The sequence below is a fragment of the Candoia aspera genome, chromosome 7 (assembly GCF_035149785.1).
Source record: "Candoia aspera isolate rCanAsp1 chromosome 7, rCanAsp1.hap2, whole genome shotgun sequence".
In the NCBI taxonomy this organism is placed as follows: Eukaryota; Metazoa; Chordata; class Lepidosauria; order Squamata; family Boidae; genus Candoia; species Candoia aspera.
In genome coordinates this window covers 1454118-1593806 of record NC_086159.1, presented here as the reverse complement: position 1 = coordinate 1593806, position 139689 = coordinate 1454118, and the positions used below count along the sequence as shown (strand labels likewise).

At 50.2% G+C, this 139689-nt stretch overlaps 7 protein-coding genes across 7 annotated transcripts; 3 read left to right on the top strand and 4 right to left on the bottom strand.

Moving 5' to 3' along the window:
- Nucleotides 1-4823: 4823 nt before the first annotated feature.
- LOC134501140 (C-type lectin-like) lies at nt 4824-11259 on the bottom strand. Its single transcript, XM_063308747.1, has 5 exons — nt 11128-11259; nt 10812-11006; nt 8919-9065; nt 6630-6744; nt 4824-5119 (listed from the first exon to the last, which is right to left on the bottom strand). Exons 1-5 carry the CDS (start codon nt 11257-11259, stop codon nt 5049-5051), a joined length of 660 nt encoding a protein of 219 aa, XP_063164817.1. The 3' UTR covers nt 4824-5048.
- Nucleotides 11260-23110: 11851 nt separating this feature from the next.
- LOC134501657 (olfactory receptor 5V1-like) lies at nt 23111-24040 on the top strand. Its single transcript, XM_063309569.1, has one exon. It carries the CDS (start codon nt 23111-23113, stop codon nt 24038-24040), a length of 930 nt encoding a protein of 309 aa, XP_063165639.1.
- Nucleotides 24041-55026: 30986 nt separating this feature from the next.
- LOC134501139 (C-type lectin BpLec-like) lies at nt 55027-68632 on the top strand. Its single transcript, XM_063308746.1, has 5 exons — nt 55027-55084; nt 55848-55945; nt 56494-56631; nt 67794-67908; nt 68493-68632. The coding sequence occupies exons 1-5, from the start codon at nt 55027-55029 to the stop codon at nt 68630-68632; spliced, it is 549 nt and encodes a 182-aa protein (XP_063164816.1).
- A 3752-nt stretch (nt 68633-72384) lies between these two features.
- On the bottom strand, nt 72385-78756 carry LOC134501138 (C-type lectin-like). Its single transcript, XM_063308745.1, has 5 exons — nt 78625-78756; nt 78309-78503; nt 76416-76562; nt 74144-74258; nt 72385-72680 (listed from the first exon to the last, which is right to left on the bottom strand). Exons 1-5 carry the CDS (start codon nt 78754-78756, stop codon nt 72610-72612), a joined length of 660 nt encoding a protein of 219 aa, XP_063164815.1. The 3' UTR covers nt 72385-72609.
- A 5505-nt stretch (nt 78757-84261) lies between these two features.
- Nucleotides 84262-97077, bottom strand: LOC134501610 (nucleoside diphosphate kinase 6-like). Its single transcript, XM_063309493.1, has 5 exons — nt 96957-97077; nt 95162-95264; nt 94100-94139; nt 91294-91454; nt 84262-88606 (listed from the first exon to the last, which is right to left on the bottom strand). Exons 1-5 carry the CDS (start codon nt 97047-97049, stop codon nt 88440-88442), a joined length of 564 nt encoding a protein of 187 aa, XP_063165563.1. The 5' UTR covers nt 97050-97077; the 3' UTR covers nt 84262-88439.
- Nucleotides 97078-97523: 446 nt separating this feature from the next.
- Nucleotides 97524-103967, top strand: RABL2B (RAB, member of RAS oncogene family like 2B). The gene is made up of 8 exons (XM_063307912.1): nt 97524-97673; nt 98978-99007; nt 99426-99505; nt 99856-99935; nt 101617-101728; nt 102493-102590; nt 102718-102801; nt 103587-103967. Exons 1-8 carry the CDS (start codon nt 97552-97554, stop codon nt 103680-103682), a joined length of 702 nt encoding a protein of 233 aa, XP_063163982.1. The 5' UTR covers nt 97524-97551; the 3' UTR covers nt 103683-103967.
- A 12921-nt stretch (nt 103968-116888) lies between these two features.
- LOC134501136 (acrosin-like) lies at nt 116889-132263 on the bottom strand. The gene is made up of 7 exons (XM_063308744.1): nt 132187-132263; nt 130336-130539; nt 128583-128854; nt 127484-127632; nt 118790-119074; nt 117923-118130; nt 116889-117079 (listed from the first exon to the last, which is right to left on the bottom strand). Exons 1-7 carry the CDS (start codon nt 132261-132263, stop codon nt 116889-116891), a joined length of 1386 nt encoding a protein of 461 aa, XP_063164814.1.
- Between the last annotated feature and the right edge of the window lie 7426 nt (nt 132264-139689).

Below are 139689 nucleotides of genomic sequence, written 5' to 3'. Positions count from 1 at the left end.
TATGTTACTACGGGGAACACCATTGCTTTAACTATGCAGACCTTTGTTCTCAGTGTGATGTCTCTGCTCTTAACTATTTTATCAAGATTTGTCATTGCTCTTCTCCCAAGGATTAAACGTCTTCTGATTTCCTGACTGCAGTCAGCATCTGCAGTAATCTTCGCACCTAGAAATACAAAGTCTTTCACTGCCTCTACGTTTTCTCCCTCTATTTGCCAGTTATCAATCAAGCTGGTTGCCATAATCTTGGTTTTTTTGAGGTTTAGCTGCAAGCCAGCTTTTGCACTTTCTTCTTTCACCTTCATCATAAGGCTCCTCAGTTCCTCTTCGCTTTCAGCCATCAAAGTGGTATCATCTGCATAGCTGAGACTGTTAATGTTTCTTCCAGCAATTTTAACTCCAGCCTTGGATTCCTCAAGCCCAGCATGCCGCATGATGTGTTCTGCATACAAGTTGAATAGGTAGGGTGAGAGTATACAGCCCTGCCGTACTCCTTTCCCAATCTTGAACCAGTCCGTTGTTCCGTGGTCTGTCCTTGATCGTTATACAGATTCCTCAGGAGGCCGACAAGATGACTTGGTATCCCCATACCACTAAGAACTTGCCACAATTTGTTATGGTCCACACAGTCAAAGGCTTTAGAATAGTCAATAAAACAGAAATAGATGTTTTTCTGAAACTCCCTGGCTTTTTCCATTATCTAGTGGATATTGGCAATTTGGTCCCTAGTTCCTCTGCCTTTTCTAAACCCAGCTTGTACATCGGGCAATTCTGGCTCCATGAATTGCTGAAGTCTACCTTGCAGGATCTTGAGCATTACCTTCCTGGCATGTGAGATGAGCGCCACTGTTCGATAGTTTGAACATTCTTTAGTGTTTCCCTTTTTTGGTATGGGGATATAAGTTGATTTTTCCCAATCTGATAGCCATTCTTGTGTTTTCCAAATTTGCTGGCATAAGGCATGCATTATCTTTACAGCATCATCTCGCAGGATTTTGAACAGTTCAGCTGGGATGCCGTCATCTCCCACTGCCTTGTTATTAGCAATGCTTCTTAAGGCCCACTCAACCTCACTCTTCAGGATGTCTGGCTCTAGCTCACTGACCACACCGTCAAAGCTATCCCCGGTATTGTTATCCTTCCTATACAGGTTTTCTGTATATTCTTGCCACCTTTTCTTGATCTCTTCTTCTTCTGTTAGGTCCTTGTCATCTTTGTTTCTGATCATACCCATTTTTGCCTGGAATTTACCTCCGATGTTTCTAATTTTCTGGAAGAGGTCTCTTGCCCTTCCTATTCTATTGTCTTCTTCCACTTCCGTGCATTGCTTGTTTAAAAACAATTCCTTATCTCTTCTGGCTAACCTCTGGAATTTTGCATGTAATTGGGCATATCTCCCCCTATCACTGTTGCCTTTTGCTTTCCTTCTTTCTTGGGCTACTTCTAGTGTCTCAGCAGACAAACATTTTGCCTTCTTGGTTTTCTCTTTCTTTGGCATGTATTTTGCTTCCGCCTCCTGGACAATGTTGCAAACTTCACTCCATAGTTCTTCCGAGATCCTATCTACTAAGTCCAGTCCCTTAAATCTATTCTTCACCTCCACTGCATCTTCCTTAGGAATATTAGTGAGCTCATATCTAGCTGATCTGTGGGTCTTCCCTGATCTCTTGAGTCTGATCCTAAATTGTGCAAGAAGAAGTTCGTGATCAGAACTACAATCAGCTCCAGGCCTTGTTTTTACGGACTGTATAGATGTCTGCCACCTTTGGCTGCAGAGGATGTAGTCAATCTGATTTCGGTGTTGTCCATCTGGGGAAGTCCATGTATAAAGCCGTCTCTTAGGTTGTTGGAAGAGAGTGTTTGTTATGCAGAGTGAGTTGTCTTGGCAAAACTCTATCAGCCTGTGTCCTGCTTCGTTTTGTTCATCCAGTCCATTTCAGTTCACTGACGCCCAAAATGTCTATCTTTAATCTGGACATCTCTCCAATAACCACATCCAATTTGCCCTGGCTCATAGATCTTACCTTCCAGGTTCCAATGGTGTGTTGATCCTTAGAACGTCGGATTCGCCGTTCACCACCAGCACCGTCGGCCGCTAGCCGTCCTTTCGGCTTTGAGCTAGCTGCGTCATCACGTCTGGGGCTAGTTGAGCTCATCCTCTGTTCCTCCCCAGTAGCATTTTGACCATCTTCCGACCTGGGGGTCTCATCTTCCGATGGGATACCGACATATCTCTGGTTGTACTGATCCATTTAGTTTTCACGGCAAGAATACTGAGGTGGGTTGCCATTCCCTTCCCCAGGGATCGCATTTAGTCTGACCTCTCTGTCATGACCTTCCCGTCTTGGGTGGCCCTTCATGGTTTAGCTCATGGCATCACTGAGGTGCTCAAGCTCCAGCACCACGACAAGGTAACGATCCTTTGCTGAAGTTGGGAACAATGCAAACCCTCTTTTCTGTTTTTCTTCCAATCAGAAAATATGTAAAATCTGCATAGAACCATCAGCAACATCTTGAACGCTTTTGTCCACGCACAGCATAAAAATTAGTCTGCCCTGCACCCTTCCTTCCTCTGCACCCCGCAGCCCTCAGACGATTAATTGAACCCTGTGCCACTGACAAGTCCAGACGAGTTTCGCCCCAGAAGTTCTCTTTTGCTTCTCCTCCCAGCTCCGCTCTGTCATGCGCTGCCTACCACTGAGTGAAACACAGACACTGATTCAGGGAAGAGCAGGTTCAGGTTTATTTCAGCGTAGTGCTAGACGAGAAAAAAGCTGAGAGTGAAGGGAGCGCGCCGGTGCGGGGTTTAAATAGCCCGCGCCGGTCAGCGCCCCCCCCCCACTTTGGGTTGTGTCATCCCCCCCCAGTCCTGCATGCTTCCTTGCCGGTAGGTGAAGGGTTGCAGGGCCCCTGCTGGTGCCCCGGGCTTCGCCCATAATTGGTTTCTTTCTCTGGCCGGTGATTGCTGTCAGCTGGGCGATCTCGGTTGCGCTTCGCTGACAGCTTCAGGTGTGCCTCGTGATCCGCCCTGTCTTTGTCTTTCCTTCTTCCTCTTTTGTGTTCTGATGGCTGGGTCATCCGGCCGGGGTCATTCCCTTCTCCTCGGGGTCTGTGTCTGTTGGTGTGCATGCTTTGCTTATCTTAAGTCCCTTCCTCTGCTTCCTAGGTATTGTCATGTGTGCCGTTGTGCTGATGCCTTCAGCTCAACGGTACTCATGACACGCTCCTTGCAGAATATGCGATGCACACTTTCCCCCATGAGCACCGCCTGCCACGGATAATGCAGGCAACAGGGAGATTTGCCCTTGTTGTGAGAATGAGCTCCCCAAGATCGCCCTTCCTGCCCTGCTTGCAGACTTCTGGCCCAGCCCTTTCCAGCCTTCCTAGGCTTCGATTGGACAAGGTGTTGACCAAAGTGCCCCGCAGAGCAGCTCCCTGGACCAAAGCTCACTGCAGGAAACCTACAGAGGTGCATTTTCCTACCCCTTTTTTTTTCAGACAGGCAAGGGAGCTGTTTGCATCACGATTCAAGAGAGTCCAACCAGGAACATCTACCCACAAAGTAAATAAATTATAATCTTGTATTGAGGGTGGAACTTCCTTGTTCAGAGGTGCTGCACCTCAGCCTAAAATTGGGTGAGGAACATGAGGAGGAAGGTGTGGCTTCTGGGTTTGCGAGAGGCAACTTGAAAGGGGCACCCCCACCCTAACCTCTCCATCCACTAGGAAAGACAGCTTCCCTGAAGCACCTCCACCAACCTAAGCAGCACTTTGTCCTTCTGATCCCCAAGACTCTTTGTCCAATTTCCACGTATCAATCACGTTCTGGAATCCAGCAAGACAGGAGAAATGTATGACATAATTAAACCGATCTCTGGCAAGGTCTCTGTTTTTGATCATCTCAGCAAATATTGTAAATTGACCTGATTCCAAATTAACACAGACCTTTATTTAGAGGAGGTGGGACAGTGTCCTACCAAGGACTTTATGGATGTCAAGAACAAGAGAGGACAGGCTTGTTCTCTGTTGAACCCCAGAGCAAGTCAAACATTTTCTTGGTTCTCCCTTGGGGATTTATGGAATGTCCAAAGCATAACTTAGGCTCGTTCAGGCCCTGTGTTTATTGAGAATGGAGGGACCTTACTCAAATGAGAATTCTGAAGCGGAAGAAAAGTGGTAGCAGCCTGGTATGCCTTAGACTCAGATGCTCCTTGTTCATGATGCCCTTGGTGTCAGACCCTCCCGATCAAAGGTTTTACAAAACCCCTGATCGGAGCATCTCCCATCATTTCCTTCTCCAAGGAATGGACTCTGTGTCGCCAGATGGGAGGGGGTGTGAAGTTGGGGTGCGAAGTGGTTTGTTACGGCTATGGAGGGTTCGGGAGCCCTTGGAGCTGATCTGTCATCAGTGGGAAGGGGGAACCTTTTAAGGAAATTAGCATCCTTGCTTTTGCAGATCAAACACCCTGAGAAAGACTTTACTGCTTGCTCACCAGAACCTACAGGAGATGCCAATTAACCAGAAGATGGGTATTATGAATGTATTTCTTTCCACGCTTTCTGATTAATGTTTTTGGTCTTATTCAGCCATCTTATTCTCCAACCACCCATCCTGTATGGCTCTTTTTCACCTTGGGGGAACATCTATTCCCATACATCCCAACCGCTGAAGAAAGGGCGGGAGAGAAGTGACCCCAGGAAAGGAATCAGTAAGGTTGCATTATGTGTTTTTGACAAGAAAGTCTGCACACACTCTCTTCCCTCTGAGACTTATTCAGAGAGGGGCCCTGCACTGCCTGGGAGAGGAAGGCCAAACTCAAGACAATGGCAGAGCAGACTTTATTATCAAGTGAGGAGCACTTTCTTCAGAAAGAGGGGAAGCGAAGCAAGTCTAGAGGACACCGAGTAACCAGCTGCTTGATGTTCAGATGGTCTTCCTGGCAAAGAGGCTTTGTGCCATGGAGAAGGATTTCAGATGGAACCAAACTATCTTCAGCTCAGGTTTCAAATCAATGGGGAGCACTCCCAACTCCATCTGCAACCTTGGCTTAAGAGGGTTTCCATTTGCAGAGAAATGGAGTGGTGAAGTCACAGTTTTTATCATTCCATTTCATGTACCCTGAAAGAGAGGAATATCACTGGTTATCACCTTGAAAGCCCCACGTGGCATAGGACTGGGCTACTGGCAGACTGCCTGCTCCCAAGAACATCTGCCCACCCCACTATTGGGGGGGGGGCATGCTGCAGCTCCCCTCATTTAAGTATTGCCATCTGACAGGATCCAGAAAGCGTGCCTTTTCGGTGGCTGCCTCCATTCTGCAGAACAATCTTCCTGCTGAACTATGACAGGCCCTAACTCTTTTATAAAGGCAGCTAAGCGCTGGGTCTTCCCTCAAGTTCTAGGTCTAGGTGAGTGGAGTCCCCTGAGGTTGTTTTAATCCTGTGTTTTTCAAACTTGGCAACTTTCAGAAGTGTGGCCTTCAACTCCCAGAATTCCCCAGCCGGCATGCTGGGATTTGAAGTCCACCCATCTCAAAGTTGGCAAGTTTGAAAAAGACTATTTTAATCTATTCCATTCAGTTTGCTATTTTGCACATCTGGGTTATCTTTTTAATGAGATGTGGCTGGTGTTTTAGGTTGTATGCTTATTTTTGTTGTTGTATGCCACCCAGAGTCAGATTGGTTGAGTTGGGTGGCCATATAAATATAACTGTTTGAAAGAAAATAAATAAATTCACACATTTACAGCTGTCCAGCCTTGACTGTGAATGAGAAATAGTAGAAAGAAATGACTAGACTAAGTTACCTCTGTGGCAGATGCTGAGAAGACAAGCTATCGTTTCATGAAATTCCAGAAATTGCTAACTTTTGCCTGTTAAGATCTCCAATACATGCTGTAAGCCAGCCACCCAAAAAAGTCCCCTTCAAGTTGTTCACAGGGTCTGCAGGGATATCTCCCTTCCCTTCCCTTCCCTTCCCTTCCCTTCCCTTCCCTTCCCTTCCCTTCCCTTCCCTTCCCTTCCCTTTTTTGTACCAACAAAAACGTGGTTTGCTATTGCCTTCTGCGTAATTTTCCAACTTCCCTGTCTGGCCTAAAACCATGGGATTTCCTGGATGTCTCCATCCAGGTGCTAATCAGGTCTGAACTAGCTCAGTTTGGGGGGGATCAGCCAAGATTGGCTAGAATATTAGAGATAATACCGAATGAGCAGTCTGTCTCCTGCTACCAACTGCCAAGGGACACAAGTGGAGAAGTACCATTGTGTTTGAAGCTGCTTGGCCACTATGGATGCAGTACACTGGGCAAGATGGCCTGATGCAGCTCCAGGGTGCTTCCATTGGTCATTCCTAAAGAGCTTTTGAAGGTCACCGGTTTCTGGACTTCCAGCACCCGTCTGGGTTTCTGCTGGATCAAGAGTTGATAACAGGCGTAAAGGGAAAGAGCAGAGCCTAAGGAGCAGGAAGGGACAAAGTTTCCCGAAAAGGCAATAAATCAACAGGCTGGAATTCCTGAAAGAAAATTGGAGGCAGAATGAGGAAAGAAGCGCTGAAGGACACATTAACTGCTTTCCTGGGATGACAGATGCAAACTCCAGCCACGCCAAGGAATGATGACTTTTGCCACTGACCTGAGTGAGGAAGGAGAAATACGCAAAGCTCTTTCCCAGTCGCATTATTGGGTTCACCACGGTTCCAACTGGTATACCGAGATCGTGTGCCATCCGTCCAGCGCCAGCCAGTATTCTGCACAGTACGGTATAAAGCACATTGAGGTGGGCCAGTGTGTGTGTGTGGGGGGGGGGCACACAGGGGAGAAGACAGAGACAGAAAATTTTAAATTTCAATTCTAAAGGTAGCTTAGATTAATTTAAAGGGGGAAGTCCACTTGCATACTACTCTAAATCATTCTTTCGATTGTCCTAGGTAAAGATTCAATGAAGTTCTTCAGATGCATAGCATCCAAGGCTCCTGGAGCTGCAAGGGGCCCCTGAGCCTTTGAGCCCAGCCGCCTGGTCAGTGCAGGAATCCAGATTAAAGCATCTCCTGCAGACGTTGCTTCAAGTCCTCTTGACCAATTGAAACTCCCCACCACCTCTCTGGGCTATTAATTCCATTTGGGTTCTGTCTGTCCTGAAAGCTAAACGTGCCCTGCTTCTTCAGCCTCTCCTTCCAGTCCTCTGATCACCCTCGTTGCTCTTCTCTGAACCTCTTCAAATGTCACCAAATCCTTCTTAAGGTGTGATGCCCCAAATGGTCACGGTATTTTAGGCAGGGTCTGACCAAAGCAGTATAAAACAGAACAATTACTTCCCCTGTTCTGGACATCCTACTCCAGTGGATGCAACCTAAAATCACATTTGCCTTGTTTGCAGCCACATCATCACACTGCTATCTCGTGTTCCATTTCCAGCCAACTACTGCTCCATGCTCTCTTTCACAAGTCATGAAGCCTTCAGCCAGGTGCTAACCCTCACCTGGCACCTGGGCATTAGGTTTTGGTTTCCTCAGAAAAGGACTTTACATTTCAAGCTGTTCCTTTCAGCCCATTTCTCTAACCTATCAAGATCATTGAGGGCGAGTTCCGTCTCTGGGCTGTTATCTATCCTACCCAGTTTAGCATTCCCTCCACTTTTTCATCCAAAGCACAGATGAAAACGTTGACAAGTGGAAGATCCAGGATTAATTCTGGTGGCACCAGCCAGGATATTGTGTCCGGTTCTGGCTACTGTATTTCGGGAAGGGCACAAAGCACTGAAGCGTGCCCCGAGGAGAGCAATCAAGATGATAAGAGGCTCGGAAGGAAAACCTGAGGAGAACCTCAGGCTGGAAACCGTACCCGTGTTTAGTCTGGAGACGAGAAAGTTTCGGGGAGGCAGGGTAGCTATCTTCAGGTATCTGAAGGACTGTTCTACAGAGGACGGGACTGATTGGCTTAGCGTTGTTTCAGAAGGAAGAACGAGAAAGAGTGGGTTTAAGTTACCAATATTATACATTTCAGTGGGAATCAAAAGAATTTCCTAATGGCAAAAAAAAATGGAACAAGGGACAGATGAAACCCAGAAGATCTGAACTGTCATTTGCAAGATGCATTTAAGCAAAGGCTTGACGGCGGTCCTTTGGAGATGCTGGAATGAAGGATTTTCGCACAGAGCAGGAGATTGGAATAGATGATCTCCAAATCCCTTCCACTTTTTTATTCTGGGAGTAAGATTTTCAAGGCAACTATGCAGCCACTTCTTTGTCAGATGCCATGAAACATAATTAGCTTGCTAATTGGTATGTCATGGGTACTTTTTCAAATGCTTTCCTGAAATCAAGATATACAGGTAGTCCTCACTTAATGACCACAATTGGGACTGGAATTTTGGTCATTCAGCCATGCAGTCATTAAATGAATCTGACCCTATTTTATGACTATTTTTGTGTGGTGGTCACTAGGTGAATCACCATGGTCGTTAAGCAAATCACAGAGTTTCCTATTGATTTTGTTAGCTGGAAGCCACTGGTCATAAATGCGAATCAGTTGCCAAGAGCTCAAATCACAATCGTGTGACTGCGGGGATGCTGCGATGGTCATAAGTGCGAGGATCGGCCTTAAGTTGGTTTTAGCGCCATCGTAAGTCCGAACCATCACTAAGCGAATGGTCATTAAGCAAGGACTACCTGTATTATGTCTGCAGCATAACCATAATCTACTGAGTAAACTGTCTGATGAAACAGTGAGATAAAGACAGCGTGGCAGGATTTGTTCCTAACAAATGCATACTGATATCTGACAATCACTACGCTGTTTTGATCATTGTGATCAGGGCTGCTAGGCTTTTCCACGATGCTGTAAATCAGTACTGAAGAAGCGTCTGTGTGGAAACAACTGCCACTTCCTGTGCTGCTCAGGGACAGGGGGGCCAAACACTCACCTGATCAGATGTTGGGGTTCGTTGCAGCCCAATCCAGACGTAGGCGTTTTCTATGTTCTCTTTGGCGACATAGGTGCCAACGAGCTTTGCCTGGGTGTCACTTGTTAGGGATGCTAGATGACCTTTCCACCTGAACTGACACTCCTCCTGCGTGGAGAGAAGAACTGGGAAGGTCCCCTTAGGAAAACGGGATGCCCGGTGACGTCCTCCTTGGCCACGGCTACTCATTTACCACCAGCAAACCTGGGTGTCCACCCTGGGCGGGAGAAGATTGCAGGACTGCTACGATCCTGATAGTCATGCAGTGTGGGAAGGGGCCAGATATCCACCAGGATGGGATGATTTGGAGATACACAATAATAATAATAGTTTTGTTTAAATAAGAAATAATGAAACCATAGTAGGAAGACCCAGATGACTTTTTGACAGCTGGCAGGCTGATGCCTCCCTAGTTGGACGTCTTGCCCTGGAAAGAGTGACCAGGTCCTCTAATGTCAATCAGGGTAACCCAGGAAGCGACTGCATAAAGGCTGAATTAGGTCTGTGTGCTTAACTCTAAGTCCAGGTTAACAAACCCAGCTGATTTACCCACGGAACATGCTGCACAGGCCTATGCAAAGTGACTTAGTTTCAGGCCACCCGGGAGGTCTGGGCTGTGGAGCTGACGCACTTCCTTTCAGCAGAGCAAAAGGAGGGCTTGAAGCATGCCCGGTGGTCAGAGGTGCCAGGCTGGATAGCCTCCGTTACACACTGCAGGACTGTGTGAGGAAGCCGCCCAGCCGGGAAGGCCGTGGGGCTGCAGGCACCAAGGGGGCTCTGGTGGGGGTGGGGCAGGGCTCAGCACGCCTCGCAGGATTCACCAGCAGAGTCCAAGTGGTCCGGTCTGGAAGAATTTGGCCTGTGCTGAGGTGGCTGCACAGCTGGACTTCAGCCAGTGCCCATCCGAGAAGGTCCTCTCTGCTACGTTCCCATATCAGGGGGGCTGCTAAGAGGGGCTGCAAACGTGAGCAACCAGAAGCAACAGGGCCACGACACGCTTAGAGGCAAGGGGCCACTTTGAAACAGCCTGGCTTGAACCTTTGAAAGTGCAGGTCATCCTCGTTTAGTGACCACAATTGGGACCAGCAACTTGGTCATTAAGTGAAGCAGTCACTAAGTGAACCCACAACTAACCGCCCAGAGTCCCCCATGAGGGGGAGATGGGCGGTGAATAAATGTATAAATGAATAAATAAAAAATAAAAAATAAAACCCGTGCTTACAATCTTTCTTCAGCTTTCCTTTGCTTTACAGCCCTGCGAAGGTCATAAATGTGAGGACTGGTTGTGAAGTTACTTTTTCATCACCATTGTAACTGCGAATGGTCGCTAAACGAGGACTCCCTGGATGGCTTAACTTATTGGCCTTGTTCGCACAACATGGCTGAGACAATAGCTGACTTCCACAACATGTTAAGTCACACACTACTCAATCCCATTTAAATACAGCAGCAGGATGAGTTTTAAACCAAGTCCTCTTTCCTCTAACAAATTTCACTCAGATGTTGAATACTCCATCACAAGCCAGATCATCAGTCCCATTCAGATTTATTATCAGCTTACTAAGCTTCACTATTTCTTTTCTATTCCTTCTACTATTTCTTACTAAACTTCACTATTTCTTCTTTTTACTATTTCTAAACTTTACTATTTCTTACTACTATTCCTAGTAGTAAGAAACTACTCCTTCTTACCAAACGTTTACTATTTCTTAGGCCTCAATCACTTGTTTTGTTTAAGGAAGAGGCATACAGTAGGTGCTCTTCATTTAAAAATGGCACGATCTCTTTGCTGTCCCGCAGTCTGGAAAAGTTCTGGGCCAGATCAAGGGAAAGTCTCCAGCTCAGGCGAGTTACCTCTGCCTCTTGAAAGGTGAGTCGATCTTCATAGAACTTGTAGCAGTACCACTGGTTTCCATCTCGATGGGCGAAGGTGCCCGGAGGGCAGACGGTCCGAAGATCTGCCAGGAGAAACGGAGTGGGAAAGCAAGAGGATAGGCTGGGAGTGGGGGGCAGAGCATTGCGCTCGGTTGCGCTGGCACAGATGCCAGCCTGATTTGGCAGATGCCAGTACTCGGTTGCCAAATGTAAGTATCATTTCACAGAACCACGGGGTTGGGAATGGCCTTGGAGGTCTTCTAGTCTGACCCCTGTGCAGGGCTGGAATGCGCACCGCATCCCAACCTTTGCGTGGAAGCCGCTCGCGATGGAGCCCCCACGGCTCCAGGAGGCCAGCTGGTCCCTGCTCCTCAGCTCTTGTAGCCAGTTCCAGTTTGGAACCCCCTCTGTACCAGCCATTAATCATTGTCCTGTCTTTTGGACTGGTTTATTTTTAAAAAGTTTCTGGGTCTCTGAACGCAAGAGGAGGGGTGTTGCAGCAGGGGGCATGGGGTGGGGCATCGTATCATGGCAGCAGCTGTGACTGCATAATCGAAGCCCCTCCCGCTCTTCGACATGTGTCTCACATGCAATGCGTGTGAAAAAAGACCGCAGTTTCAGTCCCTTTTTCGAGCCTCCATTCAGATGCCCCTCTCAGGAGCACAGAGGTTTTCCCTTGCTAAGTGATAGCCCCCAAACACCCCCAGGCCAACAGAGGCACCCACATTTCACAAAACGCCCTTGGCAAGGAGATGTATCCTATTTGGAGTGCTGGCAACAACTTACTTCCTGCCCAGGCAAGGCTGCCGAAGAGACCAAAGACGAAGCAAACGATGAGAAGCATCTCCAGGCCTGAGGGGACAAGCAGGAGTTGAGAAGGATCCTAAACGACAAAGCCAGGCCACCTTTCAGGCGTCCCTCCCCAGAAGAGCAGCAGAGCCCACATCTCGACCGCGCACCCTTCCTGTTCTTCTCTGAATCCCGGCCCCCTCCCCTCCCCTCCCCTCCCCAGGGCAACTGGGAGAGACCCCGGTCTGCCTGGACTCACAGCCTGTAACTCTCCAAACTGACATTTTGAGAAGCCCCCGAAGCCCCTGGCTCCGGGGCGGCAGATCTGAGAGGAGAGGGAAGGAAGTGGCCCGGTCCACCTCCCCAGGTGGAGCTCTTCAGATGGGCTGACCCGTAATTTCTCCCTCCCACCGTGGCCGTTACGATTTGGGTCACAGCTGGCGTGGCCCAACATGTGTGGGTGGTGCGGAGCCAGAGCAGGCCACCTCACGGGAGGATTTGGAGAAAGCAGAGCTAATCCGTAACTGCGCTGAACTCAAAGCCTAAAGGGAACAGACTAACGCCCCAAGGCTCCAGTCTCTGGCACCTCTTCCGTGGCCAGGAAACGCAACCCTCCCCTTCTTAACCCCCTGAATCACCTCGGCTGCCGAAAAAGGCCTAAATAAATGCAATGCAAACCATCCATCTCTTACGGGAGAAACGGGCCCTTCGGGTACTTTGTCAACACGGATGCAATGATGCATTCTCAGGAAACGAAAATGCATCTTACTGTATACCTTTTTCGTCAGGGGATCCCTGCGAATGGGCTTGAAGAGTTTCAACCTACAAGAATGAAAAAGGGGGGATGGGGTGGGGGTGGGTGAGGGGTGCTGCATCGGGACATTCGACGAAACCCTTTTTGATCAGAGGAAGGTTGCACACAGCAGTGGGAAAAGAAGCACCCCTGAAGCTGCTGCTCTCACCTTCGGCGTGGTCTCCGGTCCGGGGGAGGGATCCTCTAAGCCACCAACGGTCTATTCTCAAGCTTATATACCAGGGCTTACCTGCCCACACTTGGCACAGCAAGGTAAGACAATCAAAACCAGGAAGCTAACATCCTGGAAAGACCTGTGCAGGACAGAGAAACCCATCATCCAGCTGTTCTTCAGAAAATTGCAAAGCCTTGGACTGTTTTCTGGGCTGTGTTTATCCTAGAACTTCCTCCTTTCTGAGATGCCCAGATATGACTCCCCAAATGCTATCAGGGACATTACAAATATTGCTGATAACCTGTTCTTGCACCAGACTGCCAAGAACAGGATGTAATATAGCAATAAAACCATCTCATATATCATCTCAGCATCGACAATTTCTAGGGCAGTAACCAGTGTCTGCTTTTTATGGCATTTGCGTGTGAGTCTCTCTCCCTCTGTGTGTGTGTACATGTTTGTGTGCATTAACATTCAGCTTTGTCCCATTGAGGCATCTGGTTGTCCACTGGCAGAAGAAGTGGGTGTAACGATCGCCCTACTCAAATAAAATGCGCAGACTCCAAGTCTAAGTTTAAGGTCTGGTTTATTTAGAATAAGGTGCAAACAGAGAGAAAGCTGAGAATGAGAAAAGCGCGCCTAAACTCAAACTAAATAGCTCCGTTTCCAGCAACGACCCCCCCCCCCGCATACAGAGCAATCCCACATTCCCAGGTGCTCCTAACGAGCTCTGCTGATCGACGGGCAAAAAGGCCTTGACGTTTAAGAGACAGCCCAAACACATTCCTTCCTGGCACAGCCCCACACATCTCCCCGTACAAGGTTTATCAGCAGCACCTCCCGGCCAGGAACACGCATCAACACTCTGGCATGCGGACCGTTACGATGGAGCGAACATCGCAACGGTGACCAGGACAGTGGGCTACAGAAGCGTTTTGTCTGACCTAACTTCAGGATTGTCAGGGCCAGCCTCGCTTCGCAATAAGACACAGACTCACTTAATGGATATTAAGGATTTCTGGTTTATTGGAATGATAGCTGACAGAACGAAAAACGGGAACGGGGTAGGTAGTGTGGGGGTGCCCCTTTTATACCCTCCTGTATTGCCCCGGGCTTCCCCACCCCTCAATGCCCCGATCCCTCTTGATGGGACCCTTGATGGCTGCTTGGGCGTTTTCCCCGGTGTCCTCTTTGTCTCCCTGCAACGGTTGTGTCCTCCGGGGCACCATGTGCTCCTTATCTTCACTCCTCTGACGTCTCTCCTTTCAGTTGTTTATGGGATCATGGCTGTGGGTGTCTTTGGGTGCTTGTGTTAATCCCTGGTTTGATTATCTTCTTCCTCCTTTTCCTTAATGATCATGATCCACGTTGTGAGGCTCTTTGTGCCTTGCAACGAGGTCATGACAAGGATCTTCTTAGGCTCCTCAGTTATCTGCCAAGAAAGGTTTAGTTCTAGCCCTGGGCCTGAGCTTGGCTGGGGAAAAGTTCCAGTTTATACCCACGGTCAACTTAATCCTCCCCTGCCACCCGCCACCACCTGCCCTGCCATGCCTTGGACTTCAGCAGGTCAAATATAAGGTGGCTTGACTCGTAGAGAGATGAAGGACATCTTTGTGCACAGTGCAAGTGGTGGGCTTTGCTGCCAGGGTCAAGGGGGCTGTGAACGGCTACAAAGACAAATGGTCGTTTCCCACTTCCTGAATCCAAAGCAAGGGCCTGAAATTTCAGCTGCATGGAAAGGCCAGTCCAGACTTGGGAGACTCCTCAGGCTCCCCGTTGACCAGTGGGTGACACAGAAGATGGGCCTCACACTTGATCGAGCTCCAGAACACGTCTGATCTTCTACTTTTAAGAAGACTACTAACTAAACTCTCCATGTCCATTGGGAAGTCTAGCAGGTCCATTGGATGCCAAAGGCAGGGCTCTGATTTGAATTACCAGCCTCACCAAGAGGTCTTATATCTTTTATAAGGCAATATTCTGAACTGAGATACAGAAGGTCTAAGACAGCCGTACCCAACCTGGGGGTCTCCAGACGAGTAGATGATTTTTTTTACTCATTAGTGAGGCAGCTATAGAAAAAAAATTGTGGAGGCCACCCTACACTGGCAGATGATACACGCCTGCCCCAGGCGACTGATGGGCCCAATGCAGTTTCAGAGGGAGCCTGGGTTTCCCCACAGCTCCGGTTCGGCAGAGGTCCTTGTCACAGCTTGGAATGAGCACGTGGCAGGGCCCCAGGCCAGATCCCACCTGTGCAGACTCTCTGTGGCTGCAGATCTTGTGGAGCGATGTGGTTTATTGAAGAGCTCCGGGAGATGAATGATGCAATGGACACCCATAGTAGTGCTGGCGAAAGATGGAGCGCAAAGCTGACTGAGCGCAGGTGAAGGCCTTCATCAGAACTTGCCTCGTGGTGGTAAGGGTGGCAAAGTGAACTTGCTCTCATTGCCTCTGTAGCCTGTTTCTGGTGACCAGGTCCCTCTTGGGTAAGAAGGAACCAGGTAGCCCTTCCAGGGACACTATGAGGAAGATTCTCAGCATTTGTCAAAGTCTCTCGACTGTGCTTGGAGTTGGATGGTGGCTGGGCAGGTCCTTTGGAAGCGATCAAGACACATCTGAGCTTGGCAATCTGGGAGAGGTCTGAGCTGGTCAGTCTTCAGGAAGTGGACCGGGTCCTCACGGCTGTGATTTGGCCACCTGTGTCCTAGACTCATGCCTCTCTTGGCTGATCAAGGCCTCCCAGGAGGCGGTACATGCTTGGGCTCATGCAGTGGTGAATGCCTCCCTGCAAGATGCAGTGGCTTTGGTTTTGGGGCTCTCCTGAGTCCGGTGAAGAGTTCTCTCTAATTCTCGATGGGGTAGTACTTCCCTGGTGCACAATGTGGGGGTGCCCCTTGACTCTCGGCTCCCGCTCAAGGAGCAGAGGATGGCCATGTCTAGGGGGGCCTTGGCACAGAACCCTCTTGTGCATTGATTGTGCCCATTCCTGGACCAGGAGGCCTTGCTCACGGTCACTCAGGCCTTGGTCACTTCTTGGTTGGAGTACTGCAATGGGGCTGTCCTTGAAGACCACCCAGAACTTACAACTGGTCCAGAATGTGGCGGCACACGCAGTGTCGGGTGCCCCTCGTTTTGCCCATTGACACCACGGTTGCATGAGCTACACTGGCTCCCAGTTTCTTTCCAGGTGCCATTCAAGGTGCTGGTTATCCCTTTTAAAGCCCTACATGGCACAGGGCCAGGTTATTTGCAGGACCGCCTCTCCCTAAGGGTGTTTGCCCACTCAGCCAGGTCAGATAGGCGGGCACAACCCAAGTCCCTTCTCTTACATGTTGCCATCTAGCAAGGCCCAGGAAGCACTCCTTCCCCATAGCAACCCCTGCCCCATGGGACACCCTTCCCCCGGAGCCTGGCAGGCCCCCACCCTTTTAGCCTTCTGGAAAGCCACAAGGGGCTGGCTGTTCCCCCAGCATGGGGACAGAGTGAGGCCCAAGCCCGAGGGTTGTATGGTTTCATGGACTGAAGATTGTTGGCTACGGAGCCAGGTTTTTGCCTTTACTTCAGTTTTCATTGTTGTGGTGAGTTGCTTAGAGTTGTGTTTCACGATGGGTGGCCATGTCTTTTAAATAAGTAACTCTCCCCCCTGAGGCTGGAGATATTACCTCCATAGGTAAATGCATGGAAGGCAAAGCCAATTCCTTCAAATATCTGGTGGGCGTAATGACACCTTGGGGGGCGCCGGGTCCCAGGGTGTAACCAGCTCCTGTGTTTCACCTGTCCCAACTTTTGCACTATTGAGTTCCACTTAAGTTCTTACGCTGCTAAACAAGATTTTAGTTCTCGCAGCGGAACTGAGTTTGCATCACCTTCAGGGAACTCTTGTTATCAATTAGCTGGTTAGCTGAAAGAACACTTAATTGCCAAAGTTGGTCAGGAAGTTTTCCAACTCCACACCTCCACCCAGACTTCCCTTTGAACCTTCCTCTAGGGAAAGAGCCCCCTAGGGTGGCTGACAATGGACTGGAATTAGCACTGGGGAGAGGGGGGGTTGTCAGCCAGGCTGTTTTTCTGGAACAATTAAACAAGGCACAAAGGGAGTCGTTAGCTGTTTCTTGCCAAAGCCGCAGCCCCCACCCTCCTGGGCTTCTTTTGTTCCGCTCTTAAGCACCTCTGGGAGATGCCATCAAGTTCATCATTCCCTTCTTTGGGTATGAAGTTACCTTAAAAAAACAAAAAGCAACAAACCTGTGTATTGTCCTCACCAACTTCCCCATCCTGACCGCAAGGTGTGTGTAACTTTAGTGGAAAATTTGGGGAGCCGTTTTCTAAGGTAAACCTGAAATTGCCAAGTTGCAGGAATTTTTCACAATGCAGTTCAAACTTGCTTTCCTGTGTGCAAGTTTTGATCATGTAGGTTATTTTAAGTGCTGCAAAAAGCATTCATTCATTCATGAACGGGCCATAAAATGACCTCCTTTCCATATCCCCCCCCCCTTTTTGCCTGTTTTTTTATAGGCAAAAAAGCCCCAAACTTCGATTGGGTCCTCACGACGGAGCTACAGTATCTGGATTGAATTTTTTTCTAGCTTGTTGGGCAACCAATGGCCCAAGGAAGGCACACTGCTGATTTGTAAAAAAGCCCCCTGGCAGTATTTTCATTTATTTACCAAAACCAAGATGACATCAGTTCCTCTAGGTGGCTTACAACAGATGAGACAAAACATTAATAACATTGCAAAATGCATCTAAAAAATTAATAAGCCAAGCAATTAAAAAACTATAAAAACCTGTAGCCACCATCACATGAATTGAGAAGCTGTCTTAAAAAGGATAATTTGCCCCTTCTTCTAAAAGTGTTTCCCAACCTCACCAACTTTAAAACGGGTGGACTTCAAGTCCCAGAATGCTGGCTGGGGAATTCTGGGAGTTGAAGTCCACCCGTCTTAAAGCTGCTGAGGTTGAGAAACGCTGCTCTAAAACATCATCGAGGCAGGAACAAGTTGTTCCAGGGGGAGCTACTTCTGAGAAAGTCAATCCCAAGGTCCTAGCCCAATCCCCCACCAGCCTGGATTTCTTGCAGGGTTGGTCCCTGGAGTATTTTCTTCCTATCTGATCACGTAGGTCAGCAGATTCTACATGAAAATGGTCTCAAGCATAAGAAGGGCCAAGCTGTACACGGCTGGATTGCCAGCACTTTCAATTGTACAACAGCTCCTGCAGAACATGTTATTCTCCCAAGCCAGCTAGTGTTGGTCAGCAAGTAGACCCCTGTGTTATGTGCCAGTTGTAGCTTCTGGGTAGTCTTCAAGGGTACCTCCTTGCAAAGCGAACTGCAGTAGTCTGAGCTGACAAAGCCCGAGTTACTGTCTTCAGTGCCTCCCGGTTCGGGAAAAGGCACAAGAGGTAAACCTGCCAAGCTGGCCACAGGCCGTTCCAGCCACAGAGTCCACATGGTTCAGCAGAAGCCACGAGTCCAGAGGAGCCCCCAAATTGTTCATCACCTACTTCGGAGAAGTGCTCAAGGGTTACGGTTGTAACATCCATGGCACCAGAAGGCTCCTGAACCATTTTGTTGGGGTTTATTCATAGTCCGTCTCACCCCAGCCAGCCCCTCATGGCCTCCAGGCACTAGGTCAGGATTTCTGCTGCATCTCTTGTCCGACCCAGGCTCAAGATGTAAAGCTGCGTGTGATTTTGCAGTTTTATTTCTGTATCTTCCTGTATCATCTCCAACATGGGACATTCCTCTCCCAACACTAGATCCTGGTCAATGATCCGTTTCCCTGGCCGGGTTCACCCATCTTGCTATGCTAGAACTTTTCATTATGCTTTGTTGAAGAAACTATAGGGGTCTGGTTAGCCATAATGCTCAACCCCAAGAGCTTATGGATTATTATGGTATTGTCTTGTGAACCAAGCGGTAGTTTCAGTCCCGTTTAGTCTTGACAGAAAGCTAGGATTGGTCTATCCCAACGTGGGTTGAATATTCCTTGCCCCAAAGCTCATTCACTTGGCTTCCCGCATCTTTCTCCATTTTGCATTGATCCCCTTCATAAACTGGTACCAACCACCTCAACTACAAATTAACTATAGAATCTTAATTATAAGATTACAACTTCTATTGTATAATTAGAAGGTGTAATCTTATAATTAAACATGATAAACAATAGTTAGATAATTTCTTACCTCTGCTATTTACCTTCAATAATGCTTTCCAGCCTTATCCAGAAAAAAATAGTTCATTGGTATGTCAGTTAGTGACCTTCTGTAAAATTCACATTACTTTGGTTCATCTTACCCAGGAATGGCATCTTTTCCTTCCTCCAACTTGGGAAGGGCTTCTATTCACAAAAGGAACCCTTCTCTGCACTTTGGGGGGGGTGGGGGTGTTTCAAAAAATCAAGATGGAGGCTTCAAACACAAAACTGAAGCCCCATCCCCTGCATGATTAAAAAAAAAACAACAGGTGGGGAATTGACTGGGCGGTCCTGATGGCCATCTGGGCATTTCTTAATTCCCCCGGCAGATGCCCCTGTTGCATCTTACAATTCCGTTGACAGTTTGCTAATGCTTTGTCACCCTCAAGATTCCATGGCACCTTTTATCTTATTTAACAATGGGATAAGTAAGTTTGGACAAATCCTACCCAAGGTGGGGATTAATGCAATTAACACAGCAAAACTCCTTGTTGATTCGTCTGTGATATAACTTCTAGGTGAGTCTACTTCACCGTCTTTGGAGGGTAACCCCTCGTGTCTGGAGACACAGGGAGGCTAGGGCCAGCCTTGGCCCCACCGCTTGAAGGCCAGAGCAGAGCGGATATTGCCCTTCCACTGATTAAACAAGCGCCATATTGGACCTCCGGCTCTAAAAGGCAGCAGAGTCCATAAGGCTGGCATGAGGCAGACTCATAAACCTTGCAATTAATGTGTTGATTTTCAGGGTGCAAACTCTTTACCGCCTTTTCAGCTGTAAAGGGCTCCTCCTGGTCATACATCTTTACTGGCGGGGGGAGGGGGAATGTCAAGGCCAGAACAGGTGAATTCTTCCCTGAGGTTTGTTCACTTTTTGGAAAAAAGCAACTTTCTAGGGTTCAACACGTACAAAAAAAAGGGAGATATAAAATAAGGGGCCAAACTCCAAGCTCTCCAAAGGACAGGATGTTGCTTGGAGGATCACAAGGAGGGGACTTTCTGGCCTCCTTTTTGGGACAACCCAGATTCTAGGGCAGAATCTCTCAACCTTGGCACCCGGAAGATGTGTGGACTTCAATGCCCAGAATTCCCCAGCCAGCAGCCACACATCTTCCGGGGGCCAAGGCTGAGAAACACTGTCCTAAGGCCTCTGCACTGGATCCAGCTATACAAAGGGTTTGAGGCATCCGTTCTCTTGTTCCCCCCGGAACAGCTGCATGAGCCGGGCGAGAACCAGGATGGTCAACCTAAGAGAGGGGGGCACACAGGTGGTGAGAGACCTCATCAACGTCCAGCTCCACAGCCCCTTCAGCCACATTCCCAAACCAAGACTGGCCACACAATTGTGATGCTGCCAAAGATTTCATGGCTGTGTTCACACAACACAGTTTACCTGGTAAGAGAAGGAACCTGCTTTCCAAGTTCACGCAGTCCACTGAGCCCTACGCTGACCAACCAGGCCGGGTTTGCCCGACACGCAGGCCAAGATAAAACTAATTCAGGCTTGCGTGTCCTGCAAATACGGGGGCTGGATCTTTCAACCCCTGCTGAAGCTGACCTTGCAGGGGCAGTCACTGCACGAGACAGGCGGGAGAAGAGAGCGGTACGATCCCAGAAAAGTCTTCCATTCTTCAGTCTGGCTCCTGTTTTTCTGGGGTGCAGAGATGGTGGCCTTGTGACTCTCGACACGGGGCTGAACTACAACCCCCAGAAGCCCCCTGCAGCAACGGCAATAGCGATGAACAACGAAAACTTCAGTCCAGCCAGACCTAGAGAGCCCAAAGGACCTGGCCCTGCATCTGCGAGGGAGTGTGGCAACTAGGAAGGCCTTAATGCTGCACCAGGAACACAAAGGCGGAAGACGCGGTAAGAGAACGATGCCAGCGGAGCAAGAGATTTCACCTTTTCAATTCTCTGTGCCACTCAGAGTCCAGGGGAGAGGCTGGAAAACACGGAAGGATGTTCAAATACGTTTGGAAAAGGATTACCGAGGCAGGTAAGGGAGACGCCTCGATGGGGTTCGGATACTGAAGAGCGGGCGGCTATGATGAGAAGCACGTGGACCAAAATGAGAATGTTTCCAGCTGCATTTGCAGTGGGCTCCATCCCACTTCCACGTCACCTGCGAGAGGCCGTGGGTCCCAAGCACGAGGTGGGGGGAGCCCTTCAGTCTCATACCTGCCTGGGGCAAGCCTGTGCCCAGCTTCAGCCCCAGAACCAGGTTCAGTGCGTCAGTCTGCAAAGGGAAAGGCTCTCTGCAGAAGGTGTCGGTGAGATGAGGGGGTCACAGTGCAGCCCCTCAGGACGCCAGTGGGCAGAGGAGGCAGAGCTGGAAGACTGCTCCTTCCTCAGCAGGCTTTCTGGTGCCAACATGGTGGCTTCTTCCAGGGAAGTCCTGCATATCCAACATGGTTCTGATGCTAAACCTGGAAGGGATGCTCCTCAGAGGTTCTCAGCATGCCGAATGCCCCAGGAATGCCGGGGGAGAATTAACTCTGCTCCCCCAGCTCTTCACCCCCAATCTCACTTGTCTCACCTGGGGCTAATCCTTATTCGGAATAAGACACGGAATCAGGGGGACTTCTTTGGGTGGAAGAGATCCCGAAAATTTCACCTTCCACAGTTCCACAGTCTGAGCCCCAAAATAATGAGGTTGGCATTTTGCTTCTTCCACGCATTTTCCAAGATCCACTACCCCTCTTTCCTTTCTTCCTATGCATTTTCCTCTCTTCCCAGCTGTCCCTTTTCTTGCTCAGGGATGCACAGAACCAAACACAGGGGACAGAATTCATCCTCCTGGGTTTCTCCAGCCTCCCGAGCCACCAGCGCCACCTTTTCTTGGTGCTCCTTGCTGCCTATTTGGCCACTCTGACAGGCAACTTCATGATCATAACCCTGGTTCTACCTTTCTGTGAATAATGCTAGGGATTTATCCAGCCCAGGAAATACACATAGACATTATGAACTTGGAGCAGATTCTCAGTACTATATTGTCCGTTGAGTCTTGGTGCCGTTTAGAAGATTATCTGCCGGAAGAGGTAACTGAGACTCACTGAAGCTCCCCTTTAACGTAAGAAATGTTCTGCTACAGTCTTGTTCTCCGGGCCTGGGACCCCTTGGGGGGTTCAGCCAAACCCTGCTGCTCCAGACAAAAGAAATGCAGTATGACCCTGGAGAGAGCAGAAGGGTTCTGACGTCCTCAGCAGAATTCTAGCACCAACAGGATGACCTGATTCTAAATGAGGTTGTCCCTTAACTGAGGGGAGGGGGGACAGCATTCTGTAAATACATTGAAGGCTGTCAGGAACAAAACAGGGCAGACCTGTTGTGTGTTGAAGGCGAGAGCAGGTCTAGTGTTCCTTGGATCTCCCTGGGAGATCTATGGAGTGTCCGCAGCAGAACTTGGGCAGGATCACGCCCTGGGTTTACTGAGAGGATTGAGGATCCTTTCTGAAATGGGGAGGGAGAGGGAATTCTGAAGTGGAGGAAAGGGGACAAAAGCCCAACCCCTTGGCCTCAGCTGCCTATGCCTTCAACCTCAGGTCTTATAAGAATTATAGAAATTATACCGCATAGAAAACAATGCACACATCCTGAACGTGGAGCGTCTTTGCAGCCTTCTCCGTAGCATTTCTCACTGACCGTTGGTGCTCTTTAGAAGGTCATCTAGGAAAGCAAGAGTAGAAACCCACTGGAATGTCACGGATGTACCAATAGTGTGTCCTTCTGCAGGCTGATGACTTCCCAAAAGGGTGATCCAGGTGAGGGAGTCATGGTACAGCCCTTCAGGATGCCAGAGGTGGAGAAAGCAGAGTTGAAGGACTGCTATAGAAGGACTTGGCCCGTCGAATATTGGTCTTGGCTCTGGAAACAGTTTGCATGTCCAGCTTGGAAGGGATGCTCCTCAGAGGTTCTCAGCATGTCAAAAGCCCAGGAATGTTCGGGGTGAATTAAGCACCACCAATCTAACTCATCTCACCCTGAGGCTAATACTGATTCAAAATGGCACAAGGAGATGGAGAGAAGTAAGTAAGTAAGTAAGTAAGTAAGTAAGTAAGTAAGGAAGGAAGGAAGGAAGGAAGGAAGGAAGGAAGGAAGGCCCCAAAAGATCACATACATACATACATGCATACATACAGTACATATATCTGACCCTTAATTCAGGTTATCTTCAGGTATAAAAGATCCCTAAAATGTCATTCTTCACAGTCTGAGACCGCAGATAATTACTTTTCGTTGCGCTTCTTCCATGCAATTTCCCTGGTCCCTCATTGCTTTCTTCACATGCCCATTTCTATTTTCCCAGCTGTTCCTTTTCTTCCTCATGGATGCACAGAACCAAACGCAGGGGACAGAATTCATCCTCCTGGGTTTCTCCAGCCTCCTGAGCCACCAAGTCCACCTTTTCTTGTTGTTCCTTGCTGCATATTTGGCCAACCTGATGGGCAACGTCATGATCATAACCCTGGTTCTCCTGGATTCCAGTCTTCACAACCCCATGTACTTCTTCCTCAGCCAGCTCTCCTGCTTGGATATTTGCCTTTCTTCTGTGGTGGTACCAAAAATCCTGGTGAACTTTCTATGCCAGTGGCACACCATCTCCTACAACCAATGCCTGGCACAAGCATTCTTCCTGATTGGCTTTGCGGGATGTGAGCCAGCACTGCTGGCCGTCATGGCCTATGACCGCTATGCTGCCATCTGCCAGCCTTTGCACTATGCCCACCTGATGAGGAGCAAGCTGTGCCTCCAGCTGTCTGTGGCCATTTGGCTCTGGGGCTTCCTGGACTCAGCGATCTATACAGCTCTGGCCTCCAGGTTGGAGTTTTGTGGAAACCACCAGCTTCCTCACATCTTTTGTGATGTCCCCCCATTGCTGAAAATTGCCTGCAGCGATACCTCAGTCAACGAGTTGGCCACTCATATCACTGGGACCTTTGTGGGCCTCGTCCCTCTTCTCTTCATCATCCTGTCCTATTTCTACATTTTGGCCTCCATTCTGCGGATTCGCTCCAAGATCGGCAGGCGCAAAGCCTTCTCCACCTGCGCTTCACACATTGCTGTGGTAACTCTCTTCGTTGGAAACGCCTTTGTGAACTACAACCAGCCCAGTGCTGGCTACTCCCTGGAGATGGACGCCCTGATCTCCACAATGTTTTGCATCGTCACCCCCACACTGAACCCCTTGATCTACAGCCTCCGCAACAAGGAGGTGAAGGGGGCTCTGCGGAAGGTTCTCGGGGGAATAGCTTAGTTTTCGTTTTTTTATTGCCGGTAAAAGATTGCTTGTCACATCTGGGAAAAACCTGTAGAAAAATATATCCTTCCCTGTTGGGAAGCTCCCTTCTGCCGTGAAGAGATGAAGAGGCCGAAACCAAGTTGAAATGTTTAATCTCCTGCATGAACTGGGCGAAGAGTAAGAGCATCTTTCCAGAAAGAGTCAAAAGGGTTTCACACACATGTTCTTGGCACTTCTTCCTCTCTCCAATTCCTTTTCTTCCAGTCACACCTTTTTTTTTTGGTTTGTTTTTGCTTTCCTTCTTTCTTCCCTTCTGTCACTCACACAGAATATCTGCCACTTTTGATGATATAGAATTGTCAGGTGGGAACAACAGAATAAATTAATGTTCCTTCCTGTTTGATAGGCAAATGCTAGAGAGACCATGAGAAAGCAAAGAACACAGATGTGGACAATATAATTTTCAACTGACCATAAGAACCCATTTGATCCTAAGTCTCTCTTTTGTGGGACCACCGGGCTTGACTCTGCCCCCCTTTCATTCAACATCCCCATGGAACTGCTGGGTGAAGTCATCTGCCATTTTGCAATTCAATATCGTAAGTGTGCTGATGACCCCCAGTTGTACCTTCTGACCCCAGGCTGGCCGAGTGAGGCTGTCAGGGGTCCATCCCAGGGCCCGGAGGCTGTGCCAGTTTGTATGAGGAGGAAGCTTCTCTGGCTTAATCCAAGCAAGACCAAGTGGCTGTGGCTGTCGGGGCCATCCAGGTCTGTGAATATTCCATCTTTCACCTTGGGTGGGGTCACAATTCCCCTATTCAAGGGTGGTGAGCAATCCTGGGCTCAGTGAGGCCTTTGACAACTTTATCTAGTGCTCCAGTTGCAGCCATTCCCGGATCAGGTGGGCCTTCAGACAGTCCCTCCTACCCAAGTCACATCAGGGTTCGACTACTGCAACACTCCCTATCGGGCTGCTATTCCAGACCACTCAGAAGCTTCAACTGGTCCAAAATGCAGTGATGCAGGCAGTGAGGGGCATGCCTTGGTATGCCCGTGTGACATCCCTGCTCCGTGAGCTGCCTGGCATACCAGTGTGCTTCCAGGTGCAATTCAAGGCACTGGTTATGACCTCTGAAGCAACAGGACCCAGTGGATGCTGCTTTTTATCACGCCCATGAAATTCGTCTCCCTTATCAAGCTGGGCCATGGGTTGGGACAGAATTACACGTGGAACCAGAGGCTCACCTCCTCGGTTGGGCAGCTGCTGGCTGGACTGCTGGCTGGAGTCCTGCTTCCCTGGGACTGGCAGTTGGAAAATGGGATTGCTGGGTGTGGAGCAGCTGCAATGGCTGGCACCAGCCGAGACCCCAGGGTAGGGGCGGCGGGGTGGCGGTGGTCATCCAAGACACTTGGGAGGCATCCAGGGGTGCTGCTCCTCAGATGCCAGGTGCGAGACCCTGTTTGTTAAGTTGGGCTCTAGCGGTCAGTTGGGACGGTTGCTCCTGTACCAGCTTCCCTGCTGCATAGCCACCTCCTTGCCTGAGCTCCTTGACTCCGTAGCCGGACTGGTGGTGGAGTTCCCCAGGCTTATGGTCTTGGAGGATTTCAACCTGCCTTCCTTGGGGGTAGGGTCAGAGGTAGCTCGGGAGTTCACAGCCACCATAACAGCCATGGCCTGTCCCAAGTCACCCAGGGTCAGATGCAAAATAGTGGTCATTCGCCTGACCTGGTTTTTCTGTTGGAGCAGTGGCAGAGTGTTCTGAAACTGGGGGAGGTATTGGTTTCTCCCCTGTCATGGTCAGTTCGTGGTGAGCCTCCAGTTCTCTGGCACCACCCCCCTCTGCAGGGAGTCTGGGCCTCTTAGATTGGCCCACCCCAGGTGACTGATGGACCCAGGTGGTTTCAGAAGGAGCTTGAGGTTGTTCCAGGAAGTCTGTTACATGGTCTGACCAAAGCCTTGGTGGCTGCATGGAACAAGAGAGCACCCATGGCTTTAGATCGGATCCCGCCTGAGCGGCTTCTATGTGCCCGTGGCTCTTGTGGCTCTCCATGGTATACAGAAGAGCTGAGGAAGCTTAAGAGGGCTAAGAGACGCCTGGAGCGAAGATAATTGAACACGAGCTAGAGCCACCATTAGAGCCTACCTCGTGGCGGTCAGGGTGGTGAAACGTGGTTATTTCTCCACCCTCATTGCGCCTGCAGATAGTTGCCCAGCAGCTCTATTTTGCCTGACCTGGTCCCTCCTTGGAGGGAGTAATACCGGGTTTTACCTACAGGGTCGCTGTGAGGAATATGCCGAGCATCTGGCAGGTAAAGTTGCTCACATCGCTCTGGATTGAACTCCAGCCTTGATGCAGAGCCAGTGGGGGCTAAGGGGGCTGAGTCTTGCATGGTTATCTGGGAGGAGTTTGAGCCCGTTGAACCTGAGGAAGTGGACAGGGTTCTCGTAGCTGTTAGTTCTGCCACTTCTGTGTTAGATCCGTGCCCCTCCTGGCTGGTCAAGGCTGCCCGGGAGAGGACACGTGATTGGGTTTGGGTTTGGGTTAGGGTTAGGGTTAGGGTTTGGGTGGTGGTGAATTAATTAATTAATTAATTAATTTACATTTCAAATTTCTATCACTGCCCATCTCTCCCAAAAAGGGCACTCTGGGCGGTTTACAGTCAGAATTAAAACACATACATTACAATATAAATAACTCTATAAAAATAAAATAAATATAAACTATAAAATCCAGCAGCGCGGATGTAATAACACTCCCCCAACAGCCATGTCTGATGTGTCGACTTGCACGACCAGTGGTGTGATGACTGCAACACTCTATTACCATTAAATCCAATTCATATGTAAATACAGTAGAAATCTGTTTAATGGAAGAAGTGTACAGAATGGAAAAAAACTTGCAAGTGAATATTCCTGCACTTTGTCTAACTTAAACAGCCCAATGAGTACAAGATTCCCCTCCCTCATCCCCCCCCCCTTTCCCTCAGTTCCTGCCAGTCTCTTGCAGGTGTCTGCAATGGCTCAGCCAGTTGACCTTGGATGTGAGATAGTCCAAACATGATGTCTTCTCACTCCTGACTGTTCACCCTCCCCTCTACTGACTCACAAGGTCTGACACATGTTGACTTCATTCATGCATGTGAGTCCAATCAGATGTTCTGGGAACATTTGATTGGGGAGCATGACATACTGCCCATCTGAAAAAAAAAACTGTACCAACAATTAAAGCAGTATAATACAATGGTTAGGATTAGTAGCGAGTTAAGGTTTAAGGTTTAGGTTTGTTAGGGTATTTAGTGTGGAATTTCTTGACCATTCATGATTGGGGAAATGTTTCCAATGAATCAGATACTGCAAAGACCCTCGATGTTTCTGTGAATCTAAGATTTCTTTAACTTCAAAGTGTCGCTCACCATCAGTCATGATGGAGATTGGTGCCAGTATTGTAGGATGCCATCTGGGCACATTTTGAGCAGGCTTCAGCAAGCTGCAATGGAAAACAGGATGAATTCTTTTTAGGTTGTGAGGAAGTTACAATTGTGCCGTGACTGGGTTGATGATTTTGGTAATGGGAAAGGGTCCAATGAACTTAGGGCTGAGTTTTTTTGAAGGTTGTGTAGAATGTAGAAATGTTGTGGATAGAAAGACTTTATCCCCCACTTTCATGTGCCATTCAGGAGAATGTTTTCAGTCTGCAACTTTTTTATAAGTTTGTTTAGCCTCATTTAATGCTTGTTGAATGATTGGCCACACCGAGGCAACCATTTTACACCAGTCTGCTGTGGAACAGTCATCAGGGGCGGGGGGAAGAGGCAGTTCAGGAATTGGAAGGAAAACTTGGCCATTGACTATTTGGAACGGTGTGAGCCCTGTGCTTTGGTGAACTGTACTGTTGTATGCCACTTCAGCAAAAGGAAAGAGGTCAGCCCAATCATCCTGTTGGTAATTTATGTAACAGCAGATGAATTGCTCTAGAGTAGAATTCACACATTCAGTTGATCCATCCATTTGGGGATGCAAGGATAAGCTCAATGCCTGCTCCACACCAATTAATTTTAAAAATGGTTTCCAAAACTTTGAAGTAAATTTTATGCCGTGATCTGAAATCACACACTCAAGACACCTGTGTAGATGATGCACATGGTGCAGAAACAGCTTGGCCAATTGCAGAGCTGTAAGAATTTTGGAACACGGCATAAAGTGGCCTTGTTTGGAAAATAGATCAGTAACTACCCAAATTACAGTTTTGTTTCTGCTCTCTGGTAAATCTACAATGAAATCCATGGCAATTTGTTTCCAAGGTCTTTTAGGGTCAGCTATAGGTTGTAGGAGTCCTTGAGGTTTCCCCCCTTTCCTTTTGGATCAACCACAAGTGGGACAGGAAGAAATATATTCTTTAACATCTTTATGTAAAGCTGGCTACCAGAACTGCCTCTGAATCAATTGCAAAGTTTTGACAAAGCCAAAATGACCAGTGGATTTGTCATCATAACAGCGTTGGAATATCTTAGCTCTTAAGGACTCAGGAATATAAAGCTTTCTGGCATAATACCAGAACCCATTTTGTTCAGTTAGGGCAGCTTTGTTACTTTGTAGCCAAATATCTGCTTGGAGAGCTGCCTGTACCCGTTGTCATGAGTACGGATGGCGAGCAGGAGGGGGCCTCTATCCAGGGGGGAAAACGCATGCGTAGTACTGAGGAGTTGAGCAGCCATTCGAAGAGACACAGAGCAGACCCGCCTTAACTTTTGGGGTTTATCTGTCTGGGTTTTTCCCACGCTTCTTCAGTTTGTTAAGATTTTCTGTCTTATGTAGTAGTAATAAAGCACTAGAGACCTATTCCTCATCTCAGAGTGATTCCTGACTGTTAGGACACCCATTGCTGTAAATCAGGCAGAACTTTCATTCTCAGAGCACCAGCCTGGCTCCAAGTTACTGCGGCTAGCCCAGGCTGCTTGTTTGAGAACACGAGGAGCCCTCACTGTTTGGGAGTGAATACAGTATCCATGTAAATCTTGTAAATTTTTATGGTCAGTCCATACTTCAAAGGGATACTTAGATCCTTCTAACAGATGTCACCAAGCTAACAGAGCGGTCTTAACTGCAAATGCCTCTTTCTCCCACACATGCCACCTGCACTGTGTGTCTGTGAATTTATGTGACAGGTAGGCGCATGGATGTAAAACACCCTGGGGGTCTTTTTGGAGCAGTACAGAACCAATTGCTTGATCTGATGCATCTGTTTGGATCATGAAGGGCTGTTCAGGATTGGGAAGTTTTAGAATGGGTCGGCTGTGAAAAGAGCTTTCAAACGCTCAAAAGTGGCTTGGCATTCATTATTCCAATTCAGTTTTGTCCCAGGGTTTGGAACTTTACAAGTCTCCCCTTTGCTCTTGGTTTTTAATAGATCAGTCCATGGCAATGAAATTTGCATGAAATTGGGTGTAAATTGGGTGTAAATTGGCGATAGAAATTCACGAACCCCCAAAAACTTTGAAGTTGCTGCAGTGTGTGAGGGGCTTCCCATACCACAATGTCCTGAATTTTTGCAGGATCCATTTCTATGTCCTTAGTGGATCTCCTGTATCCCAAATAGTCCAGTTCTTTTTTATGAAACTCACACTTTGATAACTTAGCATACAGTTGTGCCTCACATAGCTTAGATAACACTTTTTTTACTAGGTTCACATGTTCCTGCTCATTTTTTGAGTAGATTAGGATGTCATCTAAGTATACTAAGACCCCTTTGTTTAAAAAGTCATGAAGCACTTCATTTATAAACTGCATGAACACTCCAGGAGCCCCAGCCAACCCAAATGGTAAAACCTTGTATTAGTAAGACCCCAGAGGGCAAGTAAAGGCAGTTTTCCATTCATCTCCTTCTCAAATGCATATGTGGAAATATGCTTCTCTCAAGTCCAACTTTGTAAAGATTGCCCTTTTGCCAGATGGGACAACATAGCCTTCATTAGTGGCAGAGGGTATTGATTGTTGGTAGGAATGGCATTTAACCCTCTATAATCTGTGCATAGTCTCAAAGTGCCATCCTTTTTTGCTCTAAATAGGACAGACGCTGCTAAAGGTGAGTTGGCTGGTTCAATAAACCCTTGAGCTAGGTCTTTATCAATGGATTCTCTGAGCACCTCCTTCTCAGTTTGGGACATAGCAGACAACTGTGAGGATTGTAGGTTCAGCTATCCCAATAGTAAGAAATCTCTCTGGAACCGGTGAGGTCTCAGTAAAGAATTTCATTTATTGAAAGATTCAGTAACATCGCCATCTACATATAAAGACTCAGGTAACTGAAATCCCCCCAGTTCCCTTCTTTTACCAGCCCCAAGTTCCCACCTTCTTTTGAAATTGAATATTTACAATTGCTGCTAGTTTTACAACATGATTCCCAGCAACTTTCTTCCCTGTCCATTTGCAGATAACACTGTAGCCACAACATTCTGGTGTCAATTTGGTGGCTCTGTGATGTCTTTGATGTCTCTGGTTCTCACTCACAGCAATCAAGTTTCCCCCTCCCTCCTTTACAACCCATGACAGAGGAGAGGGATCAGAAGGGGTTTTTATGGCTTCTGAGACCAAACCTCTGACAACATTTTTGGTTGGGTAGTTTGGCATTCGGGTTGATCTCGATAGCACAGTCTGTTTTTCTGTGGAGTTGCAATTGGTCTGACTCTTTCTCATCAAAAACATCAGCAAACTCTCTGTACTGCCATGGGATCAAGGGGCAAGACTCACTGGTACATCCCGAGTTAACCATTTTAACCATTATGCCCACTGATTCCCTGTCCTGGTTCTGTTGTTTTGTAAGAAAGCCCTTGATAAAATCCATCTTTAAATTCCAAGCTTCCTGACTCCCACTCCACCATGGGTTTCCTGCTTTTAAGCCATGGCAGTCCCAAAATCAATGAATAATTTGCTATAGATGCCACTGTGAACTGCAAAGTCTCTTTGTGGCTCCCTCTGCGCATGGCTACAGTCTCTGTATAATATTCCACAGGTCCCCCATGGGCTGTGGAGCCATCCAATTGTGTAAACACTATAGGGTACTTCAGCTTTCTGATTTTTAAGTACAGCCCCGTTACTATAGAGGGGTGAATTAAACATCTGGTGCACCCAGAGTTCAGCATGGCACCCAGATCAGCTTTGTGTTTACTCCTTAAATTTTTTAATTGAACTCCAACCAGCAATGTCTGACATTCATCACTTACCAAAGGATCTTTGTGCCCATCATCCTCCGGCTGTCTGTTGGTGCCCTCCAAGGCAGGTGGGAGCCGTTTCTGGCCAGCTGGGGTGTTTCATCTTCTGACTCCTTGCCAGAGTCCTCTGAGAGGAAAAACACTTCCTCCCTCCAAGCCGACGCTATAGCTGCAGATCCCTTGCATTTTATTGGTGGAGACTTTGAAGTTTTCCTTCCTGGCTTTGCATTGGTTGCAGATCCCACTTTAGGGCAATCTGAGGCTCGAGGCCCATCTTTCCTGCACTTGAAACATAATCCCTTTTTGACCCAGCACTCTTTTTCCTCATCCCAGGATCAACCTTGCTTTTTCACAGCTGACTGCAGGCTACTTTGGGCCCCAGTGTTTCACCCCATTGCTTGGTCTCTCACTTGGTATCTAAATCTAAATCTAAATCTAAATCTAAATCTAAATCTAAATCTAAATCTAAATCTAAATCTAAATCTAAATCTAAATCTAAATCTAAATCTAAATCTAAATCTAAATCTAAATCTAAATCTAAATCTAAATCTAAATCTAAATCTAAATCTAAATCTAAATCTAAATCTAAATCTAAATCTAAAAAGTTGTGTGTTCTCTGCTTCCCCCACGAGACAGATCCACTCTCTCACTGTGGCAGGATCTCCCCTTCCCAGTGCCCAGCAAAGCAGTTCAGGTTGTAAGCCCCCTTCAAAATAATCTACTTTGGTCGGCTCTGACCACTCCCTGACTTTTCCTGCCAAAGCCTTAAACTCTAAAGCATATTCAGACACAGTCTTTGAACCTCGTCTGAGTTGCTGGAGCACTGTTTTAGCTCTCATTTTTGCTAGTGGATCTTCAAAACATTCCCTGAGGGCGCTCATGAAATCATCCAGGTGCTGAAGTTCAGGAGCTTCGGTGTCATGCAGCTGTACTAGCCAGTCAGCTGCTGGCCCCTTCAGTCTGGAGCCTACTAGATTCCCTTTAGAATACTCGGTGGGGAAGGTGTCCCCGAATGCTTTCATAAAGGTGCTCACATCGGTCATGAGAAAGGACAATTGCTGGGATCCCCATTAAACATAGTGCGTAAATCCCAGCTTCCCCCTTGGGGGAAAGGGAGACTTACGTGTCCTTCTAAGGGCTCTCCCCACGAAACCGAGGGTCTTCCACCCTTCTTGACTTCAGTGGCTGGGGTCTCTAGTCCTTTCCTTGGTGCCGTCTCAGGGTTAGACCCCCTTGAAGACATGCTGGAAGCCGCTTCCATTTGAGTTAACACCCGATCCAGAGACAATGACACGTTTTGCCATATTGTCTCCATGGATGTCACTCAGGCTTCGGTGGTTTGTATCCTCTCTGGGATGATGTCTCATTCACTCTGAGTCTTGGAGCCTGGCTCTTCAGTCCTTTGATTGCACCTCAGTTGATTGGCGAGGGGCGGAGGTGATTTTGGTCCCTGTCCCACCTTGCCAGTTTTGGTGGTGGCGGCGTTCATCACCCTGTGGTGTCCAATCCACTTCCCTGAGGTCTGGGGGACTGGACTGCTGGAGCCAGGACTCCTGTACTCCCGATCCTCTGGTAACATCCGGTGTACTTGGTTCAGTGTCCAGCTCCACCACACAGCTTTGGGTAGGTAAGGAGGCTCCCGCAGCTCCTTCTGTCTCCAAATCTCCATTCGATTCATCCCTCAGCTCCTTCTCCATCTGCCAAGTTGGACCTTCAGATGTCGAATTTGACATTTTGTAGATTTTGAACTCTCTTCTGGGTATGCGTGTCTCCAGGTAGGGTTCAGTGAAAATGGATTCACAACTTTATGGGATGACTGCAACACTCTATTACCATTAAATCCAATTCTACTTCTTAAATCCATACTACTTCTTAACATTCTTATAGATCTACTATAAAAAAAACCCCTTCACTTTATTTATCAAACATAAATATATCTTTTTATGAGTACTTAAAGGATACTTCCATTATCAATATCAATATTGCCTAAAGTAACAATATCATCCTGGGCAGAGCATTCATCTTAATCACCAAACAACCATCCCAAGAAAAAATAATTGGAATTTATCCCACTTTGAAGTAAAACAAAACATCTCTTAACTTCTCATTCATTATTACATATCTTACATTTATACACAGTACTTTATCTGACTCCTCCATCTTTTCTTCTTCCAATCCGGGCACTCCCAATATTGTTTGGGATACTTTATTTATATTTATTTACTTATTTATTTATATTTCAAATCTCACTCAAAGAGTGTCTCTGGGCAGTTTACAATAAAAACAAGAATAAATACTAATTAAAATACAATAAAACAATGTTCTTAAATAGGTGGTACAGTATATTCCAAGGCATAGATGTTATAGGAGAGTTCCTGATCTATGGGAGCATCTTCAGGGTGCCAACTGTTAATATATTGTTTTCTACTACAGATTGGGGTTACTATGGTAACTAATCATTTTGGCCCGGTGAAGAGGTTGAATTTAATTGTCTCCTTTTCACGTCTTAATGGTTGCATCACCTGGGGGGGAAGAACTTGCCCGGACTTGTTTTTGTTTCTGTTTCCTTTTCTGTGCAGGCATGTAGAGTTGAGTTAAGCAGCTCTCACTGAGGGCCTGCAAGAATGCAGAAGCCTTTAAATATGTTTTGCTTTCTGTAAATAAAAAATATTTTTATAGAAATGCCTGGCGTGTGACTTTTCTGATCTCTCCTGGGCCAAAGGCTTTCCCAGCAATCTGCCAACACCAACCACTCCCAGGGTTGGTTACCCCTCCTCACACCCCACGCAAGTTGGCAGAGCCAGGTCTTCACCCTTTCCGGAAGTCCAAGAAAGGGGGGGCCTGCCTCCCCTCTGGGGGAAGAGTGGTCCATAGGGCAGGGGCAATGGCAGAGAACAGTCTCTTCCTGGGCCCTGCCAACTGACATCCTTTCATAGACAGTGTCTGCAACGTGCCTTTTCTGCCAGACTGGGTGGGACAGGTCGATGCAACGGGGGTGAGGCAGTCCCTCAGGTAGTCTGGGCCCATGCCATGTAGGTCTTTAAAGGTAATAACCAACACCTTGAATTGGACAAACTGGCACACAATGCAGCTCGCACAGCAAAGGTGTTATATGGGACGTCTTTGGGGCTCCTAAAACTGCTTGTACAGCCACATTCTGAACCAGCTGTAGCTTCCGGATACTCTTCAAGTGTAGCCCCATGTAGAGCGCATTGCAACAGTCCATACGGGAAATGACCAGGGCATGAGTGACTGACCAGAGGGCCTCCCAATCCAGGCAGGGCACAACTGGCACACAACACAAAGTTGCGCAAAGGCCCTTCTGGCCACAACTGCCACCTGCTCTTTGGGCAGCAGTTGTGAGTCCAGGAGGACCCCCAGATTCCACACTGGGTCTGTCTGGGGCAGTGCAACCCCATCCAGAACCAAAGGTGGTAAGTTCCTGGATACCTGGGAGCCCCCAACTCACAGCCACTCCACCTTACTGGGGTTCAACTTAAGCCTGTTGCTCCCCATCCAGACCCCTACAGCCTCCAGGCACCAAGAGGGGATGGCCACAGCTTCACTTAAGTCACTCGGGATGGGGATGTATAATTGGGTATCATCTGCATATTGATACCTCTTCCCATGGTGGCGGATGATCTCACCCAACAGTTTCATGTAGATGTTAAAAAGGAGTGGGAAGATTACTGAACCCTGTAGCACCCCACAAAGGACGGGCCATGAGCTGGATCTCTCGTTCCCTATTAACACCATTTGGGACCGGCCCTGGAGGAAGACTGTGCCACCCGCCCCCAACCCCCTGAGCCGACCCAAAAGGTTACCATGGTCAATGATATTGAAAGCCGCTGGGAGGTCAAGAAGAGCCAGGATGGATGCAATAACCCATCCCGCTCCCACCAGAGATCATCCAAAGTGTGACTAAGGCAGTTTCCACCCCATATCTGGGCCTGAAACCTGACTGAAAAGGGTCCAGATAATGCATTTCATCCAGGATCCTCTGGAGTTGCAACACCACCACTTTCTCAGCCACCTTCCCTAAAAAGGGGAGGTGGGAGACTGGACAAACATTGTCCAGTATGGTGGAATCCAGCTACAGTTTCTTGAGGAGGGGGTGCACCAGCGCCTCTTTACAGGTAGCTGGAAACCCTCCCTCCCTCAAGGAAGAATTCACCATTGCCCAGGCCCACCCACACATCACCTCCCAAGCTGACTTCACCAGCCAGGAGGGGCATGGATCTAACTGGCAAGTGGTGGCGCTCATCCTCCATTTTTTCTTCTTCCCATCTCGGCAGCCCCAATATTGTTTGGGATACTTTCCTCCCTATAACCCCCTGTTTCTATTCAGGGACCTCCCACAATTTTAAACCAAATTCCTTTTCCTCAAGCTCAAACAGTACAATCTTACCCTATTTTCTTTCTACCTCCAAATCTCTAGCTTCCATCTTGTTCCTTAGAAAGGGCACTCTGTCATTTAAGTATTCAACAATTTTTTCCAACTTCTGATCCAGTCTCTTTTCCAAATCTTCAGACTTGTTCTTTATAAATTGGATAACTTTAAGAGTAAACTCCTTGAAAATAGCTTTAAGAGGTTCCGTATTTCCAAATCCAGACCTTTGTCTTCTTCTCTGTGGTGGCCTGTGGCTCCCTCTCGTGTCCCAGAGTCAAGAGCATAGGCAAGATAAGCACGGTGGAGTTCTTGCTGCTCTCTGAGCCTTCTTGTTTTCTTGCATATACATAACGCAATAAAGTATGAATTGCAACCACGGCCTGTTTATGTTCCACACATTAGTTATCTAGTTTAGTAGCTACACTCCTTCGGACTGACAAGTTGGGGTATGACGTTCCATCAAGTGCTTCTCTAATGGAGACCAGATTCAAAAATCACTTCACTGACTCTGAAAACTCCGGCGAGGAAAACCAGAAACCAGCGGGAAACGGAGGGAGCCTGTCCTAAGTTGTGGCCAAGGCCAGGCTTAAACTAGTGGGTGTGAAGACCTGCTGGTAAGTGGACAGCGACCCCACATTGCTGTGGGACTGAGAATCTGAGCCCTAAAGGGGGGGAGGGCAAAGAGGGCCGCATGAAGAGGCTTTGTGATTTCTAGTAGCCCCCACAGCAAGCTAATCAGTCATTCTGGGACTGGCTTGGCTGAGAGATTGCAACCCCAGGGTGGATTGGAGGTCGGGAGAAATGGTATTTGCAGACGGAACACACCCAGGGCTGAAACCAAGTGATCTGCCCCAAGAAGGCGAGCTAATGGGACCGCTAGCGGAGGCTTGGGGCGGGGCAGCCATCGAGGCAGAAGCCAGCATCCCAGTGCGGTGCAGTGATCTCAGAGCGATGTTTAGCGAAGCCAGATGTGACCAACTGCCCCCCACAGAAGCTCCGATTGTGCCATAGAACTAATACCGGGGCCAAGCTATCAAAAACCAGGCTGTACCCGACGACCCAAACCGAGATGGAGGCATTACGAGAATTCATAGATAAGAACTTGGTGGAAGGTTCTATTCGGCCTGCGTCATCATCAGTGGTGGCTCCGGTACTTTTCTGGAAGAAGAAATATGGGTCCTTGAGGTTATGTACAGACTCGGGACCTCAATGTGGTGTGTACCTCCAATAATCACCCCATGCCCCTAATGAAAGACTTGCTAGCTCACCTCTCAAAAGGGAAAATGTTCACGAAATGGGACCTGAGGGAAGCCTACTTTCAAGTCAGAATACATGAGGGGGATGAATGGAAACTGGTTTTAACTGCCAGGAGTGAGATTCTTTACCGAGAGAGCCAAGCTGGGGGCGGGAGAAGACTGCAGCTGAGTTGCAGGAACACAAAGGCAGCTGGGGACCAGGACTCCCGGGGGAACATGCAGCCCTTAAGCCCCCAGGCAGAAAGTGATGTTGCTGTGTTCAGATAACACGTTCTTCTCAACTAAGGAAACCACGGGATGGCTGAAGTTGGCAGGCGGAGCCTGATTTGCTTCCCACAGGAGCCAGGATTGCAACACACCCATTTTAGCTAAGGCTGACACACTGCACAGACCCCCCCTCTTTTCAGATGACCTGAACCAGGAGGCTAAAATACCACCAAGCTGGAAGGAAGAAGGAAGAAGGAAGAGAACCACCATAAACTGGTGCCCCCTATTTCCAGTCCCCAGATTTGGTCCAGAAGAATACTGTGGTCAGCAGCATCAAAAGCTGCTGAGAGGTCAAGAAGCACAAGGATGGATGTATCACCCCCATTCCAGCTCTGCTGAAGGTCATCAACAAGCGTGACAAAGGCTGTTTCCATACTGAAACCTGAATGAAATGTGTTTAGGTAATCTGCTTCCTCCAGGGGAGTTGGACCACTTCTCGACACCTAAAAAGTGAAGGTTGGAGACATGACAATAGGTTGCCTAAAATCATTGGGCCAAAGATGGCCGCTTGAGGAGGGGGCACACCACCACCTCCTTCAAGGCTAGGCGGACCATCCCATCCCTCAAGTAGGCTACACAGAGCTTCTTTTGTAACTTCAACATCTTCAACCACACTCTGCTTTGTTTCTACACTTTCCAGCTCTTACTTTGCACAAATAGACCAAATAGGCCCACAGGGCTGAGAGAGAGTGACTGGCTCAAGGTCACCCACTTGGCTTTGTGCCTAAGGTGGGACTAGGACTCACGGTCTCAGTTTCTACCCTGGTGCCTCAACCACCACACCAAACTGGCTCTCGTTTTCTTTTCACTGGAGCTACCAAAATGCAGAACTTTGCATTTCTCCCCTTTAAGGTCCACCCTGTTCTTCTAGACTGCTCAAGAGGGCTGAGAACCTTTAAAATTAGTTCCCTCTCATCTAGAGAGATGTGGTGTCCCATAGAAGTGCTGTCCCCGGCTTGCATGGAGGGTCCTGTAGATGGTGTCCCACAGAGGTGGTGTCCCAGGGCTTGCCCAGCTGGGCAGCGAGAGGAGCAGAATGGAGCTGTGGAGCTTCACTCGGGCCCTGAATGTTGGCACTCCACTCTCTTCCAGGGCAACGGAAGTTGCATCAGGAAGAAAACATGGAATCCTACTTCAGAGTTAAATAGTGGGCAGCTAAGCCTTGAACAATATTTGAAATTCAAGTTGGGAGTCCCTTTGAGAGTCAGCCTATGAGAATGCAAGGCGGGTATTATCCAAAGTGGAATCTAATGGCATATAAAAATATTCTTTCTGAGCAAATGGTAAAGAAACAGACACCACAAATGAAAGCCAAGAATCTCACTTCCCTTTTATTTCCCACAGCAAAATTTAAGCTCTATTTTTCGATTTCTTCCTAGAAGGAGCAACTTTATCAGATAAATAAGGCCACTGAGCGCTCAGCTCTTCCTCAGTAGCACACTGAGAGCAATCCAACCTGCATGGCTCATCATCTGACACAATATTGCCCATAATATGATATTGTCTATTGTGGTTTCCTTGGTAAAATACAGGCGTGTTTCAGCATTGCCTTCTCCCATGCAGCATGAAATGAAGCCTTTTGCCGTTGTCACTAAGGTCATCGCCTCCAGCACCTTCCCCTTTCACTGTTGCCCCATGTGGGTGCCTGCTTCCTTTAGCGGGGCAGCTGGGATGACATTCATGCCTTGGGTCAGAGTACACACTGAAACTGTTTTTTGAAGACCCCCTAGCCAAAGCCAGGGCTAAGGAGGCACTCAAAGAGCTCACCCAAGGACCCAGGTCGGTAGCCGATTATGCCCTAGAATTTAAAGCTTTGGCAGGCAAGGTTCCCGACTGGTCCCAATCAACTCTCAGTGAGAAGTTTAAAGAGGGACTTAACCGGGACGTCCTCCGTTGGGCGCTGGGCAGAGATAACCCGGAGTCATTGTACGAATGGATCTGTTTGGCCGGGAAGGCTGAGCATGCCCAGCGCACCTACATGCAGACTCGACGGTCTGAGGAAACATCAGCCCTGATGCGAGGACCCCGAAGTGGAACAGCAGCAGCCCCGCCGAGCCACTGAGCAGGAGACGAGGAGAAGGATCGCTGCTATGCACGAGGGCAGTGCCTCCATTGTGGGAAAGGAGGCCATTGAGCCGCCGAGTGCCCGAAACTCAAGTCTGGAGAGTGAGCAATGAAAGCCATGGCTAAATCGCCCCAGATGTCATGCCGAACGACTGCAGCCAAGGGTGCCACTGACCTGGAAGATGACCTGTATTTCTACACAAAGGTTGAGGAGGCTGCAAAAGAGCCGGTGGGAAACGCCAGCCACCTGCCCTGAACGGCGCCCTGGGGCAGGTGGAGGAAGATGGGCATGAGGATGCTATGGTGAGTGCTGATTGCCCCACCCTGGCAGTGAAAGTAAAGCTGGGCTCCTGCACCCGAACCACGGAAGTTTGGGCTTTGGTTGACTCTGGGTGTTCGAGATGCCTCATCCACCCGGATCTAGTGACTGCACTAGACCTGCCCAGTTTCCCTCTCCAGCAGTCTTTGATATTCACCCAGCTGGACGGGTCAACAGCGGGGGGGGGGGGGGGGGGTCCGGCAACTCATTTCACTGGGACTGTGGCAATGCAAATGGGCAGCCACAAAGAGGCTTTAACATTCATTGTTGCGCCGGTTGGCAATCCCATGGTAATCCTAGGGATCCCTTGGTTAACTTGGTGAAACCCCTACATAAACTGGCAGTACCGAACCATTACCTTTAGCGATGGGTTCTACCAAGCCCCTCCAATCGGGAGACCCTGAGGTGGGGGGGGGGGCAGGGCCGCAATTGCGGTGCTGCGCCCTGCCTTACCGTGGCTCAAAGGGCTGCCAGACTGCTACCAAGACTTCACAGATGTTTTTGGGGAAATGGAGGCAGACCAACTGCCACCCCATCGCAAAACTGACTGTGCAATCGAATTGCTCCCGAACACGCAACTGCCTAAGCCGAAAATTTACCCAATGACTAAAAAAGAACTAGAGGCATTGCGTGAGTTCATGGATAAAAACCTGGCATGGGGGTTCATTGAAACTGCCAATTCCCCAGTAGGTGCGCCTGTGCTCTTCCGGGAAAAGAAAGATGGCACACTCAGACTCTGTACGGACTATCAGGGGTTAAATTCAGTCTCCCTATGTAATAAATATCCTCTCCCTCTAATGAAAGACATGTTAGCCCACCTGTCAAAAGGGAAAATTTTCTCTAAGCTCGACCTCCATGAAGCCTATTTTTGCATATGCATAAGGGCTAGAGACAAGTGGAAAACCACTTTTAATTGTCCCCTGGGCTCCTTCCAGTACAAAGTCCTCCCATTCGGCTTAGCCGGCACGCCTGGCATCTTCATGCAATTGATTAATGAAGTGTTACATGATCACTTAATTAAGGGGGTTTTGGTCTATTTGGACGATGTACTTATCTATGCTGAAACAGAGGAGGAGCATGAACGCCTCCTCAGACAGGTGTTGGGAAAACTAAGGGCAGCCAAGTTGTATGCCAAGCTGTCCAAATGTGAATTCCACAAAACCCAACTGGACGATCTGGGGTATCGAGTCTCTGATAAGGGGGTTGAGATGGACCCTGAGAAAATTAGGGCCATCCTAGCTTGGGAACGCCCTCGCACCCAAAGGCAGCTGCAAAGTTTCCTCGGGTTCAGCAATTACTACTGCCAGTTCATCCAGGGCTTCGCTGAAATTGCCCTGCCCCTCACAGACCTGCTTTGCACAAAGGGGTTGGGGGAAACACGCAAAGTAAAACACCCCAGGGCAGTGCTGAATTGGACTCCAGAATGCCAGGCTGCATTCGAGAAACTTCGACTTTCTTTACTGCTGAACCCATTCTGCAGCACCCTGATCCTGACCGCCCCTTTGTGGTCCAAGTAGACGCCTCTGACTTCTCCATTGGGGCTATACTGTTGCGAAAAGACTCTGACAACATCCTGAAACCATGCGCTTATCTGTCCAGGAAATTTTCTGAGACTGAGCGCCGGTGGCACTTTTGGGAAAAGGAGGCTTTTGCTGTCAAGGCTGCATTAGAGACTTGGCGCCACCTCCTTGAGGGGGCTGCTTACCCATTCGAGGTTTGGACAGACCATAGAAACTTAGAAGCTCTTCGCACCCCCCACCGCCTCAGCCCCAAACAAATTCGCTGGGCCCAGTTTTTCAGTCAGTTAAATTTCCAGCTGAAGTTAATTCCAGGCAAGAAAAACTTCCTCGCAGATGCTTTGTCCCGATTGCCACAAGATGTTGACCAACCCCCTCAGGTGATTGGGGCTGTTCTCTCTTCGCCGCAATTGGGACTGGCTGCTGTCACCAGAAGCCAAACCCGTGCTCTGCCAGGGCAGAGCACCGCCTCCACCCCAACCCGCAACCAGCCGCTCCCTTGTCAGTTACAGTCAGACTTTCTGCAGGCTGTGAAATCTGACACTTGGTTGCTAGCTAATCAAGACAAAGTTTCCTTTAAGGATGATCTCGCATGGGTTGGGCACCGCCTTTATGTGCCGGAAACTTTGCGTGCTTCGGTCTTGCACCACTCCCATGATGATAAATTGGCGGGCCACTTTGTTTTCATCAGAACCCTACATTTGGTGTGCCGCCAATTTTGGTGGCCCTCGCTCCAGCAGGATGTTAAAGACTATGTTGCCTCTTGCCCTGTCTGTGCCATGTCTAAACAAAAAGTGGGGAAACCACAAGGTCTTCTCCAGCCTGTTGCTAACCCATCTTGTCTCTGGGCCGAGATCTCTATGGACTTTATCGTTGACCTCCCACCCAGTCAAAAGAAAACTGTCATTTGGGTGGTGAAGGACTTCTTTTCCAAACAAGCGCATTTCATTCCGTGCGCCTCCTTGCCATCTGCCCAGCGGTTGGCTCGCCTCTTTCTATGCCACATTTACCATCTCCACGGCTGCCCCTCCCATTTGGTGACCAACTGGGGGACACAGTTTACTTCCCAATTTTGGCGGTCGTTTTTAAAATTGATTGGCACCAAACAGGCATTGTCCATGGCATTGCATCCAGAGATGGACAGATCTACTGAGATTCTTAACTCCACCCTGGAGCAATTTCTTCACTCCTACACCAACTACCATCAAGACAATTGGGTTGAGTTCCTGCCTTTCGCAGAGGTGGCTTAAAACAACGCCGTTCACCAGAGTACTGGCCAGACCCCTTTCCGGGTTGTTTTCGGCCAGGACTTCGTTCCTATCCCTGAGTTACCTCAACACCCCTCTGCCTCCTGTTCGGCTTCTGATTGGGCTGCGCAGCTGGCTGCCTCCTGGCCGGTCATTCAGCAAGCCCTGAGCGATGCCCAGGCTGCCTACAAACGCCACGCTGACAAGCACCGCTCTCTCCACCACACCTTTAAAATTGGGGATCGAGTTTATCTTTCTACTAAATTCATCAAGACCTCTCAGCCTTCAAAGAAGCTCGCTCCCAAATTTGTTGGACTTTTCCCCATTGTCACTGTTATAAACCCCGTTGCTGTCAAACTCAACTTGCCTCACAATTTAAAACATTTGCACCCTGTTTTCCATTGCAGCCTGCTCAAACCGGCCCAGCCCTCCGCTCACTGGCACCCCCAGCCTCCTTCACCTGCTCCGATCATGATTGACGGCCAGCAACACTTTGAAATCAAGGAGGTCATCGACTCCCGCAAGCTTCGCAACTCCCTGCAGTACCTAGTTCGCTGGAAGCACTCCACCCACCCTGAGTGGGTGCCTGCTCACCACGTCAGTGCTCCTGATTTAATTGGCCACTTTCACCTTGCTTATCCTTTGAAGCCTGCGGCTTGACTGTTTTCGCTTTCACGTGTTTGCTTTGTTTTGGGGGGGCGGTATGTCATGTTCGCTGTTACGATGGTTGCTGTCCATCGTAATGTTTCGCATGCCATGGTGCTGACGCGTGTTCCGGTTGGGAGGGAGCTGCTGGGAGACCTTGTACCAGGCTGTCTGTATGTTTTCATGGAGATGGATGTCATGCGCTGCCTACCTCTGAATAATGCTCAGACACTGGTTCGGTGGAACAGGCTCTGGTTTATTCACAGCGCAGGTACAGCGTCGGGAAAAAAGCTGAGAGTGACAGGAGTGCGCCGGTGCGGGGTTTAAATACCCCGCGCCGGTCAGTGCCCCCTCACTCGCGGTCATGTCACCCCCCTTTGTCCAATACGTTGACCTGCCGGTGGGTGAGGGGTTGCGAGGCCCCGCTGGCAGTCCGGGATCGCCCATCATCGGGTTTTCTATTCATCCGGTGATTGCTGTCAGCTGGGCGATCTCCGTTGTATTAGCGCTGATGGCTTGGGTGTGCTCCGTGATCCGTTTAGCTATTGTTTATTGGCCGTTAGTCGTTGTGAGTTGATGGCTACTTATCTTGAGCCCCTTCCCCTGTTTCCTTGCTATTGTCATGTGTGCCATTGCGCTGATGACTTCAGCTCAACGGCACTCATGACATACTGCCCCCTGTCCGAATAGTGCTCCCCCCCGGTTTTCTGGTTTTTTTTTTTTTTAATTTTGAAATTCCCGCCGGAGTAGTTTTCGCCCCTCCCTTTGCTCCTCCCTCTACCACGTGCCTTCCCAGGGTGTGTCCTTAGTGCGCACGCCCAGGTCACGCCCTGGCGTGCGCATGCTCCGGCCACACCCTGTTTGTTTGGCTCAGTTCGGCGAGGAGAGAGGCGTGGCTGGTCGGGTGCTTATCAGCTCCAGGTAGGGCCCTTCTTTTTTATTTAAAGTGCGTCGCCTTTGTTATTTGTGCTCCTGGGCGTTGCCCCCAGGATGCCCTGTTGACTTGCTTGCCACTCCCCTGTGGGCCCGGGGCGGGGGGAGGGTGCTGGCGAACGCTTGTTACTGCCTCGTGGGCCCGGGGCGGGGGGAGTGAGTCCCGGGGGGGGAGGTCCACCCAAGTCGCGGGCTTGGGGGGGCCCTTTCCCTTGGGGCACGGTAGGCGGGGGGGCCCGCGGGGGGGGAGTGTGCAGGGAACGGCTTGCTAACCTTGGTTTTGGCTTGTCGGGGTATGCCCGGTGAAATGCCCGGGTCAGGTCAGGCGCGTTAACGTTGTGCGCCGCCACCCATTCTGGGTGGGGGAAGTGTTTCCACCTGACCAAATAGTGTAGAGTTCCTCGTTGCTTGCGGGAGTCGAGTATGTCCCTTATCTCAAAGTGATGTTGCCCGTCAATCATCACTGGTGAGGGCTGTGGCGTGCTTGGGTGCCATCGAGAGGTGGTTGCCGGTTTCAGGAGGCTGGTGTGGAACACCGAGTGGAGTCTCCGTAGGTTGTGTGGCAGGTCCAAGCGTATTGCCACCGGGTTCACTATTTGCGTGACTCGGAACGGCCCGATGTACTTAGGCCCCAGTTTTTTCGAGGGTTGGGGTGACTTTAGGAATTTGGTGGATAGGTAGACCATATCCCCTGCCTGGAACGTCGGTTGTTGGTGCCGGTGCTTGTCGGCCTGCTCTTTGTAGGCTGCCTGTGCATCCTTCAGCGCCGCCGTGATTATTGGCCATGATTCCGCGATCTTCCGTCCCCAGTTGCTAGCGTCCACCTGGGGTTCCGGGGGTTGAGGTAGCTCCGGTATGGGGACGAAGTCGCGCCCCGAGACTACCTCGAACGGAGTTTTCCCCGTGCTCGTGTGGACGGCGTTTTTGTATGCGACTTCGGCGAACGGGAGCAGTTCAGCCCAGTCGTCTTGGTGATAGTTGGTATATGAGCGTATGAATTGCTCTAGGGTGGCATTGAGGACCTCTGTGGCTCCGTCCGTCTGGGGGTGCCAGGCAGTGGATAGGGCCTGTTGTGTCCCCGTCAGCTTTAGGAAGGCCCGCCAGAATTTGGAGGTGAACTGTGTGCCCCTGTCGGTCACCACACGTGCGGGACATCCGTGTAGCCTGTACACGTGGATGAGGAAGAGTTTGGCTAGTTGTTGTGCGGACGGGACCGACGTGCAGGGGATGAAGTGGGCCTGCTTTGAGAAGTAATCCTTCACCACCCAAATGGCCGTTTTCTTCTGGCTGGGTGGGAGGTCCACTATAAAATCCATAGAGATTTCCTCCCATGGGCGGGAGGGTTCTGCCACCCGTTGTAATAGCCCCGCGGGTTTGCCTGGTGCCCGTTTGGCCCTAGCGCACGTTGGGCAGGACGCTACGTATGCTTTCACGTCTCGCCTGAGCGCGGGCCACCAGAATTGACGCCGTGTTAGGTGTAGGGTCTTGAGGAACCCAAAGTGTCCCGCTTGCTTGGCGTCGTGTGACCTATGCAAGATCACTTGGCGTTGCGAGTCCAGGACATAGATTCTGCCTTCCCCCCATGCCAGGTCCTGTGCCAGCGTTACCTTGTCGGGGTTTGCCAGGAACCAGGGGTCGGTTTTGAGGGCGGCGGCGATGTCCGTGCGTATTCCCCCTGGTAGTTGCGGTTGGCTTCATCTGGTCACAGGTTGTCCCGCCGTCGGTTGCGCCGTAGAGTCGCGCTGTCTCCAGGCGCCGCTTCGGGTGGTCACGGCCATCCCCAGTTGCGAGGCAGATAGGACCGTCCCAATGGTGTCTGGGGTGGGCTCTTCGTCTTGGGGCAGTCGGGAGAGGGCGTCGGCCAGGAAGTTCTTTTTGCCCGGTATGAACTTCAGCTGGAAATTAAAGCGGCTGAAGAATTGGGCCCATCGGACCTGTTTTGGGCTAAGGCGTCTGGGCGTTCAGAGGGCCTCAAGGTTCCGGTGGTCGGTCCAGACCTCAAATGGTTGGGTGGCTCCCTCGAGTAGGTGTCGCCATGTTTCTAGCGCCGATTTTACCGCGAAGGCTTCTTTCTCCCAGACGTGCCATCGCCTTTCTGTCTCGGAAAACTTCCTTGACAGGTAGGCGCATGGTTTCAGGAGTCCCGTGGGGTCCTTTTGGAGTAGGATGGCCCCCAGGGAGAAGTCTGAGGCGTCGGCTTGGACCACGAACGGCCGTTCTGGGTCCGGGTGCGCGAGGATTGGCTCCGTGGTGAACAGCGCTTTCAGCTTGTTGAATGCGGTCTGGCATGCGGGAGTCCAATTCAACCCTGTGCCCGGGTTCTTGGCGCGTCGGGTGTCCCCCACCCCTTTGGTTTTGAGGAGGTCCGTTAGGGGGAGGGCTATCTCTGCGAACCCCCGGGCGAATGACCTGTAAAAATTCGCAAAGCCGAGGAAGCTCTGGAGTTGGCGTCTGTTGCGGGGGCGCTCCCAGTTTAGCACCGCCTCGACTTTTGCGGGGTCCATTTCTATGCCGTCCCCGGAGATTCGGTACCCCAGGTAGTCTAGGCGCGCTTTGTGAAACTCGCACTTTGTAGGCTTGGCATAGAGCTGCGCCCTTCTGAGCTTGTCGAGGACTTGCCTGACTAGGGTCACGTGTTCCTCGTGCGTTTTTGTGTAAATAAGGACGTCGTCGATGTAGACCAGGACCCCTTTGAACAGGTGTTCATGCAGTACCTCATTGATGAGTTGCATGAACACCCCAGGGGCCCCCGCGAGTCCGAACAGCAGCACTTTGTACTGGAAGGCGCCTAGGGGGCAGTTGAACGCAGTCTTCCATTCGTCCCCCTCCCTGATTCGGATGCGATAGTACGCCTCGCGAAGGTCCAATTTGGAAAAGACTTTGCCCGTGGACAGGTGGGCGAGCATGTCCTTCACCAGGGGTAAGGGGTATTTGTTGGACAGGGAAGCCGCGTTTAGGCCCCGGTAGTCGGTGCAGAGCCGTAGGGTGCCGTCTTTCTTCTCCCGGAATAAGACGGGGGCTCCGACCGGTGAGCATGCTGGCTCTATGAATCCCCTGTCTAGGTTTTTATCGATGAACTCCCGGAGGGTTGCCATCTCCTTCAGGGTCATCGAGTAGATCTTTGGTCTAGGTAAGGGGACGTCGGGCAGTAGGTCGATCCGGCAATCCGTCTTGCGGTGGGGGGGTAGTTGGTCAGCTTCCGCCTCTCCGAAGACCTCGGAGAAGTCGGCGTATTGTTCCGGTATGTCTGCTATGGTAGCGGCGTTGTCCTGTGTAGTCGCCTCCGCTCGTCCCACAGTGGGGTTGGTTCTGCCCTCTGGACCTGGTGCCTGATACTCGCCGTCGCCGAATGTGAAGGTGCGGGTCTCCCAGTTGATGCGCGGGTTGTTTTTCGCGAGCCATGGCATCCCCAGGACTGCAATGGGCCGTCCGATGTGAGTGACGACGAACGATGTGCGTTCGGTGTGAGTGCCCATTTGCAGGGTGACCGGCTCGGTTTGCAGCATAGCTGGTTTCCCTCCCGCTGTAGAGCCGTCCAGCTGGTGGAATGCCAACGGCGTGGGGAGGGGGAAGCAGCGGAGGTCGAGTTTGGCGACTAGGTCGGGGTGGATGAGGTTTTTTGAGCACCCCGAGTCCACTAGTGCCGCGGCCGTGGTGGCTCCGTTGCTGGCAGAGAGTTTAATTGCCGCCATTATTACGGGGCTTTCGTCGTTCCATCGAGGTGGTCCGTGCTGCTGTCCCACCGCCTGCCTCGCAACGCGTTTCAGGGCAGGCGGGGAGCTTTTCCCGCCGGCTGGCCGGGGTCTACGTTGTCCTCTTCCCCCCAGTAGGCGTCCCAGCCTTCCTCTGGTGTCGCTGTGGCCACGGTCATTCGGCGGTGAGGGGGCGGCCCCGGGTTGGGTGGTTTGGGGCTAATTTTCGGGGTGGGTTTAGGCGCACTGGTCGGCGGTCGGTTGGCGAAGCAATCCACCGTCTTGTGCCCTAGTTTGCCACACTTCCCGCAGGGCTCCCGGTTGAATTTCTTTTTTGGGTATATGGGGCCGGCCGTCCCCACGTGTGGTGCGGGTACCTTTTTGCAGGCATAGTTTGTGTCTTCCGTGGTTGTCATGAGGAAGGTGCGGTGCGCGTGTTCGGCTTTCCCCGCGAGGTGGATCCACCCATGTAGCGTTTCTGGGTCGTCGCGGTAGAGGACCCATTGGAGGACATCGCGGTTGAGCCCCCTTTTGAACATTTCCAGCAGGGTGGTCTCGGACCAGTCGCTGACCTTCCCCGCGAGGGCTTTGAACTCCAGGGCGTAGTCTGGGACAGTGCGTGTGCCCTGTTTAAGTCTTTGGAGTGCGCTTTTCGCCCTCACTTTGGCTAGGGGGTCTTCGAAGTAGTTTTTCATCTCATTGATGAAGGCGGGGAAGTTGGCGAGGGCGGGGGAGCTGGAATCGTACAGTTGGACGTACCAGTCCGCCGCCCTGTCTTGTAATTTGATCACCACGGCAGCGATCTTGTCGGCTTCGGAGTCGTAGGAGTGTCCGTGCCTCCCCATGAACTCCCTGGCGTTCATTATAAAGAACGACAGTTTCGTGGGGTTCCCATCAAAGAAGATGGGGAAGTCCTTTGGGGCCCGGGCGTTTTGCGTGGCCCTTCCTCTCGCTTCCCGGCCTGTGGTGTCGTCCGCCTGGGCCGTCTGCTGACCTTCCGCTGGCCCGTGGGGGTTCGGTGCTTCGCTCGGGGTGTGGGCCTGTGCAGGGACATCGTTGGGTGGTGCGGGGTCCATAAGCGACTGGAGCATGGTCCGGAGTTCCATCCATTGGGCCCGCATGGCCGCAAGTTCAGCTCGTGCCTCCTTGTCCACGGTCCGTGCCGCCGCTGGGGCCGGTTCCGTCGGTGTGTCGGCGGGGGTGGGTTGCCGGCGGGGTTCATCCTCCCTCTGCCGTTGGTCCGCTTCCTCTGCCGTCTGCTGGGTGTCTCCATCGTCCTCCTCCGTGCTGACCGCCGTTGGGCTGTCGCTCCACGCCCGTTGCTGGGGTGCGATGTGGGGCGCGGGGTCCTCCGCTGGTTTCGGAAGGTATGTTGCTCCCTCCCGTGGTTGGGTTGCCTCCGTCGCCATCTCCCCTTGGGGTTGGAGCTGAGGCTCGGGTCGGGTCGGGTGGGCGTCCATGGCTCCGGGAGTCCGCGGTGCCTCTGGCCTCGGTCGGTCCTCCTCTGTTTCTTGCCGTGCGGCTCGCCCTCCTTGTCCGCATCGCTCCGGCTTCATCTTTCTGGTCTTCTCGCCGTCTATTCCTCCCGCGGCTCGTTGTCGTCCAGTGGGGCTCGGCGAGGCTGAGTTTATGACTCTCAGCTTTATGTCATGCGCTGCCTACCTCTGAATAATGCTCAGACACTGGTTCGGTGAAACAGGCTCTGGTTTACTCACAGCGCAGGTACAGCGTCGGGAAAAAAGCTGAGAGTGACAGGAGCGCGCCGGTGCGGGGTTTAAATACCCCGCACCGGTCAGCGCCCCCTCACTCGCGGTCACGTCACCCCCCTTTGTCCAATACGTTGACCTGCCGGTGGGTGAGGGGTTGCGAGGCCCCGCTGGCAGTCCGGGATCGCCCATCATCGGGTTTTCTATTCATCCGGTGATTGCTGTCAGCTGGGCGATCTCCGTTGTATTAGCGCTGATGGCTTGGGTGTGCTCCGTGATCCGTTTAGCTATTGTTTATTGGCCGTTAGTCGTTGTGAGTTGATGGCTACTTATCTTGAGCCCCTTCCCCTGTTTCCTTGCTATTGTCATGTGTGCCATTGCGCTGATGACTTCAGCTCAACGGCACTCATGACAATGGAATGTGTTTGGGTTATCATTTGTATTCAAGGTCTTTTTACCCATTGATTAGCGAACTCGTTAGGAGCACCTGGGATGGGGAATTTGAAACGGTTGTACGGGGGGAGGGCTTACATTTGCACCGAGGGTTTTTAGTTTGTATTTGGCGCGCTTTTGCTCATTCTCAGCTTTCTTTGTACTTGCACACTATTCTTAAATAAACCAGATTTGTTTCAAGCTCTGCTTGTCAGTCTGAGTGTAATTTAGAATAGGCATTCATTACAGGCAGGAAGGGGGGAGAGTCTACATTCCCCGTGAGCCTTGAAAAGGCTCAGGGAGAGCAGGGGGGCTTTCCCAGGGGGGTGTCTTTTGTTCCACAGGGTACTTTGCATTCACGGTGAATGATGGTTTCAGTAAACTAGTAAGCAGTTAACTCATCCTATGACCAGGTTTCCAGTCTGAGCTCAGGGAAGAGCTGGTCGCTCAGGCCAAAGGTGGCTTCAGTTGCAGTTATTCACATCGTGGCCTGTTCTAACTCTTTGGGGACTGGGAGACCGGGAAGCACAAATAAGGACATCAATATTCTTATGTTGGCAGATATAGGGTTGTAAATTGCTCTCTCTGTGTGTGTCTGTGTGCTAAATACAATGTGACATAAGTGGGTTTATAGAAAACATTTCACAATGTGGCATGAGCAGAGTTTGGAGCTGGCAACTGCTGCAAATGTTGTTTGATGACCCACCAAATCCAGCCTTGGATTGCTTAAAGAGCTTGCTTCCTTGTTCCTTCTACTCTTCTCCTTCCTTGATTTCTTTCCAAAGGGAAGAAGGCGACTTTTGCCTCGTGGCGCTGCGTGCCGATGCTTTGTGGCACTCTCTCTTTCCGGTTGTCGACACTGAGCTTGCCAACCCACTGCCTAACCTGCTGCTCGGGGAGCTTTGGGGATCCCTGTTAGGTGCCCCGAGAGTGTGGAGAAGTGGCACCTCGGGAGTCTCCATCCACCCCACGGAGTCTTATGGGGCTCAGGAAGGTTTTCCTAGCAGACGTTTTCCGCTGGCAACCGGGGCCAGAAATAACGGGGGCAGCTCCTTTGATTTCATTGAGATAGGGGGAAGAACTCCCTGATGGTCAGATCTGTCCAACAGTGGGAGACTCCCTCTGAAGGTGGTGGGTTCTCCCCCTTGGAGGCTGGCCAGAAGAGGCTTCCAGGATGGTTGAACTGATTGGACTGCACCGGGGGGTGGGGTGGGCTGGGCAGGCATTTTCCATTTTTATGTGTGACAGCAATGCCATGGCCATGATGGGGTGCCTCCCCAGGAAGGCGCAAGTGGTGCTCACATTAGGTGCCAGGTGAAGAGCTTCCTGTTTTCTGTTTTTGTAAAGGCTTTTTAATGGGCTTTTAATGGCATTTTAATTTGTCCTGTTTTAGATTGTCCTGCTGTTCCTTAATTTACATGGTGTTTCCCAGTTGCATTTGATTGTATTGTATCATATATGTTTTTATTCAAATTGCATTTATACTGTATTTTACTCTAAACTGTCCAGATTCAACCACTGGGCAGTTTAAAACTGTAAGAATAAATGAATGAATGAATGAATGAATGAATGAATGAATAAATAAATAAATAAATAAATAATGCTGCTGCTTCCAGGAAGGCTTTGAAAGGGAGTCAGACCCTGAAAAGTGACCCTGCCAAGCCTCTCACACCAGCCAAACCTCAGCTACATTCACACAACACCCTTGACAGCTCCAAGAAATACCTCGAGCTGCTTCAGCCCAACCTCTGATGCTCAGTTACTTCCTCTGTGGCTCCATGCGCCACTCAGGCCCAGCCCGGAGGGGGAGTTTTGGCTTGCTGCAGCTGCCCAAATCCAGAAGTGGGTTCACGCAGTCCCAAATCAAAGTGGGGTACGAAGAAGCCATTGGGAGAAAGGGGGGGGGCATTTGCCAGTGGGACTAAGTGAAAAGAGAGTCGGGCGCTTTGTGGTTCAGCCTTTCTTCAAAACCCACCCATCAATCTAGCAGATCGTGAGGACAAGGCCCTCCCACCCTTCGTCGGAGAGCAGCGGGTGCGCTTTGGATGGAGGCCTCAGCCTGGGCAGGGACCCAGCGAGACCCCTGCAACCGAACAGGAGTGCAGGAGTTTAGTAAGCCATTTGGTTAAGCTATTCCGACTCAGGCTATTTGCACTGTGTGGCCTTTGGCTCAGACACTGAGAAATCAGTGAGTAAAGACGGAAGCCGTTTGACGTTCCTGAAGCTTCACTGTGCCTGTACATGCCTCCTGGTGTGTACTGATTTCCCTGCTTTCCTGAAGCGTCAACGGGTGTGGATTTTTAGTTGTTCATTGCGGTTGGACCGTGCCTCAGTGAAGGTGTGTGATGAACATCTTGATTTGCTGTCGGTTTCTGCACTTTGCTTCTGCTCTGGTGAAGGCCCGCCCTGGCATCTGTGGGCTATCGCAAACTTTGCTTCTTCTGAGGAAGCCTTGTGGCTTTCTGCATCTTCCGCCTTCCTTCTTTTTGGTCTCCATCCAAGAGTCAAGTTAAGGGAGGCTGCTGGTTTTTGTGTATTTCAACTGCACCTATGTTTGCAGTTTATCTATCTTTATTTGCCCATCGAATTTGTGTCATTAGGCTTCTGATTCTCAGACTCTGGAAATATTTATTTATTTAAATATTTGCAGGGTTGGATGGGAAGCCAAGGGACCGCTCCTCCCTTGCAGGAGCTCTTTTGAGCAGCTTCTCTGCCCCAAAACGGCCCCCAGGACTCGATCTGAGCTATGGGGAGGTTTTTCTGGGTGGACACAGGGACGGGTCCCAGGCTGACTGCCTTCCTGAAGGCTTCCTCCAGAGAGAAACAGGCGGCCTTCTTGCAACTTGCCTCCTGATTGAGACAATGGGGCCACCACTGAGAGAGATGTTAAAGAAAGGGACTGACGGTGGCCATTGTGTTGTGTGGACCTGTAGTGCTGGTGGCTTTAGCTGGCAGATTGGCACGGAGGAATTGAGGAATGGCGTGTACCTCTCCTCCTTAGGTGCAGGACAGGTAGAACTCTGAAGGAAATTCTTATTTGCATTTCTTTCAGGTGGATGGACTCCTTAGGGAACCTGTTTGGAATAGCGGACCACCACCGTCTTCTTTCGCCAATTTGAGATTGCCATTGCAGGAAGGGGGCTTGGCCTTACCTGGGACTGTGCTGTCTTTGGTGCTGGATCAGGTTGTCTGGCCCCAGACAGACCCAGTGTGCAGTCTGGGGCCCCTCCTGGACTCACGACTCCTGCTGGGAGAGCAGGTGGCAGTTGTGGCCAGGAGGCCCTTTGCACAGCTTGGGGTCGTGCGCCAGCTGCGCCCCCTCCTGGACCCGGGGCTCTGCTCACAGTTACTGTACGCATGCCGCAGTCAGCTCCTGATTGGATTGCCGTGATGCACTCTACATGGGGCTGCCCTTGAAGAATGTTGTGAAGCCTCAGCTGCGCAAAATGCTCCAGGTCCAATTCAAGGAGCGGTTTTAAAGCCCTCCATGGCATGGGGCCGGGTTACCGGAGAAGGGACCTCCTCTCCCCCACTACGTCTGCCCGTCCCATCCGTTCTGGCAAGAGTGGCGTGTTGCAGGTCCTGTCTCTCGCGGAACGATGCTTGGCAGGCCCGAGGAGGCAGACCTTCTCTGCTGGGGTGCCCACCTTATGGAACCTTCTCCCCAAGCCTTTCTCCATCCCTCCTTATTTTCTGGAAGACCCTCAAGACCCGGCTTTGACTTCAGGCCTGGGGGTCTCAGGGGACCGGTAAGATCTTGAAGTGGCTCCACTGAAAAGTGACCCTGCTGAGCCTCTCACACCAGCCAAACCTCAACTACATTCACACAACACGCTTGATCCCTCTAAGAAATACCTCGAGCTGCTTCTTCTGAGGAAGGCTTGTGGCTTTCTGCAGCTTCCGCCTTCCTTCTTTTTGGTCTCCATCCAAGAGTCAAGCCAAGGGGGGCTGCTGGTTTTTGTTTTTTTCAATGGCACCTAAGGTTGCAGTTTATCTCACTTCATTTGCACAGTATATTTGTCTCCTTAGGCTTCTGATTCTAAGCTAAAGAAAACTGGCAGCATTTGCCCCATAAACTAAGCTATATACATAAAAAACAAGTTTAACTCTCAACAAAATGAACAAGGAGTGCAATGCAGCCACTGGCCGAGGTCCCACCAGAGGCGGCTTCAAATTTGCACAGAAAATAGGGTGCTCCTTTGTCTCCCCCAAACCACCTGCTAATTCGCTTGTCATAACCCAGAGCACTCGCCACCCTCCAGGCTCCCAAACATGGGCTGGACAGAAGTCCTCCAAGTGCCCCTGGAACAGCTCTCCTTGGGCTGGTGGCGCTGCCCCCGGATGCTTCAGCTCTGCTGCTCCCACAGAAAATGCTGGGGCTGTTCTCTTATGCTGAAGGCAAGACCCAGGATGGATATACTTCGCAGGACCTTCAAGGCAGGTTCTGACCAGAAATTAGAAAAAACCTGCTCACCCTGAGTGCACGTCAACAGCAGCACCAATGCCCAAGGGAGGTGGGGGCTCCCCTTGGACGGGTGCCTTCCAGGGGAGGCTAAACAGCCCTGCGTCTGGAGTGCTTTCCTTTGGATTCCTGCACTGAGCAGGGGCTGGACCGGATGGCCTCAAGGACCCCTTCTAATTGCAGAATTCTCTCCCTGACCCCTGTCCTTGCAGAATGTAAACCAAACCTCATTAAAGTTCTTTTGTGCAAACAAGATAAGATGCTTCCTGGTGTTTAGACCAAAAATTCCTTCCGAAGAAAAGCAATTTCTCCCTCCCTCCCCCCCTTCCTGACACAAATCCACCCCCTTGCCTTGCCTATAAATGCCCCTGTTCGTTCTGCACAAGGAGCCAAGTGTGGAGTTGCCCCTGCAGCAGCCTTGCCAGCCCAGGAGGCAGAGGACAGGTGAGTGCTGCTCTCCCACCTGTGGGGACCGGGCAGGTGAGGCGCCTGCCGCAGACATGCAGGGCTCTCTTCACCTGAAGGCAAAACCCCGGGTCCAACAGGGCAGTGCAGGGGGTCCTCAGGCAGGGAGCAAGAGATCCAACTGGGGATCTCTGGGGGGGGGGCGGAGAGACCCAAAGGCGGCCTTTCTTTGGGAGGCCCAAAGGCCATTATGCAGCAGGGCAGGGTCCACTGCGACCCCTCCAAAGCCATTGCATGACTAAGGAGGGGGAGACGTGGGACCAAGTGTGGGATGCGCAGCTTGCTCTGCGGTTGGACGGGGGGTCCCCAGTCCTGAGGGGGCCCTCCCCCGGGCCTGGCTCCACCTTCCTCTTCTCCTTTGCTCTTTGCTCCTCTCTGCAGGAAAGCAAGGAAGACCATGGGGCGTTTCGCCTTGCTGAGCCTCGGCTGGCTGATCCTGGCCGTCTCCCTAAGTGGTGAGTTCGGGGGGGCTCTCGTGCGCCTCTGTGCAAAGTGTCCAGAGAGGCCAAGGTCTTGCATCTGAGCCCCTTCCTGATTTGGACCCCCAGCATCCTGTCGCTGAATTTGCTTTTATTCACCTGTGGCTGATTATGGAGTTTAGGCCCTGCCTTATGTGTCTGCTCCAAGATCCAGGGAGTCCCACTAATCATCAGCTCCTGAGCCGTTCAGGGCTTCAGCACTGATGGGATGTCCAGGAGGCCAGTGCAGATCCTTTAGGACAGACCACGTGATCCCTGTCCCTTGCACTGGTCAGCAGCCTGGCTGTGCATTCTGCGACACTGGCAGTTTCAGGCACTTTCGAGGGTACCCCCATTGAAACTGCACTGCAGTAGTCTGGATGGGTTGTCACCAAAGGGTGGATAACTGGCTAAGTCTGACTGGCTCGGGAAGGTTCACAGCTGGCACCCGAGGCCCAACTGTGCAAAGGTTAAACAGGCTTGACCTGGATCTTGAAGGAACCCATTTCTGGCTTTGCACGGTTCACTGAATGATAAACCAACCAAAGACGACAGGTTCACACAAGACAGGCAGCTTCAATAAAATTAGCCAAGGGTAACCCTAACCAAGCTTGGGACATTCTGCAAATGCAACCATTGTGTATTTATTGTGATGTCTGTAACTCGGCAGGTGTTCTGCAGACCCAGCTGTCTCCTCCTCCCCCTCCTCCCCCTCCTCTCCTGGCCACCCTGTCATTGGGCTTTCTCTCTTCCCACACAGGGGCTGGAGCCCAAACTTCTTGTCCCTTCCGTTGGTACGAGTACAATGGGTTTTGCTACAAGTTCTTCAGTGAACTCAAGACCTGGAAGGATGCAGAGGTGAGAGGTGGTTTCTGCTTGTGAACATCCTGGCCCAGGCAGAGGAGAAGACCAGGCAGAGCCCTTGCACAGCCCCCGTGTGCCCCCTGGCTGGGCTGACGACCTGCCAAGGGGCCTGGGGGGCCGCTAGGCTGGGTGCATGGAAAGGCAGCAGAGACCAGGATCTTAGGACAGTCTCAAACGAACCATATATTGGTGCAGCTTTCATGGCCGGTATCTGTGGGGCAGTGTTGAGCGTTGGGGCTTGGTGACCACGGTCTAGACAAGAGATTTCCTGATGTTTCACCGGCAACTGTGGCTGGCCAATTCCGGCCCCTTCAGACCACCTTCCCGCTGAAGTTATCGGGATCAGAGATTTTAACTCAGGAATTTAACTCAGGAATTCTTCAAGAGCCACGTGCTCCAGCGAGGGTCTCTGGGGGTCAACAAATCACGATGGTGGCAACGATCATGCAATCAGATCCCCGCTCTTTTCCCACATGCACAGACACACACACTTGTTTCTCCTCTGCTGAGCAAGGGCTTCCTCTGTTCTCTCTCTCTCCCAGGTGTTCTGCATTGAGCAAACCGCAGGCTGCCACCTGGCCTCCATCCATTCGAAGGCAGAGACAGATGCCATGTCCAACTACTTGCAACTTGTCGGAAGCGCTGGCGATATCTGGATCGGACTGTGGGATCCATTCCAGGTAGGTCCCTTTCTGTTGCTAATCTTCATCAGTCTGTTTTTACCGTCTCTAAGGGGCTATTTGAAGGATCCCTCCAAGAGGAGGGGGGGATCTCCCTGCGAAAGGCTCTTACCCTGGGCAAAACCACCGAAAAAGGTTATTGGCTCCAAGGCCGCCTTTCCTCCCCTCCCCTCCACCCCGCTTCCCTGCCCAACTGAAGTGCGCATCGCTGCCTTTAACATCCCAAAGGGACGGGTCCTGCTCTGGGTCCTGCTCCACCCTCCGTCTCAGGAACGAGGCTTCTCCCCCTCCGTCTGCCTTCCCCTTTGTGCCCCTTGGATGGACTTGGTCCTTCTGAGACTCTGGAGGGGACTGCGGGCCCGGCCAGGGAGGGCTGTTCTTCCCTCCCCCTTTCTCGTTTTGGGCAGATATGGCTCATTTCTCTTATCCGCTGGCTCTCAGCTTGCGCTCCGTGGCATTTCCAATTCTGGAAAAGGGCTCAATCGCAGAAAGAAGGGCAGAAGGTTCCCCTCCACCCAGTCATTCCCAAGATGCTTCTCAGTTGCCAAGTGTAGAGAGAGGGAGTTGCCTATTTGTTCTGCCCCTCAAAACCTGCCCACTTTTCACCTCTGCCCGGGCCCTGCAGAGGCAGCGCCCCTCCCTCGGGTGGCTAACGGGGCTTCCCTGTCCTTACAGGTAGAAATGTGGCAGTGGACGGACGCCTCCAAGGTTGACTACACCAACTGGGCACCTGGACCGAAGAAGGGGGACTGCGCTGACCTGGGGTTCAAATCACGTAAGCCTGGGTGCCGGGGAGGCAGCCGATGTTGCACTTCCAACAAAGAGGGCACTTTTGTTCTATCCTGCCACACTCACCCCTTGGCATCTGATAGCCTTTGTGGATCCCTTGGATCTCGAGGCTGTCACAGCCCTACACTCACCTGAACAGCCCCCCAACTTCATGCAAGTGGGGACCCCCCCACGTTGCGCATCCCCAGCCCTTGCCGACGTGGTGCGGAGCCTGTCCTCGTTCCTGCCCAACCAGCCCAACGAGGGTGGGTGACTCTACAAGGCTCTGCGGGTCTTTCCAGGGTGATCGGCTGATCAGCTCTTCCTCCGGCTGAATGTGCCACCTCTGTTTCTGAGAAGATTCCATGCAGGAGGAGTCAAGGAGGCAACTGGCCTTATGATTTATGTATTGATTTGATTTATATGGCCACCCCTCAAGCTGTGACGTTCTTTGCGCTCCCAACAAACATCACCGTCAGCCGCTCTCCTTAAGGGGGAACGAGGCTGGGGATGGGGATCTGGGCCTGTTTTGACAGACAGCCAGACCAAGGGCTTTTCCATCTGTCCAAGCTTGCTCTGGTTTTGCCAAGCATTTGGCCCTCCAAGGGTCCTGAGTGCCAGCCAGTGGGCACGGGCTTGGGGCTGTTCCAGAAGAGTGCTATTCTGGAAAACAGCTGAGAGCTGAGGGGTTTGGGGGCCGTGAACGAAGGGGAGAGATCATGGGTGGGATGGGGGAAGGCTGCCTGGAGAACGCCAGTGGCGCAAGCCTGGAAGATGCAGCACGTGATGGCTCTGAGGCCGGGAGAGAAGGTTGAGAGAGGGAGGGGCCGTGGAAATGCTCTTCTGGGGCTCGGATGGGGCCACCGCAACAGGCAGATCAAACTTTCTCTTTTGCTGCCCAGAGCACCGCAACTGGAACAAGGAGAACTGCGGTTCTGCGCTTTCTTTCCTCTGCAAGTACCCACTCGGGCCCCAGAGTGGGGAAAGCATCCCATCCACCCTGGAGAAGGAAATTCTCGTGCCAGTTGCTCCTTCACCTGCTCCAGAGTGAGGGAGGCACCCCATCAAGCTTGGAGAAGCAACGAAGCCCTCCTGCCTGCCGAAATCTCTGCTCTCTCGCTCAAGGAATGCTTTCTGTAGCTCAGATGTGATTTTGCTCACTCCGATGGGCCAGAATGTCCAATAAATACTCCCTTAGCATGACCAAAATGACTCATTCATTTTGCAGAGCCAGGTGACTGGTGAGGTCCAACACTCGAGAGCCCTGAGTCTCCTGCATGGCAAGGCTGGGCACCAAAGGGAGGGGGTGTTCAGAAGGACCACCCATTGATGGTCGGATGCTTTATCGCATGTCCGTTTCATTTCAGTTGGGGAGGTGGGCCAACGCAGTGCGGAATCTGCTGGGCCTCAGCACCGCCTTCCACCCCGGGCACTACTGCAGCAGGCTGCTGGGAACAGCATGGGTGAGGGGGTGGGGCTGGTTGCTGGGGCGGGGTCTGCGCTGGGCTGCTCTGTCAGGGCTGCAGAGATCTGAATGGCCTCGGACGGCCCCCGAGAGCACTTCTTGGCTGGGAGGAAGGGATGCCCACTTTTCTGCTTTTCTTCCAAGCAGAGAATAGGTAACATCTGCACAGAACCATCAGCCACTCAGTGTCTGGAAGGCTTTAATCCACCCACATCACAAACACCATCAGGACTCAAAGGCCCTCAGCTCCTCCTCAGGAGCCCAGTGAGTGCCCTCCGATCCGAGGGCCACTTCGTCTACTGCTGCAACATCAATCATTTTATGTTGACTATCCATGAGGTTTTCCTGGCAAAGTACAGGAGAGGGTGAGCATTGCCTTCTCCCACAGATATGAATTGTTGCCTCTGGTGTTGTCACTAAAGCGATCATTTGCTTCCTCTATCGGTGCTGCCCAAAAAGGTGCCTGCTTGCTTCAGCTGGGCAGCTGGATGACCTTCACCCCATGCGTGACCCTGCAGGGAACAAAGGCACTCCCAGCATCCTTTGCTCTTCCTCCCCAGGAACAGCCGTCCCCCCCACCCACCCCCACAAGCAGGCAGCACAGCAGGACCTGGGGAGGGCGGAGTCTTGTTCAAGGGGAGCTCAGCTGGCGACCTTGATTGCACCCGGTAGGCTTGAAAGTTCACCCGGCAGTCCGTGACAGTCCCATCGCGGGGATGGGGAAATGGCTGCTGAATTTGGGGGGGTCGGGAGTGGACTCTTCAAACATCTGCAAAGGGTGAATGACCCCCTCAGAAGTTACCCACGCAAGGAAGATCATCGTGTTCTGGGAACGGTCAGCGTGAGAGAGGAGCAGCGGGTCGGGTCCCGTCATCTCCCTATCTTTAACCCCTCAGGTCCGACCCGGATGGATGGGCAGGGAGGATCCTCTTGGCCCCAGGGTTGAGGGCCACGCCAGGCAGCCTCCCTCGCCAGAAAACAGGGCTGAGGATTGCAGGTGCAACAAGGTCTCCCTCTGGCTTCTTACGCAGGCCAAAACCTTCCCCTTTTTGTAGGGAGTCAATGTTGTGTTTCGTGCTGTTTGGTTAATTGATAATATAATATATTGCACTAATCACAGGCGTATAGCATACATTCAGCCACTGAAAGGTGTGCCCTAGTGAGAGGGAAACGGCTCTTACTAACTGGAAGGAAGGAAGGAAGGAAGGAAGGAAGGAAGGAAGGAAGGAAGGAAGGAAGGAAGGAAGGAAGGAAGGGTGAGTGGGGGGGCAAGGTAAAGGAAAATCCCTCTATGTGCCTCAAACTCATGAAAAAGGGAAATATGCCACCGGACCCTGAACTCGGATGGAGGATATGGGTGTTAGATAAAGTTATTTAGCTTAGAAATTTGTAGTTAATTGCATATAAACTGCTGGCTGGCGCCAGCAAAGATATGCTTGAGTAGGATGAGACCCTGAAACAAGTAGGTGATAAGAGTTGCAGGAACATCCTGCTGACATGTAGAATCCAGCAATCAAGGATACTTGTGAAGTAAGATTGTGAGCTGAGCCCCCGGAGAGGGGGAGGACAGATAGGGTATAAAAGTTTTGTGTTAACTTCGTTCAGGGTTCCTTCTTGCACGGCGGAACCCGCCTTTGCAAACGCGTTACCAAATAAACTCCTTTCTTTGTATCATCGAACCTTGTGGATTGGAATTCTTTTGGGAGGTTTTTCCCGCTGACAGAAGGAAGGAAGGGAGGGAGGGAGGGAGGGAGGAACGGAGGATGCGAGGAACGGAGGAAGGGAGGAAGGGAGGAAAGAAGGAAGGGAGAAACGAAGGGAGGGAGGGAGGGAGGGAGGGAGGAAGGAAGGGAGGGAGGGAGGGAGGGAGGGAGGGAGGAATGGAGGATGCGAGGAACGGAGGAAGGGAGGAAAGAAGGAAGGGAGAAACGAAGGGAGGAAGGAAGGGAGGAGGAAGGAAGGAAGGAAGGGAGGAAGGGAGGAAGGAAGGAAGAGAGGGAGGGAGGGAGGGAGGGAGGGAGGGAAGAAGGGAGGAACGGAGGAAGGGAGGAAAGAAGGAAGGGAGAAATGAAGGGAGGAAGGAAGGAAGGGAGGGAGGGAGGGAGGAAGGGAGGGAGGAAGGAAGAGAGGGAGGGAGGGAGGGAGGAAGGAAGGAGGGAGGGAGGGAGGAAGGCAGGAATGGAGGAAGGGAGGAAAGAAGGAAGGGAGAAACGAAGGGAGGAGGAAGGAAGGAAGGGAGGAAGGAAGGAAGAGAGGGAGGGAGGGAGGGAGGAAGGCAGGAACGGAGGAAGGGAGGAAAGAAGGAAGGGAGAAACGAAGGGAGGAAGGAAGGAAGGGAGGGAGGGAGGGAGGAAGTCTTCTCCTTCCTTGATTTCTTTCCAAAGGGAAGAAGGCGACTTTTGCCTCGTGGCGCTGCGTGCCGATGCTTTGTGGCACTCTCTCTTTCCGGTTGTCGACACTGAGCTTGCCAACCCACTGCCTAACCTGCTGCTCGGGGAGCTTTGGGGATCCCTGTTAGGTGCCCCGAGAGTGTGGAGAAGTGGCACCTCGGGAGTCTCCATCCACCCCACGGAGTCTTATAGGGCTCAGGAAGGTTTTCCTAGCAGATGTTTTCCGCTGGCAACTGGGGCCAGAAATAACGGGGGCAGCTCCTTTGATTTCATTGAGATAGGGGGAAGAACCCCCTGATGGTCAGATCTGTCCAACAGTGGGAGACTCCCTCTGAAGGTGGTGGGTTCTCCCCCTTGGAGGCTGGCCAGAAGAGGCTTCCAGGATGGTTGAACTGATTGGACTGCACCCTACGGAGGGTGGACCTGATGCGCCCTCCCAACTCTGAAATGCTCTGAGCCCCTGAGCCTCTGATCCAGGGCAAGGGATCAGGTGAGCCAGCCTGGAGTCCCACTGAACCGCCCTGGTACAACGGGCTGGGTGACAACTGCTCTTGTGCAGAGGACGTCCCACCACTGGGCTGATCCCAACGGACATGTCCATCCGTGTGGCAGACGAGGCTCTGGCTGAGGGATCCCGCCGGGCCAAGGACTAAAGGGCCACAGTGCTGAGAAGCAGGGCCTGCCCATCCAGGGAGGAACCCCTGCATTTCTATGCTCCTCATGCTTGACAGGAAGCTGATGCACCTCCTAACACCTTTATAAGACTCACATTTGAAATATTCGTCAGCAAAGGGAAGGAAAGGGGTCAATAAAGAAAGGGAAACGCCGGCAGGAACTCTCAGCGGGTCTGTCTCCTCCAGCGAGACGGTGCGGCTGGTTTCACACCAGAGGAGGAAGCCAGGACCCGGGCTAGCCCAGCGCATCTCATGCTGGGACGGCCGGCCCACAAGGCCTCTCGTGGCTGGGGAGGGTGACCTGGATCCCGCCCCACTCAGAGGCCTCCGGCAAGGGCTGGGCTCCCACCCCCTCCCAACCCAAATGATCCTCCCGTCTCAGACTAGCCTCCCGTGTTGTGTGAACGCAGTTACGCAGCCTACCTCGCCCCAGTTTTTTTTAATACGTAAATTTTATTAAGTTTTAAAGAGAACATAAAAACTAACACAATCTTATAAAGAATAACAAGAAGGAAGGAAGGGAGGGAGGGAGGAAGCGAGGACATTTAAACACCTTTTGTTAAGAGAAATGCCCTTGCGTTCATTTCTAAACACCAGCTATAAACAACAGTGACAACTGAATTCTGATTGCTCTTCCTGCCCAGTTTCACAGCAGGGGAGAAAGCCAGAACCCGGGCTAACCGAGCGCATCTCATGCTAACCGGCCGACCCACAAGGCCTCTCGTGGCTGGGGAGGGTGACCTGGATCACGCCCCCCTCAGAGGCCTCCGGCGAGGGCTGGGCTCCCACCCCCTCCCAACCCAAATGATCCTCCCGTCTCAGACTGGGCCCCTACGTTGTGTGAACGCAGTTACGCAGCCTACTTCGCCCCAGTTTCTTTTAATACGTAAATTTTATTAAGTTTTAAAGAGAACATAAAAACTAACACAATCTTATAAAGAATAACAAGAAGGAAGGAAGGGAGGAAGGGAGGAAGGGAGGAAGGAAGGAAGGGAGGAAGGAAGGAAGGGAGAAAAAGAAATAGAAAGAAGAAGCTCCCGATCCCTTCAAGTATGATTAGAAAGTTCTCTCTGTGATCACACAAAAAGCTCATGTTTTTCTATTATCCATTTTTTCCCCTATTCATCAAAACCGCAAGTCATAAGTGCATTTTTTCCTGTTTCGTGCATAAAATCTATAAGGGGTTTCCAGTCAGCCATAAATGCAGATATTGTCCTTTCACCAACCAAGGAAATCAATTTGGCCGTCTCTGCAAGTTCCATCACCTTCACCGGCCATTCCTCCACTGTGGGTAAAGCCGAATCTTTCCACCTTTGTGCATACAATAATCTTGCTGCAGTTTTCACGTGCAAAAAGAAAGTTCCATGACTTTTTTCAACCATGGCCCCAAAGAAAAACCTGCTCTCAGCTGTATGTTAATCTTTACATTCCTCTGAATCAGGGTGTGTATTTGAATCCAACGTTTTCTAGCTTTCTTGCACACCCACCAAGCCGGATAAAACGTCCCTTCGAGTTGTTCACATTTCCAGCAAAGACATTTAGTAAAGTAAAGACATTCAAGGACTTACATACATTCTAGACAATTTCTCTGCTGACAACCACCAACAATGCGTCATTTTGTAAAAATTCTCTTCAAGGACAGGACACAGTGTAAATTGCAATCCTTTCAGCCACATATTCTCCCATTGTTCCATTTGTATATTGTAACCAACTTTTTAGCCCGTTTCATCATGCATTCTTTCACTTCTTCTGTCTCAACAAATTATACATTTTCGCAATAATGTTCATCATTTGTACACAATTCTGTTTCAAACCATAAAATCTTTTATCCACTTCAAATCTTTCTGGTAATTGTACATAATAAAACCATTAACAAGGATATCCTTCTATTGTCAAATCTTCTCTTGGGAAAATTCTAGTACATCACGGTGAGTTAGCCACTTATGTTTACTATCTCATCCACCGGGGGGGGGGGGGGGCTTGGCAGGCATTTTCCTTGTTTGTGTGTGGCAGCGATGCCGGGGCCATGAGTGGCGCTCACATTAGGTGCCAGGCGAAGAGCTTCCTGTTTCCTGTTTCTGTAAAGGGCTTTTAATTGCCTTTTAATTTCTCATGTTTCAGATTTTGAAAGACTGCCTGCTGCTGCTTAATTTATATGGTGTTTCCCAGTTGCATTTGATTGTATTGTATCATATATGTTTTTATTCAAATTGCATTTATACTGTATTTTACTCTAAACTGTCCAGATTCAACCACTGGGCAGTTTAAAACTGTAAGAAATAAACAAACAAACAAACAAACAAATAATGCTGCTGCTTCCAGGAAGGCTTTGAAAGGGAGTCAGACCCCGAAAAGTGACCCTGCCGAGCCTCTCACACCAGCCAAACCTCAACCACATTCACACAACACGCTTGACAGCTCCAAGAAATACCTCGAGCTGCTTCAGCCCAACCTCTGATGCTCGGTTAGCTCTTCTGTGGCTCCATGCGCCACGCAGTGCCAGCCCGGAGGGGGAGTTTCGGCTTGCTGCAGCTGCCCAAATCCAGAAGTGGGTTCGCTCGGTCCCAAATTAAAGTGGGGTACGAAGAAGCCATTGGGAGAAAGTGGGGGGGCACTTGCCAGTGGGACTAAGTGAAAAGAGAGTCGGGCGCTTTGTGGTTCAGCCTTTCTTCAAAACCCACCCGTCAATCTAGCAGATCGTGAGGACAAGGCCCTCCCACCCTTCATTGGAGAGCAACAATTACATTTTCTTAACCTCAGCTGAGGTCTTAGCATATTTTAGGAACCCAGTGAACCCAGCCAGGAAGGGGAATTCTGGGAGTTGAAGTCCGACGATCTTAAACTTGCCAAGATTGAGAAACACTGACTTAGAAAAATGCTGGGAGCTGCTCTTTTCCACAGGTTCTGACCCGAAGTTGGAAAAAGCTTCTCACCCTGAGCACACGTCAACAGCAGCACCAGGACCCATGGGAGGTGGGGGCTCCCCTTGGCCGGGTGCCTTCCAGGGGAGGCTAAACAGCTCCGCGTCTGGGGTGCTTTCCTTTGGATTCCTGCACTGAGCAGGGGCTGGACTGGATGGCCTCAAGGACCCCTTCTAATTGCAGGAATCTCTCCCTGACCCCTGTCCTTGCAGAATGTAAACCAAACCTCATTAAAGTTCTTTTGTGCAAACAAGATGAGATGCTTCCTGGTGGTTAGACCAAAAATCCCTTCCGAAGAAAAGCTATTTCTCCCTCCCTCCCCCCCTTCCCGACACAAATCCACCCCCTTGCCTTGCCTATAAATGCCCCTGTTTGCTCAGCACGAGGAGTCAAGCGTGGAGTGGCCCCTGCAGCAGCCTTGCCAGCCCAGGAGGCAGAGGACAGGTGAGTGCTGCTCTCCCACCTGTGGGGACTGGGCAGGTGAGGCTCCTGCTGCAGACTCACCCTGCGGGGCTCTCTCCACCTGAAGGCAAAGCCCCAGGTCCAGGAGGGGCTGTGCGGTGGGTCCTCAGACAGGGAAGAAGGGATCCATCGGGGAAGTTGGGAGAAAGAGAAAGAGAGAGAGATCCACAGGACAGCCTTTCTCTGGGAGCCCCCGCCCCCCCGGGCTCTTACGCAGCAGGGCAGGATCCAAGTGTGGGGTGTGCAGCTTGGTCCCCGGTTGGATGGGGGGTCCCCAGTCCTGAGGGGGCCCTCCCCCAGGCCTGGCTCCACCTTCCTCTTCTCCTTTGCTCTTTGCTCCTCTCTGCAGGAAAGCAAGGAAGACCATGGGGCGTTTCACCTTGCTGAGCCTCGGCTGGCTGATCCTGGCCGTCTCCCTAAGTGGTGAGTTCAGGGGGGCTCTCGTGCGCCTCTGTGCAAAGTGTCCAGAGAGGCCAAGGTCTTGCATCTGAGCCCCTTCCTGATTTGGACCCCCAGCATCCTGTCGCTGAATTTGCTTTTATTCACCTGTGGCTGATTATGGAGTTTAGACCCCACCTTATGTGTCTGCTCCAAGACCCAGGGCTGTTTGCAACAAAGCAAAACAAAGCGAAATTCATACAGCCAAGATTCAGATTCCAGTTGAACATGAATGTGACCAACAGCTAAAAGCTTGGCAAAAGATATGTGCTTTGCCCATTAAAAGTAGAATGACCCCCCCCCCCCCGCCATCAGCACCACATCTTGCTAGGGATTGCTCTCCATGGGACCCCCACGAAGACCCCTTTTCCCATACCTAAGAGCCGAGCATCTGGCAGGGGCGTCTTCCAAAGGGCCTCTCCTGGGTGGTTGGTAGCGGGGGCAGTCCCACCAATCATCAGCCCCTGAGCCATTCAGGGCTTCAGCAGTGAAGGGACGTCCAGGAGGCCAGTGCGGATCCTTCAGGACGGACAAGGTGATCCCTGTCCCTTGCACCGGTCAGCAGCCTGGCTGTGCGCTCTGCAACACTGGCAGTTTCAGGCACTTTCAAGGGTACCTCCACACAGAGCGCATGGCAGTAGTCTGGATGGGTTGTTTCCAAAGGGTAGATAACTGTGGCTAAGTCTGACTGGCTCAGGAAGGTTCACAGTTGGCACCTGAGGCCCAACCCTTCAAATGTGCAAATGAAGAAATAAACGCCTTGCCTGCTCAGCACCCATGGGCTGTCTTGGGGTCCACTTGAAGGACCCCATTTTCTGGCTTTGCACAGTTCACTGAATGATAACCCAAGCAAAGGGGCAGCTTCACACAAGACATGCAACTTCAGGAATGTTAACCAAGGCTAACCCTAACCAAGTTTTGGACATTCTGCAAATGTGGCCACTGTGTCTGTCACCCAAGTCAGGTTCAATTTATTGTGATCAAAGATGTTGGTAACTCAGCAGGTTAAGCGTGTTCTGCAGACCCAGCTGTCTCCTCCTCCTCCTCCTCTCCTGGCCACCCTCTCATTGGACTTTCTCTCTTCCCACACAGGAGCTGGAGCCCAACTCTGTTGTCCCTTCACTTGGTACCAGTACAATTATTTTTGCTTCAAGGCCTTCCGTGAAAACTACACCTGGAAGGATGCAGAGGTGAGAGGTGGTGTCTGCTTGTGAACATCCTGGCCCAGGCAGAGGAGAAGACCAGGCAGAGCCCTTGCACAGCACCCATGTCCTCTCTGGCCGGGGGATCAACAAGCCAAGATGGCGGCTACGATCATGCAATCAGATCCATGCTGTTTTCTCACATTTACAAACACACATACATGTTTCTCCTCTGCTAAACAAGGGCCTTTATCTGCTGTTGCTCTCTTCCAGGCGTTCTGCACGAACCAGAGCCCCGGCTGCCATCTCGCCTCCATCCATAGTGAGACAGAGTCAGCTGCCATTGCCGACTACTTCCATAAAGTCGAAATTTATGGCAATATCTGGATTGGACTGTGGGATCCTTTGCATGTAGGTCCCTTTCTGTTGCTAATCTTCATCAGTTGTGTGTTTACCATTTCTAAGGGGCTATTTGAAGGATCCCTCCAAGAGAAGGGGGGGATGTCTCTGCCAAAAGCTCTTGCCTTGGGCAAAACCACCGAAAAAGGTTATGTGCTCCATGGCTGCCTCCCCTCCCCTCCACCCACCTTCCCTGCCCAGGTGGAGGATGGATCTCTGCTTTTAACACCCCAAAGGGATGGATCCTGCTCCGGATCCTGCTCCGTCCTCCGTCTCAGGAACCAGGCCTCCCGATAGCCACCTACCCAAGCATTCGCCACGTTTAGCCCTGCTGAGCTATTGCAGGTCAACTGAGATTGCCTAGGGAGATGGAGAAGGAGAGAGAGAGGGAGTTGCCGGTTTGGTCTGCCCCTCAAAACCTGCCCACGTTTCACCTGTGCCCGGGCCCTGCAGAGGCAGCGCCCCTCCCTCGGGTGGCTAACGGGGCTTCCCTGTCCTTACAGCACAGAACTTGGCAGTGGAGTGATGGCTCCAAAACTGACTTCTCCTCCTGGGATGAAGGAGAGCCCAACAACTATGGGGGCAATGAGTACTGCGTTGAGCTGCGGGAACGGAAAGGTGAGCCTGGGTGCCGGGGAGGCGGCCGATGGTGCACTTCCAACAAAGAGGGCACTTTTGTTCTATACTGTCGCACCCACCCCTTGGCAACTGATAGCCTTTGTGGATCCCTTGGATTGCAAGGTTGTCACAGCCCTACACTCACCTCAAGAGCCCCCAACTTCATGCAAGTGGGGAACCCCCCACGTTGAGCATCCCCAGCCCTTGCCAAGGTGGTGCAGAGCCTGTCCTCGTTCCTGCCCAACCAGCCCAACGAGGGTGGGTGACTCTACAAGGCGCTGCAGGTCTTTCCAGGGTGATCGGGGTGCCATGCCAGCCAGTGGGCATGGGCATAGGGCCGTTCCAGAAGAGTGCTGTTCTGGAAAAGCAGCTGATAGCTGAGGGGCTTGTTGGCTGTGAAAAAAGAAGGAGAGATCATGGGTGAGATGGGGGAAGGCCGCCTGGTGAACGCCAGTGGCACAAGCCTGGAAGATGCAACCATGTGAAGGCTCTGAGGTTGGGAGAGAAGGTTGAGAGAGGTAGGAGCCATGGAAATGCTTTTCTAGGACTCTGAAGGGGTCAAAACTCTCTCTTTTGCTGCCCAGGGTATCGCAAGTGGAACGATCGGAACTGCGATCATGGGAGTCCTTTCCTCTGCAAGTGCCCACTCAAGTTCCAGCACAAGAATGAGGAAACCTTGGAGACGGAAATTGCTGCGCCAGATTCCACGCCAGCCCCCCAGTGAGGGAGGCACCCCATCAAGCTTGGAGAAGCAATGTAGCCCTGCTGCCTGCCGAAATCTCTGCTCTCTCGCTCCAGGAATGCTTTCTGTAGCTCGGATGTGATTTTGCTCATTCCGATGCGCTAGAATGTCCAATAAATACTCCCTTGGCATGACCAGCCTCATTTATTTTGCAGAGCCAGGCGACTGTTGCGAATTAATGCTTGAGACCCCTGAGTCTCCTGCTCCAATGCTTTATCGCATGTCCGTTTCATTTCAGTTGGGGGGCTGGGCCAATGCAGTGCGGAATCTGCTGGGCCTCAGCACAGCCTTCTTCCCCCCAAGGCGGACTGGTGCTGGCAAGCCCCACCCCGGGCACTACTGCAGCAGGCTGCTGGGAAGGGCATGTGGTGGGGTGGTGGGGCTGGTCACTGGGGTGGGGGCTGCACTGGGGCTGCTCTGTGAGGGCTGCAGAGATCTGAAAGAACTCTGGACGGCACCCAAGAGAATCTCTTGGTTGGGAAGAATGTTTAGTTGTTCAGTCACTTCAGACTCTTCGTGACTTCATGGACCAGCCCAGGCCAGAGCTTCCTGTCAGCTCTCAACACCCCCAACTCCCCCAGGGACGGGTCCGTCACCTCTAGAATATCATCCATCCATCCATCCATCCATCTTGCCCTTGGTCGGCCCCTCTTCCTTTTGCCCTCCACTCTCGAAGTTTGTGATCTGAACTACAGTCATCTCCGGGTCTTGTTTTTACGGACTGTACAGATGTCCACCACCTTTGGCTGCAAAAGATGTAGTCAATCTGGTTTCGGTGTTGTCCATCTGGTGAAGTCCATGTATAAAGCTGTCTCTTAGCTTGTTGGAAGAGAGTGTTTGTTATGCAGAGTGAGTTGTCTTGGCAAAATTCTATCAGCCTATGTCCTGCTTTGTTTTGTTCTCCCAGGCCATGCTTACCTGTAATTGAAGGTGTCATTTGACTGCCCACCTTAGCATTCCAGTCTCCCGTGATGAAAATAACATCTCTTTTAGGCGGGTGGTCCAGTAGGTGCTGCAGATCCTCATAGCTCTACTTCAGCTTCTTCAGCATCTGTAGTTGGGGCGTATATTTGGATCACTGTGATGTTAGATGGCTTGCCCTGAATTCGAATTGAGATCATTCTATCACTCTTTGGATTGTATCCAAGCACTGCTTTAGCCACTTTTCTGTTAATTATGAAGGCTACTCCATTTCTTCTGTGGTCCTCTTGTCCACGGTAGTAGATCTGGTGGTCATTTGATGTGAAGTGGCCCATTCCAGTCCATTTCAGTTCACTGACGCCCGAAATGTCTATCTTTAATCTGGACATCTCTCCAATAACCACATCCAATTTGCCCTGGCTCATAGATCTTACATTCCAGGTTCCAATGGTGTGTTGATCCTTAGAACATCGGATTCGCCGTTCACCACCAGCACCGTCGGCCGCTAGCCGTCCTTCCGGCTTTGAGCTAGCTGCGTCATCACGTCTGGGGCTAGTTGAACTCATCCTCTGTTCCTCCCCAGTAGCATTTTGACCATCTTCCGACCTGGGGGTCTCATCTTCCGATGGTATACCGACATATCCCTGGTTGTACTGATCCATTGAGTTTTCACGGCAAGAATACTGGGGTGGGTTGCCATTCCCTTCCCCAGGGATCGCATTTAGTTTGACCTCTCTCTTCAACATCTTGAAGGCTTTTGTCCACGCACAGCATAAAAATTAGTCTGCCCTGCACCCTTCCTTCCTCTGCACCCCGCAGCCCTCAGACGATTAACTGAACCCTGTGCCAGCTGACAAGTCCCAGATGAGAGAGTTTCGCCCCAGAAGGTCCCTTCTGCTTCTCCTCCCAGCTCCGCTCCCTGCAGAATACGGGAAGCACACTTTCCCCCATGAGCACCGCCTGCCACGGATAATGCAGGCAACAGGGAGATTTGCCCTTGTTGTGAGAATGAGCTCCCCAAGATCGCCCTTCCTGCCCTGCTTGCAGACTTCTGGCTGAACCACCTCCATTCTCAAGGCATCTGAACCCCGGCTGTGGGAGAACCTGGGGGGAGCCTGATTCTGCTTCAGCCACAGCCGGTCTTCTGCAGGTGGGATAAGCAGCAAGGGTGAGTTGCTTGGTGGCCCATCGAGGATTCTCCTTCCTTTCGTTGTGGGGAGGCATTGTGAGGAGAGGGAAGTGCGGAGGGACCAGGAAGGCCTAAATACCCGATTCCTCCCAAGAATCTCCATTCGGGGACCTTCCCCTGCCTGAGACTCACAATAAACCACAATTTGCCACCACTGAGAGCCCAGCCCTTTCCAGCCTTCCTAGGCTTGGATTGGACAAGGCTTTGACCAAAGTGCCCCGCAGAGCAGCTCCCTGGACCAAAGCTCACTGCAGGAAACCTACAGAGGTGCATTTTCCTACCCCTTTTTTTTACCAGACAGGCAAGGGAGCTGTTTGCATCACGATTCAAGAGAGTCCAACCAGGAACATCTACACACAAAGTAAATAAATTATAATCTTGTATTGAGGGTGGAACTTCCTTGTTCAGAGGTGCTGCACCTCAGCCTAAAATTGGGTGAGGAACATGAGGAGGAAGGTGTGGCTTCTGGGTTTGCAAGAGGCAACTTGAAAGGGGCACCCCCACCCTAACCTCTCCGTCCACTAGGAAAGACAGCTTCCCTGAAGCACCTCCACCAACCTAAGCAGCACTTTGTCCTTCTGATCCCCAAGACTCTTTGTCCAATTTCCACGTATCAATCACGTTCTGGAATCCAGCAAGACAGTAGACATCTATGACATAATTAAACCGGTCTCTGGCAAGGTCTCTGTTTTTGATCATCTCAGCAAATATTGTAAATTGACCTGATTCCAAATTAACACAGACCTTTATTTAGAGGAGGTGGGACAGTGTCCTACCAAGGACTTTATGGATGTCAAGAACAAGAGAGGACAGGCTTGTTCTCTGTTGAACCCCAGAGCAAGTCAAACATTTTCTTGGTTCTCCCTTGGGGATTTATGGAATGTCCAAAGCATAACTTAGGCTCGTTCAGGCCCTGTGTTTATTGAGAGAATGGAGGGACCTTACTCAAATGAGAATTCTGAAGCGGAAGAAAAGTGGTAGCAGCCCGGTATGCCTTAGACTCAGATGCTCCTTGTTCATGATGCCCTTGGTGTCAGACCCTCCCGATCAAAGGTTTTACAAAACCCCTGATCGGAGCATCTACCATCATTTCCTTCTCCAAGGAATGGACTCCGTGTCGCCAGATGGGAGTGGGTGTGAAGTTGGAGTGCGAAGTGGTTTGTTACGGCTATGGAGGGTTCGGGAGCCCTTGGAGCTGATCTGTCATCAGTGGGAAGGGGGAACCTTTTAAGGAAATTAGCATCCTTGCTTTTGCAGATCAAACACCCTGAGAAAGACTTTACTGCTTGCTCACCAGAACCTACAGGAGATGCCAATTAACCAGAAGATGGGTATTATGAATGTATTTCTTTCCACGCTTTCTGATTAATGTTTTTGGTCTTATTCAGCCATCTTATTCTCCAACCACCCATCCTGTATGGCTCTTTTTCACCTTGGGGGAACATCTATTCCCATACATCCCAACCGCTGAAGAAAGGGCGGGAGAGAAGTGACCCCAGGAAAGGAATCAGTAAGGTTGCATTATGTGTTTTTGACAAGGATGTCTGCACACACTCTCTTCCCTCTGAGACTTATTCAGAGAGGGGCCCTGCACTGCCTGGGAGAGGAAGGCCAAACTCAAGACAATGGCAGAGCAGACTTTATTATCAAGTGAGGAGCACTTTCTTCAGAAAGAGGGGAAGCGAAGCAAGTCTAGAGGACACCGAGTAACCAGCTGCTTGATGTTCAGATGGTCTTCCTGGCAAAGAGGCTTTGTGCCATGGAGAAGGATTTCAGATGGAACCAAACTATCTTCAGCTCAGGTTTCAAATCAATGGGGAGCACTCCCAACTCCATCTGCAACCTTGGCTTAAGAGGGTTTCCATTTGCAGAGAAATGGAGTGGTGAAGTCACAGTTTTTATCATTCCATTTCATGTACCCTGAAAGAGAGGAATATCACTGGTTATCACCTTGAAAGCCCCACGTGGCACAGGACTGGGCTACTGGCAGACTGCCTGCTCCCAAGAACATCTGCCCACCCCACTATTGGGGGGGGCATGCTGCAGCTCCCCTCATTTAAGTATTGCCATCTGACAGGATCCAGAAAGCGTGCCTTTTCGGTGGCTGCCTCCATTCTGCAGAACAATCTTCCTGCTGAACTATGACAGGCCCTAACTCTTTTATAAAGGCAGCTAAGCGCTGGGTCTTCCCTCAAGTTCTAGGTCTAGGTGAGTGGAGTCCCCTGAGGTTGTTTTAATCCTGTGTTTTTCAAACTTGGCAACTTTCAGAAGTGTGGCCTTCAACTCCCAGAATTCCCCAGCCGGCATGCTGGGATTTGAAGTCCACCCATCTCAAAGTTGGCAAGTTTGAAAAAGACTATTTTAATCTATTCCATTCAGTTTGCTATTTTGCACATCTGGGTTATCTTTTTAATGAGATGTGGCTGGTGTTTTAGGTTGTATGCTTATTTTTGTTGTTGTATGCCACCCAGAGTCAGATTGGTTGAGTTGGGTGGCCATATAAATATAACTGTTTGAAAGAAAATAAATAAATTCACACATTTACAGCTGTCCAGCCTTGACTGTGAACGAGAAATAGTAGAAAGAAATGACTAGACTAAGTTACCTCTGTGGCAGATGCTGAGAAGACAAGCTATCGTTTCATGAAATTCCAGAAATTGCTAACTTTTGCCTGTTAAGATGTCCAATACGTGCTGTAAGCCAGCCACCCAAAAAAGTCCCCTTCAAGTTGTTCACAGGGTCTGCGGGGATATCTCCCTTCCCTTCCCTTCCCTTCCCTTTTTTGTACCAACAAAAACGTGGTTTGCTATTGCCTTCTGCGTAATTTTCCAACTTCCCTGTCTGGCCTAAAACCATGGGATTTCCTGGATGTCTCCATCCAGGTGCTAATCAGGTCTGAACTAGCTCAGTTTGGGGGGGATCAGCCAAGATTGGCTAGAATATTAGAGATAATACCGAATGAGCAGTCTGTCTCCTGCTACCAACTGCCAAGGGACACAAGTGGAGAAGTACCATTGTGTTTGAAGCTGCTTGGCCACTATGGATGCAGTACACTGGGCAAGATGGCCTGATGCAGCTCCAGGGTGCTTCCATTGGTCATTCCTAAAGAGCTTTTGAAGGTCACCGGTTTCTGGACTTCCAGCACCCGTCTGGGTTTCTGCTGGATCAAGAGTTGATAACAGGCGTAAAGGGAAAGAGCAGAGCCTAAGGAGCAGGAAGGGACAACGTTTCCCGAAAAGGCAATAAATCAACAGGCTGGAGTTCCTGAAAGAAAATTGGAGGCAGAACGAGGAAAGAAGCGCTGAAGGACACATTAACTGCTTTCCTGGGATGACAGATGCAAACTCCAGCCACGCCGAGGAATGATGACTTTTGCCACTGACCTGAGTGAGGAAGGAGAAATACGCAAAGCTCCTTCCCAGTTGCATTATTGGGTTCACCACGGTTCCAACTGGTATACCGAGATCGTGTGCCATCCGTCCAGCGCCAGCCAGTATTCTGCACAGTACGGTATAAAGCACATTGAGGTGGGCCAGTGTGTGTGGGGGGGAGAAGACAGAGACAGAACATTTAAAATTTCAATTCTAAAGGTAGCTTAGATTAATTTAAAGGGGGAAGTCCACGTGCATACTACCCTAAATCATTCTTTCGATTGTCCTAGGTAAAGATTCAATGAAGTTCTTCAGATGCATAGCATCCAAGGCTCCTGGAGCTGCAAGGGGCCCCTGAGCCTTTGAGCCCAGCCGCCTGGTCAGTGCAGGAATCCAGATTAAAGCATCTCCTGCAGACGTTGCTTCAAGTCCTCTTGACCAATTGAAACTCCCCACCACCTCTCTGGGCTATTAATTCCATTTGGGTTCTGTCTGTCCTGAAAGCTAAACATGCCCTGCTTCTTCAGCCTCTCCTTCCAGTCCTCTGATCACCCTCGTTGCTCTTCTCTGCACCTCTTCGAATGTCACCAAATCCTTCTTAAGGTGTGATGCCCCAAATGGTCACGGTATTTTAGGCAGGGTCTGACCAAAGCAGTATAAAACAGAACAATTACTTCCCCTGTTCTGGACATCCTACTCCAGTGGATGCAACCTGAAGTCACATTTGCCTTGTTTGCAGCCACATCATCACACTGCTATCTCGTGTTCCATTTCCAGCCAACTACTGCTCCACGCTCTCTTTCACACGTCATGAAGCCTTCAGCCAGGTGGTACCCCTCACCTGGCACCTGGGCATTCGGTTTTGGTTTCCTCAGAAAAGGACTTTACATTTCAAGCTGTTCCTTTCAGCCCATTTCTCTAACCTATCAAGATCATTGAGGGCGAGTTCCGTCTCTGGGCTGTTATCTATCCTACCCAGTTTAGCATTCCCTCCACTTTTTCATCCAAAGCACAGATGAAAACGTTGACAAGTGGAAGATCCAGGATTAATTCTGGTGGCACCAGCCAGGATATTGTGTCCGGTTCTGGCTACTGTATTTCGGGAAGGGCACAAAGCACTGAAGCGTGCCCCGAGGAGAGCAATCAAGATGATAAGAGGCTCGGAAGGAAAACCTGAGGAGAACCTCAGGCTGGAAACTGTACCCGTGTTTAGTCTGGAGACGAGAAAGTTTCGGGGAGGCAGGGTAGCTATCTTCAGGTATCTGAAGGACTGTTCTACAGAGGACGGGACTGATTGGCTTAGCGTTGTTTCAGAAGGAAGAACGAGAAAGAGTGGGTTTAAGTTACCAATATTATACATTTCAGTGGGAATCAAAAGAATTTCCTAATGGCAAAAAAAAATGGAACAAGGGACAGATGAAACCCAGAAGATCTGAACTGTCATTTGCAAGATGCATTTAAGCAAAGGCTTGACGGCGGTCCTTTGGAGATGCTGGAATGAAGGATTTTCGCACAGAGCAGGAGATTGGAATAGATGATCTCCAAATCCCTTCCACTTTTTTATTCTGGGAGTAAGATTTTCAAGGCAACTATGCAGCCACTTCTTTGTCAGATGCCATGAAACATAATTAGCTTGCTAATTGGTATGTCATGGGTACTTTTTCAAATGCTTTCCTGAAATCAAGATATACAGGTAGTCCTCACTTAATGACCACAATTGGGACTGGAATTTTGGTCATTCAGCCATGCAGTCATTAAATGAATCTGACCCTATTTTATGACTATTTTTGTGTGGTGGTCACTAGGTGAATCACCATGGTCGTTAGGCAAATCACAGAGTTTACTATTGATTTTGTTAGCTGGAAGCCACTGGTCATAAATGCGAATCAGTTGCCAAGAGCTCAAATCACAATCGTGTGACTGCAGGGATGCTGCGATGGTCATAAGTGCGAGGATCGGCCTTAAGTCGGTTTTAGCGCCATCGTAAGTCCGAACCATCACTAAGCGAATGGTCATTAAGCAAGGACTACCTGTATTATGTCTGCAGCATAACCATAATCCACTGAGTCAACTGTCTGATGAAACAGTGAGATAAAGACAGCGTGGCGGGATTTGTTCCTAACAAATGCATACTGATATCTGACAATCACTACGCTGTTTTGATCATTGTGATCAGGGCTGCTAGGCTTTTCCACGATGCTGTAAATCAGTACTGAAGAAGCGTCTGTGTGGAAACAACTGCCACTTCCTGTGCTGCTCAGGGACAGGGGGACCAAACACTCACCTGATCAGATGTTGGGGTTCGTTGCAGCCCAATCCAGACGTAGGCGTTTTCTATGTTCTCTTTGGCGACATAGGTGCCAACGAGCTTTGCCTGGGTGTCACTTGTTAGGGATGCTAGATGACCTTTCCACCTGAACTGACACTCCTCCTGCGTGGAGAGAAGAACTGGGAAGGTCCCCTTAGGAAAACGGGATGCCCGGTGACGTCCTCCTTGGCCACGGCTACTCATTTACCACCAGCAAACCTGGGTGTCCACCCTGGGCGGGAGAAGATTGCAGGACTGCTACGATCCTGATAGTCATGCAGTGTGGGAAGGGGCCAGATATCCACCAGGATGGGATGATTTGGAGATACACAATAATAATAATAGTTTTGTTTAAATAAGAAATAATGAAACCATAGTAGGAAGACCCAGATGACTTTTTGACAGCTGGCAGGCTGATGCCTCCCTAGTTGGACGTCTTGCCCTGGAAAGAGTGACCAGGTCCTCTAATGTCAATCAGGGTAACCCAGGAAGCGACTGCATAAAGGCTGAATTAGGTCTGTGTGCTTAACTCTAAGTCCAGGTTAACAAACCCAGCTGATTTACCCACGGAACATGCTGCACAGGCCTATGCAAAGTGACTTAGTTTCAGGCCACCCGGGAGGTCTGGGCTGTGGAGCTGACGCACTTCCTTTCAGCAGAGCAAAAGGAGGGCTTGAAGCATGCCCGGTGGTCAGAGGTGCCAGGCTGGATAGCCTCCGTTACACACTGCAGGACTGTGTGAGGAAGCCGCCCAGCCGGGAAGGCCGTGGGGCTGCAGGCACCAAGGGGGCTCTGGTGGGGGTGGGGCAGGGCTCAGCACGCCTCGCAGGATTCACCAGCAGAGTCCAAGTGGTCCGGTCTGGAAGAATTTGGCCTGTGCTGAGGTGGCTGCACAGCTGGACTTCAGCCAGTGCCCATCCGAGAAGGTCCTCTCTGCTACGTTGCCATATCAGGGGGGCTGCTAAGAGGGGCTGCAAACGTGAGCAACCAGAAGCAACAGGGCCACGACACGCTTAGAGGCAAGGGGCCACTTTGAAACAGCCTGGCTTGAACCTTTGAAAGTGCAGGTCATCCTCGTTTAGTGACCACAATTGGGACCAGCAACTTGGTCATTAAGTGAAGCAGCCACTAAGTGAACCCACAACTAACCGCCCAGAGTCCCCCATGAGGGGGAGATGGGCGGTGAATAAATTTATAAATGAATAAATAAAAAATAAAAAATAAAACCCGTGCTTACAATCTTTCTTCAGCTTTCCTTTGCTTTACAGCCCTGCGAAGGTCATAAATGTGAGGACTGGTTGTGAAGTTACTTTTTCATCACCATTGTAACTGCGAATGGTCGCTAAACGAGGACTCCCTGGATGGCTTAACTTATTGGCCTTGTTCGCACAACATGGCTGAGACAATAGCTGACTTCCACAACATGTTAAGTCACACACTACTCAATCCCATTTAAATACAGCAGCGGGATGAGTTTTAAACCAAGTCCTCGTTCCTTTAACAAATTTCACTCAGATGTTGAATACTCCATCACAAGCCAGATCATCAGTCCCATTCAGATTTATTATCAGCTTACTAAGCTTTACTATTTCTTTTCTATTCCTTCTACTATTTCTTACTAAACTTCATTATTTCTTCTTTTTACTATTTCTAAACTTTACTATTTCTTACTACTATTCCTAGTAGTAAGAAACTACTACTTCTTACCAAACGTTTACTATTTCTTAGGCCTCAATCACTTGTTTTGTTTAAGGAAGAGGCATACAGTAGGTGCTCTTCATTTAAAAATGGCACGATCTCTTTGCTGTCCCGCAGTCTGGAAAAGTTCTGGGCCAGATCAAGGGAAAGTCTCCAGCTCAGGCGAGTTACCTCTGCCTCTTGAAAGGTGAGTCGATCTTCATAGAACTTGTAGCAGTACCACTGGTTTCCATCTCGATGGGCGAAGGTGCCCGGAGGGCAGACGGTCCGAAGATCTGCCAGGAGAAACGGAGTGGGAAAGCAAGAGGATAGGCTGGGAGTGGGGGGCAGAGCATTGCGCTCGGTTGCGCTGGCACAGATGCCAGCCTGATTTGGCAGATGCCAGTACTCGGTTGCCAAATGTAAGTATCATTTCACAGAACCACGGGGTTGGGAATGGCCTTGGAGGTCTTCTAGTCTGACCCCTGTGCAGGGCTGGAATGCGCACCGCATCCCAACCTTTGCGTGGAAGCCGCTCGCGATGGAGCCCCCACGGCTCCAGGAGGCCAGCTGGTCCCTGCTTCTCAGCTCTTGTAGCCAGTTCCAGTTTGGAACCCCCTCTGTACCAGCCATTAATCATTGTCCTGTCTTTTGGACTGGTTTATTTTTAAAAAGTTTCTGGGTCTCTGAACGCAAGAGGAGGGGTGTTGCAGCAGGGGGCATGGGGTGGGGCATCGTATCATGGCAGCAGCTGTGACTGCATAATCGAAGCCCCTCCCGCTCTTCGACATGTGTCTCACATGCAATGCGTGTGAAAAAAGACCGCAGTTTCAGTCCCTTTTTCGAGCCTCCATTCAGATGCCCCTCTCAGGAGCACAGAGGTTTTCCCTTGCTAAGTGATAGCCCCCAAACACCCCCAGGCCAACAGAGGCACCCACATTTCACAAAACGCCCTTGGCAAGGAGATGTATCCTATTTGGAGTGCTGGCAACAACTTACTTCCTGCCCAGGCAAGGCTGCCGAAGAGACCAAAGACGAAGCAAACGATGAGAAGCATCTCCAGGCCTGAGGGGACAAGCAGGAGTTGAGAAGGATCCTAAACGACAAAGCCAGGCCACCTTTCAGGCGTCCCTCCCCAGAAGAGCAGCAGAGCCCACATCTCGACCGCGCACCCTTCCTGTTCTTCTCTGAATCCCGGCCCCCTCCCCTCCCCTCCCCTCCCCAGGGCAACTGGGAGAGACCCCGGTCTGCCTGGACTCACAGCCTGTAACTCTCCAAACTGACATTTTGAGAAGCCCCCGAAGCCCCTGGCTCCGGGGCGGCAGATCTGAGAGGAGAGGGAAGGAAGTGGCCCGGTCCACCTCCCCAGGTGGAGCTCTTCAGATGGGCTGACCCGTAATTTCTCCCTCCCACCGTGGCCGTTACGATTTGGGTCACAGCTGGCGTGGCCCAACATGTGTGGGTGGTGCGGAGCCAGAGCAGGCCACCTCACGGGAGGATTTGGAGAAAGCAGAGCTAATCCGTAACTGCGCTGAACTCAAAGCCTAAAGGGAACAGACTAACGCCCCAAGGCTCCAGTCTCTGGCACCTCTTCCGTGGCCAGGAAACGCAACCCTCCCCTTCTTAACCCCCTGAATCACCTCGGCTGCCGAAAAAGGCCTAAATAAATGCAATGCAAACCATCCATCTCTTACGGGAGAAACGGGCCCTTCGGGTACTTTGTCAACACGGATGCAATGATGCATTCTCAGGAAACGAAAATGCATCTTACTGTATACCTTTTTCGTCAGGGGATCCCTGCGAATGGGCTTGAAGAGTTTCAACCTACAAGAATGAAAAAGGGGGGATGGGGTGGGGGTGGGTGAGGGGTGCTGCATCGGGACATTCGACGAAACCCTTTTTGATCAGAGGAAGGTTGCACACAGCAGTGGGAAAAGAAGCACCCCTGAAGCTGCTGCTCTCACCTTCGGCGTGGTCTCCGGTCCGGGGGAGGGATCCTCTAAGCCACCAACGGTCTATTCTCAAGCTTATATACCAGGGCTTACCTGCCCACACTTGGCACAGCAAGGTAAGACAATCAAAACCAGGAAGCTAACATCCTGGAAAGACCTGTGCAGGACAGAGAAACCCATCATCCAGCTGTTCTTCAGAAAATTGCAAAGCCTTGGACTGTTTTCTGGGCTGTGTTTATCCTAGAACTTCCTCCTTTCTGAGATGCCCAGATATGACTCCCCAAATGCTATCAGGGACATTACAAATATTGCTGATAACCTGTTCTTGCACCAGACTGCCAAGAACAGGATGTAATATAGCAATAAAACCATCTCATATATCATCTCAGCATCGACAATTTCTAGGGCAGTAACCAGTGTCTGCTTTTTATGGCATTTGCGTGTGAGTCTCTCTCCCTCTGTGTGTGTGTACATGTTTGTGTGCATTAACATTCAGCTTTGTCCCATTGAGGCATCTGGTTGTCCACTGGCAGAAGAAGTGGGTGTAACGATCGCCCTACTCAAATAAAATGCGCAGACTCCAAGTCTAAGTTTAAGGTCTGGTTTATTTAGAATAAGGTGCAAACAGAGAGAAAGCTGAGAATGAGAAAAGCGCGCCTAAACTCAAACTAAATAGCTCCGTTTCCAGCAACGACCCCCCCCCCCCCGCATACAGAGCAATCCCACATTCCCAGGTGCTCCTAACGAGCTCTGCTGATCGACGGGCAAAAAGGCCTTGACGTTTAAGAGACAGCCCAAACACATTCCTTCCTGGCACAGCCCCACACATCTCCCCGTACAAGGTTTATCAGCAGCACCTCCCGGCCAGGAACACGCATCAACACTCTGGCATGCGGACCGTTACGATGGAGCGAACATCGCAACGGTGACCAGGACAGTGGGCTACAGAAGCGTTTTGTCTGACCTAACTTCAGGATCTTCTTAGGCTCCTCAGTTATCTGCCAAGAAAGGTTTAGTTCTAGCCCTGGGCCTGAGCCTGGCTGGGGAAAAGTTCCAGTTTATACCCACGGTCAACTTAATCCTCCCCTGCCACCCGCCACCACCTGCCCTGCCATGCCTTGGACTTCAGCAGGTCAAATATAAGGTGGCTTGACTCGTAGAGAGATGAAGGACATCTTTGTGCACAGTGCAAGTGGTGGGCTTTGCTGCCAGGGTCAAGGGGGCTGTGAACGGCTACAAAGACAAATGGTCGTTTCCCACTTCCTGAATCCAAAGCAAGGGCCTGAAATTTCAGCTGCATGGAAAGGCCAGTCCAGACTTGGGAGACTCCTCAGGCTCCCCGTTGACCAGTGGGTGACACAGAAGATGGGCCTCACACTTGATCGAGCTCCAGAACACGTCTGATCTTCTACTTTTAAGAAGACTACTTACTAAACTCTCCATGTCCATTGGGAAGTCTAGCAGGTCCATTGGATGCCAAAGGCAGGGCTCTGATTTGAATTACCAGCCTCACCAAGAGGTCTTATATCTTTTATAAGGCAATATTCTGAACTGAGATACAGAAGGTCTAAGACAGCCGTACCCAACCTGGGGGTCTCCAGACGAGTAGATGATTTTTTTTACTCATTAGTGAGGCAGCTATAGAAAAAAAATTGTGGAGGCCACCCTACACTGGCAGATGATACACGCCTGCCCCAGGCGACTGATGGGCCCAATGCAGTTTCAGAGGGAGCCTGGGTTTCCCCACAGCTCCGGTTCGGCAGAGGTCCTTGTCACAGCTTGGAATGAGCACGTGGCAGGGCCCCAGGCCGGATCCCACCTGTGCAGACTCTCTGTGGCTGCAGATCTTGTGGAGCGATGTGGTTTATTGAAGAGCTCCGGGAGATGAATGACGCAATGGACACCCATAGTAGTGCTGGCGAAAGATGGAGCGCAAAGCTGACTGAGCGCAGGTGAAGGCCTTCATCAGAACTTGCCTCGTGGTGGTAAGGGTGGCAAAGTGAACTTGCTCTCATTGCCTCTGTAGCCTGTTTCTGGTGACCAGGTCCCTCTTGGGTAAGAAGGAACCAGGTAGCCCTTCCAGGGACACTATGAGGAAGATTCTCAGCATTTGTCAAAGTCTCTCGACTGTGCTTGGAGTTGGATGGTGGCTGGGCAGGTCCTTTGGAAGCGATCAAGACACATCTGAGCTTGGCAATCTGGGAGAGGTCTGAGCTGGTCAGTCTTCAGGAAGTGGACCGGGTCCTCACGGCTGTGATTTGGCCACCTGTGTCCTAGTCTCATGCCTCTCCTGGCTGATCAAGGCCTCCCAGGAGGCGGTACATGCTTGGGCTCATGCAGTGGTGAATGCCTCCCTGCAAGATGCAGTGGCTTTGGTTTTGGGGCTCTCCTGAGTCCGGTGAAGAGTTCTCTCTAATTCTCGATGGGGTAGTACTTCCCTGGTGCACAATGTGGGGGTGCCCCTTGACTCTCGGCTCCCGCTCAAGGAGCAGAGGATGGCCATGTCTAGGGGGGCCTTGGCACAGAACCCTCTTGCGCATCGATTGTGCCCATTCCTGGACCAGGAGGCCTTGCTCACGGTCACTCAGGCCTTGGTCACTTCTTGGTTGGAGTACTGCAATGGGGCTGTCCTTGAAGACCACCCAGAACTTACAACTGGTCCAGAATGTGGCGGCACATGCAGTGTCGGGTGCCCCTTGTTTTGCCCATTTACACCACGGTTGCATGAGCTACACTGGCTCCCAGTTTCTTTCCAGGTGCCATTCAAGGTGCTGGTTATCCCTTTTAAAGCCCTACATGGCACAGGGCCAGGTTATTTGCAGGACCACCTCTCCCTAAGGGTGTTTGCCCACTCAGCCAGGTCAGATAGGCGGGCACAACCCAAGTCCCTTCTCTTACATGTTGCCATCTAGCAAGGCCCAGGAAGCACTCCTTCCCCATAGCAACCCCTGCCCCATGGGACACCCTTCCCCCGGAGCCTGGCAGGCCCCCACCCTTTTAGCCTTCTGGAAAGCCACAAGGGGCTGGCTGTTCCCCCAGCATGGGGACAGAGTGAGGCCCAAGCCCGAGGGTTGTATGGTTTCATGGACTGAAGATTGTTGGCTACGGAGCCAGGTTTTTGCCTTTACTTCAGTTTTCATTGTTGTGGTGAGTTGCTTAGAGTTGTGTTTCACGATGGGTGGCCATGTCTTTTAAATAAGTAACTCTCCCCCCTGAGGCTGGAGATATTACCTCCATAGGTAAATGCATGGAAGGCAAAGCCAATTCCTTCAAATATCTGGTGGGCGTAATGACACCTTGGGGGGCGCCGGGTCCCAGGGTGTAACCAGCTCCTGTGTTTCACCTGTCCCAACTTTTGCACTATTGAGTTCCACTTAAGTTCTTACGCTGCTAAACAAGATTTTAGTTCTCGCAGCGGAACTGAGTTTGCATCACCTTCAGGGAACTCTTGTTATCAATTAGCTGGTTAGCTGAAAGAACACTTAATTGCCAAAGTTGGTCAGGAAGTTTTCCAACTCCACACCTCCACCCAGACTTCCCTTTGAACCTTCCTCTAGGGAAAGAGCCCCCTAGGGTGGCTGACAATGGACTGGAATTAGCACTGGGGAGAGGGGGGGTTGTCAGCCAGGCTGTTTTTCTGGAACAATTAAACAAGGCACAAAGGGAGTCGTTAGCTGTTTCTTGCCAAAGCCGCAGCCCCCACCCTCCTGGGCTTCTTTTGTTCCGCTCTTAAGCACCTCTGGGAGATGCCATCAAGTTCATCATTCCCTTCTTTGGGTATGAAGTTACCTTAAAAAAACAAAAAGCAACAAACCTGTGTATTGTCCTCACCAACTTCCCCATCCTGACCGCAAGGTGTGTGTAACTTTAGTGGAAAATTTGGGGAGCCGTTTTCTAAGGTAAACCTGAAATTGCCAAGTTGCAGGAATTTTTCACAATGCAGTTCAAACTTGCTTTCCTGTGTGCAAGTTTTGATCATGTAGGTTATTTTAAGTGCTGCAAAAAGCATTCATTCATTCATGAACGGGCCATAAAATGACCTCCTTTCCATATCCCCCCCCCCTTTTTTGCCTGTTTTTTAATAAGCAAAAAAGCCCCAAACTTCGATTGGGTCCTCACGACGGAGCTACAGTATCTGGATTGAATTTTTTCTAGCTTGTTGGGCAACCAATGGCCCAAGGAAGGCACACTGCTGATTTGTAAAAAAGCCCCCTGGCAGTATTTTCATTTATTTACCAAAACCAAGATGACATCAGTTCCTCTAGGTGGCTTACAACAGATGAGACAAAACATTAATAACATTGCAAAATGCATCTAAAAAATTAATAAGCCAAGCAATTAAAAAACTATAAAAAGCTGTAGCCACCATCACATGAATTGAAAAGCTGTCTTAAAAAGGATAATTTGCCCCTTCTTCTAAAAGTGTTTCCCAACCTCACCAACTTTAAAACGGGTGGACTTCAAGTCCCAGAATGCTGGCTGGGGAATTCTGGGAGTTGAAGTCCACCCATCTTAAAGCTGCTGAGGTTGAGAAACGCTGCTCTAAAACATCATCAAGGCAGGAACATGTTGTTCCGGGGGGAGCTACTTCTGAGAAAGTCAACCCCAAGGTCCTAGCCCAACCCCCCACCAGCCTGGATTTCTTGCAGGGTTGGTCCCTGGAGTATTTTCTTCCTATCTGATCACGTAGGTCAGCAGATTCTACATGAAAATGGTCTCAAGCATAAGAAGGGCCAAGCTGTACACGGCTGGATTGCCAGCACTTTCAATTGTACAACAGCTCCTGCAGAACATGTTATTCTCCCAAGCCAGCTAGTGTTGGTCAGCAAGTAGACCCCTGTGTTATGTGCCAGTTGTAGCTTCTGGGTAGTCTTCAAGGGTAGCTCCTTGCAAAGCGAACTGCAGTAGTCTGAGCTGACAAAGCCCGAGTTACTGTCTTCAGTGCCTCCCGGTTCGGGGAAAGGCACAAGAGGTAAACCTGCCAAGCTGGCCACAGGCCGTTCCAGCCACAGAGTCCACATGGTTCAGCAGAAGCCACGAGTCCAGAGGAGCCCCCAAATTGTTCATCACCTACTTCGGAGAAGTGCTCAAGGGTTATGGTTGTAACATCCATGGCACCAGAAGGCTCCTGAACCATTTTGTTGGGGTTTATTCATAGTCCGTCTCACCCCAGCCAGCCCCTCATGGCCTCCAGGCACTAGGTCAGGATTTCTGCTGCATCTCTTGTCCGACCCAGGCTCAAGATGTAAAGCTGCGTGTGATTTTGCAGTTTTATTTCTGTATCTTCCTGTATCATCTCCAACATGGGACATTCCTCTCCCAACACTAGATCCTGGTCAATGATCCGTTTCCCTGGCCGGGTTCATCCATCTTGCTATGCTAGAACTTTTCATTATGCTTTGTTGAAGAAACTATAGGGGTCTGGTTAGCCATAATGCTCAACCCCAAGAGCTTATGGATTATTATGGTATTGTCTTGTGAACCAAGCGGTAGTTTCAGTCCCGTTTAGTCTTGACAGAAAGCTAGGATTGGTCTATCCCAACGTGGGTTGAATATTCCTTGCCCCAAAGCTCATTCACTTGGCTTCCCGCATCTTTCTCCATTTTGCTTTGATCCCCTTCATAAACTGGTACCAACCACCTCAACTACAAATTAACTATAGAATCTTAATTATAAGATTACAACTTCTATTGTATAATTAGAAGGTGTAATCTTATAATTAAACATGATAAACAATAGTTAGATAATTTCTTACCTCTGCTATTTACCTTCAATAATGCTTTCCAGCCTTATCCAGAAAAAAATAGTTCATTGGTATGTCAGTTAGTGACCTTCTGTAAAAATCACATTACTTTGGTTCATCTTACCCAGGAATGGCATCTTTTCCTTCCTCCAACTTGGGAAGGGCTTCTATTCACAAAAGGAACCCTTCTCTGCACTTTGGGGGGTGGGGGTGTTTCAAAAAATCAAGATGGAGGCTTCAAACACAAAACTGAAGCCCCATCCCCTGCATGATTAAAAAAAAAAAAACAGGTGGGGAATTGACTGGGCGGTCCTGATGGCCATCTGGGCATTTCTTAATTCCCCCGGCAGATGCCCCTGTCGCATCTTACAATTCCGTTGACAGTTTGCTAATGCTTTGTCACCCTCAAGATTCCATGGCACCTTTTATCTTATTTAACAATGGGATAAGTAAGTTTGGACAAATCCTACCCAAGGTGGGGATTAATGCAATTAACACAGCAAAACTCCTTGTTGATTCGTCTGTGATATAACTTCTAGGTGAGTCTACTTCACTGTCTTTGGAGGGTAACCCCTCGTGTCTGGAGACACAGGGAGGCTAGGGCCAGCCTTGGCCCCACCGCTTGAAGGCCAGCGCAGAGCGGATATTGCCCTTCCACTGATTAAACAAGCGCCATATTGGACCTCCGGCTCTAAAAGGCAGCAGAGTCCATAAGGCTGGCATGAGGCAGACTCATAAACCTTGCAATTAATGTGTTGATTTTCAGGGTGCAAACTCTTTACCGCCTTTTCAGCTGTAAAGGGCTCATCCTGGTCATACATCTTTACTGGCGGGGGGAGGGGGAATGTCAAGGCCAGAACAGGTGAATTCTTCCCTGAGGTTTGTTCACTTTTTGGAAAAAAGCAACTTTCTAGGGTTCAACACGTACAAAAAAAAGGGAGATATAAAATAAGGGGCCAAACTCCAAGCTCTCCAAAGGACAGGATGTTGCTTGGAGGATCACAAGGAGGGGACTTTCTGGCCTCCTTTTTGGGACAACCCAGATTCTAGGGCAGAATCTCTCAACCTTGGCACCCGGAAGATGTGTGGACTTCAACGCCCAGAATTCCCCAGCCAGCAGCCACACATCTTCCGGGGGCCAAGGCTGAGAAACACTGTCCTAAGGCCTCTGCACTGGATCCAGCTATACAAAGGGTTTGAGGCATCCGTTCTCTTGTTCCCCCCGGAACAGCTGCATGAGCCGGGCGAGAACCAGGATGGTCAACCTAAGAGAGGGGGGCACACAGGTGGTGAGAGGCCTCATCAACGTCCAGCTCCACAGCCCCTTCAGCCACATTCCCAAACCAAGACTGGCCACACAATTGTGACGCTGCCAAAGATTTCATGGCTGTGTTCACACAACACAGTTTACCTGGTAAGAGAAGTAACCTGCTTTCCAAGTTCACGCAGTCCACTGAGCCCTACGCTGACCAACCAGGCCGGGTTTGCCCGACACGCAGGCCAAGATAAAACTAATTCAGGCTTGCGTGTCCTGCAAATATGGGGGCTGGATCTTTCGACCCCTGCTGAAGCTGACCTTGCAGGGGCAGTCACTGCACGAGACAGGCGGGAGGAGAGAGCGAGCCTGGGTCTGGTATGATCCCAGAAAAGTCTTCCATTCTTCAGTCTGGCTCCTGTTTTTCTGGGGTGCAGAGATGGTGGCCTTGTGACTCTCGACACGGGGCTGAACTACAACCCCCAGAAGCCCCCTGCAGCAACGGCAATAGCGATGAACAACGAAAACTTCAGTCCAGCCAGACCTAGAGAGCCCAAAGGACCTGGCCCTGCATCTGCGAGGGAGTGTGGCAACTAGGAAGGCCTTAATGCTGCACCAGGAACACAAAGGCGGAAGACGCGGTAAGAGAACGATGCCAGCGGAGCAAGAGATTTCACCTTTTCAATTCTCTGTGCCACTCAGAGTCCAGGGGAGAGGCTGGAAAACACGGAAGGATGTTCAAATACGTTTGGAAAAGGATTACCGAGGCAGGTAAGGGAGGCGCCTCGATGGGGTCCGGATACCGAAGAGCGGGCGGCTACGATGAGAAGCACGTGGACCAAAATGAGAATGTTTCCAGCTGCATTTGCAGCGGGCTCCATCCCACTTCCACGTCACCTGCGAGAGGCTGTGGGTCCCAAGCACAAGGTGGGGGGAGCCCTTCATCTCATACCTGCCTGGGGCAAGCCTGTGCCCAGCTTCAGCCCCAGAACCGGGTTCAGTGCGTCAGTCTGCAAAGGGAAAGGCTCTCTCCAGAAGCCAGTAAACTAAGTCAATTCCCGGATGGGGGCGGGTCTGTCGTGGGCAGGGTCCCCCTTTCTGGGCACCCTTGGGCCCGAGCGCTTCAGGAGGCCCAACGCAGACTGCCCCCCGGCCTGCAAACCCTGCCCTCGCCTGAAACACGTGGGGGAAGTGAGCATCGGCGAAGGTCACACGTGGCACGTGGACATGAGCGTGCCCAATCGCTGGCACAAGAAGAGGGCATCTTCTGACGGCAAAGCCCACACGCTCTAATAAATTCTCAGGTAACGAGGACTGCCCTGCCGGACACGGCCGAGCCCCGGGGGACATCCGTGGGACAAAGTCGGAGCTGGCTAGCCCTGCTCCGTCCAGCTGTCCCCAGGGCTGCGAGGGACGACCACGCGAGGCACAGGGCAAGCTGGCGCTCCTCGTAGCTGTGGCTCCTCCCGCCGGTACCACTGCTCTTCGCAGAATTCTGGGAAGAAGAAAGCGATTTCCTTGCTGGCTGAGGCTGCAGAGTCTGGGGGGAAAGGAGGTAAGGGATCAGCCGCCCCCAAAAGGGCACGTAACGCAGCTGTTTGCACAAGACACGGATGTGTGGTTGGCAGTTTCGCCAACTGCTCAAGAGGTTGGCTTCGCACATGCTAAAGCGCGGAAAGGTCATCCAAGCTCAGACCGTAAGGCTTCCTCTGGCCCACTTAACGCAGCCTGTGACACTCTGGACAATACAGGTAGTCCTCACTTAACGACAATAGGGACTGGGAAATCAGTTGTTAAGTGAGTCATCACATGGCAAGACCCAATTCTACCACCATTTTAACGACCACAGGTTAAGCGAATCACAGCAGTTGTTACGAATATCCAACTGTCATGGCGCAAGTAGCCAGATTCTGAGCAGCTGCTATGAAGATACGGCAGATTACAATTGGAAAAATGTAGTAATGTGCCCCATGTAATAACTTTAAGTGGTCTTTTTATTACTCTATTTTACATATCATATTTTTATAGATATTTATATTTGACAGATTATTAGACATGATAATGTAAATTAATAAGATTGTTTTTAAATTTGATTAAGGGGCTCATTTACATTATGATCTATATGGATTTTAACATTTAATTGGAACTTGTAAATTCAAATTTAAAATTATTTTAAATCAGATGGTTCATATTTTAAGGCTAATGTGTATATCTTCACAGAATTGTATCTTGTACTGGTCAGCGACTGTAATAAAATTGAACTGAACAGCAGTTGTTAAGCGTATCCAGCTTGCCCAATGGACGTTTTTCGTTGGAAAAAAGTCACAAATCGCAATCACATGACCGCAGGACACTGCAACTGGTTGTAAATGCGAGACAGCTGCCAAGTGCCCAACTTGCAATCACATGACTGCAGGGGTGGTGCAACAGTTTGCAATGTGTCATAAATGTGAGTACAGGTCATAAGGCACTTTTTTTTGAGGCCATCGTAACTTCAGACCATAGTGAAATAAATGCTCGTTAAGTGAGGACTGCCTGTAGCTGCCCTTAGGGCTTGACAAATGTCTCTCTAGGGACACACTACAAATAACCAATTTCACAACTGAATTCCACAGTTCCATTTTGGAGTCCTACAGCTGTGTGGGACTACCATTCCCACAAACCCCTACAGGTAGCCATGCAGGCTGGGGTTGTGAGGGGACGTGCAGCAGCAGCAGCAGCAGCAGAGCATGGCTTTGCATCTGGGAGGATCTGATTTTCGCCTCTGACTCTCTGGGAGAAGGCAGAACTTCATTCACTGAATCCGTGCAGGGAGCAGCCCTCGCAGCTCTTCCCTGATCACAGGCAGCCTGTGCAGCACGCAGGTGCTCCGTGTCGCCAGCAGCCTCGGGGTCCAACCCCAGAGCCAGGAGGCATCCTCTGCTGCTGCCTGCCCAGTGGGATGCCCCGGCAAGATCCCAAAAGCAGCAAGACCAATGGGCACAGACTGACTCCAGGCCGAAAAAGTCCCTATTGCAGTGTTTCTCCACCTTGGCTCCTTGAAGATGGGTGGACTTCACCTCCCAGAATTCCCCAGCATTTAAGCTGCGAAGTCTTCTAGGGGCCAAGGTGGAGAAACTGCCCTGGTCCATCCAATCAATTCTACCCATGTTTCCACAGTCTATTATTCTCCTCTATCTGCAGCTTCCTCACTCTTGATCCTTTTTCAAAGTTTCATTTTGGTTTTGGGGTGAAGCAGCCACACAAAACATTTGTAGTTCTGTCCCTATTTGTGGCATAGTCTAATTTCTGCAACCACAGAAATTATTCATGAACTGTTATTACCATCACATCTGCTCCTGCAGGTTCGCAACTTAAATGCAACCTGAGCATTTTAGAGCAATGGAGAGTGAGTTGTGGCAGTGGCGGGAAGCAGAAAGGTGGGCAAAGAAACTGAAATTGGTAAATGTTACTCAAGACTGAGGACAGCCCAAAAGCTCTAACTTCTGTCTGCCTGCCACACGAGCAACCCTAACAGGAAATAACACTAATCTCTTTAATTGTCCTAAATCAGTGTTTTTCCAACTTGGCAACTTTAAGATGTGTAGACTTCAAATCCCAGAATTTCCTGGCCAGCTTACTGGTCAAGATCCCTCCCTAACAATCCTGCGGCATAGGACCAATCACTCTGGCCTTCATCGGCATGGCCAGAGCAGCAGGGCTGAATTCTGCCCCCTTGAAAAATCCCAATACACTCGTTTCTTACACCGATTGTCATTTCCCATCCTGGAATGAACGCTTCAGGATTTACCAGCGTCCTCTCCTTTTACTAGGAGGTAAAATTTAGCAACGTCACCACCTCGGTTTACATGTGTGCACTGATCAGCACCAATCCTACCTCAACTGCTAGGGCATCGGAATGGGCAGATTTAATTCAGTTCCCCAAGAAGGCGTGCAGGCACCAAAGACCTTCCAAATCGTTCAAACCGAATGAAAGGTGTTCCTTCAAGGAGTCAAACCTAACTGTTCCCAGGGGAGATTCGATTTGGACATTCAATCAAATTCCTTCTGAGCTGACTTTGCAAATCAAAACTTTCGCCAGTTCTGATGATGGTCTATCTCTTCACCCATCTGTTACGCCCCGGCTTGAGCATTTGTTTTATGCCACCGGAAAGGCTGTAGACAGCTCCGAGTCCTTTGAGAGCCACCTGTCAAACCCTCTTCTCCAAATTCAGCTCCGGGACTCACCTGAGCCATGGACAGTGTTCCGGGTGTCGGTGAGGCCCAAAGTCCCACGGATGGATTCCGGGGCTGTGTGCCGGGCACGATACACCTTGGTGGGTCCCATCAGCGATCTCCAGTGTGCGACGGCTTCCTCGTGAGCCAGGATATAAACCCTCATGGGGCCACTGGAAAGGCGAGAGATAAATTCATGAGAAGCTACCTGGTTTCTGACTATTTCAGGATCCTTCCTTCCTTCCTTCCAACCTGGAACCCCCTTGATCTGAAACAACTCCCACACTTCCCTGTGAAGCATAACAGTGGAGGGAGAGCTTTTAGATCTAGCCCTGGGTAGGTCCTAATGCTAATACACAGTCATCTGAAATTCTGTCATGAGCACGGATGGTGAGCAGGAGGGGGCCCCTATCCAGGGGCAAAAACGCATGCATAGTTTAGAGGCTTTGAGCTGTCATTCAGAGAGACACAGAGCAGACCCGCCTTGACTTTTGGAGGTTTATCTGTCTGGGTTTTCCCACGCTGCTTCAGTTTGGTAGGATTTTCTGTCTACTGTAGCAGTTAAATAAAACACTAGAGACTTTCTCCTCATCTCGGCATGGTTCCTGCTTAGTCAGGACAAATTCAGACCTCAGGGAATGATGTCTGGCTTTGTATGAAACTGGTCATGTACTGCCTCCTTGTGGTCAGTGTAACTCAAAACACCACACCACACAGGAGCTTTTCGATTATGTGCTATCAAGTTGGTGCCAACTCAGTGACCACACTGAGAGATTTTTCTCCCAGAAGGTCTGTCCACAGTCTGGTCTTTCAGGTCTTCCAACAGTGCCCCATCACCTGTGTAATCATATCCATCCCCCGTGCTGCTGGTCAGCCTCTTCTCTTTCCTTCCACCTTTCCCAGCATCCAGAGAGCTGGGTCTTTGCGTAATGTGTCCAAAGTAGGATCATTTCAGCCTGGTCATCTGTGCCTTGAGTGAGAACTCTGGGTTTTGTCCAATGACCCATCGGTTTGTTTTCTTGGCTGTTCGTGGTATTCTCAGGAGTCTTCTCCAACCCCAAAGTTCAAAAGCATCAATGTTCTTCCTATCCTCCTTCAGAGTGCAACATGAAGGGCGCCCACAGCAATGGCCACGAGCTTTCATTTGCTGTGTGCAACTGGGCAATCAAACCCACATATGAAAAGGGTGCCGCTTCAATTGCCCTGTTGTGCCCACCATTTTGATATTGCGAGATCCAAATGTGTGTGTATATGTATTTGTATACACAGGTGTGCGCACATAGCCACACACACATTTGGATCTTGCACTATCGATTTATGGACGTTTTTGTGGAAATAGTGCATTTCACTAAAACGTCTCCAAACCTGACGGGTGTCTTCTCTAGAAACACATTTTTGCAGAAAACCAGAGCAGAATATTGAAAACTAAGTTGTAACCCTGTTCGGATATTAATGGCACTGTGTTAGTGCCGGCAGACTTTTTCCCAGTGTCTTTCCGTGTGGGTTTCTTTCCCCCCCTTCATTCCGTGTTCTCAAAGAAACTTTCTTTCGCAATCTTGTCTACTTAAGTGCTTTCAGTGTTCTGAACTGAATTTTCTGTGAGCAAAAATGTGCCAGAATAAGATGGCACAAAACAGGTTGCAACTTACTGGTCAAATACGCACTATTTCCACAAAAATGTCCATAAATCGATAGTGCAAGATCCAAATGTGTGTGTGGCTATGTGCGCACACCTGTGTATACAAATACATATACACACACATTTGGATCTCGCAATATCAAAATGGTGGGCACAACAGGGCAATTGAAGCGGCACCCTTTTCATATGTGGGTTTGATTGCCCAGTTGCACACAGCAAATGGAAGCTGGTGGCCATTGCTGTGGGCGCCCTTCATGCATACATGCACTAGACTGGGATTGGGGACGCCCAGGTTCTACCCCAGCTTAGGCCCAGAAGCTGGCTGGGGATTTGGGCCGGTCCTTCCCTCTCAGTCCTCAGCCGGGAAGCCAAAACCTCTGTCTGCTGACCTGCCCTGGACTGTGGTGGTAGAGTGTGGTCCATCGTCTTCAACAAAGAGTCCTCCGCCTGCAGTGAATTGATTTGGGTTCACAGTAATAATCATATGCATTTAAATATAATAAATTTATCTCTGTGTGGATCTGCACTTGTGTGCCTGTGTATTTATATGTCTGTATGTGTGTAAATGTGTGTTTGTGTATACACACACAAACGTACAAATATCCTGACCAAGGAGGCAACACAACAGCTAGTAAAACATTTCCTAGGATTCAGAAAGTTTCACATCTTTCTCCATTCAGAATCTGTTGAGAAACACTGCCTTGCCTCAGTTGGACGGACGGACGGACTGACTTGATTGCTATAGCCGCCCATCTGAGCAAGTGACTCTGGGCGGCTTAACTTACACATCAGTTGGACGGGCTGGGTTATTTGTTACTGAATTTTAGCTACTTGGTTGAGAATCCAGGTTCTTGTTCTAACAAAATGGCAAACTTTTAAGACCACAAGTCGCTCGGCCTCTTGTGTGTCAGAACAACAAGACATAATATTCACAGGAGGTGTCTCCAGGGGCAGGGTGGTCCCAAAAGTCGAGATGGCGGCTGTGACCAAGTGATGAAGTCCCTCCTCTTTTTTACATGTAGGGCTTTTTCAACATTCCCCCTGGCCCCCGCAGTCACCCCTGCGTACTTCGCCCTCCTTTAGAGCAATTTTGGTAAGGGTTTGGGGGAACTGAAAGGTCCCCTGTAGGCCTTTGAAGGGGAGTGGGAGGGAGGTCTTCTCCACCAGTTGTGGACCTACCTGGACATGAACTCCACCAGCCTCTGGTAGAAAAAGCGCCCTGGGGGAAGAAGAGGAGAAAGGCAGCTCACATCTCCACGCTCTCCACTCTGCTGGTCCTCAATGCAAGCAAGTCCCCTCAGGGATCTAGAGGGAGGGCTGGTGCACTGCGAAGTGGCCTGGATCCAGCATGGAGGCCCCAGCACACACAGCCTGGTTGTCTGCATGCCCCACCCCAAACGCCACTCTTGGGGTTGGTGGGCTCCCTAGTCCTGCCAAGGCTGGTCTTGTTCCCCTTTGGGTGGTATTAGATCTGCCGTTACTTGGATCTCATTGCATTTTATATTGATGGATTGATATTGATGGATTAAGGATATTATTTATGATTTTATTGAATTTTAAACTGTTTTATTGTGAACCGCCCAGAGTCCCCCGTATGAGGGAGATGGGTGGTGATAAAATACGATAGATAAATAAATAATAAATAAATAAACTTCCGCTTAAGAGGAGAGATGCAGCAGCCAAGATGGACAAGGCTTGCAAGAGCAGAGCTGCTGTGTGACTTCTGCTTTGACCCCTGTCCCCATGTCACCTGTCCCCTGACCTACACAAAGGAACTGGGGGGAGGATCTGGCCCTTGGGCCCCATCCTTTTCTTCAGCCCAACTGCATGAATGCCTGCCCATACCTGGGCCAGGTTCATCCGGGAGGACTTTCCAGCTCCATACCCATGAAGGCCAATGGTGTGGACGTGGTCAACACCAGCCTTAAGATCTGGATTTTAAGCCTTAGAAAGCTGGAAATTATTTCTTCAAGACCCCCAAATGGGGGCTGGGGGTTTCCTGGTTCCCTCTGCTGAACCCACTGGACTCTCTTCCCCTGGACATAGGGATCTTTGGGGTGTGGGGAGCCTCAGACCATCAGAAGAACTCTGGACTGGATCAGACCTGAGGGCCATCCAGCCCAGCTTCTGTGACACCCAGGGAAGATCCCAAGGCTGGACTGGAGGGCAAGAGGCCCCTCCCCAGACCTTCCCAGCAGCCAGGATCTTAGCCCTGCTGCACCTGGAAGCCTTTACACCAACCTGAGTGCTCCTGGTAGAACCGCTGGCTATCCCCCCTACTCCAGAGCAGGTCCTTTGTCCGCACGATCAAGAACTTGTGGTTCAGAATGGTTTTGTGCACTGCCTAGAAGACAAAGAAGAACACAAGCAGAAGGCCACGAATGTGCAAAGGAGCCACCCCACGCCATCTGGCCGCAGGCCTGAGAGGCTTCTGGTGGACGTGACAGACCTCGTTATTTAGCTACCTAGAAACCAGACATCTGTTGCTGCAGCCCAAGATTGTGTTTTTGTTGCCACAGCACACTTCTGCAGTTGGAAGGCTGCAAAACGCTTTTGAACTGGGCCAGCGCTTCTTAGCTGGGGAGTGGCCAGAAGACGCAAAAGGCCTCAGCTCTCAGCAACCAATTTGCCCTGGAGGTCTGCTGGATTACCCAGAACTCACCCCGACCTCTAAGCCTAGTTTTTACAGAGAAATAAATCTAAGATGGCTTGGGGCCAGGTGATTTGAAGGACCACCTCAACCCACTCACATCTACCCGGGCCGTAGGGCAGGGAGGCAGGGGATGCTGCAGGTCCCAACAAAGGAGGTACACCTGGTGGGACCGAGAAAAAGAGCCTTCTCCGTGGTGGCCCCCTCCCTATGGAATATCATTCCCTCAGAGATACGATTGGCCCCCGCCTTGATACTTTTCCAGAGGGCCCTAAAGACCTGGTTCTGGCAGTGGGCCTGGGGACCCCAGGCTGATACGGAGCTGATCAAATCGTTGATTTGAGTGTGTCTGTTACTGCCATGAGGGGGTGTGGGGGGGTGATTGTTTTTTTGTAGTACTAACTTTTAATTGTGTAAGCTGCCCAGGCCGTGTGTGTGAGTTGGGCAGCCATATAAATTTGTTTAATAAAAATAAAGAAATAAGATAATCCAGACATGTTAGGGATGCAACGGAGACCCCCAAACAGTGCCAGCCCATTGCAAAAGAGCGGAGGGGGTCTTGGGCTGCAGGAGGGCTAGGCCTCCACACCTGTGTGGCTTGACACTGACCCATGTGCCGCTGGAAAGCCGGGGCCTGGCCAGGCCCAGCCTCTGCTGACCTCCAGCTCCTTCTATAAAGGGAAGGAGAGGGAGGCCACCCTATTGTGGGGCAGAAAGTCACAAATGCCCTGGAGAACACGGAGAGGGCGAGGCTCTCTCCAAAGACAGGCCAGATGGTGCCAGGAAACTGAAAACAGAGCATGGCACATAGTTCCCAATTAGCCTGAGGGATTCATTCCCACAAAATGCAGTGACACGTAGGACACTTTCACAGGGGCCGGGATCCCCCCTTGGCCAGCGGATTTCTGGAGGCCGCAGCTCTGTCTACACCACTCCAGATGGGGCAGTGGGCACGGGCTGGGGGCACTTTTCCACCTGTGGCTTGCACTCACCCAGAGGCACCCGCTTGGCCACCAGGGCAGGCTCAAGGCCAGTGGGTGGCGGAAGCAGAGCCCACTCCCGGTGCCTTTCGAACGGGGCAGCGGAAGAGCTAAGGGCGGGATAGGTGCGATGCCCCCCTTCCCTCGGGGCCGGAGAACAAGCTGGTCTTTCTTAATGGTCAGGCCAGGGCTGCTGACCACCCACATGCCCAGGCCGGTATTAACCGCGGCTCTTAGCCGAGCCGCGCCGGCTGGGGATTTCTGGGAGCGGAGGTCCCCCCACCTTCAAGCGGCCACGGTGGAGAAGCCCGTCCCAGGAGACCCTGGGCGGGGTCCCCTCCCCCGCCGCCTGCACCCACCCCAGAGGCATCGAGGCGCACCACCCTCGGCCCGCCCTGGCACCCACCTCCAGGACGAGCGGGTGCGCCACCGCGTCGGGCTTGGCGATGGCCAGGGTGAGCTGCAGCGCGCGCCGCAGCCCCGGCCAGGAGGGCCTCATCCTCCCCGGGCGGGCGCCCTGGCAAGCGGCAGGAAGGCGGCGCGCCGCGGCGCGGCGGACGAGAGGCGAACGCGCACGGGCGCCCCGGCCCGGCCTCTTCCTGGGCTGGGCGCCGACGCGCGCCTGGCACCGCCCCGGGCTTGCAGCTGGAAGCAGGAAGCGAGGGCCGGCAAGCGGGCGCCCGCCGCGCCGCGCCGCGCCGCGCCGGCCAAACGGCCAGCCAGCCTCGCTCTCCGGGTCCCGCGGGGCCGCGCCGCGCGCAGCATCCGGCGGTCGCCTGGCAGCCGAGCCGGCGTCGCGGGGCGGGGCGGGGCGCGGGGAGGCGCGGCGGGCGGAAGGAGGCGGCCGGGCGGGCGCGGCGCGGCGGAGGGGGCGGCGGGGCCCGCGGGCGCAGGCTTGGCGAGCCGGGCGCGCGGCTGGAGAGAGACCCCGGCTTTGGGGGGCCGGGCGGACGCTCGCCCCCCCAACCCGCCCGGTTTCTTGCAGGCCGGTCCGGCGCTCCATGGCCAAGCCGGGGGGGCCCGAGGGCGAGCCCCCCAGCGCGGGGCTGGACCAGGACAAGTACGACGCGGAGGAGAACGTGAAGATCATCTGCCTGGGCGACAGCGCCGTGGGCAAGTCCAAGTGAGTGGGGGCCCCGCGGCCGGCAGCCCCCCCGCCCAACCCCCTTCCATCCTCGTGCAGAGGCGGCTTTCCTTGGGTGCCCCCCCCAGTTGAGCGTTGGGCGCTGGGGTCCGCTGCGGGACTTGCGCAACCGCCGGTCCAACCGGGACGGGGCACCTCGCGGGGTTGCCGGTCTCCGCTGCCGTCCCCTCCTGAGTCGCAGCCGCGGCCTGGAATCGCGGCTGCTGCGGGGTGGGGCTGCTCTGCAGTCCCGACTGGAGTCAGAGTCCGTTTGGACCAGAGGTCGGCCCCAGTTCCAGCGAAGCCCGGACTGGTTGGCTCAGGCGCCGGAGGCGAAAGACGGGGCTAAACTGGGGCGGGGGTGCGGGGAGATGCGGCCCTGAAATCCCGGCTGCTGGGAGGGGGAGGGGGAGGGGGGGCTCTTGCCCTCCAGTCCAGGGTGGCCAGTGGATGACCCAGCGGCTGGACCGGGTGACCCTCCGGCCTGATCCAGCCCCAGGGCTCTTACGCAGGTGTTTAGAGGATCTCTAAAGCTGTGTTTCTCAACTTCGGCCATTTGAAGATGCGCAGACAGTTGAAGTCCGCACATCCTCCAGCAACTGAGGTTGAGGAACACTGCTCTAAAGGGTTATTGATGATGGTCGGATTGAGGTGCGCAAGACACAGTTTTATTTATTTACTTATGAAGTTTATATAGTTGCCCATCTCACAAGAAGTGACTCTGGGCGGCATACCACAAAGATTAAAAAACAATAAAACGCGTCAAAAAACAATTATGATTAAAAGGTTTTTAAAAACATGCAGCATTTCACCGTTGGAAAAGCTGGGCGGCTGTGTTCATGCCATCAGCTAGGATTGCTTCAAGCCTGCTTGCTTCTTTCTGTTTTTTTGTGGGCGTGGCTTAACACGTTGTGTGGATCATGCAACCCACTCAGCAAAGTCCAGTGGGATTGGGTAGTTGTAGGAATGCAGCCAAGATTTAGGATGTGGTGTGAAGCAGGCCGTCGCATGAGGTCGAATGGTTTGGGTAAAGCGTTCTGTTCTCGTGTCATTAATTTGCTAAGAAGGCTTCTGTTTCAATGGGGGGGGAGGTCCAGTTGTACCCCCTGTCACCCTGAAACCTCCTTCCCGGGGATGACTTCAGTTTGCATAAGGTAACTCATGGTTCCAGGGAAGGGACAATGGGCCAGAAGCACCCATTTGGCCAATGGATGACCCAAAAGCTGGACTAGGTGGGCCTCAGGCCCAATCCAGCCTCAGGGCTCTCCTTATTTCCTCAATGGGCCTATTTTCCTCTTTTCCAGATTAATGGAACGCTTCCTCATGGATGGGTTGTATCCTTTGACATTTTGCAAACTCACAGAAACTCCGGTCCAGGAAAAGTTTTTCTCCTCGGCTTTTGTGTTACTAAACTAAAACCAGGTGGAGCTTTTCCTAGTATCCAGAGCAACTAGGCGTTCAAGAATCACTGAGCCCTGAAGATTGGGGTGGTGGAAAAGGGAAGATCCTGGAAGTTAATCAGGGAATGTTTTCCCAGATGGCGGCACTTGCCAAAAGCCAACTGCTTCCAAGGTGGCCTTGCTTTCAGGATAGGGTGGGCTGGTGGGAAGACGCAGCCAGATCAAGGTCTCGGCTGGCCTGAAGATTCTGCCTTGATGGGGTTGCCTTTCTGCTGAGGGACCTCTACTTAGCCTCCCCCTTTCTGAAGGCCACCATTGTTCGCCGCCTCCTTTCCTTGACTCCGGCCCACAGCAAACCGCAGCAGCTGTCCACCTTTGCCCTGACCCTCTACAAGTACACAGCCACCGTCGATGGCAAGACAATCCTTGTGGGTAAGGGCTTGCGGGACGCAGCGACACAGGCCGTGGAGCTGTCTGTCTTTGTGGTGTGGAGTCCTGTCTCCCTCTGTTCCCAGTGGCCTGAAGTTGTCCTTGAGGGTCAAGCATGGGAGGTGTGGCTGAGAAGCTTGCAGTGTGGAAGGTCTTCCTGGCCGTTTGGTCTCAGCACCAGGTCCACAATCAGGGTGGATCTGTCTTTCCCTGGCTTCTACGAGGGCTCACACAGCCCACACCCATCCAGAAGACCCCAAGTTGGGAGAGGCTGACTTGATGGATCTTGTGACTTAGATTGGGTCAGGTATGGGGGTCCTTACTTTGTGAGCTGTGGAATTCCTTCTTTCCAGACTTCTGGGACACTGCCGGGCAGGAGCGTTTCCAGAGCATGCATGCGTCCTACTATCACAAGGCCCATGCTTGCATCATGGTAAGGAACTGATGCGTGGGTCTGGGGTGGGCTTCGTCAGGCGGAGAGGCTGGGTGGGTTCAACGGGCGAGATGCTTGAGCGAGCAAGTTCTTCTGCCTGCAGAGCTCAGCTGTCCTCGCAGCTCCCCTGATGTTGGGGGGACAAAGTCTTCCATCTTTTTCTTGGCCGTCCACACTGGAGTTGCCACAAGGCAATGTGTAGCTTCATTCCTTTAAAAAATCATGGCCCTGTTTTTCAAAGAATCCTGCGCTAACACAAAGATTTACAGAATGTTAAAACGTATGAGAGTACAACTGCAATAACAATAATTAAAAAAATACTCCCCGCAGGCGTTTTCAAATAACACAAGCATCTCGAGTATGCTTGAATAGGAACAACCAGTTCAGCTGTGCCGCGCTTTGGAGTCAAAAGTGAAAAGATGCTTTAGAGTGTGCAAGACTGCTCACCTGGATCCGCTGGGATCTCCATAAAGCAGCGGCACCTTTTCCCAGGGTGGCACGGCTGCCCTCTGCAGGACAGCCCCAGAGAAAGATGCTCACGGTTTGAGGAGTTACGTTCCCACGTGCTCTGTGAAGGACTGTCCTTCCCAGGCATCAGCTGTGCCCTCTGTTTGCCAGGTGGCATGTCTGCCGAGGAGATTCGTGTTTCTGTTCTGTGCCCCCCAGCCCGCCCCACCAAATGCTGCCTCGTAACATTCAAGCCGGAACCCCCATTTGGGATGTAGCGCCTGAGCACCGGGATTTTGGACGGTGCATGAATTTTGATCCTGGTGGTGAATATTGCATTAAGAACTTTGACTAAGAAACACAAGCCAGGTTCTCAAGCTTCATAACAGGAAGACAGCTCGAAACCATTTGTGCTTGAGGAAGTGTTACGAGTCCGATGAGGACTGTGCGGGTCTTCAGGATTCTGCTTAGCAGCCCAGCCTAAATCCCTTCCCCCTCCCCCTCTAGCTGGCCCCACAGAAACAGAATAAAATAGGGGGAGGTGGGGGCCTCCCTGGGGGATCAGAATAAGCCAAGGGGGCCGCCATGACCGTGCAGTTGAAGCCGGGGGGGTCTCGGCCAGCATCACGACCTTTTTGACTGTCCCCTGGAGACCAGAAGCCGGCATCAGTCCCGGGGAACCGGTTGGGCAATGTGTTTGTTTCGTTTCCCAGCTTGCTTTCTTCAGGGTAGCTCACGGTAAAGTTAGCTTCCTCCTGCCAGGCTGAGCTTCTGGTACAGGAGCCCCGTGGGTTTGCTCCGTGGGGCTGATGTCAAAGGCCCTGCTCCGTGGGTGCCTCGGGACAGGGAACTTCGCTCTGCCGCCCCCTTGCGTGGGCGTCTCACTGCCAGCTTGACGCGGAGAGGGGCGCCTCCACAGGGCCCCGAGTACCCTGCCTGTGAGCAGAGGAGCGTCCTCCTCCTCCTCCGGCCCATGCCGTAGTCCCCAGTCCCTCTTCCCACCAGCCCCACTGCCCCAGGGCCACCACGCTCAGCCCTGTTGATGATGGCGGGAGGGTTGCCCTGCAGCTCTGGGCAAGCGCACCCCTGTCTCAGAAGACCCTTTTTCCTTTGCACCCGGCGGCTTTCTCCCACTGGGACTGGAGACGTCGGTCCTGGCCGCTGCTCGCCTAGCCCCTGCCAGCCATGCTGGCACGTACACAGCAAGCTGCACTCTCCCTCTCTCCCCTCCCAGGTCTTTGATGTCCAGAGGAAGGTCACCTACAAGAACCTGAGCAACTGGTACAAGGAGCTGCGTGAGTTCCGGCCCCAGATACCCTGCATCGTGGTGGCCAACAAAATTGACGGTGGGCCTCCCCTTTCTGCCTCTCGGGCGTCCACTGGGGCTCTGATGGAGGAGGTCCGGTCTGGCCTCTGCCATGGCGAGGGGAAGCATTCTGACATTCTGCTTCAGGTCCCGGGGCTCCTCCACGCCCCCTCCCTGCCCTGAGGCCAAGATGGGCTGCTCAGCCGCTTGTGGAGCACCCCGCAGCGGAGCCTCCTCTTAGACCTGCACCACAGAGGGCATTTTCCGCTGGAAAATGCGATACGGACTCCCCTGCGATGCCGCCGGGAGGAGCATAAGGGGAGGTGGCGGCCCACAGGGCTTCAGCTGCCTGGCTGCAAGGCTGCCCCTCCCATTGAGCCATTGGCTCCATTCCCCCGTGGCCACTTCTAGCCGGGCACGTATGCATGGGTTAAGACTCCAGGCCTGCAAAAGAATGGCGAGCTCTCCCAGCAACAGCGGGAAAGACCCTGCACCTGCATTCGGGCGGTATCCGATGTTTTGCTTAGTTTCAGTCATGGTTAAGTGTTCAATCGTGAATCGTGGCTTCAGTCGTGGTTAGGTGCTTTGGGTTTAGTGTGTTGTATGAACCTGCCACGTTTGGTCCATTAATTGTTTGCTGCTTTGTGCAAATCCAGCAATGGGTTCAGTGACCCAGTGAAGCCTGCCGTTCCTTCTCTGGTTTTGGCTCCGGCCACTGCTGGCCCTTCTGGGTCAAACGCACCCGACACCGAGGGCTCTCCCGGAGAGGCTCCGCAGTCACCCGCTTCTCTCTCATTCCTCTAGCTGACCTGAAGGCGACTCAGAAAAGCTTCAACTTTCCCCGGAAGCTCAACCTGCCGCTGTACTTTGTGTCTGCCGCAGATGGCACCAACGTGGTGAAGGTGGGAGAGGAAGGCCTGGGTTCCCGGTGGAGGGCAGCCGGTGGTGCCACTGGCCGGGCAGGGACGGGGTGAGGAAGAGCCCAGTGTTGGCCGGGCTGTCTCCCTGACTGACTCGCCCTCCCCGCAGCTCTTCAGCGATGCGATCAAGCTGGCCGTGGCCTACAAGCAGAACTCGGACGACTTTATGGACGAAGTCCTAAAGGAGCTGGAAGTAAGAGAACCGCGTTGGGCATGCTACGTAGCTGCTTTGGGTTAGATGCACCAATGTGCCATTGGCTCCATCCACTCACTGTGGCAGGATGCGAAGGCGGTCTTTGGGCAAGGATGCACACGCTATAGGCTCTGGTTCTTGCCATGATTACAGATACTCCAGTTAGACCCCTCCGTTTGTGTGCCTGGCAGCTATGAGGCTTATTCTCCCTCAGTTTTCTCAGGTGGGGAAACACCTTCCTCCCTCCCTCCCTCTCTCTTCCCTTCTCCTTCCTCGCTCCTCCTTCCCTTCCAGAAATGTAGGGCCTCCATTGAAAACGCTGCCTTTCTGCCCCCCGCCCGTCTGGCCTCAATCTGGTCAGAGCACTGACTTAGCTTCTAATTTATCCCCCCTGCTGGGCAGATCCAAATGGATAAATGCAGTTCTTTGGGTAGCCAGACCCAAAAATACAAATGGCTCTAAGGGTGAAAAGCAACCCGTTGAGCTGAGCCTGGAACATGGGTAGCCAGCCCCATGTGGGAACCATCTGGTCTGCCCAAGGGAGGCTCATTAGTTCCCCGGGGGCTGCAAGCCTGGGATAGCTGGATTTCAGTGGGGCTAGCACCCGCTCCTCCGAGGAGATGGCAGAAGGCCCAGAAGACACCCCTGGCCACTGTCTATCCACTGAAGCATCCCTGTGGCTGCAGAGGGCGGGGATTGCAGGCTGGTGCCCTAGGAGAGCCGGGCACGGAACGCCTGCTTTGACTCTGTCCTCTGGATTGATTCCCATTCCTGTTTCCCTGCAGAATTTTGAACTAGAGACGAAGGAGGAGGATTCCCCCACCGAGGAGGCCAACCAAGGGGAGCCCTCCCCCGTCCACCTGAGCCCCGGGAGTGATTAGCCCTGGGCTGCCACCTGCACAGACGCTGCCAGCAGCAGCAGCTGCTCAGTGGAGGCAACCGGGACCCCTGAGAAGGCAACCAGGTGGACATCAGCTCTGCTGCCCTGGGAGAATGTGGCAGGACGGCCAAGTGGTAGCTTTCTACCCCAGAGAATGGGGCTGCTGGGTCTGGTAGAAACTGGGCTTATGAACGCCCCATTCCACTTCTAGGAGGACCCTCAGTATATATTGTTGTTGTTGAAAAGATTCCACCCTGAGAAATAAATATTGGGAATCTTGAAACCAGGGTTCTGCCTGGTAGCTTCTCTGAGGAAGCAAAGGTGCTCAGGTTGTGTTGCATCCCGGGAAAGCGGAGATGCTCGGCAGGGTTGCCTGGCGCCAGAGTGGGCCTCCTGCACCAGCTGGCCAAGGAGGCAGCAGATCTCTTGGATGAGCACCAGCAGAGCAGGCCGCATGACGAAGGGGGTCGGGGGGAAAGGGAGTGTGAAACGACCGCAGTCAGAGGGGCTGGGTGTTTGATGTCCTTACGGAGACGGATCTGCTTTGAAGAGGAAATGTGCCATCTAATGGCACACCCCCTGCCCCCTTTCCAGACTAGATGATGCCAGAACCAAACCGGTTTGGCCCCTAGAAAGATTTATGTGCGCAACAGATAAGGAATATGTGTTAGAAACTCCTTGAATATCTGGTATAATTTATATTGGGACAATGGGTTTTAATTTATCTCATTGGCCCTGTCCACTCAACGTGCTTAACTAGGTCACAGAGAGTGGGCTGAGTGTTATGTGAATCCCCTCAGACAACTGACCCAGTTAACTGTCAGGGTTAGTTTGGACCCCAAACTAGGGCAAAACTTACTTCCCCCACTCAACAGTGTTGATCAGGCTGCTTACCAGAAAGTTAAGTTCCAAGGCAAAGTCCTAGAGAGGTCCTGTAAAAGCAGGTCTTTAGGGATTCTGCCGCTATCTCCTTTTCCCCAAATGGCCAGTCCCCAGTTCCCTGGGTTTCCAGAGAGCGAGCATTAGCTGGAGAAAGACTTTTCTTGGTCAGCCATATTGTGCTAAGATGGCCACTGTTTCACAGTTTTGGTCTGTGATAACTCACAATTAGGAAATTAGCAGGGATCAACAAGGGGGGGTGGACTCACCTGAGCAACAGTTTCTTCATCTTTTCAGGAATGTGGAATGTTGTGTGGCAGAAAAGGATGTCCAACAGCAATGGGCAGGGGTTAGGGTTAGGGTTAGGGAGTGAGCAGCTGAAGGGCAGGTGGTCCTCATTGAAAAGGCAGCCAAAGTGAACCTTCCCCCCTCACCCCAAGCAACAGCCGGGCCTCAGAGACGGAGAAGCCAGGTCTCCACCCAGAGGGAGGCTTGGTCAGCTTGACCAAAGTGAAGGAATAGAAGCTGGGCGAGGGCAAAATATGCTGGATCTGAAAATGGCACCGCTGCTAATGAATGGAGTGCCAGTAGGCATAGTGCTGCAAGGGAAGGTGCCAGCTGATTGCACTGCCCACCAATGGTTGGCTATGGATGCTGGGCACAAGCGTCCTGCCAACTCTTACTACTCTTCAGTGGCCTTTAGCTGGCTGTGCTGTTACATGACCAGATGGAACAATGGGAGTGGCAGCAGGAAATTGGGCCAATCTGTTGGGACAACTCAGTTGGGTCCCCTTAACCAGTCATTCCAAGCTTCGGAGCACTGAGCTGGGAATTGTGAAGACGCAGGGATGTTACTTTAAGTCCCTTGACTCAGTACAAAGTCAAGGTGAGGTCACCTTCAGGATGCTGCAGTGCTGTGGGATGGCCTAAACTTTTGCACAGCTTCACATATGCAACAGTGGCTCAACGGCTGAGTGATCAAGTGTGCAAAACTGGATAATTCTTACAGCCCACTTGGCAAACAGATATTCTCCAGTTAAGAAAAATGGGTTTAGAGACATAAAATACAGGAGGTGTGGGGGCTGAAGCAGGCAAGGTGGAAAATGAGTCTGGGATCAGAACAGGTACATTTTGTAAACACACAAGAAATGAGAAACACATTGCAAGAAGTCTGTTACAAAGAAAAGATGGGAAAAAACAGGATTTAAGCCTACGTGTATATAGGACCTGATTCTTAGCCTTTGTAGAAACCGATCTTCTTCATATCAGAGGTTGCTTGTATCCACCACAAAACATTTATGCAACCCAACACCTTGCCTTCCCCAGACGGTGCTGACCTTGAAGATTCAACGCAGTGGCCCGGAAGTCACCTCTGTCATCCGTTTCCATGTGACAGTCAGGCCTTGCACTGTCTGTGGTCACCACACGCTTAGGACCCGTGATTCAGAAGCACGAGGCGTGGCTGGGGCTCAGCTAACCACACCATGGAGCTGTGTAGAATTGCCCCAGAGAAGTCGCATGGGGGAGATTAGCAGAACTCTTAACAAAATGTTTTATTTCTTTCCCGTTTCCCTGAGCTCCCCGAAGGACGCTTGCTGGCCTTGCTAAGACTTTTCAGCCTGGGTGGGGCACCTACGTGCCAAAGGCCCACTGGGGTTTCCCTTCGGTTCGCAAGGATCCTCAGCCTTGGCAGGCAGATCAGCAGCTGGTGGGCTCTCTGACTCCTTGAGAGAAGCCACCCCTGTGTCCTTGATGAGCCTCAGCTCTGACAGTTTTGGCCACACCCACACAGCCTCTTTCTCCTCCTTTACGATGCGCAAGAACTCCTGAATCATTCGGAAGAATTTAGCCACCGTGCTTTCCGTCTGTGAGGTTTCCATTATGGGTGAGACTTCAAGCTCCATTTGAGACGGCATTTGGAACGGGGTTCCAGTTTGGGGGTTTCGGGTCTCCGGAGGAGAAACTGAGGTGAGGTGAGGTTGTGGCGAAGTTTCAGACTGAGGCCCAGCTTCAGGCGGGGGTTGAGAGGCGGGTGGTGAGGCTTCAGGCACAGGTGGGAGCGTCGTAGATGGAAACAGAGTTCCAGGCTCTGGTGTGGATTCTGCCTGGAGGGAAAGTTGGGGCTCAGATGCAGTTTGAAGTACGATCACGAGCTGAGATGAAATTTCAGATTCTGGTTCAGGCTTGGTTTGAGGAGAAGGCTGGGGCTCAGATCGAGGTGGGGCTTCAGATGTAGGTTGAAACGTAGTCCCAGGCTGAGTTGGAGCTTCAGGTTCCGGCTTAGGCTCTGTTTCAGGAGAAGGTTGGGGTTCAGCTTGAGATGTGGATCCAACCTTTGTTGGGATTTCAGGCTCAGAAAGAGGTTTGGTTTTAGGCTGAGGTGGGGTTTGGAGAGTGGGTTGACTGGTAGATGCAAGCTGAGATGTGACTGTGGTCCTTGATGGAGATGGCGGCTGAGATGGAGCTTGGGATGTCGACTGAGATAGGATTTCAATTTCAAGTAGAGGAGTGGGATGAGATTGAACTGTGGGTTCAGGTAGGACTTCAGCCTGAGGTGGAGGTGAAGGTGACAGGACCTGGGATGTTGTCTGAATTGAGACTACAATGGAGCTGGAGGGTGGAGGTGGAGAGGAAGGTTTGGCCTGAGATTGAGGTGGAACTTGGGGTATGGTCTGAGTTGAGACTTCAGCCGTCAGTGAATGTGGAGATGGAGGAGAAGGTTTAGCCTGAGATTGAGGTGGAACTTGGGGTATGGTCTGAGTTGAGACTTCAGCTGTCAGTGAATGTGGAGATGGAGGAGAAGGTTTAGCCTGAGATTGAGGTGGAACTTGGGGTATGGTCTGAGTTGAGACTTCAGCCGTCAGTGAATGTGGAGATGGAGAAGAAGGTGAAGATTTGGCATGAGGTGAAGATGGGGCTTGGGTTATTGGCTGAAACAGGAGGTCAACTTTGAGTAGATGTTGAGATTTGGCATGAAGTTGAGATGTGGGCTTAGGTGGGACTTCAGATGTGGACTGGGATGTAGGTTGGGTTTTGGGCTGAGATGGAGCTTGTGTTATGGTTGGAGGCCAAAATAAGACTAGTGCTTTAGGTGTGGTTCCTGCTATGGTTGGGAGATGAGCTGGGGTTTTGGTGGCTCCAGGAGTCGAAGGGGAACTGGTGGGGGAAGAGATTGGGGGAGGAGCGGATTCACTCTGGAGTTCAATCTTGATTGTGGGGATGGGCTTGGGTGTGGGTGGGGGCTGAGGCATTGGGCCTGCCAGCTGCTTTATCCACGGATAGAAGTGCTGGGTGGCAGTATAGACGCCCGGCTTGTGTGCTTTCCCACAGCCCTGCCCCCAGCTGGTGACGCCAATGATCCAAAATGATTGAGAGCCATCTTCCTGACACATGAGGGGGCCACCACTGTCTCCCTGCGACAAGAAGACAAGGAGGAGGAGGAGTGAGTGCCGGGTGGTCTCAGACTCAAAATCAGGAGAGAATGCAAGCAAAGAAGGAAGCATGTGGTGGTGGGGAGTTAACAAACACAAACAAACATCTTTATTACGGTCAAAGACCAGCATAAGGAGAGAGGGGTACAGTCAGTTAAACGCATAGAAGATATATTAAAATCTAATATAAAAAGCTAAAACAGGTCTAGAGAAAAAGGGGAAAAAATCTAGAGGAAGGGGTAGGCACATTAGATGGGTGTAGGGGAGCATAAAGGTTAGTATGTCTGTAAATGCAGTGCTCTAGCATGATAGAATAAATGCTCATTTATGGCACCGGTTACCCTCCGACAAATTTTAAGCGCTGCTGAACAGAACCTGGCCATGTTGTGCACTGTAGCGGGGCTGGCAACTGAGAGCAGCAGGGAGGTGTAAAATCGTCCTGACTGCCCTGGGTGTTTATGCGGTAATGGTGGGATGAGGCTAGTATGAATGTCTCTGCCATACAGGCCCTGGAGGAGCACATGCTCTGTGGTTTGAGTGACCGGAGTCAGAGGGGCATTGTGTCTCTTGGTAAGGAATCTTCCTGTATCGGCCTTCAGGACAGCTGAGTTAAGTATGTCACAGGGGAGGCAGAATGCCTGCTGGATTCACTGGCGATAAAGGTTGGGGACCTGGCTAAGTCCAAGTGGCACTCTGTCTGCTACGTGCTGTTTAATGAGTGCCTTGGCCTGATCATGTCCTGTGCTGAGTAGCAGACCTGGAGAGAAGCCCAGGGATGAGATTTTAGTTGCCACTGCCTGTGTCCAGGTGGACTGGGAGTCATCCCTCATAGGCCAAGTGGAAAAAAAGGACAGTCCGAGCCAAGAGTTGGGTATGGCCACCACCCACTGGCCTCCACTGACCTGTCTCTAGCCTCAGGGCGGCATCAGAGACACATTTTGGGACTTGAAGGGCCAATCTTAGAAATTTGGATTGCACAAGTTCCAACGGTGCAAAATTGGAGAAGGGGCCAAGCTGGTGACCATACAGGAGTTGTGCTATTGGCTTGGCTCCGAATAGGTTGAGTGCTGCAGGTGTACAGTGGCCACCTCTTGACTTGAGGTATTTAAGAACGGCGGATCAGCTCCTTTTAGGTGGGGAAGTTAGATTATCACCATCTCCCTGGGCATCAAGGCAAGGATGTAAAACGTGCAGCATTTGGATGGATGTGAAAGAGGTAGCCCGTAATACAAGGCAACCCTCCTAGTGGTGAAGAAAGGTGAGCAAGCAGTGATGGCATTGCCTTGAAGCACCTCAAGCGGGACGTCCCTGCAAGACCTTGGACGTTCGCACAGTGGGAATGTGTGCCCCCACAATGCCTGCCCTGACAGAATGGAGAATTCGTCTGGTCCACAGTTGGCTTTCTGATGCTACCTGCCTGAGAACCGCTGGTTCCTGCCTCACCAGTTCACAGCTTAGTACCAATTTATCTAGCTGATACTTCTGAAACCAATACACAAGCTGGAATAGGGTTACACATTGAAATCCAGATCTCTCCAGATTTTGCACGGCAGTTTTCAGTTTTAAAAAAGGCAAACCATAATGCACGTACAAAAAAAAAAAGAAAACCTTCATTGGATGTGTAAATTAAGAGAAAGAGGACACAAAATGCACTATAGGAAAGTTGCATAGGAAAAAAAAATTGGGAAAATGCATACAAGTCTATGCAGAAGGACTTCTAAGAATTACTCAGGAGACTTTTTTTTAAAAAAAACATTACAAATGTGTAAATATGGGACAAATGCAAGATTAGATAAATGAACTGAATGTCTTTGAATCTGACAGATGGTTTTAAATTTGTTGTGTTTGTTCTGCAATGCTCATTCTCTTCTTTCAGGTTCATTATAGTTTGCCTTTTTACAAATAATGGGGTGGGGGTGTTTTACTATATTTTAAAACAGCTTTCAGTTTCACAACTTCACTTGTGTTACAGCAGGGGATGAAATTAACGCAATTTTAAATGCCCAGTTTTGTAAATAATAAGATGAAACAACCTGGTGGGGTTGCACTAGATTCTGAACTAAATTAAAATGCTGCTTGGGTCGCTTGCAATTCAGCATGTTCTTGGAACCCAGCTGTTATCTTAAATAGGAGTGGTCCTCCCCACCCCAGCACAGAGGTGTTGAATTGAGGGTGGCATACATGGGACTGACCTGCAGTGGTTTTTCTTGCTATCGCTATTTATTTATTTGTGACTTCTCTGCGGCTTAAATCATGGTCAACTTTTGCTCAAGGAAGGCCCTCTGCCTTCTTCAGCCCCGTGCCTCAAAGCTGCACTGGAGTTTCAGCTATTACAGGTAGTCCTGGACTTAGACCACAATTAAGACTAGCACTTCTGTTGCTAAGTGAGGTGGAAGCTGTTAAGTGAGTCACACCCGATTTTATGGCCTTTTTTGCCACGGTCGTTAAGCAAATCTGGCTTCCCCCATTGACTTTGCTTGTAGGAAGCCAGCTGGGAAGGTTGCAAATGGCAATCACATGACCCCAGAATGCGGCAACTGTCATAAGTGCAAGGACTGGTTGTAGGTCACTTTTTTCAGTGCCATATTAACTTCAAACAGTTCCTAAACGAATGGTTGTAAGTCAAGGACTACCTGTATGGCCACACAGCCCTCAAGGACTGAACTTTGAACCCAGAAGGACGGTAGCAGGGAAGGGCTATAACGTATTCCCAGGCATCACTTTTGGGCGCAACATGGCCAGAGGACAGTGCACTGGGTTTCACCGTCCCCAGGCGGTATTCCCCAGGGGCGTTACCTGGCAGATATCGGCTCCTCCTTCCTCGTAACCTGCACACAGGGTGTGGTTCTCAATGGCTCCGTTGTACCAGTTGCTGCTGTTGCACTGAGTGACAGAGAAGCGACTGACCTTCACTTCGTGCATGACATCGGATACCTCCCTGGCTGCTGAAATGGGAGGCAGCTGCTTAGAGATAGCGGCCCCTTTTCCCCTGCTCCCGGGGCACTTTGGGGCTTCTGGCAAAGCCCTTCTTTGTGGGGCGCAGCGGGCCTTGGCTGCAGCCTGAAAACAGCCTCCCCTGGGCCGCCCCCCGTGGCCTTGAAAGGGGGAAGCCTCCTTGAGGCCGGGAGGGAGGGGAGGAGAGACAGGACTGGCAGGACACAAAGTGGTTCCAAGCATGAAACTTCGACAATGATGACGAATTGCAAAGCCAAGTGCCACCTTCTTGCATTACGTCTATTTGCATGAATGCCTTTTTGCTCCCCAAAGATACACTAGGATGGCACATGGCATCTGGGAATCAAGTGTGTGTGTGTGTGTGTGTGCACATGTGTATGTGAATGAGTGTGCCTTCTGTCCATGCTCACTGTAGCAGCTATTTAGGGAACAGGAAAGTCTCCCGTTGTCAGAACCCACAATCAAAGAACCATTTTGTGAGTGTGACTGCCATTCACACCAAATTCTAAAGAGGCTCCAGACTGCACAAAGTTCTCCACTGTGGCTTAGTATTATGGTATGGCATTTCAATCCCACCCAGCAACACCTCACATCCAGCAGGAAAATGCCACATACAAAGGGAAGGAGAAGCTATCAAGGGCCCAGAGGAAGAATGTGGCTGTGTGTCCATCCTCCAGCAGAGAGCGAAAGAGGACCTTTCCTGGGGTTGAACTTCTAAGTCACAGGGAGGTGGTCAACCCCTGGTGGCACAGAGGGCAGCTTTGGAATCTCACCAGATTTTCCTAGGATGCCCCAGCCGCTGATGTAACAGTGGGTTAAGAGAGACACGGTGACGGTCATGTCAGGCAAGCAAGCTGGTTGGATGTAGTCACTGCATTTCACAGGCTGATCCAGCTCCATCAGGGCTATGTCACTAGTCTCGGTGCTCCTCTGGTAGTCCTCATGGATCACTATTCGCTTGATGTAGCGCACGTGGACCTCAGAGCCAAGTGATGAAAGCTTCCATGCGCCAACCACTGCACGCCAGTGCGGAAGGTCCCTGGGAACAAAATGTGGGTCAGCCCTCTCCGCTGCACTCAGCTATGGCTCACCACCATATCTGCAAGTGGGAAATGCTAGCAGGGATGAAAAAATTAGTCATCCAACTATCCTCGTGATTCTCAATTTGGGTTAAGTATACATTAAAGCAGACGGCAACCAAGACCGTCCCTTGTTCTGAGACGCTGACTCTGCACTTCCTTTCTTGCTGTGGGATCTTTCCAAACCCAGGCAGTAGAAGACGTTGTGTGAGATGCAAGGAAGGTCTCAATGGCTGAAGAATTTGGTTCCATTGCAGGCATAAACTGACAAAACCAAAAAAGATGTCCCAAAGCTATTGTTTTACACTGTCTTGAGAGAGGGTTCCATAAAAAAGTGGATTATAAACCTTATCAATAAATCAAAACAAAAATCATAAGAATGGGTTTGTAGAGCATCAGAGTGAGAGGCAAAAGGATGGTGGTATTCTGCCTCCAGTCTATAAGTGGGTTCTAGGTGCTACCTAAAGGCCACTGACTTTTTGCAGTCCCTTGGGAAGCTTTGCCCACAGGCCTTGAGGGAGATGGACATCACTTAGCCTTGAATTATTCCGTGCATCTGATGCTCAGCGCTGAATTGTCCCTGAATCTGGAAGTGGCAGTTAGCCTGTCATGGCTAAGAGCAATAAACACATCTTCTGCCATGACACATGATGGCCATGTGTTTGGGTGGCTTCAAAAGACAAGTAGCCAAATTCATGGAGAAAAAAGTGGCCAGCAGCTCTATATTTCCTCCATCCAGAGGCCAAACAACTCTTCATGCCAGTTGACAGGGAACATAAGGGAGATGGGTGTGGCTGTGATTCTCCAGTGAGGAACATCTACTGGCCCCACGTGGTTGGGGCAGAGATGACACAGCATCCACGAATGGACAGTTTCCCCAGGGTCAGTCCCTCACTCCCCTGGTCCTCTGAAGAACTGCAATGTGATGGAAGTGTGGTCACACCACAGGAAGAGATGGGCCTTTCGTTTGGGTTCCTGTGGTGGGGGAGATGGGAGGGGGAATTCCCTGGAGCAAATCTCTCGCAAGTCCATAAGAGTCTGGGTGGCTTGCATACATTAAGCTTCCTTGTGGCTATATAAATTTAATAAATAAATTAAAAAGTAATTCAGCGCCAAAACAGTTCAACAGTGTGAGCCCCAGCCACACACATCTGGAAAAGGCCAATGATCAGACAAATGAAGAAAAATGAAATCCTACAGCCAGGATTTCAAACACTTCCTGAGCATGATCATGAAGAGAGGGAGCCATAGGGATGAGAGTGACTGAATTTCAGGGAGGGGGTTTGAGGGAATGTTAAAGGTGAAGGTGGGCTTACCTCCAGAGGCCCTCCCTCTGTTTTCAAGACAGCAAAGCCCTGGTGCGGCTGGAATCCAGCCTTCTTGCAGCCCGGTTTTGGCAGCTTGATCGCAAGGGATGCTGGGACTGGAAATGGGGTGCTGGGGGGGCAAGGAATCATGGACAGTGAGGCCCCCTCCTTGGTCTAACCCCCCTCTGAGGTTCTTTAATGTTTTTTTTCTCATTTTTATATTGGGTTATTGTATTATTATAAAACAAAAGTAGTACATTATATAATATTTGGGTCCCGTGGTATTTATACAGTGTTGACTGGAGGTTATTAACACTCTGCTATTTAGATAACTTAAACCTTCAAAGATAAAGAAAAAAAGTTTATAACAATTGAACTATGATTTCTAAAATGTTAATGTTGATAAACCTAAGGTTAAATTTTACATCTAAAGCTATATGTGGCATTAACAAACAACTGCAAAATACATTGAATTATTTGTTATATAATAAAGGCTTCTATCAAGCTTAATACTTAATGCTAAGGCCTCCATTGTATTGTTACTTATTATTGTTTGTGCATATTGAAAGAAGAAAAAGGAAAAAGACACAAAAACAAATAATAAACAATAGAAAGAAAAAGGAAAAAAACATATTTTGTTTCTAATTTCCCCCTTTTTGTGCCTCTATGAATCTGCAGTGTTTATAAGAGTCCAATGGAGTTGGGCAGCCAATAAATTTAAAATAATAATAATAATAATAATAATAATAATAATAATAATAATAATAATAAACATTTAGGCCCTCTTGAAAGGCATACTATAAGTGTTTATATTTGCCATGCTGCATAATCTATTTTATATATGGGAACCATTCTTGCTTGAATTTGTTTAAATTTCTGTTGTGGATATATGCCATTAATTCTGCCATTGCTGCATATTCTCCAAGTTTAAATCAGGTATCATCAGAATTGTAGCTTTCATCCAACAATGGGCAAAATTTATTCTCGCTGCCATGAGCATATATGTCAGTAAATTATTATATTTCTTGTTGACATATTCTGGGATTATACCTAGTAAAAATAGTTGGGATTTCATTTCAAATTTCATTTCCAATTTTTTTTTTTTTGCATTGTGCTATGACTATCTTTTCAGTACTTTTGAGGGTTTTTTTACATGTCCACCACATGTGGTAAAATGTTCCTTCTGTTTCATGGCATTTCCAAATACTGCATGATTAATTTATCTTGGAGATTATTGATGGAGTTGGGTACCATCTGTAAAATATTTTGTACCAATTTTCTTTTAGATTCTTTTAAATTTTATGGAATTGCTTCATAATTCTTCCCATTGTTGTGTTGTAACTGTTTCTTTAAAATTTTGCATCCAATGTATCATAGTTTTTATCTGTTCTGTCTCTACGTCATATCTAAGCAGGAGTTTATCTATGCGCCCTAAGAAAGGATATTGGTTTTGTATGAGGGTTTCAAATCCTGCCTTTTTTCTTAATGTCCCTCCCTCATTCTTAAGATCAGATTTTATCCTTCTAGCAATTTGTAAATACATCAACCGTGGTATTTTCCAGGCTTCACTGAATAATTCATCTGGGTCTTTAATCGATTCGTAGAATCTGAGTGGACCAAGTCTGCATATGTGATTACATTTTCCTCACTGTAATTATCTCCAACATGGAAGGCATTTGAAGGAGAGGCTAGCGCTGAAATGGTTGAGCTTATCATTTTCCTTATAGAATTCCATGTTTTTTTCAAATTTTGTCTGATAAAAATATCCTTTAAAATTTTTATCTACCTCTGTGTCTCTGTACCATAAATGGCTGACAAATCCATTTAACGTGATGCACATAAAAAAGGCCTCAACTGAACAGTTGCAGACCCCATCATGACTTTTTTTACCGTCCCCCCATGTGGACCTCCCTGTCTTTTCAAACCACGCGTTTGAAACACTTTTCCGGTTAAAGATGCATTGTTGCATCTTTGGGATATTGATTTTCTTATTAGTCTTCTTCAGAAATTAAGTGGTTAATGATTGCTTTACTCTTTCTGTCCTATTCTGCCCTGAAATCCAAACCTTCTAGTTTAGACTTAATGAGCAGGAGGATTTACTTCAAGGTAAATTATATGAATCATTCCCATCCCAAGCATGGGGTGATGGACCTTCTGCTTTAATTTGCTCCTCTCCCTCACTTGAATGAATATAGTTTAGTTTTATGCTGTGTAGCTTACTCCTTTAATTAGTGCATTTCTTATTTAGTATACTACAAGGACATCCACAGGGTGTGGTCAACAAGGTCAAGAAGTGGCCATGACGGTGTGATCGAAGTTCTGTTGAACTTCAATCACACTATTGTGGCCACTATCTTGACTTTTCTGACCACACCCTGCAGACACCCCTGAAAGGCTACTACTCTGAAAGGGGTTTGTATAGGAAGTGATATAAAAAGATGCTAAAACAGTAAATACCCCAGCAGCACCAGAGATCTTCTAGAAGACCTTCCCCACTTTTGAGCTGTCATGGGGAAAACTGCAATGGGGTCATTCCAAGATGCTGCCAAGGGACAACCTCTGTGTCTTTCTCCCCCACTGGACACAGCGTGAAGCCAATGGCTCTGAGAGGTCCTCCTGCAGCCCTCCCTCTTCTGGAGCTTGGCTCCCCCCTGGCATGGGACAGTCTCACCTTTTGTTTAAGAAACAGTGGGCTGCGGTGAGAATCCACCGGCTGGAAACAAGGGAACCTCCGCAGGCATGCTTGTGCCCTGTTATCGTTGGTAGCTGCAAGCTGACGATCCAAGGCCACGCCCCAGGCAGGGCATCGGTTCCGCCCACAACTTGCTCACTTCGGTCATGTCTTGGCACTAAGGGGTGTCTTCCGCAAACACTAGAGGGAGAAAGAGGCATTGCTCCCTCACTAGCAGCAGCAGGACAGTCCCCGAATGCCCGTGTCCCACCTCTCTCCAACTAAGACGGTGCTTGCCCCCCCACGCCCTCCTTTCTTCCCCCCAGCACCTGGTAGCCTTGGAGGTCTTGTTCCAAGGGATGCCTCTGGGGAACAGGGCCCTGCTTTCTGGATCAGACCCGGCTTCCTTTTTGCTTCTTCTCACTTACTCGCAAGTATCAACTATGGCGTGAGTGGGCCAGGCAGTAGCAAGGATCTGGAGTGGAAGGAGCAGCCATCGCATCCTCTTGATGGCTCCAGATGCTACTCTGATCGCCACATTCTCCTGGCAGTCGTGACGTCACAAGCGCACAGAGCAGGTCGCAGCCAATCAGCACCAAGGCAGTATGACCTCATACAGAATGCACCAGGTCCAAGCGGCAACTTTTCCCTCCCGAGCGCCTTGGGACATCTGGCCCAGAGGCCGGAGCCAAAGGGGTGTCACTGGCAGGGCTCTCCAGGGCCTGGTCTGCAGTTTGGGAAGCCTTGCTGAGAAGCACCCATCTTTCTCGGTCCTACGTCTGGAGCCTTCCTGAGTCCAGGTGCGGTGGAACAGAAATGGAGAAGGGAGTGACAAGACTGCAAGAGAGGAGGACGAGGGGGTGGAGGAGGAGGAGGTGGGCGGCTTCAGTGGAGGGCCAGGGCAGAGGGGTAGAAACTCTGCAGTGTTTGCGGAAAGGCACGTGGAGAAATGAGGAGGGGGGCTGGGCTGGATTCGGGATTCCCACTGTGTGGTGGGAGTCCAGCCGTCTCAGCGTATGGTGGCAAGCAGGCCAGCACCTTAAGCCACAGGACGGTGATCTGCTTGGACATGGCACCTAATGAGAAGAGGGTCCTAGTCTTTTGTTATCCCAGAGCTGTGAGTGTTGTGTGAACCTGCCCAAGTCGGAGAAAACGCCAAACTTTAGAAAAGGTGAGAGATGGGAGAATAGAAACGGCAAGAAGACAATGAAAGAGTGAACAGAGGATTAAGATGGTTAAAAAAAAAGAGTCATCAATAAGGAAAGCTAAAAGAATAGATGAAAGAGTGAAGGCCAGAGCAAGCAAGTTCAGTCAAGCTTTATTCATTTTTAAACGTACTCCCATGTATGTCTACTCAGAAATAAGCTTTCTGACTTCAGTGGCACTTACTTCAAGTCAATGTACATTGGACTGCAGCCATATTCGTCCCATGCATACGGAATTTCTCAAAATTCAGAGGGAAGAATCCTAACGTTTCCAATGTTTGCCTCGGGAATGTTACACTTTTCTTCTGAAGGGTGCTTCCAGATAATTACTCTGAAGGCCATTTCAAGAATGCTGTGGTGACTTTTCCACCATGGTGAATGTCTAAGGCACAAAGCTAACTTATCTTCCCCCAGGAAAACAGGGGCTGTGGCCTGTATTTCTTCAAAGTTTAAATGAGGAAACAGTATTCATAACTGGCCATTCTTTTAACATTTTTTAAAAATAGGATCTTCTGCTACTAAATCACATTATGCAAATGTCCTTCTGATTTTCTTTCTCAATAGACATCTCCAACCTCCAGATGTGGTGGACAACTCCTACAATCCCAGCTGCACAGCGATAGGCATTGGTCATTGGTGTCTTTGCCTTCCCTTTGTGAAATAAATAAGACACATTTTCTGGAAGGAAACATTTTATTTTGGACGTGTTTTTACAGGAGAACAGCTGCCAGAATCCACTTGGTGGGTCCAAGAACTCAGCCAACCAAGGTGATGGTGTGAAGCCAAAGGGGCTCCAGATGAAGCTCTTCTCCTTCCAGGAATGGAAGTGGATTTCAAGCTGGAAGATGTTTGCCAAAAGATTGGCTCCTTGTCCTGACGAAGCCAAGCTTTCTCTGGACAGCTCTGCCATTTTCACCCCAGTCTGAAAGAAGGTGGCCGGGGGAGTCTGTGAACTGTGAGGGTTTGCATGCCCTGTGATCATGAAGAGGGTTGGGACCCAGCTGGCAGGCACGTTCCTAGGCCGTCAGAAAAACAGTGCATTGACCTGGTGCTGGAGCTCGGGCCTGGAGCAAGGTGCCAGTGCTATTTTAAATGGCGCATTTATAAAAGTAGATACAGAAATCTGATAAAGTGACAGATTATGGGGCAAATGACAAGTAGGGCTCAGCTTGTTAAAAGGCCAGGAGCTGGGTCACGTGCATTACACCAGAAAGGTGCTGGTCACGGATGTCTCACCCGGGCTGTGGCCATGGCGGGATGGGGCCCCTGGTTTCCTTAGGGAGCAGGCCTATTCCAATAATAAGGCCCAGCCCATTGTGGGTTCCTGGTCGGGAGGGTGGCTGCATACTTTCGCCGGGGCAGCCTATAAATCACGTTGGGTCCCTTGCCCCAGCCTAGGAAGCCAGTGGTAGGCACTGGCCGTGCAGCTGTGATCGGAGGGAAGGAGAAGGGTGCAAATGTCCTCTTGGGTCCCGTGTACCAAGGCCAGGTGGTACGTCTTACAGGTGGTTTCCACTGGGCAGTTCGGAGAGTATACCGTGACTTTGCTTCAGGGAAATACCCGATTAAGACCCCGTTTACCTTTTTATAGATGGGATTGTAATAATAATATCCAGTGTACCGGCTTGGGGGTGGGGGGCTGGGGGTTGAAGGGGTGGTGGGTGGGGTTGGTCTGAACGGTGGGCTAAGGGCTGACATAGGGGGGTTCTCCATTGTCTCCCTGATCCAGGGCAGGAACGACTGAGTGGAAGTGAAGATCCCAGGCACTTTCCTAGTGGTGCAGCCCATCCCCCAGCTGTTGAGGCCGATCAGCCAGAAGCGCTCAGAATGGGGCGTCCTGCACATGAGGGGGCCACCACCATCACCCTGCAGGAAAAGGAAGGAGGAGACATCACCATGTGGTGCAGGATCTCTTCATCCACGTCCATACAATGGCAGTCACGTTCATACCTGAACTCCTCATTCACTGAATTCATTCTTTCTTGACATTTAAAGTACTTCCTTTGATAGGGTGGGACCTACTGTAAATCTAAACCCTTTCTCCCAACCTGGGAACTGGCAATTGTGCAGGGCTGGCAGATGAGGATAGGAATAAATGATCCAACTCACTGAAATGCACCTGAATGGGAAAGACTGATATAAGTAGGCGTAAATATCTTGGACCTAAAACTAGAAAATCCCTTTATGCACAAGCTGTTGAAATTAAACCTGTCAGGAGGGCTCCTGAAGAAGAGTTCAGGTTGCTATCTCAGCAGTCAAACAGAAAGAGCAAACAGGAGTTTGCCAAGGGAGCTCAGCAGGACGAACAGTTGATCAGAGAAGCTGTGTGCACAATGGCATTGTGAGGGGCAGAGGTCTAGTCTTGATGGTAGTTGGGTGTCTTCGGTGGAGGCTGAACAGTTCCTTCCTGCTGGGTAAGTAGAGGCCATACAAGGAACATAAGGCAGTCACCTGCCAGTGCTCTTGTGAACTGAGCAAACAAATAAAGAGAGCAAATAGGAAATCAGAACCAAAGAAGGTGGAGAGAGGACCAGTTGATCAACAAAGAGTACAAACAGGTAGAATGGAATTGTAAAGAGGGTGTCAGAAAAATGAAAGATGTGGCTGAAAAAGGAACAACAAAAACAGCTTCTTTAGGTTAGTTCCTTTCAGTTGCTGTTCTTGTGTGGATACTTGATGCACAACATCAAGGAGACGGTCAGCTCAACTGACTAGGAAACCAAGGCCATGTAGGTCAGGAATACTTTTACTGTGACAGCTCTTGTAACAAAATCTTGCAAGTCTGAAGGTGCTTCCCCCTCCCTCACTTCTCACTTCGTGTGAACAAGAGAGGGGCTGGTCTGAGACGTTTTCTCATGCTACTTTCTTGGCCCGGGCTCAAGCCCCATTTATCTGACCATTACCTTGGTCGTGGCTCTTCCTCTTGTCCTTCAGGGCCGTTCCCTCGGCCCTCTACAGAGACTGTCAAAAAAGTCTCAGTGTAAGCTGATGTGCAAGAACGTTATCCAGACAAGCACAAGTGCCCTGCAGCAACCCAGAGCACCAGAAGAAGGAAACAGACTGCCCACGCAGCATCTTCCAGCAAAATGGACACCCCCTCAACTTTCTCCAGAGGTTCCTGACCACACGACCCACCAACACAAGCTATGAAAGGAGTAACACTGCCATATGTCAGAAACATCCCCAAAACAACCAACAGACTATCTCAACCTCACGGCATCACCACGGCACACAGACCAACGAAAGCCCTCCAGAGCATCTTAAGGAAACCAAAAGACCAGGAGCCCAACTAGAAAAAACAGGAGTCACTTACAACATGCAGTGTAAGGGCTGCAACAGCCACTGTGTAGGAGAGATGGGCAGAAGACTGGCAGAGGCATCCACGAACACCAACCAGCAGTCAGAAGACACGATGAAAACTCCTTAATCTCACAACACATGGACAGACTCAACCGTAGTTTCAGTTGGGAAACTGTAAGCATCCTAGACCAAGCTAGAATCATAGAATCCTAGGGTTGGAAGGGCCCTTGGAGGCCCTCCAGCCCAGCCCCCTGCCCAAGCCCCAAGCAGGAGTCCTCGTACCATCTCAGACAAATGGCTGTCCAACCTTTTCTTGAAAACCTCCAGCGATGGCACACCCACTGCGCCGGGAGGCCAGCTGTTCCGCTCCTTAACAGTTCTCACGGTCCTTGTTTCCAGGTTGGATCTCCCTCTGAGGAGCTTCCACCCATTGCTTCTTGCTCTACCCTCATTCTAGGTAGAATAAATGGAGGATAAATCGATGCCCTCTTCCCTGGGGCAGCCCTTCAAGCGTTGGAAGACTGCTATCATGTCTCCCCTCCGTCTTCTCTTCGTTAAGCGAAACATGCCTAGTTCCCTTAGCCGTTCTTCATAGGATTAAATCCAAAAACGCCTGGAAGCTTGATATTCAGACAAGTCAGCCATCAACAGACACATAGAGATAAACCACATTTACACACCATTCAAAAGAGATGATAAAAAAGCTAAGAAGGAAACAAAAAGAGCAGAACACCAGCAGCCAACACCCAGATAAGCAGGGATTTACAGCAGACGAACTATCAAGCAGAAAACAATACCCTAATCAAGGAACTACCAAGGAGGAAACCACTCCCCACCAACACGGGCAGGGCATGTTGAGGTTTTCCTACTAACAGATTAAGCTGCTGTTGTACCTAGTCATTTTGGCCGGGTTAAAAGGTTGTATTAGATTGTCTCCTCTCACGTGCTTCATGCAAAATAGCCTGGGGGAGGAAATCTGCCCGGACTTGTTCTTACTTCCTCTTTTTTTTTTCTCTGCCGGCAATGTAGCCAAGCAAGGCTTGCTCCAAAGGGAGCTAAGTCCTTTAAAATATGTTTTGCTTTTGTTTTGCTTTCTGTAAATAAATTATTTTTATAGAAATGCCTGGTGTGTGACTTTTTTGACCTCTCCTGGGCTAAAGGCTTTCCCAGTATCTGCCAACACGTTATGTGCCCAGTAAAAAACCCAGAGAGAAAAGAGAGATCAGCTCCACACCTCATGCACAATTTAAAGGCAGGTAGCAAAGACCTGTGAAGATTTTCTTTGGAGCCGCCTGGAGATTTTCCAGCAACTGCCGGTCTACAGGACAAAGAAGCTAGCTGAGGTGACTTGCAAAAGAAGGAAGAAGCCATGGCTACCTCCCAGCCTTCAGCGATGCCTCTGGAGCGCCTATCAGAGACCAACTATTTGAATTGGACCCTGAAGATGGAGATGTACCTTCGCAGAGAGAATCTTTGGCTGCCAATTGGTGAGCAAACCCCCCAAAATCCCAGTGCTGAATGGCTGAGACAGGATGAGCAGGCTAGAGCCACCATTATCTTGGGAGTTGGGAATCAGCTAGTCCATGTGTGAGGCATGCAGTCTGCAAAGCAACTTTGGGACGCTTTGAGAGACTTATATGTAAAGGCAACAGCAGGGAGTAAAGTTACTCTGACGAAAAAGCTGTACAGAGCCTACCTTGCAGAAGGAGATAGCCTTCCTGAGCACCTGCATTATATTCAGCAGCTGTTTGTTGAGTTGCAGGAGAGAGGAATGGAATTTACACCTCTCACAAAATCCTATATCCTCCTGTCCTCACTAAATGCAACGTGGGACACGCTGATCTGTACCCTGGAGGCTGTGCCTGAAGCAGGACTCACCCCATCGTATGTTACACAGCGCTTACTCGCTGAATGGGAGAAGAGAGAGGAAAGAACCCCCCCCCCATCTCTTCTGGAAAGCTGCAGCACCAGAAAACAAGGGAAAAGAAGGGAAAGGAAGCTGAGGCCACAGCACTAGCCAGCCAGCGATGCTTCACCTGTGGTTCAGCTGGACATTTGCAGAAAGACTGTGCCTTGAGACCCAAGAGTAGAAAGACAGAGAAGAAGAACACAAGGGCAACACAGAAGAAGGCTCTTCAGACAAGCCAAATTGCACAGGTTGCTGAGAAGGGTAATTCTGATGTATGGGTGTTAGATTCTGGGGCCAGTTGTCATTTATGTAATTGTAAAAGCTCTTTTGTGTCACTGTCTAAAACAGACAGACAAAGTGTATCTTTGGCTGATGGGTCTGTGACCAAAATTATGGGACAAGGTGACTTGTATTTATCCTGCTTGGGAGAAACTGTGAAAGGTGTGTTGTATGTGCCAAATCTACAGTCAACCCTTTTATCTGTGGCACAATTAGCTGCAACAGGGCATATCATAACATTTAAGAAAAATGGTTGTGAGATATGTAAAAATGGGCAATTGTGTGCTACTGGTTTGTTAAAAGACGCCTTGTACATTGTGCAAAATGCAAGGAAGCCAAGCTGCAAGGCTGCAGTTGGCAACACTCCATATCATGACCAATGTGTACACCTGATGCACAGGAGATTTGGTCATGCTAATTTCAAGTATATAGCACAAATGCCACAGCTGTGTGCTGACCTAAAGATAAAACCCTGTGACAAATACTTAGACTGTGTAGTTTGCAAAGAATGCAAAACACTAAAAGCTCCTGTGAGTAAGCACAGTGACAGAGTTACAACTAGACCTTTGGAAATTGTACACTCTGACATTATTGGTCCTTTTGCTCCAAGTCTTGGACAAGCAAGGTATGCAATGACCATCATTGATGATTTCTCAAGATACACATTTATCTACATCTTAAAACATAAAGATGAGGCATGTGAGAAATTTAAAAGTTTTGTGACATGGGCAAATGGAAAATTCCCTAGGCCTGTATCTGCACTCCAATGTGATAGAGGAGGAGAATACCTTTCTCACAAATTCAGAAGGTTCCTAGTAGAAAAAGGGATAGAACAAATTCTTTCTAACCCTTACACCCCTCAGCAAAATGGTGTTGCTGAAAGAAAGGGCAGAACCTTGCAAAATGTGATGGAATGCATGTTAAAAGATTCATGATTATGTTTTAAGTACTGGGGAGAGACAATATCTACTGCCACTTATGTACAGAACAGGTTGTATAACTCTGTGATTCAGGACACTCCATTCCCTTTGTTTTATGGTGTGAAACCAAAGGTAAGCCATCTTAGAGTGTTTGGTAGCACTGCTTGGGTTCACATTCCAAAACAGCAGAGAAGGAAAGGAGGCCCCACAACATAGAAAGCCATCTTTGTTGGCTATGAACAAAGCCAGAGGAGCTACAGGTTCATAATGGGAGAGAAATTAATAATTAGCAAAAGCGCTTCTTTTGCTGAACAAAACTGGGGGAGATTAAATTCTAGCTCTCCAGTTGATCTGACCACCACAAGAGAACAGCAAGGACTTGCTGATGGTGATCTTTTGCCTGATGAGGACATTAAACCAGAAAAGCAAACTGAAGATCTGTCTGATGAGACAGATGCTTCTCAGGAAAGTGATAGGAGTCAAAGCCCTGTATTACCTCGCAGATCTCAGAGGAGTAATAAAGGCGTTCCTCCATCACGTTTTCAGGCTGAAACAGTAAAGGCTTTCCACATATTCACAGAACCTGAGTCTTTAGAACAAGTGAATGCTTTACCACCTGAGATTGCACAAAATTGGCATTCTGCCATGCAACAGGATTTAGCATCCTTGAAAGAAAATAAAACATGGAAACTGGTAGATCTACCTCCCAATGGACGCTGTCTGAGTTGTAGGTGGGTTTTCAAACTGAAAAGGGATGCTAATGGCAAAATCCAAAAATATAAAGCAAGGTTGGTTGCAAAAGGGTTCACTCAAAGGAAAGATTTAGACTTTGACAAGACTTTTGCACCAGTTACTAAAGGTGAATCAATTAGATTACTGTTAAAAGTTGCTGCACTAAAAGGAATGTCAGTTAACCACTATGACATTCAGACTGCATTTCTCTATGGTGATTTAGATCACAAATTATACATGCAGCAACCCCCCGGCTATGAAAAAGGGGAGAATCTAGTCTGTGAACTGCAGAAGTCAATCTATGGGTTGAAACAAGCTGCTTTTGACCTCTCCTGGGCTAAAGGCTTTCCCAGCATCTGCCAACAGGGCAACCCACTGAATGTAAACAGGGAGCAAAGCCCACTTCCTTCTAGCACTGAAGATGTTACTAGTCAGGTAACAAAACATCTGCAAGAAAACAACCAAGCTAAGAGGGCACCAAGGACTCCACACTATCAAAAAAGCTGGATGACCAAAACTTTAGCAGTGAATCTCTAACTCTGTAACTTTCCAGCTGAAGCTTCCCACACCCATCTCTGAAAATCCATCCAATCTTCCATCAGTCCTGGTTAAGCCCCTCAACACCTTCCAGAATGAATCACCCATCTTCTGCTTCTCCACCTCCTGTCATGGTTCAGGAGGAGCCTGATTCTGAAGTAGCCTGCATCCCTGATTCCCAGCAATATTGATGAAAATGCCAGTATCTCGTAGCTTGAAAATAGTGTAGACTAAGAAGGTGGTCCTGAGTAAACATGGCCTAGGCCCACGCCTCCAAGTTAGCACACACTTCCGCGTACGATAGCCCAAACCAAAACCATTACCAACCGGGGAAGGGGGCTTGCTGGGGACAGGGGACTCAAATGAATGAGGCATGATTTAGGAAAATGTAGAAGAAAGGCTTGGAAGCCAGACTTCTCTTGGCAAGCAACTTTCTATCCTTCAGTGGACTTCTGGAATGTGTGGTGTTTCTGATTCCCCGACTGGCCTTTGAACTGGTACAGGAGTAAACTCAGTCTGATTTCTGGATCTTGGATTTGTCTGCATGGATCCTTGGCTTCTGAAGTAAGCCTGTTTGTTTTTTCTGTGCTCTAGTGTTCCTGCATTGTGGTGAGATTTATAGCTTCCATAGAGTTCTGATCCACATCTGATCTGCACTTGACTTGCAATTGCTGGCACAGGACACTCCTTAAGGACAGACCTATCTTTCCAGAGTAACCTGATCTTATCTTTTTGATCAGGTAACTTCCTTCACAGATTGTGGGATGCGTGTGTGCGTGCACACACACACACACACACACAGTCTCTCTCTTTCATATCGTCTCCAAAGCATGGGAAGAAATAATTCCACTTGATTGTGCTGGATCAGAACCCACCACAAGTATTGTGTCCAGTTCTGGGCAGCACACTTCAAGAAGGATTCAGGATTTCAGACATACTGAAATAGGTTCAGCAAAGGGCAGCAAGTATGAGCAGGGGATTAGAAATGAAGGTTGAAGAAATGGGGAATCTTTAGAGGAGACGGTGAGGAAGAAGATGCTTGCACTCTTCAGGAATCTGAAGGAATGTCACACAGAGCCATGCCCAGGCCTCTTCTGCATCGGCCTGGAGTGCAGGACACAGAATCATGGATTTAAGTTATGGGGAGGGAGATTGCAATTGAAGTGGGGGTGGGGGTTTCCTGAGAATAAGGGCAGTTCTATAAGAGCCGGTTTGGTCTGCTGGTTCAGGCTCCAGGCTAGAAACTGGGAGAGGGCGAGTTTTAGACCCGCCCAAGGCACCCAGTCCTGCCGGCTGGGTGACCTTGGGCCAGCCCCTCTCTCTCAGCCCCAGAGCCAATCAGGCGTGGTGGGAGAGTTCTAGTCCCGCCTTAGGCATGAAAGCCGGTTGGGTGACCTTGGGCCAGTCCCTCTCTCTCAGCCCAACCCACCTCACAGGGCCGTTGTTGTGGGGGAAATAGGAGGAGGAAGGAGTATGAGGTATGTTCGCCGCCTTGAGTTATTTTTAAAAATAACTAAGGCGGGATAAAAAAATAATAAAATATAATATAAAATAATAAAATAATAAAATAAAATAAAATAAAATAAATAAAATAAAATAAAATAAAATAAAATAAAATAAAATAATGGAACCAATTACCAAAGAGTTGGTCTCTCCCTTTCATTTGATACGTTTAAGCAGAACCTGGTCAGCTCTTGATTGGGAATGTTTTAATTGGATTTTATTTTATTTTATTTATATTTCAAATTTCATCACTGCCCATCTCTCAAAAGAGTTTACAATAAGACTAAAACTAAATGCAGATTAAAATACAATAAAAACAGTGTCTCTTAAATAAGAGCATAAATATAAATATAAAACAGATTCCCGTACTGAGCAGGGGTGGGCGTGGATGCTCACTCCAGGTTGCTGGGGTTCTCTCTGCCCCTGGCTGGAGCACCTTTGGAGCTAGCTTGCCACACGCCTGGCTTGAGCCACCCTACTTGGCCCAAAGCGAGCGGTCCATGGCTCTGCCTCCCTCCCTCACTGGCTTCTGAGATGCATTACAGATAGTCCTCACTTAACAACGGAAATCAGGACTGACACCTCCATCGCTAAGCGACGCAGTGGTAAAACGCAATGTCACATGCCGACTTATGATGGCAGTTGGGGCAGTTCCTGTTGCTGTCGTTAAGTGAATCCCACACAGTCATTAGGAACAACGTCATGTGATCACCATTTGCGACCTCCTGCCGGCTTCCCCATTGACTTTGCTTGTTGGAAGCCAGCAGTGGAGATTGCAAATGGCGATCACCTGGCTGCAGGATGCTGCGACCATCGTAATTGGGAGCCGGTTGCCAAGTGCCTGAATCATGATCACGCGACCATGGGGATGCTGCGACAGCTGCAACCACGAGGACTGGTCCTAAGTCTCCTTGTTCAGCGCTGTCGTAACTTCAAATGATCACTGAACAAGTGGTCATTAAACAAGGACTACCTGTAGTTCTCTCTGTGAGCCTGTTTCAGACCAAGCTCTCTATTGGAAAGGGATACAGGAGGCTTGGATGAACCCGATGACAAGCAGCTAGGGAGAGAGATCTCTGCCCTTGGCACACTTACCCGGCAGCTGTCGATGGAGGCTTCATCAGATATGACACAGATGTGTTCCTCTTTAATGCGCCTGGTATACTGAAGGGAGTTGTTGCATGCCTCTCTGGTTATCAGCGACACTTGGGCCTCTTGTAGGATATCCGAATATGTGGTATCCCCTGTGAGCGGAAGAGAGGGCTGTATCTCCCCACTACTATCCAGTGCCTGGTCTAGGGACTTGTTGACAGCACCCTGACCTTAGCAGAGCTCTTGAACCCAAGTCCCTCTCTTTATATTCAGATTGTGTTCACATAACACCACTGACCTTGTTACTGAATTAAGTCATTTTCTGGCTTTGCACTATGCACTGAATCCTAAACGAACAAGGTTGGGTTCACCCAACAAACTAGCCCCCCCCTTCTCCCGGGTTTAAAGTAGCCAAGCTTAGGATGTGATGTGAGTGGCACCACTAACTTTTTAACCTGTTGAGATGTGTAGAGTGAGTGCAGCCAAGGGGATGCCGTCTGGGTCTTCACCTGTCCTAGTCCTGCCCTTTAAAGTGTGCAATGAAAATCAAGCTCAGCTCCACTTCACCTGTGCAAGAGAAGCATTGTTTCTCAGCATTACTTTTGGCCCACCAACCTCTCAGGTTGGGCTTCTGCCAACCACTGAATCTGTCAGGGAAAGCCAGTGCCCCAAAGCAAAGGCTTATCCTCAGCAAATTCCCTTACGAAGGAGATGCACGCAAAGGTTCCATCACTAAGCGGACAGGACTGCCAAAACGCTGGGTCCCTATAGGACAGCTTTGTCCTTCCTGCACTGACTTGACTAAATGATTTGTAGGGAATTTCCTCAAGGGATGCCGAGCACTTTGTTTTTTTTTTCCTGGTCCTGCTTCTCCTGTGGCATTCCTGTGCCCAACCTAGGGCCCTCAGCACCACACTGTCCTCACACTTTCCAAAACTTTGGGGTGATGCCTCCAAGAGCTCCTGACAAATGGTTGGGTGACTCTCAGGTTTTCCTCCAAACTACAGGCTGACAATTGGGTGGGGAACTGGACCTAGAGGGTGCCCGGAGCCCCCGTTTCCAGAGGGATAGGGATTGATTGGGGTGGTCTTCTGGCTCTCACTCATTATGTTCGTGATGCCCCAGCCACAGATATAGCAGTGGGTGAGTGTCTCTATGTTCAGGTCCTCCTCTGGCAAGCAGGCTGGCTGGACATAATCGTTGCAAACCACGGGCTTGTCCAGCTCTATCAAGGCAATGTTATTCAGGTGATAATCCCGGTTAAACTGAGCGTGGTCCACCAGTCTCTTGATGATACGGTTCTGGGCATCAGGCCCAGGTTTGGAGCGCTGGGTGGCCCCAATTTGCACTCTGAAGTACTCCACTTTTAGGTACCTGGGTAAAAGGGGAGACAGGAGCTAATGTTATAAGAGGAGCCCCAGAGGCCAAATTTTAGGAGGAAACATCTGTGTACAAATGAAGTATTGGAATGGGAAGACAACGCCCATGATTCTGACCTCACAGTACAATTCCCAGCACCAGCCCTTGCAGTTTAGGAACTTGGAGTGCAAAAGGGGAGGGAGGAGTAACAGTGGAGAACTTGGGGCTCAGCAGAAAGAGAGGATCCCTCCCCTTCTTCTGAGAAAAACAGCAAACATCTAGTACATGGCAAAGAGGCCACAACGGCCTCTCACTACCTCTTCCCAGGCATTCTGCTCCATGCCCTAAGATTACTCCTCAAAGCCTCGCTCCATACATCCTCTGATGCTGACGGGGTTGGGGACAAGTGTGAGAAAGCCCCCAGACTCGGGGGGGGGGACAGCAAAATCAAGCAACAACAACGGTGATGATGGGTCTAGGCTGAAATACCAAAGGGGACGCAGTGAAACCTCGCTGGCTCATCGTCTGAAAGGTCAACTGGGCCAGTCAGAAAGAAGACAAGGCCAGCAAGGGGCCAATTAAGTCCAAGAGAGAAAACGGGCCATCAGCCCCAGGCCGTGGGGTGCAGTGACACGTAGAACCAGGAGGGAACCAAGAAGCTTCGGGATCCGGACCTGACTTCTTCCACCACCCTGGCCCAACAGTAGTCATTCATTCAGGGGTGTGGTGGGTGTGTACATCTCTGAGGAGCTTAATTTTGGTGGAGAGGCTCTCAATGGTTGGAAAAACTCTCACTGCTCATTGGGAACCTTAATGGCAGGGCAGTATTTCATTTAGAAACTCATGAGCCTGCTGAACGTGAGAATGTCTGTGTCCCAATAAATAAACGCACCATCCAGTGAGACTGGGCATCATTCCTCTTTGTGCCACCTTCTGCTCTTTGGCTGGGCAAAAGCCTGTGACCCTTAGAGTAAGAACGGGGGGAGGATTGGCATTTGTGTCCCTCCGGTCAGTGAATGGTGTGTGAAGCCCTGTGAACAGGACAGGGGAAAATGTGTAACACAATTGGCTGCACAAGAGTCGACTTTCCCAGTGGAAGCCCCCGCCCCCGCATTTCCCAAGCCCTGGAAGGCCCACCCCAGGAAGGGTCACCTGGCCCTGCCTTTAGCCCTCCTGGCACCAGGCAAAGACAGTTTTCACCTGGCCATTTAACAAGTTACATTTAGACTTGCATAGAAACCATGTAGCTCCTCACTGCTGCAGCTGGTATTCTGTGCCTCTAATTGTCTTTGGGGGTCTGTTTTTTCCTTCTAATCCATCTTTTTTTTAACACCTCCAGTCAGCCTGGCCAACAGTGTGGGAGGCTGGGAGTTGTAGTTCAGCAGCACCTGGCAGAGCCCTGGTGCCCCTGGCTTAGAGAGACCAGTCCCCATTTCTGACCTTGGGATACCTGGGCCTCCTGCACTCTGCTTAGTTGGTGACCTGGTTTTGCTCACTTTTGGATGATGAAGCATCGCACCGTCGAAATGACCCATTGAGAGTTGATCAGGGAGCCAGCACAGAAGTGGCGCCATCCCTGCCGTGTCGGGAACTGGAAGCTGACGGCCCAGGGCCACGTGCCTGGCAGCGTATCGGTCCCGCCCACAATCCGCAATAAATTGCCATGGCTGATGGCTAGTGGTCGACTTCCACACACCCTCCTGTGAAAAGAGATGAGCTGATGTGCAGGTGTCACAGAGTGTTTGTTCCTGCAGCGAGATACAGTGTGTCTGATGGCCGAGTCAGCCTTGTTATGGCTGCCTCTCTCCAAAGAACTTGGCCCAAGTACTTCCTTAGCTCAGGAACAAACCTGCACCCCAACATGCCTGTTCCTGGAAAACAGGGGAGTCTGGGAGGGATACCTAATTCCTTTTTGGATGCTGGGCTGGGTAGTAGGCATGGCCACTGCACATAAGAGATCAGCCAACTCAGGCCAAGGCTATCTGGACCCACGTTCTATTCAGCGGCAGCCAGTGCTTGCTTCTGAGAAGGCCCCAAGCAGGACATGTGGCCACCTTCTGAATATAAAGTTCTCATTTCAGTTATGAAGGTTAAAAATGGCAAAATCTTCCTTCTGTGAACATGCATAATATTTATTTTCAGGGCCTGCTAAATGGTGACCATCAACCCATCCTACGTCAGTAAGTTCCAGAAGATAATTCCACAAACCATATAGGTGGAAGTACCATACCTTACTTTATCCCTGATTCCTAAACCACTCAAGAAAGCTAATGGATGTTTTAAAAATACCAATACAATAAATGCAAACTAATCATAAACAAATAAATTAAAAGAGTGATTTAAAACCAACCAGCTAAACATTAAGCTATCATATGGCACCCTTATTTAGCAATGCTGTTATCTTAATCTGGGTTTAGTAGATTGCATGAACCCGGCCTATGGGTGTGATGGGAAGGACAATTGTACCAGGGTTGCAAGGGGAAGGCCCATGAATGCGTTCCTCAGAGAGAAGATGCAGCTTCACGGCTTCTTTTTGGTCCAAATGGGAGGTCAGGAATGGAGCAGCAAGGCTCCATTTCCTCTTTCCTAACCCCAAGATAGGCCAGTCAGTCTGAAAGAACATAAGAGAAGCTGCACTAGTTCAGACCAAGGTGGGGCATTTGTCTTGGAAGGGGTCAAGATCTTTCTTAGAAGTGTTTTCTTCTGGAGGAGGAGGGACAATTTCTTTCAAATACCTCTTGAGAATGGTTTTGAAGGGACTTTCTTGTCTGAGGTGGCCAAGAGTGTTCCTGATGGTCTTACTTTCCTATTAAACCTCTTTCTGTAGCTCTAGAACATCCAGGGTCCTCTGGATCACTTCCCAATATAAGAAAACTCCCTTGGGATCTGAAGGAAGCCAAGGAGGCTGCAGTCTTTGGAGAGAGAAGATTATCCATTGAAAGACATGCCCAGCCCTGGCCTCTGCTTCAGAAAATTTGTGTGTGGATCCCATGTCTCATTCCTGAACATTTCACCAAGTTGTTCTTCTCAGAAGAAATTTCAGGAGGAAGTTCTCTTTTATCAAACTGTATGGAGGGTGGTGGGAAAGAAATGTGGGGGCCCCAGTTCATTTCCTCCTCTTCCTCCTCCTCCAGGGTCCAGCCATGGCAGTCTGGAAGCTTCTGGGACAACCCCCAGCAGGGTCTCAAGGGCATAGCTCTTGCGTACCCTGTCCACCTTCAACCCTGTAACACCCATCAAGCACACTCCGGCAGAGCATGGAGGCCTCACACCACCAGGGCAGCAAAGTGTTGCCAATGCAGCCACCCTCTCCATGATGCTTCCCCCTGGCTTTGGCCCTTGCTTACGTGCAGGTGTCATCATCATTGTACGAGAAACAGAACACAGCAAGTGTCCAAAGGAGCAGCAGCAGCTGCTGCTTCATCCTACGTAGCTCAACAAATGTTGGGTCCCACCTCCTGCTCCCATGGCTTGCGACATCACAAACTGTCCTTTCAGGCCCCAGCCAATCAGCAAACAGCCAGTATGACATCACACTGAAGAACCACAGTTCTTTGCTGCTGTTTGCTTTAGAAGGGTCAATTGCAGGGACCCAGGTTTTGGCCTTTGGTCTCCTGACTACCAAGCAGCCACAACCGGGCGTGGCCTTCAAAGCCACTCAGACTTGCTTAGGGATGGAACCCATGGCACATGGGGGCAGAGAGAGATCTGGAACAATGAACATCTTGTTAGACCAGCAACAACAGGAGATCTGAGTAAGCAGCAAGCTGCAGGGGAAATGGTGACATGCAAGATGTTTCTGTAGAAGCAGGATGGACAGGCAATCACATCTTTGCCTAGTTCAGTCACCTACAGACTTCCTTGGCTAGGAAGCTGTTTTGCATCATTCTGTCTGTCTGCCAGTTTCCCTTTTGACAAAATGAAGAGAGGGTCAGCTGGTTTGTTCTGGGAAAGCCTCTAAGCCAGCGTTTCTCAACCCTGGCAACTTGAAGATGCGTGGACTTCAACTCCGAGAATTCCCCAGCCAGCATGTTGACTGGGGATTTCTGGGAGTGGAAGTCCACACACCTTCAAGCTGCCAGGGTTGAGAAACACTGCTCTAAGCAAATTGGTTGTGCAGCCCACTATGTGTTCTTCTCACCTGCTTCCAATAAGATCCATCGCAGAGCTTCCATTTCTGCCAGCTGAGCCCAGGCCCTCCCACTCAGGGGTTACTGATGGACTGACCTGCAAAGCCTCCCAACCTGGGCTTGCTGCTTGCTGATTCAGGGGACAAGGCATCCACTCCCGGTAAGCTTCTTGCACCAGGGCCTACAAAAATGGGCAGCCAATCTCTGGACGACCATTAGATAATGCCAAAGGGAAACAAAAACATTAACTCTTTGTTGCCAGCTCTTGGTTGTTTGGATTTTCTGCAGCCCATCTACTGGAAGCCTATGGCCTGCCAGATGTTGCTTAGATCTCTGAGTAGCCCAAGTCAGCATAGCTAAGAGTGAGGGATGATGGGAGTTGGAATTCATCAAGATCTTTGGGGCCAGGGGTTCCTCACTCCAACTTGAATATACCAAGGAAAGAATTACTGATAGTTTCCACTGTCAGGATTAATAATTGAGAAGTAACATAAGAAATGGGATGTTCACAATGTGTCCTTTAGTTGCCTTAACAGAAGAATTGCTTCCAGATCACAGGAGGTAATAATTCAATTGGATTCTGGATGAGTAGACCACTCTTGGAGGATGGTGCCCAGTTATGGCTTTATATTTACAAAGAACTAGACAACCCACGACCCATTGGGTCAACATTTCAGAGGTATTTCCTTACCAGATTCCTCAGTGCCTTCAACAGTGGCAGGGAGCTTCTAAAGTCCTGCCTTCACTGGGAAAGTTCTTAAAAATTCAGGGAGGCATCCAGAGATGTTTCTGCCTTGAAAGTAGCCCAGGCTGAACTGTATAGCCCAGTCCACACATCTTCAAGCTGCCAGGGTTGAGAAACCCTGCTCTAAGCAAATTGGTTGTGCAGCCCACTATGTGTTCTTCTCACCTGCTTCCAATAAGATCCATCGCAGAGCTTCCAGAGCCACAGAAAATGTTTTATGACATGTTGTATTATGTCATAAAGTGCTTTGTGATAATTTTTATGTCAAAGAATGTCTTATAAAATTTGCCAAATCAATCCTATGGGAGTCACGGGTCCTGGATTTTGGATGCATTCTGTAAGTTAGCCCATCTGAGGTACCTTGGTTCAAAAATGGTTGCCCTACGATGCACTGCTTTGCCCAGTTGGGTTACAGAGTATCAAACAGACATGAAAGTTTTAGTAGAATATAGACAGATGTAAAGAAGCTGGAGCAGGTTCAGAGGAGAGCTACCAAGACGGGAAAGAGTATGGAAACCAAGCCCCATGTGGAATGATGAAAGGATAGAGGTGTGTTTAGCTTGCAAAAGAGAAGATGGAGGAGAAATATAATAGCAGTCTACAAATATCTAAAAGGCTTTCCTGTGCAAGAGAAGGTGGACCTCTTCTCTGTTGAGAAGAAAGACAACATTCTGGGAGAGATGGGCGGTGATAAAAATTTGGAAAAGCAAATAAATAAATAAATAGCCTCCACTGTCTCTGCACCATCAACATTCACCCGGCTGCTCATTGGCTTGAAACAGGAACTGCTTGCTTTTTTTTTTTTTAATGCAAAGTTCTTTCCTTTCTCATTCCCCTAGTCCAGCCTTGCTCAGCCTTCTGACCCTGGAGGAGCCCTTGAAATATTTTTCAGGCCTCGGGGAGCCCCTGCACATTCAGGCTCAAGTATAGGCCAGAAGTTACACAATTATTATATTCCTTTCATGGGTAGGCCGTCTATATGCATTAACAGCTAAAAATAAAGAATAAAACCTACCTCTTTAATGTGAAGTTGCCCAAATTTGAATTTTTTTAAAAAAATGAATTGAGATCTCCCAGGGACCCTTGGTGACCTTTTGCGGAACCCGAGGGTTCCGCGGAACCCTGGCTGAGAAACCCTGGCCTAGACCATGGAGGCACAATTTTTATATAAATCTGAAGGGAGATAATTTTCCAGTCTGTAATTCTAACTTCAGTCAGCCAACATTTTCACATGTCAGATATTAATTTTAAATTTTATTTCAACATGTGCTTTAAAGGATCAAGTATAAATAAAGTCCTACGAGAAGTTACTTAATTTCAGCTGGGAATGTTGGAAGAACAAGGGGCTGGGAAGGGGGATCAGAGTGGAAGAAATGACATTTGGTTGATGGCAAAACAAGGAGGGGGACCAGGCCATTATCCGCAGGAAACTCTTCCTTTCTGTTCCCCCTGGCAGTCTTGCTTCTCTTAAGGTATCTACCCCCCTTGTGGCCCTCTGGGGGGCAACAGCATAGGGGACTGACTGCCAGGTTGGGCAAGCCCTGGATTCCAGCTGTAAGAGATATAATAACCAGGGGGTGATATTTTTTGGTTTTGTTGCAGTTGTGCGCGACGTGAGGACCAAGTCCGCCCATACCAACCTAAGGGCCTATGATACCGTTTTCTGGGACCTGTCCAGAAAGGTTGTGTGAGACCCCATATTGCAGGCCCTGTCCAGGGACGATGAGTAGGATGGGTTCTTCTCCGCAAAGGAGCTCTGATACCCTGTTTTGACGGCTTTGTCCCAGGAGACATGTACTGTTGTATGCGCGTCATCACGGGAGGAGGCCTGGGCCCAGGTGTGAGCCGAGGGAAAGATGGAGGCCTGGGCCCAGGTGTGAGCCGAGGGAAAGATGGAGGCCTGGGCCCAGGTGTGAGGATGGGCAGGGGTGGTGGCTTGGGACCCTCCCATATCACATTTTGGGTGCTGGGTTGGATTGGGGATGTTGGCAATGTCTTTGCAGGGGGCCAGACCTGAGCCAATAATGGCTGGTGGCTAGCCTCGAAAAGTTTCCCCTTGGTCATCGTTGTGATCCAGTCAAGGTACAACTGTGTGGAGGTGAAGACACCTGGCTTCTGAAGTTCAGCACAGTTCTGTGGTCCCCAGCTGGTGACTCCGACGACCCAGTACCGCTCAGACCTTTCCTCCCTGCACATGAGGGGCCCTCCACTGTCACCCTGAAGCAAGAAGGGGAAAAGGTGGCAATGAAGAGAGTATTATCATGTATTATGGCTTGATCCTCCCACACCCATGCCTTATTCCATTAATGTTCAGTGCCACAATTGAAAACATTAGTGAGGAGATGTGAGCTCTGGTAGAAGTCCTTGACAGTCATGCTTGGAGCTGCGCAGGAGCTGCCCAGTGGTGGGAATGCAGACCCACACCTGTCAAGCAGGAGGAAATGGCCCCCAAGAGCCAAGGGATGTTTGGAAGCTGTTGGTCAGCAGAAGGGCACCATTAATGGATCAACATGGCCAGGGTAGGCAACACATGCCACTGAGAAGGAGTTGTGTCATACAAACAGGACATGAGTGGTCAAGCATGTGGAACCTCCATGGGGGAGGCAGTTTTCAGGAAAGGACAGTCTGACCTTCAGGAAGAGGAGGAGGGAAAAATCAACTGCCAATGACCCAAATGATTGAACTGGGTGCTGCCCTGAGGACTTGGATGGGACGTTTGCATTTGGGTCACCCATTTCGTGAGTGGACAGAGACAATCTTGGTGCTCTGCAAGTGCCCTGAAGAATTAGGAAGGGGCGGGGCAGGGCTCTGCATGATGCGCATCTCAGCCTGAGCATCTCACTTTAGCCAATACTTGCCTGACCACAATATGCCAGGCCACAGCCTATTATTTGACTTTAGTCATGTCCTGTGTCTCCTGGGGTAGAATTTGCACCAGAACATCTTTCTGAGCTGCAGCCATTCTCTATGCTTGAGCAACACCACCATGAAAGGCCATCATCTTCCCTTGGAGGCCATCATTTGATGGCTCTTCTGAGGAAAGAGGGTTTTCTCCTTACTTCCCCACTCCCAGATCCCTGGCATTGTGCAGTCAGTCAAGGCATCAGCCCCAAGGCCATGAACGACAGTCCTTTCCTTCTCCTTCAGTCCAGGTGTTAGGTAGGTAAAGGGTAAAGGTTTCCCTTGACGTAAAGTCCAGTCGTGTCCGACTCTAGGGGGCGGTGCTCATCTCCGTTTCAAAGCCTTGGAGCCGGCGTTGTCCATAGGACACTTCCGGGTCATGTGGCCAGCATGACTCACGGAACGCCGTTACCTTCCCGCCGAAGCGGTACCAATTAATCTACTCACATTTGCATGTTTTCGAACTGCTTGGTGTGCAGAAGCTGGGACGAGCAACGGGAGCTCACCCCGCCGCGCGGTTTCGAACCGCCGACCTTCCGATCGACAGCTCAGCGGTTTAACCCGCAGCGCCACCGCGTCCCTGCAGTCCAGGTGTTAGGGACACAAAAAACAGGTCTCTCTGCTAGACCTGTCTTTGCCGTTCAACAGGAGGTGAGTGCAGAACTGGGAGAAGGGGCAGATGATGGCAGGAGGCACCAGGGTTGGGGGAGGATGCTGGGTTTAGTGGGGAACCAATCATCTAAGGGGGGCATGGGACCAAGCATGGGCTCAGTTGAGGGCATGCACATGCTAGTGATTCATCACTGCTATCACATCACCACAGCACAAGGGTATAAATAAGGAAGTCCAAAGAAATATTAGCTCAGTCATTCTTAGCCTGGGGCAAGCCTGGGACACTACAGAACAGAATAAACCACTTCCCAGCCAAAGATCAAGATGGCCAAAAGTGATTCAAAGAAGTTCCAGCCAATGCTGCCAAAGCATCAAAGCAGAGCAAGCTTTGGGCCAACCTGGTCCACTTCTATCCTATCTCACTTATTCAGACAGAGGGTGGCATTTCTAACCCATAGGTAGGATATGTGTCATCGCCTCCTGAGATCTCTTTTTCATAACCTGCTTTGAGCCCTTTGATCCATCACCAGCAATTGAACTTGGTACTTTCTGTCAGTAGGATGAGTGCTTTGCAAAGGAACTAGGGCCTTTCTCTTCGGAAGGTACCATTTGAGTAGAGGGAGCTGAGAGCAGTGCTGTGTTTTCAGCAGGCCTTCATCCTGCTCTCAGAACTTCAAGGAAGTGATTCCTCGTATATGGAAGTAACTCAATGGAGAAAGACACAGCAATGTCCACCTCCTCCCCCCTCCTCTATTCCCACTAGCAGGTGGTCTGCAAATGTTTGGCATTTCCCAACTCTGCTCCCAGGTGTCTTTTAAGATGGAGATACTAGGGATTTGCTGCCTTTCTAGCAATCATCGAAGCATTAACTAAGCCTCTGACCTGATCCACCTACCTGGCAAGTGGTAATATCTCCTTTCTCGTGTCCTGCGCATAGGTTCTCAGCACGGATACGCCTGTGCCACCAGAAAATGCTGCTGCATGTGTGGTGGGGTATGAGTTTAACAACCCCCTCCTGCAAAACGTCTGGCTGTTTTTTTGCTGTGAATAGAAGTCAGAAGAAAATGCCAGTCTGCATTTCTCCCATCACCAAGGATTCATGGGATGGACCTCTCACTGCCACAGGGAGGCATCGGGGCCACTGACTGAGGAACTCAGCTCTAGATCCTAGGAGTCTGGGGTTCCCCACAAGGAGGTAGCAGCCTGATCAGGCGTGAGCGCTGGTCTGAAAAATAGGTGCTGGGGATTAACACTGTTTTATGTTGGCATAGCTTATCCTGTGGGGAAGGGCGAGCAATTGCAGATCCCATGGGCCTCAGCTCTTTCCTTCAGGTCGATTGTTTCAACTGGCCTGTGCAGAAACCAAAGTTGGTATGAAATGGAGTGATAAATTGGACACGGGTTGCTCCACCAACACTGCAAAGGAAGAGTTGGAGAGCTGTGCATAATTAGAGGCTTTTGTTTCTTGACGGTCCCTGTGCAAGGACCGACATGGGCTCCTTCGCTAAGATGTCCTTGGCTCCTTGGCTCAACCGAACGTTCTTCTCTGGAGAAGACTGGAGCAAGCGCACCGGATTGTCTCGACAGAGAGGTACGTGTAAGTTCCCATCCCCAACAGACATAACTCTAACATCAGCATGAGCATTCCTTATACATTGATCTATAAATAACATTCCACAGCTAAGAAGGTATCAGGCATACAGGTCTTATTATGTACTCAGTGCTGAACCGTTCACTAAGACTTCTGTTTATTCTCATGGAAGCTTTATTTCTGCCATATAGTGCTCTCATCAGAGACCCAGCGTGGTGAAAGACACTGGGACAGAAACCGGGAGACCGAGAGTTCCAGTCCCACCTTGGGCATGAAGCCAGCTGGGAGACCCTGGGCCAGTCCTTCTCTCTCAGCCCAGGAACAAGACAAGGGCCAACCACTTCCCAAAATGTTGCCCCAAAACTGCCGGGATTTGTAGTCACCAGGAGTCAAGACTGACTTGGAGACAGACAGACAGACAGACACACACACACACACACACACTCAAACACACTGTTATGATCACAGCAGCAACCAACCTTCAACTCATGTAAAATTTTCCATAACTGAAGCCATTTATTATATGCTTTCTCTAAATCAACAAACGTACTATGACCTTTCTTGCATTCAGGCAGCCAATATGACATGGATTTCTACAGAGAGGCTCAGAGGAGATCTGGCAAATTAAAGGCCAGTCCAGCTTAAGCTTTGTCCCAGATGAATTGGTAGAAATAATAAGAAAAATAAAAAATGACTAAGAACTTAAAGGGAAATCAGCATGGATTCTGCCCAGGCGAATCCATTTTTACCAGCCCGAGTTCCTTAAGACTATCAACAAATGTGTGGATCCACATTAAAAGGGGGTAGGATTTTGGTCCCACAGTTGTGGCTGCCATCTTGACTTTTTTGACCTTTGTCCCCCATAGATACT

Coding starts and splice junctions, on each gene's coding strand:
- LOC134501136 (XM_063308744.1), bottom strand. CDS start 132,263: ATGAAGCAGCAGCTGCTGCTGCTCCTTTGGACACTTGCTGTGTTCTGT. Junction 130,540..132,186: donor AATGATGATGACACCTGCAC/GTAAGCAAGGGC, acceptor CTCTTTTCACAG/GAGGGTGTGTGGAAGTCGAC. Junction 127,633..128,582: donor GGGCATCACGAACATAATGA/GTGAGAGCCAGA, acceptor TTCCGCTCACAG/GGGATACCACATATTCGGAT.
- LOC134501610 (XM_063309493.1), bottom strand. CDS start 97,049: ATGAGGCCCTCCTGGCCGGGGCTGCGGCGCGCGCTGCAGCTCACCCTG. Junction 94,140..95,161: donor GTTCTACCAGGAGCACTCAG/GTTGGTGTAAAG, acceptor TTCTTCCCCCAG/GGCGCTTTTTCTACCAGAGG. Junction 88,607..91,293: donor GAACACTGTCCATGGCTCAG/GTGAGTCCCGGA, acceptor CTTTCCCCCCAG/ACTCTGCAGCCTCAGCCAGC.
- RABL2B (XM_063307912.1), top strand. CDS start 97,552: ATGGCCAAGCCGGGGGGGCCCGAGGGCGAGCCCCCCAGCGCGGGGCTG. Junction 99,506..99,855: donor TGGCAAGACAATCCTTGTGG/GTAAGGGCTTGC, acceptor CCTTCTTTCCAG/ACTTCTGGGACACTGCCGGG. Junction 102,591..102,717: donor ATGGCACCAACGTGGTGAAG/GTGGGAGAGGAA, acceptor CCCTCCCCGCAG/CTCTTCAGCGATGCGATCAA.
- LOC134501138 (XM_063308745.1), bottom strand. CDS start 78,756: ATGATTAATGGCTGGTACAGAGGGGGTTCCAAACTGGAACTGGCTACA. Junction 76,563..78,308: donor TCACCTTTCAAGAGGCAGAG/GTAACTCGCCTG, acceptor CTCTCCACGCAG/GAGGAGTGTCAGTTCAGGTG. Junction 74,259..76,415: donor GAACCCCAACATCTGATCAG/GTGAGTGTTTGG, acceptor CGTACTGTGCAG/AATACTGGCTGGCGCTGGAC.
- LOC134501657 (XM_063309569.1), top strand. CDS start 23,111: ATGGATGCACAGAACCAAACGCAGGGGACAGAATTCATCCTCCTGGGT.
- LOC134501140 (XM_063308747.1), bottom strand. CDS start 11,259: ATGATTAATGGCTGGTACAGAGGGGGTTCCAAACTGGAACTGGCTACA. Junction 11,007..11,127: donor CACGCAAAGGTTGGGATGCG/GTGCGCATTCCA, acceptor CTGCCAAATCAG/GCTGGCATCTGTGCCAGCGC. Junction 5,120..6,629: donor ATTTCTCCTTCCTCACTCAG/GTCAGTGGCAAA, acceptor CCTCTCTTTCAG/GGTACATGAAATGGAATGAT.
- LOC134501139 (XM_063308746.1), top strand. CDS start 55,027: ATGGGGCGTTTCGCCTTGCTGAGCCTCGGCTGGCTGATCCTGGCCGTC. Junction 55,946..56,493: donor AGACCTGGAAGGATGCAGAG/GTGAGAGGTGGT, acceptor TCTCTCTCCCAG/GTGTTCTGCATTGAGCAAAC. Junction 56,632..67,793: donor GACTGTGGGATCCATTCCAG/GTAGGTCCCTTT, acceptor CTGTCCTTACAG/CACAGAACTTGGCAGTGGAG.